This window comes from Astatotilapia calliptera, chromosome 17, assembly GCF_900246225.1.
Source record: "Astatotilapia calliptera chromosome 17, fAstCal1.2, whole genome shotgun sequence".
Classification (NCBI taxonomy): Eukaryota; Metazoa; Chordata; class Actinopteri; order Cichliformes; family Cichlidae; genus Astatotilapia; species Astatotilapia calliptera.
This window is the reverse complement of record NC_039318.1, coordinates 17,606,062-17,750,240: the sequence shown is the minus strand read 5'-3', so window position 1 is coordinate 17,750,240 and position 144,179 is coordinate 17,606,062. Positions and strand designations below refer to the sequence as shown.

The 144,179-nt window shown below is 40.9% G+C and overlaps 4 protein-coding genes and 1 long non-coding RNA gene across 6 annotated transcripts in view; 4 read left to right on the top strand and 1 right to left on the bottom strand.

Annotated features, from left to right (window-relative positions):
- The window catches only part of LOC113009502 (uncharacterized), a 6,325-nt gene extending 1,601 nt beyond the window's left edge, over positions 1 to 4,724 (top strand). Inside the window, exons 3-5 of the mRNA XM_026147814.1 lie at positions 514 to 581; positions 3,658 to 3,701; positions 4,619 to 4,724. Of these exons, the coding sequence (XP_026003599.1) occupies positions 514 to 581; positions 3,658 to 3,701; positions 4,619 to 4,724 (218 nt within the window). The remainder of the gene's footprint in view (positions 1 to 513; positions 582 to 3,657; positions 3,702 to 4,618) is intronic.
- Positions 4,725 to 17,191: 12,467 nt separating this feature from the next.
- On the bottom strand, positions 17,192 to 18,522 carry LOC113009588 (uncharacterized). 2 transcript variants are annotated; one of them, XR_003270210.1, is made up of 5 exons: positions 18,438 to 18,522; positions 17,987 to 18,331; positions 17,568 to 17,861; positions 17,330 to 17,444; positions 17,192 to 17,247 (listed from the first exon to the last, which is right to left on the bottom strand). It is a non-coding gene; the product is annotated as an uncharacterized LOC113009588 (long non-coding RNA). The 2 variants fall into 2 exon arrangements; XR_003270209.1 differs by having other exon boundaries at positions 17,330 to 17,861.
- A 47,066-nt stretch (positions 18,523 to 65,588) lies between these two features.
- Positions 65,589 to 90,728, top strand: LOC113009497 (uncharacterized). Its single transcript, XM_026147808.1, has 4 exons — positions 65,589 to 65,611; positions 65,792 to 67,468; positions 85,647 to 85,676; positions 88,768 to 90,728. Exons 2-4 carry the CDS (start codon positions 65,801 to 65,803, stop codon positions 90,451 to 90,453), a joined length of 3,384 nt encoding a protein of 1,127 aa, XP_026003593.1. The 5' UTR covers positions 65,589 to 65,611; positions 65,792 to 65,800; the 3' UTR covers positions 90,454 to 90,728.
- Positions 90,729 to 97,611: 6,883 nt separating this feature from the next.
- cpm (carboxypeptidase M) lies at positions 97,612 to 126,898 on the top strand. The gene is made up of 10 exons (XM_026147489.1): positions 97,612 to 97,699; positions 98,858 to 99,037; positions 104,017 to 104,114; positions 114,794 to 114,966; positions 118,844 to 118,940; positions 119,013 to 119,118; positions 120,189 to 120,359; positions 122,734 to 122,886; positions 122,971 to 123,119; positions 123,380 to 126,898. The coding sequence occupies exons 2-10, from the start codon at positions 98,872 to 98,874 to the stop codon at positions 123,647 to 123,649; spliced, it is 1,383 nt and encodes a 460-aa protein (XP_026003274.1). The 5' UTR covers positions 97,612 to 97,699; positions 98,858 to 98,871; the 3' UTR covers positions 123,650 to 126,898.
- A 7,214-nt stretch (positions 126,899 to 134,112) lies between these two features.
- LOC113009446 (overexpressed in colon carcinoma 1 protein-like) lies at positions 134,113 to 139,179 on the top strand. Its single transcript, XM_026147731.1, has 6 exons — positions 134,113 to 134,274; positions 136,445 to 136,469; positions 136,587 to 136,622; positions 136,821 to 136,897; positions 137,633 to 137,710; positions 138,729 to 139,179. Exons 1-5 carry the CDS (start codon positions 134,205 to 134,207, stop codon positions 137,704 to 137,706), a joined length of 282 nt encoding a protein of 93 aa, XP_026003516.1. The 5' UTR covers positions 134,113 to 134,204; the 3' UTR covers positions 137,707 to 137,710; positions 138,729 to 139,179.
- Positions 139,180 to 144,179: the final 5,000 nt, after the last annotated feature.

Sequence of the window (144,179 nt, the reverse complement as noted above, 5' to 3'; positions counted from 1 at the left end):
TACATATGTTGTCCTAGAGAACTAACAAACCATTGCAAAGTATTATTCACTAGTTATTTAGCTGCATTTTGGTGTACACTATAAAAAGACTATAATTAAATATGGTCAATCCCTTACTTTAGTTAAGAGGACTTTGTAATTCAACTTGATTGGATTGAGAAAACTAAAACGCACTTTTAGAGAACATTTTAGTTTCTCTCAACAAATAGTGTATGCATTTATATAAACAAGGTCTGGTGGCACTCAATTGCAAAATGAAGGGGGAATTTTTTTCTTAATGTGTTGGTCCTAAGTAAAACTAAGGTGTTACACAGAATTGATTCACAATTTATAGTATGTACTTTAAAAAAACATTCAACTGAGGTGGGTTCACTTTATGACCCCAGAGGACAAATGGATTATGGCAATCAGGAGGATATTACAGATTTTCACTTGTTGAGTGAAAACTCATATTTGATTTCTTGTGTATACAGAGTCTTATGTTTTTTTTAAATGTAATTTTTCATTTCTTAGGCTGTCGAAGATGTAGTAGGCAGAAGGTGTTCCAGTTTGAAGAAGTCACTGAGAGCAGGATAAATGAGGTAATACTTAAAATGTTTTAATTTGCTTTTCAGTAGACTTTTTACAGTAAGCCTATCTCAAGTTGTTTTCATCCATGCACTACAGCCATGAACTGTGCTACATGGGTAAATTCAAATGTACTTTTGAGATTAGTGAAGGGAAATGATTAATGGAATTACATTAAAAGATTGTATTGTATTTCATGTGTTTGTTCTTAAACAATTCTGCAAAATTAATCACAGACATTGAATACTGCTACATCTTGCTACAAAAACCTACATGGCTAACATACAAATGACTGTATATGAGGAAGGATCATATTTTTTTCTGTGTAAGCCTATATCCTCAGTTGTTCTTGTTGAATCAGGATCATAGAAAGCACAATTTATAGATCCTGATATATGCTGACCAGCCCTGTCTCACTATAAATAGTAGATAATCTATTTAGTATTTAGTATTTAGTATTTATTTATTTATTGTCATTGTCAAGAACAATGAAATTGCGTTTGGGGCTTCCATACAACCCAAAAAAAAGAAGAAAATAATAAATACCCCTTAAAACCCAAGTGTACATATTTAACCCAGTGTGACTCCAATGCAATAAGACAATCCTTAGCAATAATGTTCGTAGAAATTCAGACAAAGACCTGAGAAACATGACAAAATACAACAATGCAACCCATTCAATATTATTGTACTGTGAGATATGATATCAGATATGATAGTTATCTATTTAAGAAAGAGGGGGGGGGGCAGGAGGGGGAAGAGAATAAAGATATGATGCACCAATGCAGACCAGTTCATTGCTATTAAGAAGTTGGATATGGTTATTGTCCGTGAGAGGGGGGCAGAGAGTTCAGGAGCCTCACAGCCTGTGGATACAGGCTGTTGGCCAGTCTGGATGTTCTGGCCTGTATAGACCTATACCTTCTCCCTGAGGGCAGCAGATGGAAAAGGTGGCGCGCAGGGTGATGTTGGTCCCGCAGGATACTGTGCACCCTCCTCAGACAGCGAGTGGGGAAGATATTACTGATCTCTGGCAGACTTGTTCCAATAATTCTGCCAGCTTCTTTCACCACCCGCTGGAGTGCTTGCTGATCGGCCTTGGTGCAGCTGGGGAACCACACTAGAAATCCATACGTCAGAACGCTGCTGATGGCACAGTTGTAGAAGTTCAACATCAGAGATCTGGGAATGTGTGCGCTCCGCAGTCTCCTCAGGTAGTAGAGGCGCTGTTGGGCCTTCCGTACAACTGAGGTGATATGGTTGCCCCAGGACAGGTCCTCGGTCACAGTTACCCCCAAGAATTTAAAACTGCTCACCCTCTCCACCGCCTCACTGCCAATGAAGAGAGGCAGATGGTTGTTATGACCCCTCTTCCGGAAATCTACAATGATCTCCTTGGTCTTTTTGGTGTTTAAGACCAAGTTATTGTCGTGGCACCATGACTCTAGTTGTTGCACCTCTGTCCTATAGTTTGTCTCATCATTGTTGGATATAAGTCCGAGCACTGTAGTGTCATCTGCAAACTTAACAATGAGATTGGACGCGCAGGAGGAAATACAGTCATGGGTGAAGAGAGTGTATAGCAGAGGGCTCAGAACACACCCCTGAGGGGCACCGGTGTTGACCACAAGGGTGGAAGAGGTGTTCTTACCCACTCTGACACTCTGTCTACGGTTAGTGAGGAAGTCCACAATCCAGTTGCACAGAGAAGAGTTAAGTCCCAGTTGGTGGAGTTTGGGACGGAGTTTGTATGGCCGGATGGTATTAAAAGCCGAGCTGTAGTCTACAAAGAGGAGCCGTGCATAGGTGTTCCTGTGTTCCAAGTGCTTCAGTAATGTGTGCAGCACTGTGGCGATCGCATCCTCGGTTGACCGGTTCTCCCTGTATGCAAACTGGTGCGAGTCCAGGGATGGTGGAAAAGCAGCTCTGATGTGTTTAATGACCAGTCTCTCCAGGCATTTGGCGGGAATGGGGGTGAGTGCCACAGGTCTGAAATCGTTCAGACATGTGACATTTGACTGTTTTGGGATGGGAACGATGGTTGCTGCTTGTACCAAACAGGATGGTACCAGTGAACAGGACAACGAGGTGTTATATATAGAGGTGAAGACGTCCGCCAGGTCCGCAGCACAGTCTTTTAGCACCCGGCCCAGCACTCCATCCGGCCCGGCCGCCTTCCTGGTGTTAATGCTCCGGAACACACGCCTCAGCTCATGAGTGCTCAGGACCGGAGCAGGGTCGGTTGAGGGGAGAGGGGACAGGACAGGGTCGGTGTTCTCCCTGTCAAAACGGGCATAAAAGAGATTTAGATCCTCAGCCAGAGTAGAACTGTCGGCTGAGGGTGATGGTGTTCTTCTTTTGTAGTCCGTGATAGCCCTGATGCCCTCCCAGACCTGCCTTGGGTTTGTGTTGTTCTCAAACCTGGCCTCAATACGCCTCCTGTGCTGCTGCTTGGCAGTCTTGATGCCTCTTCTCAGGTTGGCCCTGGCAGCACTGTATGCCTCCTGGTCCCCGGATTTGAAAGCGTTGTTCCTTGTTCGAATAAGTTGTTGAACTCCGTGTGTCATCCAGGGTGGATTATTAGGCAACACACGGAATCGTTTCCAAGTTGTTACATTGTCCACACAGAAACAGATGTAGTCCAAGACAGTGGAGGTGTAACTGTCCAATGCGACACGATTGTCAGTGTCCTGCATGTGTAGTTTGAAGTGTTTAAATGGACACAATTCAAACAATTCATAATGGGATGATATTGATTATGTCAGTGTATGATGTATCAAGTACGTCAAACTTTCCGAAGAAAAGAACATAGCCAGAGTCAAAAACAGATAGACGCAGTTAACTAAACCTGTGATCAAAATAATTTTTTGTGAATGCCACAATTGGATACATGCTTTTCAAAATCCTATTATTATTTTTTTTATAAACAGAAATGCCTTACATACACATACCTACACATCTATCAAAGTGTGTTTACATGGGTCTGTGTGTGTCTCAGGTGTGCACACTGGATTACACACAAGCTTTATGAAGACACCTATCCATTAACCATGTTATTTAACGATTGCCTCTCTGATTCCTTCTGTCTAGGGGAACACAGAAGTAAAAGTGCGTTGGTTGCCTTGCTCTGTTTGGTAAGAAGCTCTTGATATTTCATTCTCTGAGAATGTTCTGTTTCCATCTATTACCTTTTTGGAGCACAAATGAAAATGGAAAACCAGGTGTTTTGTCACGTCTTACTTCTCGCTTTTTTTCTTATCCTATCTCAATTATTTAATCAATTAAGGATTATTGCAAAGTTTTTTGCCATCTTTGTCGAATCATAAAATAACAAATTTAATAAGAAATATATTTGAAACTGTTCAGAAAACACACGTAGTGTCTCACTTAGATGCAAAAGTACTGGGAATAATTCCAGCTGGACTGTGCTGGGGCCATAAGAGCACTCACATTAATTGTAAGAAATATATAAAAGCTATCAGGATTTTGACAAAGTGGAGAGAATTTGTCCATGTCTTACACAGATTTATGTGTGCCAAAGGATAAATTGCCTAAGCAGTGGAGGGAGTATTCAGATTCTGAACTTTCCAAAGAAGTACTAATATCACACTGTGAAAGCTTTCAGTTGTTTTGCATACTGTATTTCTAGCATTACAATTGTGTGACAGCAATGAATCTCTACAAATTAAAGAGTAAACAACAGCCTTTATAATAATCCAAAAGAAACTAATTATCACATTTGAACAATTTTTATTTTCACTTCACAGAAAGGATATTATGAACTGTTCAACTGAAAAACAATAACTAAGTCTTTCATATGTGTCGAGTGTAACTGTACAGTAGTGTTTTGTTTGTAATCCATCTAAATTACAAATAGTGTAGCAGAAGTTGAAAATATCCATAAAAATGACAATTTGCATTTTGGTACAGTACTTAAGGAAATGTCTTTATCATGTTCCACCTCTGGTGTTAAACATAAAAAGCACGAAGTAATCCCCAACACGATATTAATGTTTTTGGTGTTGTTTCTTTCAATAATTATATTTTCCAGTGGGAAAATCTGGGATGACACGTGGGAGCCAGCCAGTGAATTTCAACACCACTTTGCCATGCCAGATGTGCCACCTCCTTCAGCCACTGAGGAAGTCTTTTTATGATGTTGTGATGTTTGTTTTTCTATGTTACAAACAAGTAAGATATAATGTCTGAAAACTGAAGTTGTGTACTGTCTACAAGGAACACTTTCAGAAATATGTGGAACCAAAGGTCCATACATCCAGATGTCACATTGATCTTCTCTGTTCACAGACTGGATATGTTCATTTTCAGCAGTTTGATTGTTTAGAAATGTTAGACAAATATTTATACTTGTTAAAATGCATTGTGTTACGTAAAAAAAGACTTTATATTATGTTGTTAACTACAATAGTAGTTCTGTGTTCTTAACTTGAATGTTTTTGTACAGCATTTATATTTGCTACATTCTTTAAAAAGTGAGTGTAGGCTGTTATAATTGTTACGGTGAATATGACCCACAGCTAGCAACTCAATCCATAAAACCCATCAGTCTGTTTCCCTTTGTTTCTCATATGAAGTTGTTATTGTAAACAGGTGTTCTGTTTAGTTTAAAGTATGAAGGCTGGTGAAATTGTACTGAGTACTGTCAATGAAAAGTAAAATAAAAAATCAAAGGTCTATTGAGATATGAGAACTTGTAGTACTGTTTGATGTTGAGACTGAAAGTTTCCATTACTAGTAGTATCAACTTTCATAATTTTCTTAGATGCTCAACATTGACTTGGCCTTGATCCACCTACACTGTTATATAACTTCATTCTCTATGCAAATATTATTTTTTCTGCTTTGCACATATAATGTATACATAGAACACAGAAAATGTCAAATTGCACTACCAGTAATCATTTCAAGTGTGATGTCCCCACAAATAATAAGCATGTTAGATTATGTACACATATTTTCAAATTAAAATCAACATTGAATGTGGCTTTGTCCCATTACCACTGACAACATTCTTTTGAGTATTTTAACTACATTGATTATTAGAGGTTTAAGTCAACCCTCTGAGCTCTAACAGCACTTAACCCTGTATATTGGGACTATGTCGTTTTTGGCTTTAGAATATTACTAACAAATATTGGCCGTCATAGGAGAAAGAGAATTAAGCTGTTTCTGTAGAGAGATACGACCTGAACTACTATTTAGGGTTAGGGGCCAGTACAATAGCAAAACTGCTTAAAGAGATTGGAGCCAGAGGACAGGTGCTGCTGCAGGTTATAAGAAAATTAGCTAACACTGCTGAGTGGGCCAATCACTGGCTGTGGTTAAAGAGGGCTGAGATCACTTGGGCAGTCAGCTATCCGCAACACACATGCCCAGAATTGATCAAACTGTGGTGGAGCTACCTAAGCAGGGGGCATCAAAAGGGTAGAAAACATAACACTATAATTTGTACTGTGATAGACCTGAAGCCTTGTTGACTGATACAGCTGTTTCAGGGCTCCTGGGGCTGTGCAGTTAACCTCATGGTAGTGAAACATAAGGCAGGAATGAAAAAACGTTTTGCTTCTACCCTCAGCTCTTTTTCCTGTTTGTGGGAGGCAGTGGAGATGTAGAGGGTACAGCCCGATCTGGGCGCGGAGGTATGGGATGCCAGATCACATGCCCCAGTTCCGGCTCTCCTCTCTCCTATGTTATCTCTTTTCTCTTTCACCTTTTCTATCTCTTTAAGAAGTGAGGCTCTTTAAGCACTAAAGACCTAAATAGTACTTATCGTTTTGCAGTGAAGTGATAGAAGAAAATAAATTGTAGAAAACTAAATAGGAAAAAGTAGAAGAGAAATAGCAATTTCACATCAACCAGTGACACACCCCGGGGCCTGATCAACCCTGGCAGGGCCTCCATTTATGAGGGTGTCTACTGGTAAGGGCCAAAACACCCAATGAATCCAAGGCCCACTACTGATGATGTGTCACAATATTTTTATATTATAATCTGGATTTGGTCTTTAATCCCTAAACCTAACCAAGAACTTTAAAAGAAACTAAAAAATGGCAAATATCTTTTGATAAAAGACCAAAAGACACTGTGAAGTTGATGCACACAACGATTTGTCCTCCTGATGAAGTTTCAGGACTGCCTTTCTCCATAGTGGCCATCCATCTATTCCTTTTGTGGAATAAATGTATGTGCTGTATGTGTCACAAATACCTAAATTTGATCTGGTGTGGGCTATAGTATTGAAAGGGTTGCATAATAAGAAATTGTTTTTGTTTGTGAAATAGATTTCTACGTTCTTTTTCACAAATTACTTACATGATTGGCAGTCATTGATAGGTTTGTAGCTTGAACCCATCCGCTGGAACGTTGAAGACAATATAATTACACTGCAAAGCAAGACACAAGTAGGCAAAGTTCTTCATGTTACTCGTGCACGGGAGAGACCGGACAGAGTGCCGTTCCTTCACTTGACCCCAGTTGCTCTCGTCCGTTCTCCCGTACCACTGCCCTTTTATTGAGGTTACATGAATATGCATAGGTTCATTAACATATGACGTCTACATACACACAAAGAGTACCTTGCCTGTGTGTGTGTGTGTGTGTGTGTGTGTGTGTGTGTGTGTGTGTGTGTGTGTGTGTGTGTGTGTGTGTGTGTGTGTGTGGACTGCTGATCAAAGGGTCAAACATCCTTGGTCAGGAAGAGGGTAGCCTCCCCCTCACCCTAGATGGTTCATCCTAGATAACACAGTAAGGAAGTCCAGCAGTTCATTTATACACAAAAGCACTTAGACTAGAACAGACGTAGCTACGTTAATCCTACCATAAAACAATTAAGCAAGGTACGAACTTTCCCATGCTCCCAGGATGTAGGTGTGCATTCTAGTGTGGAATGCACACCAAGCCTCTGTAGCCTGTTAAAGATCACACAGTCTATCACTACACAATTGATTATACACCTCTAAGCATCTATGGTTAAATATTTCTAAGCATAAATGACAATCAACAATACAAACTCTAACAGTCATTTTCAGTTTTTACATATCAAGTCTACAGTCATAACTATATTAAACAGAAATGTGTTTTATGTCTTTGTCATGGAAATATAAATGTTGCTAAATTTTAACTGTGGTGACAAAATGATCCATTGAAACTGCATGAAAACATCAAACTGACAGTTATTTTTCAACTTTATTTGATTGTGGTCATTGGTAATATAAAAACAAATAAACTACAGTGATACAGACAACTTAAGGAAATTTGGTGGGGGTAAAATGACAATGATGTTGGTCCACCCTAAGACACTGTAGGCTTAGTAACCACTGGATCAATTAATACTCTAAATTTAAAAAAAAATATGGTTGAGCACATCGCTGTACAACTGGAACTAAACAAAAAAAGTTATATATCCAAAAGTTAATTTGTGGATCAGGGTTGTTGTGACAGAATCAGCTGAACTGCCTACTGTACTGTAGTATGATTATTTTAAAAATAAGCACAAGTACTAGTAATGCACTCAAACATTATTGATACTGTTGATATGAATGATACATACCATGAAAATATCCTTAACATGTTGTTAAGGTTCACAATTGAGGAGGGAGAGTACAAACCACTCATGGTCCAGAGGATCTTGGTCCAACAATGATTTTAATGAACACACGTGTGGGAAGACACTCTGTACGCAGACAGCCAGTAGTCCTCGACTTAATCAAAGCATGAACAGATATTTTATAGCATCAGGGTTTGTTTACTGACGCCCCTTCATGCGTCACCGATACATTTTATACATAGATCAGATCAACATCACCATGACTTTTCACCCAGAAAATCATCTTCTATTTTTATGGCTGGTACTTTCCGTTCTTGTCTCAAAGTGAATTGTTCCTCTTTCTTGTCGAGACATAACTAATCTCTCCTCTAAATAAGTCTAACTAATATGTGTGTATGTGTTGACCTCACATGCTCTTTGTGTCACCTCTTCACCTACTGTCTGTGTCTCGTCCTCAAAGGCTCCTCAAAATAACCTGCACTTAGACTCTGCTTTCGGTTTCAGTTCTGCAAAAGGCACACTCTGCAAACCTGCAACTTCCTGTCAGCCTGCAACTTAGTCTTTCTGAAAGACACACACTGTTTAAACATCTGAATGCAATATAAACTCCAGATTATATTATTAATGCAATGGTAATGATGACAATTATTTAACAATAGCAGTAAAATAATTTCCCTGCTCCACACTCCCTCTCTCGACCTCTGGAACACCAGAGGTCGCAATACATTGTGTCCTCGCTCAGATCCTCTCTAGCTGTCCTCTGGCTCAACCAGCTCCCATTCGAGAACACTCCATGTGTAAGCTAAGGTTTTCTCGGTCCCTCTCTGGTGGTTCAGATCTCGAGATCTCCAGGATCCTCGCCCCTCCTGTGGTCGCCGAGATCTTCTGCAAAGGAAACAAAACACCTTTTCCTGCATCTCCCTAACTTATCCTTTTTGGGACTCTGTAATCAAAAGCCTGATCCTAATTATGTTCTTAACTTATTGACTTATATTTATATATATTCTTCAACATTACTCATCCCTTTAAAACTCTTTAAGCGCTGCTTTCACGTCCGGTTGCTCGCTCTATTTTTCCCTTATCTGATCATCAACATCCTGTGCAGAAATTGTCGCTGCTGCAAGTTCCTCTACTCTAAAAGATCCAAAAGAAAACAACCACTTTAATCAATTAAGTTTAAGCATATAAGCAATTACTCCTGTATACATTTCATCATAGCTAAATGCTGCCTTGAAACAACTCCTATGTGTTAACTTCATTTTAACCTCACATTTCCTATGTTATAACCCGTTTTGGTATAGCCTTTTTATTTCATTTTGCTCCTTTTAATGTAACAATACCTTCTAATTCTAATTTATCAGACTTAACCAAAATATATGCTTTCCTTCCTCTTTGGTCCTTCTTTTAAGTTCAGTTAAAAGCTAAATGAATTTCAGGCCTTTTGCCTGGAATCAATACTGTCATGTGTGTTTCTGGACTCTGTGTCTGTAAGCGTGTGCAATCCTTCATGAACTCATATTATCCTCACAGTAGATTGGCTAATCATAGCGCTAGCCAAAGGCTCGTGACCCTCCAGAGACAAATTTGAGCCACAACTCCTTTAAAAGCACAAAATGCAATATGTATAAAAATCATTTCTACGTAGAAGCTCCCCCTTTATCCTAAAGATAAACCTATGTAATATCTGTATGTGTACGCCTACATTATAACCACTTCTTCTAAAAATCAAAAAAGAAATCAAACCTGTTCTACCCCTTCAACCCTCACTAATTTTCCCTCTAAGATTTATTCACAGCTTTGAAAAACCGGCATTGTATCTTCTAAACAGGATTCAGTTCTGTCATGGTCCTGGGCCATGTTGGCCCAGTATTCTTGGTTCCTTGTATTTTCGCTCCTTATTTAGGCCAGGTTTTCTGAGGTGTCCTGTTGTGGTGTTCCCTAAGTGTTTTTTCCCTTTTTGACTCTTACCCCCTTGTGCCCCTCTGTCTATTTATGAGCTCTCGTCTCTCTCTTTGTGTTTATTCCATGTTTTCCCCCAGCCTGTTATGTCTGTGTTCTCCCCGTGCTTTCTCTCCTCCTGTCTGAACCTCTGTGTACTTCCTGTTTTACTTTGACAGTCTCTCGTCAGTATGCGTAATGTTGTGTTCACTCCTGCCCTGTCTCGTTATGTTTATCAGTGTCACCTGTGTTCCCCACCTGTGTGTAATCTCCCTGTGTTCTCTGGGTGTATTTAAGTTGTGTCTTCTGTTATGGTAGTTGCTGGTTCGTCTGTGTTGTTTCCCCTCGGTCTCCCTGCGTCTCTTGTGTATTTCCCCGGACCTCCCTGCATCCTCGTTTCTGGTTTGTGTTGTTAGCTTACCCAGTTTAGGTTTCCGGTTTCTTGTTTTTCCACCAGTGCTGTTTTGTGCCCACCGTTGTAAATAAATATTCACCTGCACCAGAGCTGCCGCCTTTTGGGTCCTTTTCTACAACTCCACACGGCTTGCCCCGCAAACTGTGACAAGTTCACTTTAATCCTTTAACCTTAACTTAAAAATAACAGTTTCAGTTTTACCATATCCAAATGATCAAAAACCCAAAAGGTCCTAAAATGATCCTAAATTATTAAACAATTAAATTATTAAACCCTAAACCCCCCTTTATCTTGATACATTTCATGTGTCAAGATACTATACAAAACTTTAAAAATGCTCAGTTTTCCCCACTCATGTTCCAATCTATATCATAAAAATAAACTTAAAACAGAACAGTTATCAGTCATGTGTTTCTACAATTAATGGTAACTGAGTTACATCAAAAAATATTTCCCCTTTAACATTTGGCATTCTCCCAACAATATACTATAATCCCATAATCTAACCCCAGTCAACAAAACAAAACAGAAATTTTCTCTGGTAAAAGCAAATTGTTTGTCCACATTTATTCATCCTCACATTCACTCACACATTCACTCCATATTTTTGCTGATAGTGGAGCTTCCCGCGTCAGATTCTCCACCCTCAGCAAAATGAGCTCAGTCATTTTTATTTTCCATAGGAAAATATTTCTTTATGCTTTTGGACTGGATTGACTCGCATAAAATCCTTTTTACAGGGACTTACGACCTGAATAGTCCCCAGGTAGCTTTCTCCTCAGCCAATTGTAATCTGAAAAGCCGCCTTATATTTGCTCTTCCCGAGAATTTTCAGCGCCGTTATTCACTGTTGCAGGCCTGCTTAAAACAGAGATGGAAAAAATAGAGCTGATTGTTAGCTCATAAAAACAAAACAAAATCACCTGACAGGTTTTCTTCAAGTGCACTGTTACAAAATAATGGGCCCAATTTTTAGACATGTCCATGTTTCCTAAAACTCCCTCTATTAAAAACAAAAATAACAACAACAACCTAACTGACAGAATCAACCCCTCACCACAACAACCTCAACAACCTTAAACACACAAGTCTTGCCACCACATAATTTCACCTCCTCAATACACCAAAAGTCTCATTAAAACCACACAATTTGCACACAAAAATCACCCCCTTATGCTCTGTAACATACTTCAATTCAGCATAAAACATAACCCCCCTTACAACAACATATCACTAAACTATAAATTTCCTACCCAAATCTGCACTTCTCTTGTCTGCCATGCTTCCTCTCCTGAAAGTCACTTCCTCAGTCACACACATACAGGAAGCTCCTACGTCACCACTCACTCCAGCTAATGTGCATACTGAGTCATCTCTCAAAAAGCTGTAACAACAGAAACATATGTTTAAACATTCCCCAACTTATTAAATTATGTTATTTCTTTCTACAGTGATCACTGGTTTTGATCACTCAGTACAAGAGAGCACTCCTAAGTCACTCTTTTAAAACTACTTTAATCACTTTTTGTTTACATAACTCACTCCCTTTGTCATATGGCTTCTTCTATTCCTCAATTACAAATTCAAATGCATTTTATTAAACATTCACACCATTGTATCATTCATACAAAATAGCAAGCTGTTCTTCATTGCATATGTTTGTGTTCTTAGCCAGGTTTAATCAGTGTCTATGCATTAAACTCCATGAGCTTGTCTTGTCTTTATAAGGTTAATGCATTTTCTGTTTGTGTGTGTGAATTTGCATATGTTGCTTTTGCAGTGTGTCAGACTCCTTCATAATTTTGCCTTTAAACAGTCAATTTTCTCCTCCCCAAATTTACTAACCCAAATTCTGATTTCCTACCTTAAATAGCAGCATTCCTTGTCCTCAGCCAGAAGGTAGGGCTCCACTTGCCACTTACCCCCTCTGCCTCAGCCCAGCGGCTTTACCCGTCAGGTCCCGTCTTCTTACTGAAGCCGAGTAATCGTGACTGTGCCTGCCTTAGGTTGTCCCAGGGTTTCGAGGTGGGATCTTACCCGTCATGGGCTATCCAGCCTTCCATACTCGCCTGATACGGGGCCCAAGTGGGCAGGGGAGGGAACACACTGGCTCTGGAAATTAAAGGAGTGTAAGCTGCTTCCTTCATTGCATCTTATATTAAACTATCTCACTTCTGACTCCTTCCTAGAATAATTTCACATATGGCACTTTGTGTATGTGTGTTTTCTATTCATTAATGTAATTGTCAGTTATTTTCTCTCTTCATTTTACTATTTATCTGTTTGTTTGTAACGTTCTACTTTAGTTCTACTAAATCTTGACATAAAAACAATACTCCCTTATTTCACGCACACACTCTGCATTTTGCCTACGCACACACTTCTCTCTCAGACTTCCTCTGTTCACACACCACCTTGCACTCACTCTACTATCAATTTTCATAGTGTTATTATTATTTAGTATTTTGTACACCTCACACAGAATCATTCAAATCGAGTACTCACAGCATTCACATCACAACCTTCAACTTTCACTTTCAATCCTGCAAGACGCAGAGATGGACATCTCCTTCACCTAACATAAAACTAAATTACCATATCAACATACAATTACTGAAATTCAAACTCAAATACACCGTCTGTTTTAATAAAGTCAAAGAGTAAACAGGTGTACCAAGTGTATGTACTTATGTGTTTTAAACTGAAAGAAAAAGAAACTCAAACTCTTATAACATCACTCATGCCTCTCTCAAATTAAAAACACTTTCAAACTTTAAAACCTCCTACTTTACATCACCAAAGAAATACCTCTCACACCTTTATTCATCATGTCAAAGCTTTCTCCATTTTGCACAGCCTGCCACATGTTTAACAAAAAAATCGCTGCCCAAGAAGGCTCCCACATATCAAGGTGGTCGTTCTCACAAATTTCCAGCAGACCCTCAAATAAACAAAAACAACGACCCAGGCAGGCTTCCAGTTCAGCCTCCTCAATTTCTATGCACACCGAAAACTCATGGGGAGATTCTTCTGTCTCCCCGTGTCCTACACAATTCACCTCCAAATGATCCCCTACAATTGAAATTTCAGTGTGGAATGACGCAGAGATTAACATTCCCTTATTTATTTACTATATGTAACCTGAATTTTTCTGTCTTATCAAATAACAAAGGTTATCTTTAAAATTTGTTATTGAACTACTAATTAAGTTGCTTTTTATGGTATCAATGGTAAACTACCCCTAAAAAGTCCACTTTATTGCGTGTTCATTGAGTTACTTCTATTAAGGCTATTTAACAAGTTCAATTTACACATACTCATTAATCTGTCACGCTTATTAGTGGCTCATGGTTGCTTAAAACCTATGTCTGACTTGACCACAGAGTTAGAGCATCATTCAATCCTCTCAGGATGACCACTCCACTTACTCTGCATCCAGTCAGCTCATGAATTAACAACACTTGCAGACTGTAACCCTTTTATTTTTGTTTATGCCTTCAAATCCACCTTAAATCTTCTTACCTAAACGTTGGTTTTAAACACAAACAATTCTTATATTCTATTTTAAAACGCTGTCACCATTCATATATTTACAATGTTATTATTTACTAAGCCAGCATTTTAATCGCAGACATTTATCCACATTTGCAAACAATAGTTATAGGGCTGAATAATCACACAAAACCGAAAGCATAGTCCTCTCATGCGCTCTGCATCAGCTGCCTCATTTGCATGCACACACACTCTCCATCTAAAAATGGCAGCAGGCAGTCAGTGCATTACTGACTCGACACACAGAGATCTCTCACACCAAATTTTCTTATTCTATTTTACAACGACGTCTTATATTTACAACCACTGTCAGATCTGTCAGCTTTAGCGCCTACACAATTTAGACAAATTTAAAATAACCGCCCAGCGGATAAACTCCCTGAGTTTTTTGCGACCAATTAACCAGTATCAAGACTTTAACTGTTTCTGGCCTCATCTCTTAAAATCCCTAACTCAATTTAAAAGTGTCCAACACCCAAGGTCCAACCTTTGCTGCCCAAAAAAGCGCAGATACCGTTCCAAACGGTAAGGAGACTCTAACTCCTAGTTATTCTGGAGTGCCCCAAGCTCCACAGTGACCAACTGACTATCCCTCTTTGAGGACAATGCCTAAGCGTCCTTGGCATTGGCAAGCGTTACCTCTGAGCACTGCGCTTCCTAGAACCCCCTCGGTTCCGTTCTAAAATAATTTATAATACTTTGAAACAACAATCAACACCCAAAACAAGTGTATAACTGAGACAGGTGCAGCCTAGTGGTCAATGGAGACTCCAACTCACAAAATGACCGCTCAGGTCCACTCTTATGACCAAATTTGGACTCTAACCAACAAAATAACCAATTCCCTACCAAACTACTTGAGACTCTAACTCAATTTCTTTGGGACTTCAACCCAGTATTTAAACTTTTCCTGGCAGACTCAAACTGCTTCAGCAGACTTTACTGCTTTCATTTCTTCTTAGCAGAACTCTAACTGCTTCAACTCATGAAATTTTCATCAAAATCAAAACAGACATCCACCAGTAACTTCAGTGAGTAGACTTAAATTTTATCATGTCCAATTTGGCACACTTTGGAAATAATTCAACAGGTAGTACCTTACCTTTTGGATAAGCCGGCTTATGCCCACTCACTTCGACCACTGGAATTCATGTCTGCCCGTCAGACCACCTCAGAGACCACCAAATTTCTCCATCTAAACCTCCAATCCTCCCTCCTCAACCACCGGATGAAGCCCCCAAATGTTAAGGTTCACAATTGAGGAGGGAGAGTACAAACCACTCATGGTCCAGAGGATCTTGGTCCAACAATGATTTTAATGAACACACGTGTGGGAAGACACTCTGTACGCAGACAGCCAGTAGTCCTCGACTTAATCAAAGCATGAACAGATATTTTATAGCATCAGGGTTTGTTTACTGACGCCCCTTCATGCGTCACCGATACATTTTATACATAGATCAGATCAACATCACCATGACTTTTCACCCAGAAAATCATCTTCTATTTTTATGGCTGGTACTTTCCGTTCTTGTCTCAAAGTGAATTGTTCCTCTTTCTTGTCGAGACATAACTAATCTCTCCTCTAAATAAGTCTAACTAATATGTGTGTATGTGTTGACCTCACATGCTCTTTGTGTCACCTCTTCACCTACTGTCTGTGTCTCGTCCTCAAAGGCTCCTCAAAATAACCTGCACTTAGACTCTGCTTTCGGTTTCAGTTCTGCAAAAGGCACACTCTGCAAACCTGCAACTTCCTGTCAGCCTGCAACTTAGTCTTTCTGAAAGACGCACACTGTTTAAACATCTGAATGCAATATAAACTCCAGATTATATTATTAATGCAATGGTAATGATGACAATTATTTAACAATAGCAGTAAAATAATTTCCCTGCTCCACAATGTACATCAAAATACTCAAGAATGAAAACTCTCACCTGTGACAAGCATACTTGAAATTTGCTTACAAAGTTCTATCAATCACATTTCAATATGTCTTGTAAATTCTGTGAGCCAAAAATATATTACAGTAACTTAACATGACAAAAATGTAAAAAGTACAAAATCTCCCTCTGATACATAACAGTGTACTATTATGTATTACCAAAATGCATGTTTAAAAACAGTGTAACAGGGTAGTTTTTAGCTCTACGAATGACATTAAATAAAAATGTGCCAGCTGTCTTTGTAAAAAACTATATGCATTGATGTGATGAAGTCTTGGGAATGCACTGTCAATGACTGGTCTATGGCCAACTTGAAAAAATTGGGGCCCCCAGCATTAAACCTGCAAGGTAGGAAGTTGATATAACTTTGAGGACAAACTGATATATTACAGATATTTATTACCGACTTTAATCAGAAAATTCAGAGTCACTGTAAAAGTCATCGTCGGAAGTATGATCAAGGTTAATGTTCTTTGCTCCTGACAAAACTTGCATGTAACACTGTCTTGCGTGCAGCTTGTTTTGTTTCACATTCTGTCGTTTTCTGAGGATGATGCTCTGTAGACCTCTCAAACCCTCCTCACTTAGGCCACAATGCGAACCTTAAAAATAGAACATATAATTTAGTCTGCTTTAATGCCTTAAGAAACAGTCAGTGTTTTGTATGCATTACTTAAATACATACTTTTAAATATCTCACTGGAAAACAGGCCGGACAGCTCTTTCAGGATATCATCATATTTTGAAAGAGATTTCCAGTGATGGTCCATCTCTGTAACAAGAATCTTCTTTTCCTTCTTATTGCCATGATGATATCGAATGCCCTTCTCTTTGTTGTAAGGCTGACAGAGTCTGAAATGCATTTATAACAAAGTTATAAATCAATTCACAAAGAACGTCTGAAGTCATAAATGATTTTAGGTCAACACCTGAAGCTTAGGGTTTCATTATATGTCAGATATGCTGAAAGTAGACAACATATATGTACAACTACCGCTGTGTGCCTGCTGCCACGGCCAGCTTGTGTCACCAGACAGAATTTCTTCCAAGCACAGAGTTTCTTTGTCTGGAAACATTCTGTTGTATTTTTCCACAGCAGAAGTCAAGATTCCTTTCTCTTCTCTGATCTTGCGACGAATCTTGGCACAGGCTTTATTTCCATCGGTGTCTTTGTACAGACGCTGGGATCGTCTCTTTATGCTCACTACGAGCACTTCGATTCTGCTCACCAAGGGATCAATATCACTTGTGCTTGTTGTTGCTGCTTAGAAGAAATAACACAGCTACACTTAGATAAAGTCATTGTACAATTGCATCACATTTTTGAATCAGTTTTTGCTCACCTTCTGCCCAATCCTTTACATCACTGACCCATTCATCCAGTTGACTGTCAGTCACTGCTAATTGGACTTTTAAGGACTCCAGGTTCTGAAGCTGGGTTAGAAGAGCTTTTGTGGCCTACATTGTCAATTTGAGATTAAAAAACAAACAAACAAACAAAAAACACTAAACACATGTTTACTCCAAATAATAAGAACACAGAGGAGTAATCATCTAAAAATAAAGTAACAATATCATTACCTTCTGATATCGATGGGTCAGAGAGGTGGCCAACTGGTCTAGCTTTTGTTGATTCCAGCGCATGGCCATAAGAGTTAGCATGTCACTCCATCCTGCAAACACAGAAAACGTAGTGTTACCACTTTCATCATAATTACACACTTAAAATCTAACTAGTGCAGGATTTGCCTTCTCACCTGCTTTGGACATATGTTTTGTGGTAACTGCAATCCTTGACAAAAAGGCATTACATTGCTCTACCTCCTCCCCTAGAGTCAAACCAGCCCCATCTTGATATGCTCCACTCCATTTCACCTGGAAAAAACACACACACACACACACACACAGATGCACATACACACACACAGATAAAATACAAATTACACAAAATGTTGATGTGCAATTATTCAGATAAAGTCATTAAAGTCAGAATTTCATACCTCACATTTGAAATCGTGGGCTTTAGCATGAAAGACTGAAAGAAATGGCTTCATGCTAAGAAGGTGCTGGAGCTCTGGACAGCTTTTTGTTACTCTTTCAAGATATGGCCAATACTTGCAGGTAACATCCATACAAAAAAAAGTGATATGTCTATTGGCCAGCTTTTGTTGCAGGTACAAGGGATAAGCAAAAATTTCACCCCTGTACATATTTAGAGCACGGAGCAGCACTCCATGCCTACACACTGCAAGCTCCAGTCCCTCCTCATCCACCTTGCTGCTGGATCTTTGGGAGGTCTCTCTGGCTGCTGACCACTCCCCTCCACAAACACCTCGTCCGGAGACCTAAAATGCATTAAATAGCTGGTGACAATGTCTTTTCACAATCTCTTCAACAGAGTGTTAAAGGTTAACATAATTATGTCTATGTAATTAGAGCGTTCAATCTTACATGTCTGGATGTGCTGTGTATGTAGTCCACAAATCTTCCCACATCTTCATCCTTGCTATCAAGGCGTCTTCAAAGATGCCCAGTTCCTCAGATCTGAACAAAATAGCAATACAGTATACTTTATGGTGTCATACAAAGTAAGTCCAAAGTTAATTGGTGCACCTTATAGTCACATTGTCTGAAACAAACGTTGGTATTACACATATTTTGCTGTACCTGGCTGCATTCTTGAAACGGTAATGCTTGCGGTTTCCATCCACTGAAATTGCAAGCATGTCTGGGGCACATGCATGACATGTGAAGGGATCCTCCTTTAAAATCTTGTCTAATTCATATCTCACGGCTTCCCACTCAAAGAAACTTTTCTTAAAGCCATCTGCAGAGATCTTTCCCGTCTGGTTTAAAATGAAAGACATAAACAGAAAACAACTACGCTACAAGTGACTTTTAAATCCTGAATAACACAGAAGAACCATACTGTAAAGGATGCATAAACTAAAATGCTCACACGGCCAAAGTGGAGAGTTCGTTGATCAAGCATTTTTAAAAATGCTTTGCAGGAGAGTCCGGGTGATGCCATCTTCATTTCTTCAAATGTGAAGAAGACATCTGTTGCGTACAAAGTAGAAAAGTGAAGGGTAGCGGGCCAGTAATCATTAGATTTAGGTCATCTACTCCAGCAGTCCAAGAAGCTTCACATGTCTCACACCTCAGCTCTGGCATGCTGAGATTGTAACGTCCTAGAAAAGTGAAAAACTCATGACTCCAGAGTAAAAGTTTATTATCTTTGGGTTAGGTCTTCTTTTTGTCTCAGAATATACTGCAACAATGCTTGTGAGGGTTTAGTTTTAGGTGAATTATTTACAGATGGTTGTCAGTCAGGACAAAATGAAGTTCTTCTTACCATTCATTGTGACCACAGCAACAACCTTTCCTGGTCTGACCCTCAAACACTCTGGTGGACAGCCGCAGATTGTGACTGGGCTCTCCACAGGTACAAGTCGTGCTAAAGAAGTCAACATGTATGCGTAACATATGATTTAAATAAGTTTATTAACTATGAAGTAAAACGTTGAAATGTGACTAAGATATGGTAGGACCAACTGAGCCTTACTTGAAACAATAAAAAAAAACAACTTAACAGCTCAAAGCTAACAGTGTAGTTGAGAACTGAGGAAGCATCAACTTTTTTAAAAAATGAGATAGAGAGAGAGAGCGTAAGGGAAATGTATAAACAGTAAACACAATAAGTTTAGTCACAGAACTTACCATCATGGCAAAGGGTCTTATTTACAATGTAAGTTGTTGGAGGCAATGGCTGGAAGAATCCGGCAGTCATGGCACGTCTATTGTGAAGGACATATCTGGTGTGCGTGATGACATCACATTTATCACAAAAAAGGGGGCGTGGTAGACAGTCACGACAACGAAGCACAGCTGGATTGCTCCCACATTGTTGGCATATATGTTCCGACACACTTTCTTGAGCTGCCATGGTATTTACCAGATGGGGTCTTTTGGCCCTCCAACTCTCTGAAAAAAGAGTTTTTCTTGTGCTCCAGTTCAAGGAAGCCAAAAGAGGAGCTTTTGGTGGTGGTGCTTCATGGTGATCGTCTGAAGAATCATTCAGTGAGCTCTGGAGTTCTTGTAGAAAGCGCTCTGTTAAAAAAAACAAATACATTTTCTATTAAAATTGATTAAATTATAAAAGTGTAATGGACAGAGTAGCTATGAGAGTAAAGCTTGATGGCTATAAATATGCTAGCAATTGCTGCAAACACATGAACATACTGCTTTGATCTAGTGAAGACACAGTGGAGTACATACCAACAGTCTCTGGGGCAAATGCCACCTCACAGTGACTGTTATTAGTGGTAGAATTGGTCTTCTGACTGTGGGCAGCTGTATAAAACATCAACAGTATATCAAAAACACAAATCAAATCCACATTTATAACACAGAAACAATTTAGAATCACCAATTAGCCAAACTCCACATCTCAGGACTGTGGGAGTAAACCAGGTAACCTGCGAGCAGAGAAACAAGGGAAGAACACGCAAACTCTACACGCAAAGACCCTGGTCTGATAGTGGAATTGAAATCAGGACATTTTTTGATGTGCCACTGTGCTGCCAAGTACCAATATCTTTTACCAAAATCCTTGTGAGGAGGTAACTGTCAGCCACATTTTGTTACTGGACTAACATAACGTAATGAATGCCATACTTGCTAGGGGGGGATCATTCAGTTTTAAGAGATAATTCTGTGGTTTATTTAATGTCCTTTTGTGTCAAAACAAACAAATTACTTTCCTGTTTGTCTTTACAAATATTTAAATTAATTAATACGTTAAATTTATGGTTTTGTGTCCATACAATCTATATCTTCAAATTATCTTGTATGAAAGAGTACTGACCCTTATGTAATTGACTCCGGATTGATCTTGGCCTCGCATAGAGTTGGTTTCCATCTTTGTCTCTTTTTTTCCATTTTACTGTTAGTTCAGGTGGCTTCACAGGTACAGGAGCTACCTCTTGCTTCAGCTCACCAAGCATGTCATCGAGGTGTTGGAGCTCATCAATTTGTTCCTGCTGATCAGTCAGATTATCTAGGATCCTTAAAGGATCTTGAATTTCGGAGTCACTCATGGCAGAAAGAAGAACAAACAAACAAACAAACAAACAAACAAACAAACAAACAAACAAACAAACAAACACGCACGCGCACACACACACACACACACACACACACACACAAACAGAATAATCAAACAAGACAGAGACCAACAGAGCGAGGCAGAAACAGAGAGACAGACCAATAAGGACAGCAGTAAGAACAGATACAAACAGACTGACGTGGCTCTTAAAAGTGCCTTTAGGAGTTTTTCAAAAAGCAGATGTAGGAAGGAATCAATCAATAATAGGCTGATTGATGAAGAACCTGTTTAGAAAAAAAAAAGTAGCACCAGAAGCACCTTATAAATAAATATATACATTAAACCCTATTGTAACCATTTAGATAAACCCTGTTTAGTGTCCATTTGTATTTCATTTGCAGCATAGATGATCGGTCTGCTATTTAATGATTATGTAATGCTGTTATTAAGTTTAAAATCGAGAGAGAGAGAGAGAGAGAGAGAGAGAGCCAGAATGAGAGAGAGAGCCATAAAGAGAGAGCTAGATTGATAGATAACGTCTATCTTCAATTTCAGCATCAACCCAATCTGGCAACACTGACCCTTATTAGAACCCTCAAACTTTACAAAGTGGCAACAACAGCAAACGTCAGCACACACTTCTCTATCACTGTACCCTGGATGATGATATATGATAAGCTTAACTTGATTGGCTAACAGAAATGAATTTAGCTAACTTACAGCACATGTGGTGTGGTAACATATATGCTATTAAATGTTAAGTCATTCGCTGTTCCACAAAATTGCTAATCTTAACCCATGGAACTGCTAAAAGCAGCTTTGTGAGCTCACTGTTTCGGGTTTTTCTTTTTGGTTTTAAATAAGAAAAATAATTTTAAAAAATCTACAGATTCAGATTCGCACTTACCTGTGGTACGATCGAGTACGTTGACGTCACTGCCGCTCATCTGATATGATAAAAAAATAAACTTTCTCAAAAATAAACAAGTGAGTCGCTGTGAATTCCTTAACAGCACCGAAAATGTTTTTGCATAATGTTTTTTTGCCGAAAATGTTTTTGCATAATGTTTTTTTGCCTAATAAAAAAGAACAGCTTTTTTATTAGGCATTTAATTTAATTTAATACGTAAGAGCGTGATTAGCCAAAGCAGACGGTAAAATGACTGCATGTATTCAGAGGAGTTGGAGAAGATATCTTACAGCTGTAGCAGAATGATCGACAGATTTCCAAATATCAAAAGGATTGTAGAACAGTTTATAAAACCGGTGCAATAAATTCACCCAATCGCTAGCTGTGCCATTACCCAGCATACATCGCTCACTCCGTCAATGCAAGAACCGATACACAAATAACAGCCTGTAATTAGTTTTATCTGCAGTACTTTTCTCTCAGATAGTTGCCTGCATTATACACTGAACAAAAATATAAACGCAACACTTTTGTTTTTGCTCCCATTCCCCATGGGATGGACGTAGAGACCTAAAATTCATTCCAGATACACAATATAACCATCCCTCCCAAACAGTGGTCACAAATCAGTCCAAATGTGTGGTAGTGGGCACATCTGCTATATTGAGATAATCCATCCCACCTCACAGGTGTGCCACATCAGGATGCTGATCTGACATCATGAGTAGTGCACAGGTGTACCTCAGACTGCCCACAACAAAAGGCCACCCTGGAATGTGCAGTTTTGTCTCACAGCAAAATGCCACAGATGCCACAAGCAATGAGGGAGCGTGCAATTGGCATGCTGACAGCAGGAATGTCAACCAGATCTGTCGCCCGTGCATTGAATGTTCATTTCTCAACCATAAGCCGTCTCCACAGGCGTTTCAGAGAATATGGCAGCACATCCAACCGGCCTCACAACCGCAGACCTCGTGTAACCACACCAGCCCAGGACCTCCACATCCAGCAGGTTCACCTCCAAGATCGTCTGAGACCAGCCACCCAGACAGCTGCTGGAACAATTGGTTTGCACAACCAAACAATTTCTGCACAAACTGTCAGAAACCGTCTCAGGGACGCTCAACTGCATGCCCGTCGTCCTCATCGGGGTCTTGACCTGACTCCAGCTCGTCGCCGTAACAGACTTGTGTGGGCAAATGCTCACATTCGATGGCGTCTGGCACGTTGGAGAGGTGTGCGCTTCACGGATGAATCATGGTTCACATTGTTCAGGGCAGATGGCAGCTGAGAATGTCCCAGTTCTTGCATGGCCAGCATACTCACCGGACATGTCACCCATTGAGCATGTTCGGGATGTGCTTGACCGGCGTATACGACAGCGTGTACCAGTTCCCACGAATATCCAACAACCTCGCACAGCCATTGAAGTGGAGTGGACCAACATTCCACAGGCCACAATTGACAATCTGATAGACTCCATGCGACGATGTGTTGCACTGCATGAGGCAAATGGTGGTCACACCAGATACTGACCGGTTCTGGGTCCCCAGACCCCCAATAGCCCAAAAAACTGCACATTCCAGGGTGGCCTTTTGTTGTGGGCAGTCTGAGGTACACCTGTGCACTACTCATGATGTCAGATCAGCATCCTGATGTGGCACACCTGTGAGGTGGGATGGATTATCTCAATATAGCAGATGTGCCCACTACCACACATTTGGACTGATTTGTGACCACTGTTTGGGAGGGATGGTTATATTGTGTATCTGGAATGAATTTTAGGTCTCTACGTCCATCCCATGGGGAATGGGAGCAAAAACAAAAGTGTTGCGTTTATATTTTTGTTCAGTGTATAATTTATTGTGTTCAGTATAGGTCGTTACAATGTGATTTGGAAAATGTCTAAATATACCGACAAAATCTCTTCAATCGGAGGACCCTTCACGTCAATTCCCGACGCCAGAGGGGTACCCTGCACGTCCATATGTGCAGCAGAAGGGGCCTGACCATGCGTCACACGTTTGACGAGTTGGGAGTGAGAACGTGTTTGAAGCAGCAAGTGGCGACTGGCGACCTGCAGGGCTGAAACAGAAATGCCACATTTCGCAGTTCCTCTAACAGCCACTTGAGGGTTGGCTGTAATCTCACTTTCTGTTCAATGCCTATTTAATTTGACCATTTTCAAATTAAATATTCCTTAAATGTGAACCAAGTCATTGAAGTCACCACAAAAGAATAACACTGATTGACAGATGAGGGTGTTGTCAATATTATATGGGTTTTCCTAGCCCAGAATGTCCACTGGTGAACAAACGTCTGCTTGATTCACAACAACCAAACTGTGCAGTCTTGATTGAGAAGAGCATTTTGTTTAGACCAAATGCATTAAGAAAAGTTCCACACCAGGACTGAAACAGCTAGTGCCACACTGTAAGTTGTTAAGCCTGAACAACATCATTTCATTTCATTTATTTATTTATTTCACACTTGGTACAACAGATCAAACAAACCAACCACACTTTCTGTCAATAAAGCACTACAACCATGTGTGAAAAGGAGTAGGAAGAAGAAAATATTCTTATTAAACCCTGCCCCCTATCTACAATCCAACTTATATTACAAGTGGGCACCAAAAATCAGGGACAAACTAATATTAACATTTCTCTCCGGTCCTAACCCAAACCAAACAACAAATTTACAATCGGAATATACCACTCCACATAGTAACAAGGAGAAAAATTAAATTAAATAAATAAAACAAAAAATTATAAAGGATCCTTTTTCAATGAACTCCAATTTCATTCGCATTCTTCATATTGAGTTATCGTTTTAAGCATGTAACACTTTTTAAAACAATGTAAACTTATACAATTCTTTAAATTATAACGAAGAGAGTTCTACAGTCGTATATACCCCTAACCGTTGAACTCATTAATCTTTGTGTTGTCCTAGCTAACTGATGCTTAAAATAAAATTTCCTTCTACTATCTTCTCCCCCTGAATACATTAAAAATACTCTTTGTAACTTAAAGGGCAAAATATTATTTTTAGCCTTAAAGAGTTTAATTTCTATTGTTTGTCCACTCAAGGTTTATGGGGATTTTAATAAGTATTTAGTTAAATTACTTATTTAGTAATTAAGTTACTTTTTAGACACAGTAATTATATAAGTATTTTAAATACAATATTGATTAAGTAATTAGTAATAGTAATTAATTACTTTTTTAAAGTAACTTACCCAACACTGCGTGGTGCACAGCGTGACGTGAAAAAAGGCACATACCTTTGACGTTGCGTGATGAACTCTGTATTCCTTGTCCACATGTAAACGCAAAAAAGGAGTTTTAAAAAAATCTCTGTTTTCGGTGATTCGAAACGGCGTTTACATGTGGACGAAACAGCTGCGTTTTCAAAAATACCCTTGTAGGTGTGGACGTAGCGTAAAAGAGTAGTTTATTTTATTACTACCTGTAATTTATTGCAGTTTACTTGTATTTGCTTAATTGTTTAATAAATGTTTGAGGTGTGAAATAAACTGCAATGGAGCAAAATATGGGTGTGTGCGCGTAGGGGAGGGGGGGGGGGGGGGGAGACATTTTTCTTGTAAAACAAAGGGGGGGCCTAGCAAAAAAAGTTTGGGAACCACTGATCTAAGACATCTGTTCAGATTTGTTGCTTTTCTTTCTTATTAAGTTGTTAAAAAAAGTAAAAGTCTAAAGTGGGATTGTCAAACTCCAGTCCTCTAGGGTGGGTTTCCTGAAACCTTTCAATGTGTCCCTGCTGCAACACACCTGAGTTACATTAGTAGACTCTATAGAATTTGACTGCATGTTGAGGTGGCAACCCCCAACCCTGCCGAAGTAAATTTAAATAAATGTAAGTTTTTGAAAAAATGTACTTCTAAAGGTATTCTTATTGAACCATGTTCATTCACTTATGAGCTGCTGCAGTGCGAATCAAATGGCTGAATTGCCCCCTCAGCATGCAGTCAAGTTCTTTAGAGTCTTGCTAATGACATCATTTTATTCATGTGTTTTGCAGCAGGGACACGTGTTAAAGAGGACTGGAGTTTGACACCTGTGGTCTAAAAGAAATGTAGAGTTCAGATATCAGCGGGTGACTTTGCACTGACCATGTTCTCTGTCCTAAAGATCAGGTTTTGAAACACTGGAGCAGCACTCTGACGACTCTCAGGTAGATTTGATCAACTCATCACATACTTGTTTAACTTATTCAACCTTCAGACATTCTTCACCTGATAGAAACATGGATCTTCCTGACGTTTTCAGCAGATCATACCTCCCTAATCATCACTGTGATAGTGGGAAACATGGTGTCAGAAGTCAGATTGTTATTCTGAGTAAAGAGGACCTTTCTCAGCATGGCTAGACAGAAGGGTCTGGCGGGGGGGGATGGGGGGGGGGGGGGCACTGCGCGGCAGTCTGAAACAATTTGTGAAAACTGGCTTAGTTGCATCCAAAGCACGATCAGGCAGGCCAAAAAGTGAACACACTATCAGAAGATCAATATATCAAGCACTGCTCACAAAGAGGCAGAAAAGCACCATTATCACAGATAAAGAATTTGGTAAATAAAAGAGGAAATCAGCAAAGGTCTGACTAGTAGTGTTCTCAGAGCATAAGAAGAGTCGTTAAATTACTTCTCAGGAGAGGAAACGAGGAGAAACGCTTGCTTTGGGCTGAGACACATAAGGATTTTACAGTGTATCATGAACAAAAGTCCCACTTACCAATGTAAGGACACAAAAAGATATCACAGATGCTGGACAGCACTCCATTATTCAGACATGCACCACCCCCTGGAGAAAGACTCATACTGCAGCAGGACCATGTGCCCAACACCTCAAAGCTTTGAAAGCCGAGGAGTTCTGACCTTTAGGACTTTTAAACTACCAACAACATGCTGGTGAGTTTTATTTAAAACGTTCACTCAAAGCAACAAGCACGTGAGGCTGACCAATCACTGAGGTTACAGAATTTAGTTCAGAAGGCTGATCTGCTGGAACAGGGTGGGGAGTTTGAGCCAGAGCAGAAGAAAGCTGTGAGTAAAGTGAGCAGATTTCGTTAGAGCAGAAACGGATGGACAGACAGGTTAGTATTGCAGGTAAGTTTCAACAGTTTTTTTTTTCATTTATTTATTTTTTTCCATCAGGGAATGTGGACCAGCTCATAAATTCAAAGAAATGATTTGAGTATTTTAGTTGTTTAACTTGGCTTTAACAATACAGAAGGTAGAAGGCAAACAATCAAAACACCAAGACCTTAGGTTGGCCGATTACCATGCTGATCAAAATAATCTGATGGAGAGTTGCGCCTCTAGCTGGTCCTTAAAAACCAATCGCCAGATGGAGGACAAGTGTGCCAGGCGAGGAGTGGGAAGCGAGACCACCACAGGGAAGAGCAAAAACAACCCTGACACACCTGCCAGGAAAAGAAACTTCAATTCAGCCCAAAACCACAGCTAAGTGTGTCTACAGCTAAGGAAAAAATAAAATTGGCTGGCATATCAGATTTCTCAGTCATCAAATATCCATAATAGTCCTAAACATTCTATATCGGTGGTATTCTAACTATTCAAATTTAAAGAGTGTAAAGCCATTTTGCTGGTGTGTCAGCCAGACACAAAGTGTCCTTTGATGGTAGCATGTGACGCAGCAGGTCAAAGCATTATTTAGATCAGTCCCAACACGTTTCAGGTGTGACTGATTAAAATGTAACCCACAAAGGTCTCTGTTATCACTGTCCATTATATTAATAAATAATGGAAATATTAATAAGTCCAGGCAGCATGGTTAGCATTGTTGCTGCACAGCAAGAAGGTCCAATTCCACCAGGTCTTTCTGTGTGGAGTTTGCATGTTCGCCCCGTGTTTGTGTGGGTTCCGCCCAGGTACTCCGCCTTCCTCCTACCGTCCAAAGACATGCAGTTTGTGGGGATCGTCATGTAATTAATATATTCTTAGTGCTTATTTTCTGATTATATTGTTTTATGTACTTTAGTAATGAAGGTTTGTAAAGCAAGGCCACTTTTGACTCACAAACTAAGTGCTCACCCAGACTGAAAAACAGGAAGTTAGTGTAGAGCTATACAAGCATATTAATAAATATGGGAAGCCAGACAGAAAAGAGGAACTGGTACCATACAAGGAGTTGTTGAAACTGTATGATGTGTAGAGATCCAAAATAACACCTATATGAGACACATTTTATGATTCTAATGTTAGAGATCCTGCAACTGCCGTTGGGCTGTGCAGGGCTCTCTCTCTTCCGGAAGATGATTGAATAAAGAATTATAAATGTTTTGACCACTATGAGTCGGGTTTTCTCTGTTCTATTATAGGGATCAAAGAATCAGGTTTTACAGTTTTTACCGAATGCCTAAACACTAACTGTGAATCCTGTAGCACAATTTCTAAAACTAGTCAGACTTACAGCAAAACCACTCACTGAGTGTGCAAAACTAAAAGCACAAAAACTGCTTTGCACTCAGTTTGCAATTTTGTAACACACACTTTGCAAGACTGTAGGCACAATTCACTGCACAACACTCAATTTCCAAATTTCCAACACACTCCTAGCAAAAGTATACACATGTATGGCTATCATTAACACTAATTTGCCAACTGTCTGGCACACTTTCACATGTGAAAACTTTCTTAGATAATTCGTTCACTTTGCAATCAGCCTAAGCACTATAATACAGGTAAGCTGTGTGTGCGGAGTACAATGGAGGGAGCAGAAAGAGTGAGAAGTAGAGGAGGCCGAGGAAGAGGACGTGGAGGTGAAGAAGTAGGATGAAGAGGACGACAAGGACAAGGAGGAGCAAGAGGAAGACGAGGAGGGGGCAGAGGAAGCATGTTCACTGCAGACCAAGTAACCCATATAGTCATTATGGCGATTGCAAATAATCCTATACTTGGAAATAAACACTTGTGTTTGTTTTGATGTGTTTGAATAAACACCAGTACTTGAAGTTTGGATCCCTCCATGCTTATGGATCTATGACAGAAGTATGAGCTCAAACTGACATAGCCTACCTTGTGCACAGGGAAAGCAAACGCCAGATGTGTTTTGTATTCATACCATCGGTGTGCAGTTGGCGCATTGTGTGCTTAGTAGATGATGGCTTGTGTGTACTGTTTGATACGGAAACACCATTTTTACGAAGGTGTGAAGAGTTAATCTAGCTGTGTTTGCTTTTGCAAGAGAACTACAATGTTTTGATTATTGGGTGACAGGTTTTCTTATTTGTGTGAAGAGTTTTGCAAAATTAGCCAATAGTTACAAAAAATGTGCTTAAGCAATCAGAAAAAACTGTAATAGTTAATCCAAATTGATTAATCCAAATTGCCCATAGGTGTGAATGTGAGTGCGATTTCTTGTCTATTTCTGTTTGTTGTCTGTCTCTGTGTGTTAGCCCTGCGACAGACTGGCAGCCTGTTCAGGGTGTACCCCACCTCTCGCGTTATGACAGCTGCAATAGGCTCCAGGCTCCTGCGACCCTGAAAATGGATGGATAAGTCCAGTATCCTTTGTTTATTATTTGATGCTTGAAAATCAGAAATATTCCAGAAGGGAAACTTTTTGGGACGATATCTGCGATAAAATCAGAACAAACAACTGCTTGTAGTAAGTCATATTAAGGCCTTTGATATTAAATAAAATCATTCAGTATATCATCCTGTAAAAAAAAAAAAAAGAGTTTCTCGAGCAAAGAAGAAAACCTACAGCAGAGTTTCAGAGTATTTATCTCAAGCAGACTGTATCTTTCTCCTGCTCCTCCTCCTCATTCTGTTTTACGGAGACTGATGGACGGATGATAGATTACTGATAGAGGGATGGACAGATCAATAGAAGGAGGGGAGACGGTGAAATTAGGCCACCCATCTGTTCAGACCCATCCATTTATATGCTCGAAGTCCATTTTTTTCACCTGGACAGTGAGAAAGTAGCGACCGAGGAGGTAATCGGAGAAAAGACAGAGCAGTAAATTTGCTGCTGGGTCACAGTAAAGAGACGAGTTAAAGAAAAACAAAAGAGGAAAGAAAAAGTTATTGAGGGGGAAAATGGACTTAAATATTCAGTTTTTAAACTTTAAAACTTCATGACTTTTTATCCTCTCCTTAGCAACTTAAAACAAGAGCAAGAGATTCCATTACTGCCTCCCAAAGATGGACTTCATCCACCTTTGGGGGTAAAACACTGTGACAAGTCCTGTGCTGTTGCACTTATTGTTGGTACCTTAAAGAGATCAGGCTTGGCCTTACATTTGGACAAAAATTAATGATTAAATAAATTTGTTTTGTGTAAGGAGAATATTTAGGTGTTCTGACTCTTTAAATATGAAAGAAACAATGTAAATATGCACATGTGTACCCTGTTGTGGCCCTTGCAATGATCCGCATAGCTACCTGACATCTAATAATCAGTCTCAAGAGTAACATTTGAGCTAATCACACCTGCAGGGAAAAACTGGTTTTACTTTACAGATTCTGAGAGTGTAGAAAGGAGAAAGGAGAAAAGGAAAGGAGATAAGGAACACTTTAAGGCACGATAACGTGGTTAGATAGAAAGAAAGAAAAACAGAAAAACAAAAATATTTCAAAATGGGAAAGAAAAGAAGTGTACCGTGACAGAAAGGAAAGGTGGAATCACAGGGTAACAAAGGAAGAAAGGAGGCAGGTGAGAGACGGAAACCTGCTCGGAAGATGGTTTATTTTGATGGACAGAGGTGCAGCACCCCCCAGTGGCTGCTGGGAGAGCTGCATGCATGTTAGGAACACACACACACACACACACACAGCATTTTATTTAACTTTTTATAAAGGCTCCACATCATTACACTGATGGAGTTAATACACGATATCCTGTTTCTCTCCCGCTTTCCTGATGAGAATAAATGAGTCCTTCACCGCAAATGAGAAGGTAATGAAATATTGAATAAATGATGTTTCCTCTCCACAGCCTCCGCCTCTACCAGTGTGTTTGTGTGTGCGTGTGTTTAAATTTCTGTTTCTAAAGTGTGTTTAAAAGAGTCCTCTGCATTTTCCGAAGGTTTTTTGAATTTCAGTTCAGTTAAAAATGCCTTTGAAAAAATGATTTCCTGAGGCATAATGAAGGTCTGTGAGACAGAAAAACTCTCCACCAATGAAATTTGGTTTTAGGCACAGACAGACACACACACACACCCACACACTGATTAGATATTAGAGGGTTCAATTTTAGGGTTCAGTATCTAGGGCTCAACAATTGAGCTGAAGCAGACGTTCCAAAAGCTGCAGTTCATCTGATGTCCACTTGGGGCTGGCTGTGGAGGTCCAATTTCGTAGCTCACTTTCATCTGGGTAGAAAAAGAGAAAAACATAGGGTCCGGTCTCGAGTCTTTGGTAATAGTTGGGTCTTTATGACAGCCATGCTGTAACTACAAGTTAAAAATATACTGAGCCAAAGTTATGACCATCTGATGTGACAGATTGGTTTCTTTGGTAAGTGTGACTTTCACCCAAAGACACCCTGAAGAGCTCAAGTTCTGGTTTTTGGTGTTTTAGGTAAGTTTGTGTTGCATTACAAAGTTATATGTACCTATAGTAGATCAAAGTCCTCTTCGATAGCACACCGAATAACAGATGACAGCACTTCACAGAGTTGCTTTCACTCTAACAAAGCTGTTATCTCAGCCCTCTGTTACTCACTGCGGTCAGCAGTTAACAAAATAAGTTTTAAGATGCTGAAAGTTTATGTTTTTCACAAAATGTAATCGTTGCTTTCCCTAAAGTTTCATCTGCTGCATCTCTGTGGATAAATCAGCACTTGAAGCAGAGCAGCTGTCAGTCTGGACCAGAAACTAAAGTCATTAAAGACACATTTACCCCTTGTGGGACTAATAAAGGTATATCAATATCAATATTTCACTGTAATCCGAGCTGACGGCAGAGCAGAAAACCACAGAAAGACACATAATCAAAACTGAAATGAAAAACAGTGAAAGGCTGAATTATTTTCTGTGTTTACCTCATTTCTCTTGATATATATATGTGTGTGTGTGTGTGTGTGTGTGTGTGTGTGTGTGTGTGTGTGTGTGTGTGTGTGTGTGTGTGTGTGTGTGTGTGTGTGTGTGTGTGTGTGTGTGTGTGTGAGTGACGCTGAAAAACTAGTTCATGCATTTATTACTTCCAGGCTGGACTACTGTAATTCATTATTATCAGGATGTCCAAAAAACTCACTGAAAAGCCTTCAGCTAATCCAAAATGCTGCAGCAAGAGTACTGACAGGGACTAGAAAGAGAGAGCATATTTCTCCTGTTTTGGCTTCCCTTCATTGGCTTCCTGTTAAATCCAGAATTGAATTCAAAATCCTGCTCCTCACATACAAGGTCTTAAATAATCAGGCCCCATCTTATCTTAGTGACCTTGTAGTACCATATCACCCTATTAGAGCACTTTGCTCTTGCTCTGCAGGCCTACTTGTTGTTCCTAGAGTATTTAAAAGTAGAATGGGAGGGAGAGCCTTCAGTTTTCAGGCCCCTCTTCTGTGGAACCAGCTTCCAGTTTGGATTCAGGAGACAGACACTATCTCTACTTTCAAGATTAGGCTTAAAACTTTCCTTTTTGCTAAAGCATATAGTTAGGGCTGCACCAGGTGACCCTGAATCCTCCCTTGGTTATGCTGCAATAGACATAGGCTGCCGGGGGATTCCCATGATGCATTGAGTTTTTCCTTTCCAGTCACCTTTCTCACTCACTATGTATTAACAGACCTCTCTGCATTGAATCATATCTGTTATTAACCTCTGTCTCTCTTCCACAGCATGTCTTTTATCCTGTCTTCCTTCTCTCACCCCAACCGGTCGCAGCAGATGGCCGCCCCTCCCTGAGCCTGGTTCTGCCGGAGGTTTCTTCCTGTTAAAAGGGAGTTTTTCCTTCCCACTGTTGCCAAAGTGCTTGCTCATAGGGGGTCATATGATTGTTGGGTTTTTTTCTCTGTATCTATGAAGCGCCTTGAGGCGACTTATGTTGTGATTTGGCGCTATATAAATAAAATTTTATTGAATTGAATTGAATTGTGTTGTCCTAAAAGTTTTAAGTGTAAACACAGTATGAATCAAAGAGAGAGGAACACATGCCTGCTCACACACAGCCTAGGCCCTAGGGCATTGATTACAGTGACTGATCTGCCCGGTGATTGATGCTGACAGTCAGCAGGATGATCTGATTGGCCTAGAGGAAAGGAAATTAAAGACTTGATAGAAGATTTAAAAAGGGGACATTTTCATGTTATTCACAGCCCCTGTTTGTTTGCTTTTTACCACTAATGACTGCTTGATGGACCGATCACATGCCCTGGATAAAGTGAGGGGTGGGGCTGGCCGACAACCAATCATCAAACAAATGAGACACAATCAGCTAATGAGGCAAAAAACTTTACCAAGTCACTTGCGGTAGGTTTGGCAGAGTTTAATTATAAGGAGGCTCTCTCTGTTTTTGTATTTATTTTCATGTCACCTACCTGTCTCTGTAAGAGCCTCATTACTGGAAAATGTGCTGATTGGTCGAAACCCCCAGTGGCCCTGTGATTGGTCAGATTCTACTCAAAGATTTCTGCCAAGTGTAGAAATTTTACAGAAAAAAACCTAACAATGTGGTGAATTCCTGAAGGAGCCAATTATATTCAGTCTCTCTCTCACACACACACACACATACACTGCACATGTCTTTGAAAGGAAGACGAGGTGACGGTTTACTTTAACAGCCTTGCAGCTAAAATTACTGAATACACTGTTGGCAATTAACAACAAACTATGTATTGTATCACACATACATATCACAGTGTTTGAAGAGTTAATTTATTAACAGCAGCAAAAGAGCTTACACAGACATATTTAACTGACAGTTATGAATCCTGATTTCCACTGATGTTAAAATCAGAGGCGGAGGCAGACATTTGATACACCCGGGGCTTAGCCCTAAAGGATAGTATGCATGTGGGATTGGGGGTGGGGGAGGGTGGGGGGGGGGGGGGGTGTTGAAATGACTGAAAGATTAATTGGCTCTGTTTTGAGTTTTGTTCAAAAAAGAACGACTTCATATAGGGAAAAATATATATCACATATGCAGGACACCTTAAACTAGTTTTTTTAATTAAGCAGCAAGGCAGAACAAAGTCGGGGCTGCATCAAGACACGTGGACTAAACCCCAATTCAACCAGATCAAGAACTGATCCAGAATTAAAACAGGACTACAACAGTTCAAAATCAGGAGTACTTAGGATTTAACCAAGACAGAACCAGAATCAGAACTAGATGATAGTAGCACTAAAAATCATCATAGACCTGCACTACACTTATTTTTTAATTCTACCAAAGTCCATTATTTAGATTGAGAAAAGTTTATATAATTATTTAGCCTTGTTGTGCAAACAAGCCTGCAGAACTTAATAAATATAGAATTTGAAAAATAACAAACCTAAAAAGAAACACTAGGTACGAGATACATGAGGACCTATGATACGGTGATACTTTTGGTAAACAACCATTTGACTAACATGTGTCTCACCTGCTCTTGTTCATCTCTGTTCTGTCCTCATTCTCCTCTATCTCCCTCTCTTTTCCTCTCTCTCCCTCTTTGTGCTGACAATCAAACCAAATTCAAAATTCAAATTCAAATTTTATTTGTCATGTACACAGTCATACACAGTACGACATGCAGTGAAATGCTTAGACAACTGCTCGTGACCTAAAGAAAAAAAAAGGAAAAGGCTATGAATAAGATAGGAAATAAATATGAAAAATTAAAAAGGGTAAATTTAACTAGGAAGGAATAAAATATAAATTAAGATTAAAAATGAAATAACTGTACAAAACAAATTAGAATGAAGGGTAAATTTAACTGGGAAAGAATAAGATAAAATATATAAATTAAAGTTGAAAATAAAATAACTGTACAACAAAATACACAATACACAGTATAGAACTATATAAGAATGTATGAAGAAATATAAATAAATATATATATACACAATAACAGCAGCTGTACAACCAAACACCAACATCATCAAATATACAGTTGAAACCAGATATTTACACACTCTTCAGATAAAAACACTTTTTTAATTGTAACATCAAATCAGACTAAATGTTTATTTTCTTTAGATTGATAAATATAAAAAACATATTTGTTAACTTTAAGAGAGAGAAACTATCTGTATTTCTTAATTACAAATGGCACCAAATTGTATTCAAACCTGAGCCACACTTATGGAGCTCCACAATACTTTTCCAGGTGTTTTGGTTGATATCTCTTGATGTTCCCATTTCAAAGAAACAGGCTCTGTGTTTTGCCTTATATGCATCCACAGCTGTGCCACCAATTTACTCACATGGACTCTACTAACCTATCAGAAGCTTCTTCAGCTCAGAATGGAATCGTCTGGAGTTTTCTTATTAATTAACAATAAACTTAGTGTACATGTACTCCTAACTTTGATGAAAGTGATAAGGGCCTCCAGCTCGCACTGGAATGGTTCACAGCCGAGTGTGAAGCAGCGGGAATGAGGATCAGCACCTCCAAATCTGAGGTCATGGTTCTCAGCCGGAAGAGGGTGGAGTGCCCACTCCGGGTCAGGGATGAGTTCCTGCCCCAAGTGGAGGAGTTCAAGTATCTCGGGGTCTTGTTCGCGAGTGATGGGAGAAGGGAGCCAGAGATCGACAGACGGATTGGGGCTGCAGCTGCAGTAATGCAGACGCTGCACCGGTCCGTCGCGGTGAAGAGAGAGCTGTGTGTAAAAGCGAAGCTCTCAATTTACCGGTCAATCTACGTCCCTACCCTCACCTATGGCCACGAGCTGTGGGTAGTGACCGAAAGAACGAGATCGCGGATACAAGCGGCAGAAATGAGCTTCGTCCGAAGGGTGGCTGGCCTCTCCCTTAGAGATAGGGTGAGAAGTTCGGCCATCCGGGAGGGGCTCAGAGTAGAGCCACTGCTGCTCCACATCGAAAGGAGCCAGCTGAGGTGGTTCGGGCATCTGACAAGGATGCCCCCTGGGCGCCTCCTGGGTGAGGTGTTCCAGGCATGTCCCACCGGGAGGAGGCCCCGGGGCAGACCCAGGACACGCTGGAGAGATTATATCTCTCGGCTGGCCTGGGAACGCCTTGGTGTTCCCCCGGATAAGCTGGAGGAGGTGGCTGGGGAGCGGGAGGTCTGGGCCTCTTTGCTTAGGCTGCTGCCCCCGCGACCCGGCCTCGGATGAAGATGGATGGATGGATGGATGGATGGATGGATGGGTGATAAAAAATAGACAGGTCTTTCTCTCTTTATTCTGACATTTAACTAATTCAAGATATATTTCAATATTTATTTATCCAAAACAAAACAAGTTTCCTCTAAATTGATGTTGTACAGTAAAAAAATGTTCTTGTGTTTTCCCTAAAGTGTATGTAAATATCTGGTTTAAGCTGTGAATATACTGCTGTGTATTGAAATCCCTCTTGTTTTGCATAGAAATATACTGAACAACATACAAAGCATAATATATAAAATAACATTTACCTGAGTTTTTTCTTTGAAAGAAGCTCCTTATGTCCATTCTTGTATATCAGTGCATTACTGAAACCGATTTATTTAGCCGGAGGGTAACAACTGAAAATATGAAATAAACACATGTAAGCTAAGACTCTCTAAAGAAAAAGCATTGTTGTTGTTCGGCTTTTCATTTCGCCATTTGTTGATTCACTCGAAGAACGAGTAATGTAATATGGGTCAAGTGATCAGTTTGATATCAATCTTTTGTGATACACCGTCATATTTACATTATTTGTACACAGTGTTGGGAAGGTTACTTTTAAAATGTATTCCATTACAGAATACATGCCCCAAAATGTATTCTGTAACGTATTCCGTTACGTTACTCAATGACAGTAACGTATTCTGAATACTTTGGATTACTTAATATATTATCATGCTTTTTACAACAATGTGAATGTACTATTGCTGTGTGATTTATTACTATTACTGAAGGTCCGCGACTCCGAACTGTAGTAAAGGGACCTCTGACTAATACGGCGGGGTCCCTGTCGGCTCGTAGCCGAAAAATAGCTTTATTTTGTTGTGTGGGTCAACTTTTCTTGCGAGAGACAGAGAGAGGCGTTGAAAGGCTGCTCCAACAGAACTTATTGTTTTCGGAGGAAAACATGAACACGGTGTACAGTCGAGTCTTAATAGCTTACTTACAACTGGGCTCGTCAGGCACTCTTCTTGGCTGCAGTGGTTATTATTATATTTACATGCTTCCAGCTCCCGTTTCTGCTCAATGACAACTCGTACCTTTCCACTCCCCTTTTTCTCCCTCCTCGCGCTCACAGACACATAATGTGTATGGCAGTCCATTCTCCCTGCAACACGGACTACACTGCCCATGATGCTACATTCTTTAGAGCTATGCTTGTAGCATTCTGCCTGTTAGCTTAGCACAACAACAACAACAACGAAAAGGCGCTCTCTCGCCCAGGAAACACAGTTGCAGAGAGAGAGAGAGAGAGAGAGCGTCGCTCTGTAACCATGGCAACCGTAACGCTGCCGCCTGGAACAAGAGCACGTAGCTGTCAAACAAAACCCAAACAGTCCTGATCCACGACAATATGAAACAGGAAAGTACCGCAGTGTAATCCATTTATTTCAACAAAGTAACTGTATTCTGAATACCACCTTTTTAAACGGTAACTGTAACGGAATACAGTTACTCATATTTTGTATTTTAAATACGTAACGGCGGTACATGTATTCCGTTACTCCCCAACACTGTTTGTACAGTACGAATGATTTCCTTTGGTACCTGGTCAAACTTCAGTTCTCCTCTGTCTGCCTGGCTCACAAGCAGCAGCTCCCCCCGCCCCCTCGCTCAGTCGCTTGGTGCCTGAGCTCGGATCATACCAAAATCAGGGGGAATTTACGCACAGTCGTAAATTCCCACAGTGTGTACTATGTGCTTCGAATATTGTGTGTAGTTTTTGTTTTATACAGTTTTCAGCCAGGCATCTAACCATGACAAAATTATACTCTAAAAGACCCCGGGCTTCTTAAAAAAATAACCCGGGCTTAAGCCCAGTAAGCACTTCAGTTCAAGGCCATGACTCTCAGAATAAAGTAGGTGGAGTTTCCACTTCAGGTTGGGGAGAAGTGGTTGACCCAAGTAGAGGAATGCAAATCTCAGGGCCTTGATGACAAATGTGTCTACGTTATTACCATCACTGACCAAAGACTGAGGCTATCAACCAAAAGAATAAGATCATGCATATGGAAGAAAATATGCAAGTGGAAGAAATTTATTTAACAGAACAGCAATAACTACAGAAAAAATATAGTGCAGAACAATAGAAATAAAAATAAAAATACATTAGTATAAAATAAGCATACAGTAATGTAAGTATAAGACAAAATAAATCTGAGACACAAATAAAAACAAATCAACATGTAAAACTGGCTCGAAAGCCAAACAGAAGGGGTGGGTCTTATGAGTGGATTAAAAATGGCTGTCGATGAGGCCGTCTATAGAGCAACAGCAACAAATTCTAGAATTCAGGCCCGTCCCCCAGAGCCTCCGCTGTGCCCTTGGAACTTCCAGGAGCAGCTTGTCAGCTGATCATAGTGAACGGGGAGGAGAGTGTAAGTGCAGCCGCTCAGAGAGATAGGATACGTCAAAACCATTTAAGGACTTAAAAATAAACTAATTTTAAAATAAAATCTAAGATGGACAAGCGGCCTGTGCAGTGTGGAGAAAGCACGAGTAATGTCATCAAAGGAGTTTGGAAAGAAAAGTGTCTGGACTTCTTTAAGCTTCCCTGAAATCACATTCATTTGAATTCAAGGAAACTTAACCCTTTAAGACCTACCATAGAACCAAGTCCGCCAGAGCTTATATTATATTTTTACATGCTGTAGTGCCATTTTTGGGAGCATTTCAAGTTGATATACATCAATACAACCATTATAGCCCAAATTTTAATAATATGTATGCATTAAGTGTATAGTAATTACATAATTTGCAAAAATGTGCAATAAACTACCAAAAAATTGAAAATCGTTTTCGTTTTTTTAACATATATTTCTAATTAGAGAAATTTAAGAGGCTTATCCTTCAAAACTGTAAATGCAAAAAAGTTGCACAAAATAGTTTCCCACCACAGGAAATTTATTTTGAGTGCTTTCATATTTTTATTTTTGAAATGCACCAATTTTTATATACTGCAGGAAAAGCGAAAATAAATATTATAATGCAAATTTGCAAAAAAACAGCATATGCATCAAAATAAACTCTTTCCAGCAGTGCAAATTGAGTTCTAAGCATCCCAGAAACGACACAGAAAATCATAAACTCAAACATAACTTTTAAAAACACCAGTATAAGCTCATAAGGCCCTGATGGTAAAAAACTACAATTCCGCAAAATGACGTCACTTCCGGTTTCGGGTAGGTCATGGCGTAAATGCGATAGTTCGCGCTGATGGACGTAGTAAGTGTTACGAACAGCTGATCGGATCGGCAAAGCATGTTTCTGGAATATTATGTTTTTGTTGCTGAAAGTGCTTTTAATACAATTTTTGAAAAGGTATATGTGGAAGGAAACCGGGACCTGGGACAAGCTGATGGCATAGGATGTAAGTACAACTCCTCCAGTTTCATATGCAAAAGAAATTATTGCGCTAGCTTACGTGGTTGCAGTGCTACCGGGATTTAAAAAGGCTAAAGGTTAAAGAAGTCCAGATGCTTTTTTTCCAAGCTCCGTAGACTACAGTGACCTAGATCAGCGGTCCCCAACCTTTTTTGTGCCACGGACCGGTTTATGCCCGACAATATTTTCATGGACCGGCCTTTAAGGTGTCGCGGATAAATACAACAAAATAAAACTAGTACCGGTACCGAAAAAAAGAAAATTTATTCATAACACACGTGAAAAGACCCAGGAAAACCGAGTAAATGATAAAAACGATAACAAAATAACGCTGAAAACCGATAAAAACCCTGTAAACTATACATTTCACACCTGAGCCTCAACTCTCGTGGCCCGGTACCAAACGACTCACGGACCGGTACCGGTCCGAGGCCCGGGGGTTGGGGACCGCTGACCTAGATGACTGAGAACCTTCCCAGATGGGAGTAATGTGGTTTATCTTCTGTGTTCCAAAGCTGTGAGGCACTGCTTTGAATCAGCTGGAATCAAGACAGGGAGAACTGGCTAACACCAACAACAGGTAGTCCATCAGAGCTGTGATGACAGCGTGGATCACTGTTTTAAACTCATCTATTAACAGAGGTACTTTTTATCCTCACAAATTCAATTTCAATCTCAGATGACAGAAGCTGGATTTCACCACTGCACTTACCTAGCCACTCAGTCTAGAATCGCTGGCCAACCCTAGTTTGTGACAGTAGGACTTTCTACTATGTCAGAGGATCCATGTTTGCAGGAGAAGACCCACTACTGACACCAACACCAAAGACAATTTCCTCTGTCTCCTTTTCATTTAAAATTTAGGGACTTTGGAGCCATCCAAACTTTAGGTTCTTCGAGACACTCACTTAAAGTTTGTATAGACTTTAACACATAGCCCTGAGTGTCATCTGCATAACAATGAAAAACAATTTTGTTTTTTCTAAGAATGTAACTGTGCATATTGGGCTTTCCAAATTAATCTGTTCACTGAGTCACATGTATTTTCACATTAAATTTGTCGGTGTCTGGTTTTTGGCGCGAGATACTAACAACATAAGTTGAGGCTGAATTCCAGTGTGTTAAATAAACTGCTTCTACCGAGAAACTAATAAGACACTACGTTGAGCTAGTTGCAGTAAACTGCTTCTACCGAGAAACTAATAAGATACTACGTTGAGCTAGTTGCAGCCACTTTACCTTCCACATTTAATTTTGTCTAATACTGGCTTCTGTAGCAATAATACATTAGAATTTCTTCTGGAGACGCGGCCATTAGTTCAGTACATTGAAGTCGAGGTTTTGAAGTTGTTTATGGTGTCGGTAAAGTCCTGGCTCTTGCCGGCTATGAAATAGAAGTTGATTTAAGGAAAAGCAGATGCTGGCTCACGGTGCAGTTGAACACTGGCAATGCGGAAGCGAAACACGTCCGTAGGTTTGGTTTATGATACGGCCGTGTTCCGGTGGTACGACCGTGGAGTGCAGTAGTGGTTGGTGCTGGTTTCAGTACGTTGAATAGAGGTTTGACGGTGGTTTATGGCGTCAGTCGAGTCTCAAGGGCTGCGGTCATAAAACAAAGTAAAATTTTACTTGCCAAGAAGTACATAGAGCAAAACCTGGTTTATGGTATCAGTATAACTTCAAGGGACGCAGCCATCACTTTTATGATGCGATTTTGCCCCGTTGTGGCGGCCATAAGCGCAGAGAAAGGGGTATTTTGGTCTATGGTGCAGTGTGCTTTAAGAAGATCTAACAGTTGAGCTCAGAGGTTTCTGTGTAAAATTTCCGCTGAGGAAAAGTGTTGTGTGTGTGTGTGAAGGCGCGCTCTGAGTGAGTGTGTGCGAAGCTGCGAAGCGCGCTCTGGGTGCTGTCTTGTGTGTAAAGCGCGCTCTAGGTGTTGTTTTGAGTGTAAGTGATGCGCGCTCTGAGTGTGTTTTTTGTGAGTGTGAAGCGTGAACACAGTGACAGTGACGGTTGATGTGTTTGAATAGGAGGACATTAGAGCAAAGACACATTTTAGGATCAAAGGTTGATGTCTAGTGTACCTGTGGAAACTAATTTTGTTCATGGTTTGGCAACCCCCCTGTCTGTAGACGTGCAGGCAGGTTAAGTGCCGAGGTGGCGACTTGGGAACTGAGGACTCCCGCTTAGCTACGGGATAACACTGGAACCGCAGTGTAATCACGGGTTCACATTTATTCCGGACTAGAACAAGACACATTTTGCGAACAAAGGTTGAGTCTAGACTAGTAAAGAAATAAAAAGGTTAAATTCCTCGTTTCAGTGGTTAAAATTGTTGTGTGCCTGTCCCCTGACGAGTGTGAAATTAAATAAAGAGGGAATTTGGAGCCACATAGAGATAGACGGGCATAATTGCGTGTATTACTCTGTGGTGTAAGCATTTAAAAAAGTATTAAAAAAAAAAAGGGGAGAGAAAAGGTGAGAAGTGTGTGGTGGTGTGAATATGTCGGATCTTAAATCTGACATAGAAAGAGGAGAAATGCAGGCTGAGTGGAAAACTTTTGAAGAACAAAGAAAGGAGTTGTTGCGGGCGCTGAGGGTCATGCGACCTGGCAGCGCGTTTGAGAAAAAATCAAAGGCTGCAGCTGTGGCAGCAAAAGTCAAAGAGTTGTGTGATAAGGAAGGAGTGAGAGGAGAATCAAGAGGCTCGTTGGCAAAAGTGCTTCTGGGAATAGCACAGAAGCTCCAGGAGGAAGAGCAGGAGATTAGTACACAGTTAGAGGAGGCCTCTCTTTGGAACAGGCGGAACCTCGGAAAAAAGTTGCAGAAGGTGCAGGAGGAGAAAGCCCGTGTAACGAGGTGGGCTGTGACATGCCAGGGGGTGGAGCACTGGATGAGGGAGAGAAAGGAGGAGCCTGAGAAGCTGATGCTGCCGGCTTCTCCGGTGAAGTCATCGCTCACTGGCTTTCCCCCTCCCTATCAGGCCCCCGCCCCCCTTTACCCTGTGCTGAGGGTGGAGCAGGGCTGTCTCTCTGGTGAGAATGGCCAAGTCTTCAAGGGACGCAGCCATCACTTTTATGATGCGATTTTGCCCCGTTGTGGCGGCCATAAGCGCAGAGAAAGGGGTATTTTGGTCTATGGTGCAGTGTGCTTTAAGAAGATCTAACAGTTGAGCTCAGAGGTTTCTGTGTAAAATTTCCGCTGAGGAAAAGTGTTGTGTGTGTGTGTGAAGGCGCGCTCTGAGTGAGTGTGTGCGAAGCTGCGAAGCGCGCTCTGGGTGCTGTCTTGTGTGTAAAGCGCGCTCTAGGTGTTGTTTTGAGTGTAAGTGATGCGCGCTCTGAGTGTGTTTTTTGTGAGTGTGAAGCGTGAACACAGTGACAGTGACGGTTGATGTGTTTGAATAGGAGGACATTAGAGCAAAGACACATTTTAGGATCAAAGGTTGATGTCTAGTGTACCTGTGGAAGGGTGCTGAGGGTGGAGCAGGGCTGTCTCTCTGGTGAGAATGGCCAAGTCTTAGAAGTTACAGGAGGCTATGTAGATTGTGATATATCTAAAGAGCCCAAACGACCTACTCCAGCCCCGAAGAGTGAAAGAATAAAGCAAAGCTCCACTTTTGTTAATGAGGAGGGAGCTTGTGGCGGAGTGCTGTTCGGCCAGAAGGGGGCGTGGACAATGGTCGGCCCCAAGCTCACAGATGGCACCTCCAGGCCAGTATTCAGTGGAATACTGGCAGCAGGGACAATACTGACACACCCCACAGAGAGGCCTGGGCATAGGGGGAGGGGCAGACCCCCTGGTGCCACTGAGGGTTCAAGGACATAACCTGCCCTTTTTAGTGGACACAGGAGCAACGTATTCCACCATTCGCACTGCTCCTGACGACATCCCACTCACAGACACCAGAATCAGTGTTATCGGCTTCTCTGGGGTACCAATGACCCTGCCAGTGACCGTCCCTCTAAAGACTGAATTAGGACGCCAGTCCTTAACACATTCATACATGATTTCACCACAAGTTCCAGTTAATCTGTTGGGGCAGATTAACTGGAACTTGGAGCTACTATCATAAGCTTGGAGCTACTATCATGTGTGGAGCTGATGGATTGACAGTGACTTTGAAAGATGGCACACAGCTCTCCTGTTTGCAATCAGGAGTGAGGGGACAGTGGCTGTTATCTGAGGATTGTGAACGCACAGCGCAGATTTACTGGGCGCGACTGACCACATCAGATGGAATTCTGGCACAGTACCAACTCTGGCGTCCCTGGATAATGTCCATGTCTGTTTACTCACCCTTGCGTGACCCCTACCACGTGACCTTGTTTTATGAGTGGTTTGAGGAAATGTTTAATGAGTGTCTAGATGAGACAACTTGGGAGCTTAATTCTCAGGACATTTATGTTGGTTCAGCTGGAGTGGCAGCGTTTGTTCCACTTCCTGAAGATAAAATGAGTTGGTATAGAATGGGGGATGAAGCGGTTCCCCATGTGTCTTTGGCAGTACATGAGGGTCATCAAGCAAAAGATTTGGGCCCAATGGTGAGAACAGCCACAAGGGCCACAGATTGGCAGCAAACACAACTCACTGATGTCTCATACTCACCTAGTTGTAAAACATATCGAATTTCTGTGACTGCCACTGATCAGAGTGTGTTAGAACACAAACTTTTAAAACGAACACATGGCAGGGAGAAATCTGATCACGAGGAAGCTGTTAAAGGCTTAACAGAACTCCCAGACACTCTGTGGTCTAAAGGTCCCACTGATGTGGGTTTAACATTTTGTTCACCCATCACATTTGAGTTAAAGGATGACACCCCTATTTGGCGTTCACAATACAGACACAGTCCAGAGGCAGATAATGGGATTGCAGAAACAATTTCAGGGCTCCTGCAGGTGGGTGTGCTGGAGTCGTCTTCCTCTGCATGGAACACTCCAATCCTCCCAGTTGAAAAATCAGGCACGGGCAAGTATCGCATGGCACATGACCTTAGGGCAATAAACGCTGTCCAATATGTGGACGATTTGCTGATTGCCGCTAAAACAGCTGATGCTTGTTTTCAAGCGACAATGACTGTGCTTCGTCAGCTGGCCAAAACAGGTTTTAAAGTAAGTAGAGAAAAACTCCAACTTGTCAGAACTGAAGTTACATTTCTAGGTCGTGTGGTGGCGATGCAGACGGTGGGCATGTTGGCGTCCCAGAGGGAAACAATTATGTCACACCCCCAGCCACGTACAGTTAAGGAAATGTTGTCATTTCTTGGGCTCACAGGTTACAGTAGACACTACATTCCTGACTATGTGGGCAAAACCAAACCTCTGAGGGATTTGGTGAAAGAACACGGCATGAGAGACCTCACAGCTAATCTGAACTGGACCACTGAAGCTGAAATGCGGTTCATTGAACTAAAACAGGCCCTGTCTCGTGCAGCAGATTTGGCAATCCCCGATTATAACTCTGATTTCTCAGTTGATGTTTCTGAAACAAATGGAGTAGTAAATGGTGTGTTGTTTCAGAAAAAAGGGGGAAGGAGACAAGTGCTGATGTATATCAGCATCGGCCTGGATAACACAGAAAAAAGACACCCCATGTGCACACAACATGCAGCAGGGGTAGCAAAAATAATTCAGAAAGTGGCTCACATTGTGAGAGGGCACCCACTGAAAGTGCTCACAACACACAGTGTGGTGGCCTATGTGAACTCACAGGTATTCACAATGACCCCACTGAGACAACAGAGACTGACTAAGATTCTGGAGTCTCCAAACTTGACCTTCACACATGAAGGGATTAACATGGCAGATCAAATGGGGGGGGGGGGGGGGGGGGGGGGGACGACACCTCATGACTGTACACAAATAGTAGAGGTTGAAGAGAAAGTAAGGTCTGATTTGAGAGCAGAACCGGTGAGTGAGGCAGATGATTATTTTACAGATGGATGTTGTTTTAGAGATCCGAGTGAAGGATTGAAAACAGGTTATGCAGTGGTGAAAGGAGTTGGAGACCAGCTGCATGTGGAGAAGTCAGGAACATTGGAAGGGCCTCAGTCAGCGCAGAGAGCAGAGCTTGTTGCAGTGATAGAAGCTCTGAGATTAGGGAAAGGAAAAAGAGTTAACATTTATACAGACTCAGCATATGTGTTTGGAGCAGCACATGTGGAACTGGGGCAATGGAGGAGGGCTGGATTCAGAACAGCCACAAATAAACCGATCAAACATGAGGAGGAGATGAGACAGCTGGAGGACGCTCTGAAAGAACCTCTGGAGGTCGCTATCATAAAGTGTAAAGGGCACGACGAGTCTGACACTTGGGTGGCAAAAGGAAACAGAGCAGCCGACGAGGAAGCAAAACGGGCGGCAGGCTATAAGGAAGGAAAACAAATGGTAAGTATGGGTATGGAATGGGGAGACCTGCCAGCCCAACAGCGAGAGGACATCGAAAAGGCGCAAGGGGGAGCCTCACCCGAGGAAAAGGCGGTGTGGCAGGAAAGAGGGGCCGTACAATCGGAAGGATTGTGGAGAGGGCCCGACGGGCGGCCAGTACTCACAGCAGAAATGGCCCAGGAGAAAATTAAAGAAGCTCATGGGCTAGGTCATGTGGGAGTGGCCCAGATGGAAAGGGATTTGTGTCATTGGTGGCATCCCTACATGAAAAACCTGGTAAGGGAACACGTGAGAACCTGCCTGATTTGTGGACAATACAATCCGAAGCCCACCGTGAAACCAGAAATGGGTAAGTTTCCTTTGCCAGAAAGACCAGACCAGGAAATTGTGATTGATTACACTGACATGATAACCACTGTTCGAGGGTTTAGATATCTGTTGGTGTGTGTGGATGGTCTGACTGGCTGGCCAGAGGCGTGGCCAACGCGCAGAGAGGATAGTAAAACAGTGATCAAATGTCTGGTGAATTATTATGTCCCCTGGCATGGATTCCCAGAGAAGGTAAGATCAGATAATGGCACTCACTTTAAAAATCGAGATCTCGCTGAGGTGGAATGTATGTTGGGGTTGCAACATAGATATGGTACAGTTTACCATCCACAATCTCAGGGAAAAGTGGAGAGAATGAACCAAAATCTTAAAAACAAATTGGCAAAAATCTGTGCACAGACAAATATGAATTGGGTTGATGCTCTTCCCATAGCCCTAATGAGTGTAAGGTGCGCCGTTAATCAGCGCACTGGGTTCACTCCATATGAGCTGCTGACAGGAAGACAATTTCCAGGCCCTGCAGCAGGTGTAAAAGAATTGAGAGAGGAGGTAAACGTGTCTGAACATGTGAAACAGTTTAAAGCACTAAAAGCTCTTGTCTCTAGCTTCACTACGCAGGTGGGAGATCCAACCGGAAAGGAGGTGACCACGCCAGAGGCGAAGTGGGTGTGGCTGAAGGTGTATAAGTGGAAGTGGGACGAGCCCAGGTGGACGGGACCTTTCGAGGTGACCACTCGAACCTCTCACGTGGTCCAGCTGAGGGGCAAAGGCGACACTTGGTACCACTGGAGCCAGTGTGCGGCGGCAGAGGAGCCTAGGCGGTCGGAGAGGCTCTTGGCGAAAAAGGGGGACACAGCTGTGACCCCAAAAAACACAGATCTTAGTATAGAAGGGGCAGAATAATCCCCTGATCTGTGCAACGACCAAAGGGTAGTCCACCCCGGAGGTTGAAGAAAGAAGTCGAGAATCACCCGACGAAAAGATATTGTTAGCTGCAGTAAAATTAAAGTTAACCCTTTACAGCCGATCGGAGCGGGCACGCTCTGTTTTGCGTAACTATTTTTAAATCCCGGTAGCTCTGCAACCACTTAAGCTAGCACAATAATTTTTTTTGCATATGAAACTGGCGGAGTTGTACTTACATCTTATGCCATCAGCTTGTCCTAGGTCACAGTTTCCTTCTACATATAGCTTTGCAAAAACTGCATAAAAATCACTTGCAGCAACAAAAACATGATATTCCAGAAACACGCTTCGCCGATCCATCAGCTGTTTGTAACACTTCCTACGTCCATCAGCGTGAACTATCACATGACCGCATGACCTGCCCGAAACCGGAAGTGACGTCATTTTGCGGAAATGTAGTTTTTTACGATCGGGCCCTTATGAGCTTGTGTTTTACTTGTTATGTGTTTTAAAAAGTTATGTTTGAGTTTATGACTTTCTGTGTCGTTTCTGGGATGCTTAGGACTCATATTGCACTGCTGGAAATAGTTTATTTTGATGCATATGCTGTTATTTTGCAAATTTGCACTATAATATTTATTTTCGTTTTTCCTGCAGTATATAAAAATTGGTGTATTTCAAAAATAAAACTATGAAGACACTCAAAATAAATTTCCTGTGGTGGGAAACTAGTTTGTGTAACTTTTTTGTATTTACAGTTTTGAGGGATAAGCCTCTTAAATTTCTCTAACTAGAAATATATGTTAAAAAAACAAAAACGATTTTCAATTTTTTTGTAGTTTATTGCACTTTTTTGCAATTTATGTAATTACTATGCACTTAATGCAGACATATTATTAAAGTTTGGGCTATAATGGTTGTATTGATGTATAGCAACTTGAAATGCTCCCAAAAATGGCTCCACAGCATGTAAAAATATAATATAAGCTCTGGCGAACTTGGTTCTATGGTAGGTCTTAAAGGGTTAAAAGTGCCTTAGGCCTAAGCTCTAGTCTAGAAGCTATTAGCGAGCATTGAAATGGGGGAGGGAAAGTCTAATGCAAAAATAAAGTTTCTGGAGAATTGGAAACTGATGGGAGTATTAGCCATGATCACTATTGGTGTGCTAACTACTGTTTTTCTGTTGTGTGAGTTGCCCAGTTACAGAACTCATCCACCTCCTCTTCCTCTCGCGGACCCTGAGGCGACCAGATCTGAGCGCAATGTAGGTGAGAAACCAGATCCTTGTTTGGAGTATTATGGAGGCATAGAGGTGGATTACATTAGAGGATCCACCACAGCCTTCACTTTTGATCTGTGTTCCGTGATAAAGTGTGGGGAGGATCAGACTAGTTGGCGCAGGTACGAAGTGTGGACATGTCATGACATAAGATTCACGAATGCTTGTCTTATAGGTAAACCCACCGCCATGGGGTACACCCCGTGTGAGGAGTGGGAAATGGTGACCGGTTACACCCTCCCAGGATGGGATACACGGGGCCGATGGGAAGGGTTTGCGATTCAGCCTGATTTCAGTAACACTCGAAATCCACTTACAATGTCTATTGGTGGGTGGCAGGTTACACCGCAGCGGTACAGGAAAGAAGATAAAGTGTTTTATTTAGTGTTAGGAGTAGATGTATTTGGGAAAGACCCGAGGGGCGTGATAAAGATAAACTTTATAGACCCTCCCTGTAATTTACCCAGCAGCGACATCGCATCAAGCTGTAATTTATCCAGCAGCATCGAGCAAAGCCCCCCCTTCCGTGTCTAAGGTAACGAAAATGGACTATACAAAGTGGAAACCCCGACAGCTGATGTCTCGTGCCACGGGGTATGTGGACAGCAACCTGTGGTTGGACTGGCTGATTGAAAATGCAAAAGAGCAAAAGGTGTCTGATTGTGTGGCATGCGCCACAGCACGCCCACGTTTATTTACTGAACCGGCACCTCTGCATCCAGAGGACCCATGGGGTTTTGATTGCATGCTCCGACTTACTCGGAGAGCAGTATCTTCAGGAAAATGTGCGCCATTGTCTGCTTTATTTCCCCCAATAGATAATAACACCATTCCCGGACCGTTCACACCTAGGAAAGCTAATTACACTTGTTTTAATTTTACTGCAGATGATCCCGGAGCGCAGGAGTATGACGCTGGAGAGATCCCGGCTGATTGGTGTGAGGTCACATTTCCAGGAAGAGGGGAGGCAGCGCGTGCGGGCGCCACGGTCGTGGGGACTTGGGCTCGAGCCGGTTTGTACTATTATTGCGGAGGTGGGAGTCTGCATGTGCGGATACCAAATGAAGCGGTTGGTGTTTGTGCAATGGTCAGACTAGGAGCGTCTCTGCTGATAATAGGGGGTAAGGGTAAATCCAAGGGGGTAGAGGGGAATGCGCGACGACCACCTAGGCGCAGACGTCAGGGGTGGCCTAAAGGATCTTCTTGGTCGTTTGATTTAACTGTTAATTCACCCACATATATAGATTCTATCGGTGTTCCGCGTGGCGTCCCAAATGAGTTTAAATTAGTAGATCAGATAGCAGCCGGTTTTGAAAACATCCCAGTACTTTCTGCCTTGTTTCCCGTCACCCCCAACAAAAACGTCGATAGAATTAACTATGTGTATTATAACGTTCTCCGACTGTCAAATTTGACCCGTGATGCGATTCAGGGGTTAGCGGAACAAGTAGGTCCAACCTCTCTGATGGCAGTGCAGAACCGGATGGCGCTGGATATGGTTCTTGCTGAAAAAGGAGGGGTTTGTGAAATGTTTGGACAAATGTGTTGTACTTTTATTCCCAACAATACTGCTCCGGATGGCTCTGTAACTCGAGCACTGGAGGGGCTACGAACTCTGGCCCATAATATGCATGAACATTCAGGTATTGAAAATCTGCTGGAGGAATGGATGACTTCTGTTTTTGGGCAATGGAAAGGTTTTGTTATGTCAATCATGGTCTCACTGTCTGTTTTCGATGCAATCTTAACCACATGTGGTTGTTGTTTGGTCCCTTGCCTCAGAGCACTAGTAGTTCGTCTTATTGACAGGGCCGTAGCCTCAGGGCCGGAGGGCCGGGGGGTCATGCCTCTGTTAAAGGATGAGCCTGAGGAGTGGAGAGACGTGGACCTTGTGACCCTGGAATGCGTGTTGTAAGTGATCTCTTTGGAGAAAAGAGATCAAAGGGGGATTGTTGAGACTAGTAGTTAAACATATGCCATTTTATGACCAGTAGTCAATGTAGTAAATTAGGTTAACAGATGTAGGCCATATATTATCCTTTAGTTCTGATGGTGTGCTATGTATGTAGTTTAGTCTTTATTATACTCTTGAATAAAAGAAACATAATCATTTTGTAGTTCATTAGATAAAGTGTGCATTACTCTGTATCCTTGATCAGCTGTGAATGTCTTACACTGTTTTCTTGAAATGTTTTATTGCTGAATCATGTGAAGAAGGCTGTAAGAAGGGGACTAGGTGTCTGGGCAGGAGAGATAAAACCACATTCCTTACCCCCCTTCCTACTTCACACAGAAAGACAGGGAGGCAAGGTCAGGAGCCAGGCTCGCTAAGAATTAGAAAAACATGTGAAGATGCAGCTTTTATGACAAGGAGGGGGGCTGTTACTAGCTATAAAAGTCTGTGAAAGTTGCTACCATTTTGAGACATGCTGTTGACCCTCTGCAAGCATCTCTCCCGTCCGGACGCTGTAATGCTCTGATTGTTGAATTGTATGGAAATAAATGATTGTTGATTGAGCATTTATACACCGAGTATTGTCCTTCCTTCAGCCCAAAGATTAAAAGAATTGGGAGATTTCAACAGTAGTAACGAGTTACATTTACTCCGTTACATTTACACGAGTACGTTTTTGAAAAAAATGTACTTTTAAAGTACCTTTTTTCCACGATACTTTTTACTTTTACTTGAGTACATTTGTGAAGAAGAAACGGTACTTTTACTCCGCTACATTTGCAAAATTCGACTCGTTACTTTTAAAAAAATAATTAGTTTAACACATTAGATAACATGCCGCCAGTGGAGTTTCCGGTAACTTTTTTACCAATGAGATGTGGCCATGCAGTCACATGACCAGTTTTAAACTGTGGCGGGCAGAGCGGCCCAAGAGTTTCAAAGTAGCGGACACACGGCGGAAGCGGAAAGAAGAAACATGAAAACATGGCAGAGTCTATGCTAATGCTGAAGAGGATGAACAGCATTTTCCTCACATACAAAGAATGTTTCTCTTAAAAGCAGTACAAAAGAACAGCTATGTCTTCAGTGTCGGTGTCTTCAGTGAGAGCCAAAACAAACCAACTTTTCAGCGTGAAAAAACTCAACTCGTGTAACCTGAGGAAACGGTAAGTTTTCTCTAAATATCTTTTTAGCTGTGGTTAGCTGGATGCTTATGTTACAGCAGCTGTGTCGAGCTCGAGCTGCGAGTCATATTTTCGGCGCTACGTTGTAGTGAGATAAGTTTGTGGGTGTTTTGTGCAGCTTCAGCTGTCTTTTTAACTGCTCGCTGGTTGCTAGCGTGAGCTATAAGCTAACAGCTAGCCTGGTTAAGCAAGCTAGAGTTCAACGCACATGCAAACAGTTCGTCTCTACTGCTTTAACTGTTGAAACAGAAAGCAATACTGCGGGTGACAGGGTTTAATATGTGAAAAAGCAGCTTGTTTAGTTTAAACAGTCTGCATTAAGCTGGGCAAACACTGTGGTTCTGGTGGGGAAGAAGGATGGCAGCCCGAGGTTCTGCATGGACTTTCACCGTCTCAATGCAGTCACCAAGAAGGACTTGTACCCGCTGCTGCGGATCGATGAGGCCCTAGATTACGTTACCGGCTCCAGTTGGTTCAGCTCCCTCGACCTACGCAGCAGTTACTGACAGGTGGAGCGAGCCCCACACGCAAGGCCTAAGACTGCATTCACCATTGGACAGGGGCTGTGGCAGTTCAGAGTCATGCCATTTGGGCTCTGCAATGCACCAGCGACGTTTGAGAGACTGATGGAGAGGGTGCTTGTGGATATCCCTTGTAGCCGCTGCGTTGTGTACCTGGATGACCTGTTGGTGCACGGTGGCGACTTCGACAGTGCACTGTCTCACCTGAGCGAGGTCTTGAGTGCCATCCGACGAGCTGGGCTGCGGCTCAACCCCGCGAAATGCCGGCTGTTGATGAGAGAGACCACGTTCTTGGGCCATGTCAGGGCTCTAGAGTGCGACCAATTTGGTCGCAAATGCGACCAAATTTTTCAGTGGTGCGACTAAAAAATAATATTTGGTTGCACCTGTGCGACCAAATGTTTGGGTAGCAAAAAAAAAAGTCGGCAACCTTCTCTGTGGTCAACAACAGACACACATCAATTAATTACTGTAAATCCTGAATCGACTTTCAAATATAACTGTGTTTTGCCAGAAACGCCAGATTCTCAGATTAAAGCTCACAAAACCATTTCAACAACAATCAAACAGCAAATGAGAGCAGGTAGACGGATTCCACACAAACACGTAAACACAGAACGGACCCGACGCATCAGATTCAACTTTGTCTTTCTCAGCTTTCTCACCCGACGGTCCGTAGAGCGATTCTGATGCGTCCGGTACGCGCTGTGATTACGTCTTTTTGCGCTGATTCTGAGCTGCAGGTTTTGTCTCTCTCCAACCAAAATTCACCAAGCCAGCAGCAAAAGAAGCAGCAAACTGCGCTTCACATTTGATCAATATCGTGATGAATTTTGCTGTTTTGCTTCCACGACTATTAAAATCACACTCCATGCACAGCTATCTCTCTCTCTCTATCTCTCTCTGTATTTCAAGAACAGTTTCCCGTCTCCAATCTCTGTTTTCTGTATTATTCATTCGCTTATTACCTACCAGTCTACCATTGTTTACAGCGCTGTCGGCTGCTGTCTTTTTCTTTTCTTTTTTTCACTTAAATGACCTCGGACAAGAAAGCCTATTTTTTCTGTTGTTCAATACTGAAGAAATTTAAACTTTATATGCAGAACATTGTAGAATATTTTTAAGGTTATCTGCTATAAAAAGCCAGACCAGGAAAATCTCCTTCATGTTTTTCTGTTTTATTCTCAGTTACTTTCACACAAAGGCATCTGCTGTGATGTTCACAATTCTGATGAAGTCAGTACTGATAAGTGATCAGAATTATAATATTTCTGACTGTCTGAGGCTAAGTTTGTCATGGTCTCCGTGCCTGCCCGGTCGGCCCCACAAGGCTACATTTGCTGTTTCTGTTCTCTCCCTCTCTGCCTGGGCGGAGCTCACTGTGGGCTCCCGCCCTTGGCCCACACACACACCTGACAACAATCACCTGTCATCACCGGGAGCACTATTTAATAATAATAATAATAATAATAATAATAATAATACATTTTATTTATGAGCGCCTTTCAAGTCACCCAAGGACACTTTACAATAGAATAAAACACTTAATAAAACAATGGGAGAATAAGAACAATAAAATACAAGCACAAGATAAAATGAACAAACAGTGGATTCACAGTGAATATGCAGATTTGAACAGATGAGTTTTGAGTTGGGATTTAAACTGGGGGAGAGAATCAATATTTCTTATTTCAGGGGGCAGAGAGTTCCACAGCCTGGGAGCAGAGCAGCTGAAAGCTCTGCTTCCCATGGTGGTGAGGCGGAAGGAAGGTACAGTAAGCTGGATAGAAGAAGAAGAACGGAGTGAACGGGCAGAACAAGTGGTGGTTAACAGGTCAGAAAGGTAAGAAGGAGCGAGGTTATAAATGGCCTTGAAGGTGAGCAGAAGAAGTTTGAAAATTATCCGGAATTTCACAGGGAGCCAGTGAAGTTCCTGAAGAACAGGGGTGATGTGCTGGTAGGAGGGGGTTCTGGTGATAATGCGAGCAGCAGAGTTCTGAACCAGTTGAAGCTTATGGAGGGATTTTTGGGGGAGACCATGCAGAAGAGAACTGCAGTAGTCAATATGGGAGGTAACAAGACTATGTACAAGAATGGACGTAGACTGGGTGGAAAGAGAAGGAAGCAATCTGTTAATGTTACGTAGATGGAAGTAGGCAGAACGGGTGAGATTATTGATGTGAGATTTATAGGAAAGTGAACTGTCTAGGATGACACCAAGGCTCTTAACCTGAGGAGAAGGGAAAACTGTGGAGTTATCGATGGTGAGTGAGAAATGGTTTGCCTTCAAAAGGTTGGATTTGGTGCCAATAAGGAGGATCTCAGTTTTATCCTCATTGAGCTTTAGAAAATTAGAGGTAAACCAGGATTTTAACTCGGATAGACATTCTGTAAGGGAAGAAGGTGGGAGGGAGGAATCAGGTTTGCAAGAGAGATATAACTGGGTGTCATCAGCAAAACAGTGAAACTGAAATTCAAATTTGCGGAAGATGGTACCTAGAGGGAGGATGTATATTATAAAGAGAAGAGGGCCTAAAACTGAGCCTTGGGGTACACCAGAGGTGACGGGGAATAGACGAGAGCGGAATGATCTTAGTTGAATAAACTGGGAGCGGTCGAGGAGATATGATTGAAACCAGACGAGGGGTGTGTCAGAGATGCCGAGAGAGGAAAGTCTGCTTAGAAGGACAGAGTGAGAAATGGTGTCAAAGGCTGAGCTCAGATCTAAAAGGATGAGAATGGTGAGAAGACCAGAGTCAGCTCCGATTAGAAGATCGTTAGTGACTTTAAGTAGAGCAGTTTCGGTACTGTGACATGAGCGAAAACAGGATTGAAATCTCTCGTAGATGTTATTATTAACCAGGTGTAAATGAAGTTGAGCTGCAACCACTTTTTCGAGTATCTTAGAAATGAAGGGTAGATTGGAAATCGGACGAAGGTTGTTAAAGTTGTTAGGATCTAAGGAAGGTTTTTTCAGTATAGGAGTGACTAGAGCAGTCTTCAATAAGGAGGGAACGATACCGGTGGTGAGAGAAGAGTGAATGATAGCAGAAATGAGTGGGAGTAAAGAAGAGAGGCAGGATTTCACAAGCCCCGTGGGCATGGGGTCAAGATGACATGTGGCAGGCTTTGATTTACATATTAACTCGGAAATATCAGATAAATCAGGAAGATGAAAAGTGGAAAACGGCTCAAAAAGGAGAAGAGGTTCTGGAGAGGGCGTAGACACAACATTTGATCTGAGTTGCTGGTGGATGTTATTGATTTTCGTAGTCCAGAACAGCATCAAGGAGTTGCATGTTTCAGAGGAATAGAAGTGCGGTGGTAAAGCATTGGGGGGTTGAATTAGCTTGTTGAAAACTGAAAACAGAGTCCTTGCATTACCCTCATAAGAACTGATAATACCAGAGTAGAAGCTTTGTTTGGCCTTGCTAATGGAGTCTTTATACTGAAGTACGTGGTATTTATAGATTTCTGAATCAACAGTTAAACCAGATTTCTTATATTTACGCTCTAGCTGCCGAGCTTTGGCCTTCAGAGCTCGGAGGTCAGAGGTAAACCAGGGAGCAGAGCGAGCGAAGGAAACAGAGTGGGTTTTTACAGGAGCCAGTGAATCAAGGACAGTGCGTAGACAATTATTATAATATAACAACAAATCATCAGGAGTAGAATAGAAGTCCGGAATCTGAACATTGTCCAAACTGGTAGTGAGAATGTCCATATCAATGTTCTTGATGTTGCGGAACGAGATGAGACGGGTTGGCTTGGTAGAAGAGCAGCAGAGAGTGAGGTTAAATGAAAGGAGGAAGTGGTCAGTTATGGGGATTTCAGTAGCAGAAAGATTCGAGGGAGTAAGACCAGAACAGCAGACCAAGTCCAGGGTGTGTCCTTTAGAGTGAGTGGGAAAGTCGATAAATTGTTTAAATTCAGAGCCTTCGAGACAGGAGGAAAAGTCTCTGGTGAGCAGAAGGTCATTATTGTCCAAGTGAATGTTGAAATCTCCCACCAAGATCACATTTGGGGAGAGAGATGAAAGATGGGTTAGTAGATTAGCAAAGTCACTGAGGAAGACAGGGTTAGGTTTGGGGGGGCAGTATACAGTAGCTATGATAGTGGGAATGGGTCCAGTCAGCTCACATGCAAGGACCTCTAGAGAACTAAAGGTATCAACGTTAACTGGCAGGACTTTCAAGTGCTGGCGAAAAAGGATTGCGAGACCACCCCCACGACCTGAGCAGCGGGGTTTAGAAAAGTAAACAAAGCCCAGAGGAGCAGATTCGTTTAGCTGAGAAAAGTCATCAGGTTGTTGCCAGGTTTCAGTTAAGCAGAAAAAGTCAAACTTACGGTCAGATAGGAGGTCTTGGATGAGAGGTCCCTTACTTGTCAATGAACGAATGTTTAGAAGACCGAAGTTGAGTGGAGTATCTTCTCTTTTGCTAATCGCGGTGGGCGCCCTAGGCAGGTGGGCTGGATGTATCTCCGGCGAGGCTGGAAAGTGATGCCCAGGTGGTAGTGGAGCTCCGCCGGCGACGGGAGCGATAGCTGCCCGCGAAGGCGCAGGAGCTCAGCGGCTGTATAGCGGAGCAGTCCAGCCGTAGGATGGTAGACGAGCGTCAGGAGAATTCAAAATAGTGCCGACCAGCTCAGGAACATCTTGGTCCGCATCTTCGATTGTGTGGAGGAAAAGGAGCCGAGCCGGCCGGAGCAACGAACAGGTAGGCTAAAATAGCTCAAACAGTTAAGCTAGTGCCGCTCACTGAGAAGAAGACGTGAGAACACATTCAGCTGAAATAACAGAAGTTGAGGACAAGCGTTGCAATTCAATCCCTGGCAGAGATCGATCTGGTCCTGAGTGTGAATGTCCCTGTTCATTCAAATCTGAATCCAAATAATCCAATTAATCCAAATAAATCCAATTAATCCAAATAATCCAATTAATCCAAATAAATCCAAATAATCAAAAAATGAACCGGTGAGTAGCGGCAGCCAGACGCGCCAGCGTTCACTCAAGCCGGAAGTTGAGGCTGGAACACAGATCCTCTCGTCGCTGGATGATTGTATTACTGACGTTAGTGTTCTCACAGCTCCTGTGGACTTGTGCTTCATAATTCGTGATTCGTGATTTGTGATTGGTTGGTGACTTTCCTTCTCTTCTGCCTCAGATCTCCCCCCCCCCCTGCGACCTCCCTGCCGTGTGAATGTGTGTGAGTGTGAGCAAAGAAGACGTGAGCGAGTGTGAGAGAGCTACCCTGTGATTCCCCGGAGTTTTGGATCCCTTCACCGTACATATATTGCACTGGCACTGTAAATAAACTACACCTTGGAGACACCTAACCGCTCTGCGTTTGAGTCCCTGTAACCAGATCGTGACAAAGTTGAATCGAATCGGGACTTTGAAAACCGGAATCGAATGGATTATAGAAATCAGTGATGATACCCAGCCTAGTGAGCAGCCTAGACACAACAGAAGTGGTTGTAGCTGTAATAGGAAAAGAACTATTGCTAACTTTTCTGTTAAGTTAAGGCCTAATCCTTCTGAAATTCATAGCCAGTGCTCTGACACGGTGTCATCAATCTTTGAATGCTGAAAAAGCACAGTGTATCCAGAAAAACACATTATATTATATAAATTATTATAAAATTTGTGTGCGCCTAACTTTTGTGCCAGTACGCCTAACTTTTAAAGTTGGTCATGCCAATGTTAGTTCCAGAGAAGGTCCCAGAGAAGGTTTGGAGCTTTGCAGTTACTGTTGATGTTGGTAAATTTGCTGTGGTTACTAAAAAGGTTTCATTTTGCAAGAACAAAATTTATAGTTGATTGTTTTTTCACAAACTGAGTTGTTACAGCGGTGGCCTTCTACTACAGTAAAACCCGCAAATATATTGAGCTAGCTAGGGTGACCCATTCTTTCAGATTGCAAAGATTTACTACACTGCTTGGGGCTTGATTTTCATATGCCTGTGGCAAATGGACTGAAAACGCTAAAATTTCAAGATTAAGAAGTGTGGCCCAACACTTTTGTCCATAAAGTGTATTCTAGACATTTGGTGGTAGACGTTTGAGCTATACTAGTCCTATATATAAAGTGACATTCAAATTCACAAACTCTGTGGTCATCACAACATACATACATACTTTTCTTTGTGATATATGTGTAATGTGAGACAGATATTAACTTGAGATATGTATTGGAATTAAAGTCAATTACAGGTTTAAACAAAAAAAAAGTTTTGCTAAGGCTATGGTTATCAATCAATGAAGACTAAAAATAATGGTGGGTAAACATGCCTACTTTGTTTTGTACTTTGTCACAAACAGAGGATCTGTGTAGTCAAACTAGAACAAGAAAATGATAAAGTCCAGCTCTTATGCTCAGTAAATTTTGGTGATCGTACACAAAACGACATGACATGTAGTAAAAGTAGAATTAAACACAAACAACTGTTGTTTGAGGGAGCTTGCGATGAGGCTGCCATACTCTGCACAATCTACATGATTCTACATGATGTTGCCATCTCGGGATGTTTTTGCTGTCTCCACAGCATTCTAGCTTCATTTGTTAGTGAGCTATTTTTAGAAGATGGAGTTCATGTGCAACCCATAGTTACTTGTATGCGTCTCATTACCTGTCTACTATTACTCCTGGTAATTTGCTCATGTACTCTTCCATTCATTACCTGTGCATAGGTGGCTTTTTTTTTTACTCACATCAGTTACCTGACACACCTGTTTTTATCTGCTTTCTTTATTGAAACCTCACAGTCATCACAAAGTGACCATTTAAAGGTGCCACTCCCTCATTCATTCTCACCTCTACCTCTTACAGCCACACCCTGCTTAGGTTACACCCAGGTTACACACATGCTTGTATTTTCAGTTCCCAAGTCACCCCATGAGCAAAACATGTAGTTCAACATCAGTTTGTAAATCCACCTGTGCCAGCAGGCTGTGGTTTGTGGCTTGGCTTTCAAGGAAGAGGTGAGGCAGTTTGGTTTTGGTTTTACTGGCACATGATCAGAATGCTTTTGAATGCAGCAAGTTCACATAAGCAAAATGCAAAAGCAGAAAAGAAAGAAAATAATCAAACATGCATCTTTGTCTTTATGACAGGAACAGTTTTCGTCCTCTTCCCATAATGGCACTATGACATTTTAAGAAGTCAGGTGGATCAACACTAACTAAATCAACAATGGAAAAACTATCCTGAACACACAAACTCAATACATGAAGTGGCTTCAGATCTGACAGCTTTCAAGTTCAGTGCAGGGTAGCGGAGGAGGAGGGTTGGGCGTGGGGCTAACAACCCCACCCTGTAAAAACTCCAACTGCTACGGAAACAGCAAGTGAATCTCATTATCGACTGATTTCATTGACTTCGAGAAGGCTTTTAACAGCGTCCACCGGCCGACTCTATGGGCTATCCTACGCCACAAAAGGAAGAAACATGTATCTTTAATTTTATGATAAATTCATTTTTAATTTCGGGTGATAAATCAAAGAAATATGGCACTAGAATATGGAAAAAACATAGTAAATCCCCTGAATGTATTATCAAATGAGCTGAAGTGAATTACAGAATTTAGTGGAAGTGTTCTCAGTTAAATGGTACAATCGTGGGTGTGTGCACCCCAAACTCCAGTTTTCAGCAATGGTGGCAGTTACGGAGACGGTAGAAATGGCGGTCGAGGACAACTACATTTTTAAATGTAAGTTGTATTTGAAGTAGCAATACAAATGTTAAGATGTTTCTTAAAGTAGTTAACAAGGCAGTTCAATGGAAGTAATTTTTTACAGTCGTTAAACTTACGATTGTACAGTTGTAAGTTTTCCGACCCTGCGCTATCTTTCACTACTCGGGTTAAGCATGATATATATAAGTCACTTAGATAACTTATAAATCTTAATGTTTGTTTGTTTTTTTAACAATTTTATTTGTTCCTCTGTAAATCAGTTTGGCTGAGATTAAAGTTATAGTAGTTTTCACATTGCTGAATAAACTTCAAACAGAAAACCCATTAAACAGAAGTGTGAGATGGTGATTATACTCCAATGTCCTGTCATGTTTTAGGGAGCAAAGAGCAGACGACCAATTTCATTAAACTCCGGAGCGACAATGAGCAACTGTTTACCGGTGCCAAAAATCTTAAATATGATCAACCTATCTCTAATAATCGGCTATGTACCACAGGCCTTCAAGCTAGCTGTAGTTAAACCTTTACTCAAAAAGCCATCTCTAGACCCAGCAGTCTTAGCTAATTATAGGCCAATCTCCAACCTTCCTTTCATTTCAAAAATCCTTGAAAGAGTAGTTGTCAAACAGCTAACAGATCATCTGCAGAGGAATGGTTTATTTGAAGAGTTTCAGTCAGGTTTCAGAGTTCATCACAGCACAGAAACAGCTTTAGTGAAGGTTACAAATGACCTTCTTATGGCCTCTGACAGTGGACTCATCTCTGTCCTCGTCCTGCTAGACCTCAGTGCAGCATTCGATACTGTTGACCATAATATTCTATTAGAGCGATTAGAACATGCTGTAGGTATTACAGGTACTGCACTGCAGTGGTTTGTATCATATCTATCTAATAGACTCCAATTTGTGCATGTAAATGGAGAGTCCTCTTCACACACTGAGGTTAATTATGGTGTTCCACAGGGTTCAGTGCTAGGACCAATTCTGTTTACATTATACATGCTTCCCTTAGGCAGCAACATTAGAAGACATAGCATACATTTTCACTGCTATGCAGATGACACCCAGCTCTATCTGTCCATGAAGCCAGATAACACACACCAATTAGTTAAACTGCAGGAATGTCTTAAAGACATAAAGACCTGGATGGCCGCTAACTTTCTGCTTCTTAATTCAGATAAAACTGAGGTTATTGTACTCGGCCCTGAAAAGCCTAGAAATATGGTATCTAACCAGATTCTTACTCTGGATGGCATTACCTTGGCCTCCAGTAACGCTGTGAGGAACCTTGGAGTCATTTTTGACCAGGACATGTCCTTCAACGCACATATTAAACAAATATGTAAGACTGCGTTCTTCCATTTGCGCAACATCTCTAAAATTAGAAATATCCTGTCTCAGAGTGATGCTGAAAAACTAGTTCATGCTTTTATTACTTCCAGGCTGGACTACTGTAATTCATTATTATCAGGATGTCCAAAAAGCTCACTGAAAAGCCTTAAGCTAATCCAAAATGCTGCAGCAAGAGTACTGACAGGGACTAGAAAGAGAGAGCATATTTCTCCTGTTTTGGCTTCCCTTCATTGGCTTCCTGTTAAATCCAGAATTGAATTCAAAATCCTGCTCCTCACATACAAGGTCTTAAATAATCAGGCCCCATCTTATATTAATGACCTTGTAGTACCATATCACCCTATTCGACCACTTCACTCTTGCACTGCAGGCCTACTTGTTGTTCCTAGAGTATTTAAAAGTAGAATGGGAGGGAGAGCCTTCAGTTTTCAGGCCCCTCTTCTGTGGAACCAGCTTCCAGTTTGGATTCGGGAGACAGACACTATCTCTACTTTTAAAATTAGGCTTCAAACTTTCCTTTTTGCTAAAGCATATAGTTAGGGCTGGGCTAGGTGACCCTGAATCCTCCCTTTGTTATGCAGCAATAGACGTAGGCTGCCGGGGGATTCCCATGATGCATTTAGTTTTTCCTTTCCAGTCACCTTTCTCACTCACTATGTATTAATAGACCTCTCTGCATTGAATCATATCTGTTATTAACCTCTTTCCCTCTTCCACAGCATGTCTTTTATCCTGTCTTCCTTCTCTCACCCCAACTGGTCGCAGCAGATGGCCGCCCCTCCCTGAGCCTGGTTCTGCCGGAGGTTTCTTCCTGTTAAACGAGAGTTTTTCCGCCAAAGTGCTTGCTCATAGGGGGTCATATGATTGTTGGGTTTTTCTCTGTATCTATGAAGCGCCTTGAGGCGACTTTTGTTGTGATTTGGCGCTATATAAATAAAATTGAATTGAATTGAATTGAAAAACCACTGTGGGTTGGAGGTACCGCAACAATATGCCGCTTTTAATCTGTTAGGCATAAGGGAGAGAGCTTAATCTGTCTTTTAGTCCGAAGTGTGTACATTTTGCTATGGATGCTGTTCAGGAATTAAGAAGATTGATACGCTCTATTATTTTCTGTCTGTTAGGGCCATTCTTGAGAAGATGGAGCTGCAGGGTAAAGTCACCCCTTTGCAGGCGAAAAAAAATGGGACAATCTAAAAAAGAAATACAAAGTAAGTACAGCTGTATTCAATTTATTTATTTATTTTTCTCGGGCAGTGCTGTTGAATGTGCTGGACCAGGACCAGAGAGATGGAGGAGGTGCCACAAGCAAGTTGGTTTGTATTTCCAGCTAACAAGTGGAGCATCATACAGGGTAATCTCCATAAGGTCTAGGGATGCTCGTTTTCACTGTCCACCGCATCATCTGTCACTTGGGTTTGCAGGGCTGATGTAACTGACGGCTGCCATGTCACTAAGATGTATTCATAAAGACGCAAACAATCCTGTTAATAAAGATCTAATATCTAAAAAATGCTCTACTAACAGAATACTTGCCTGTTTAAAAATATTCATGGTCTTGGAGTAGCTCCTCCAGGGCAGACACCTCAGCAGATAGCTGGTCCCGCCAGGGAGCACCACTGACTGCCTCCAAACCCATCTCCCCCTCATCTTGCACATCATCCTCAGGTGCATCCTCCGGGTCCATAGCGTCACCAACACCAAGGCAGATGTTGTGTGGGAGTGATGAGGGGAAGTGGATGCTGGAGACATGGGTACCCTCCATCTGCTAAGATGAAATGCCCTGGAGGAGGGTAAATGGCCTGCCGGTACAGTGGGCTGTTGGGTAGCACATGGAGTCATGCACTGACCCAGGCCAGCCCACATATGTATCGATGAAGCGGCCCTGATGGTCACAAACTGCCTGCAGGAGTATGGATGGGAACAATTTCCTGTTTCTGTAGCACTGACCTTCAGGGCCGCTGGGAGGCTTGATGCGGATATGGCAGCCATCAATTGCACCAGCAGCCTTTAAAAAGGCTCTGTGTCTTGCCAGCCCTGCAAACCCATGAGACAGAATATCTAGGTCTTCAGGAGTCCAAGGGAGATGGATAACCTGATGGCGAATAGCCACCACCTCCTCTGTGACCCTGTGAACGATGCGGTGAACAGTGGAGCGAGGAATAGCAAACACTCTGGAAACAACTCTGTAGGATGCTCCACTTGCCAGCCAGAAAAGAAACACAAGGACCTCAATAGTGGCACCCCAACCATGTGGCCGATCCTGGTTAAGGAGGTTCAGCAGCACTTTCAGAGACTCCCTGCTCAGACGAAAATCAGGCCTAGTGTCTAGGCCTATTAAAAGACCTGTCCAGGACTGGGACACTCAGGTTAATCCTGCAGTACTGTGGTCTCGCCTGGTGAAGGAAAATAAGGAAAATGTTTTATTCTTGTCATTATTATGAATGTTGCTCTTGTTCTTTAAAAAAAAACGTATCAAAACTTTATTTTGATTATCATTCTTAACTAAAATTCACTGGTTAACTGATAAAAGATAAAAGAGCGAATAAAATCACTTCTACATCGGAGTTTTATTTAGCTAGTAAACAGATTTCAAATACACACATAAACAATGGGGAAAAAAACTGAAGACATGTATTTTCACTGTACCTGAACTCAGTTATCTCTTAGTCGGAGATAAATCAGTCGTCTGCGACAGCTGATTTGTTGTAACTCTTCGATTAACAAAAATAAGAGAGTTTCAATGATATCCATTATTTCACCGAGGGGGAGAAAGCAGTAAGGGCGGGAACAGCTGGTGACATTAATCTGAAGGCCAGACCGTCCCATTTCACAAGCCTCGCACTTCCGGCCTTCTCGGTCTTCGAAGGACCCAGCCCACGTAGACCGCGAAGGCCGGGTCCTCCGAAGGATGCAGCCGACGTTTTGGGACACAGCTAAGGACTTGCATTTGCATAACAAGACAGAATGACAGCACACACAGAGTTATCATTCTTCCAGCAGCACAGCAGAGGAGCCTAAGACACACACACCACAGGCTAGTATAGTTTAGGTTACCCTAAAATGGTATGATGAAATAACCACTTTTGTTGTAATAAACAGAGCTCATAGATGAAAAAGGCTGTATAAGTTTGTAGACCAAAGTAAATTATGTTGCATGAGAAAGTTTAATAGCTGAGATGTATTTTGTCAGAACTTGAATTTGTGTGAACGGAATATAATTGCTGGTCTATAAAAAGCTCAGAGGGATAATTTACAGGAACATTCTCACATGGTTTGTAGTGACGCAGTATGCATTGCTTTGAGTTCACTTGGTTTTATCTGTGAAGTTCACAAACACATCAGTGGACTGGAGTAACCAGAATAAAGAAATTATAGGTGTGACAACACCTTCGGGCTGTTTTCAGCAGTTATCCTCTCCAGTTCAGAGAAGATAATTTTGTGATGAATTCATGTAATGCAGGAATATTACATAGTGTAAATCACGTAAAGCAAACTGAGTAGATTCCAAGAATAAACCTTCTGAGGAAGGACAGGGGGGATCATAGTAAGTGCTCTTTGTCCTCTTATGCAAGTGAGCTCAATTAATTGAAATAATTTAGCGGTTGCTCATTTTTACTGCACAATCGTGGGTGTGTGCAGACTTGCCTGAAAAGGTTCCATGGTAGTGCCAAATACCAGAGTGACAGCATATAATTTCGTCTTTACAGCAGCACAGCAGAGGACTAAAACACATGCAGCAAAGGTGTCAGGGTCCTGGGTCTGAGCGACCCAGGGACCCTGAGCAGTCATGGACTAGTATTACAATGTCTGTATTTTGTATTGCTGTCCCTCGTTCTCCCTGCGTGTAGATATGTGTGTATGTAGGTGTGGGTGGGGGTGTGGCCCTGGCAGGTGATTGGCCACGCCTGAAGACCGTAACACACCTGCAGCTGATCAGGCCTCGTCGGAGGAGCTACTTGAGAGTGTGGTGGAACTCTCTCCGACGCTGGATCATTGTGTGGCTTCACGTTAGTCTCTTGACAAGTTTCTAGTTTGAGTCTGCTGCATTATTGTGTGTCTGACGGCTTCCTCTCTCTTATGTCCCCAGGAGTTACGGGGAGACGAGAGGACAGCGAGCACGGGGTGCTCATCACGGAGAAGCGGAGACAGGAGCACTAGCACTGGGAAGAGGACACGTCATGGGAGTCGGGAGAGCACGGGATTTATTGTCATGTCTGTCCATCACTGTAAATAAAGGCACTGCTTGTACATAGAGCACCGCGCCTGGGTCCTCCTTCCCTACACCTCCACGGTCTGCCAGCCAGACGGTGACAAAAGGTCAGTACAATTTCAGTTACCATAAGATAAAGGCAGATTGTAAGATGAAGTAATCACTGTTTGTAATGTGGCTGCTGGAAGCTGTGTAAGTTTCTACAGCAGAGAAGTACAATGTGTTCCGTGAGAAAGTTACGTTTACATGGTCACAATCCTTTTACGTTTTCTCTCTTTTGGCTGCAGATCATCAACATGACGGCTGCCAGCTATCTTCTGACTGAAGAGCAGCTTTTGTGCTGCATCTGTCTGGACGTGTTCAGGGATCCCGTCACACTCCCATGTGGACACAACTTCTGCAAAGACTGCATCACGGAACATTTAAATTTTAATTCCCAGCGCAAGTGTCCCATGTGCAAAGAGCAGGTGGATAGGAAATATAAGCTTGGTGTGAATACTTTCATATCTGAGATGGCTGTTCAGTTTAGAAAAACTGTTGGAAAGAAAGCTGATGATAGCTCAGAACAACACAATGCCATACAAGAGAAAGGTTCTTATGATGCTCCTGCTGCACCTAAACGGACATCGCTGAAGTCCTGCCTGTTCATAATTCTTAGCTTAACCTTTCTTACACTCTTCTTTGTAGCTAATCTACATTTTCATCAAACAGTGTCCATCTTAAAATCTCACAAGCTGTTTAATTCTGTGGAGAAAGAAGAAGACAGGATGTGTGCTGAGCATGGCAAACCTTTGGACTTCTATTGCAAGAATGAACAAATGATCATATGTCAGTCATGTGTGGACGCAGATCACAGATTTCACCGGGTAGTTCCCCTGAAAGAGGAATATGAAGCAAAAAAAACACAACTTGGGATAACAGAGGCTAAAATTCTCCACATGATCCAAGAGAGACAAAGAAAAGTCCACGAGCTCAAACAATCTTTAAAGCTCAGCACAGAAGCTGCAGACAGAGAGACAGCAAATGGTGTTCGGGTCTTCTCGGCTCTGATTAAGTCTCTGGAAAGAGCTCAGGCAGAGCTAATCGAGATGACTGAAGAGAACCAGAAAAGGACAGAGAAACAGACCAAAGTTTATATCACAGAGCTGGAGCAGGAGGCCTTTGAGCTGACAAGGAGACGTGATGAGATGGAGGAACTCTCACGCTCTAAAGACCGTCTTCGTTTCCTCCAGAGCTTCCCGTCCCTGAATGCTGCTCCACCCACCAAAGACTGGACAGATGTCAGCATCTGTCCAGCAATATACGAGGGAATCACAAGGACAGCTTTGGTGAAAGCTGTGGATGAGCTGACAGAGACCATCAAAAATGAGGTGAAGATGATACGGGACGCTCAGTTCAACAACATTCGGCAGAATGCGGTGGATGTTACTTTGGATCCCAATACGGCACATCCTGCTCTCATCCTGTCCAATGATGGGAAGCAAGTTCATTGTGATTATGAATGGAAGGAACTGCCAGACAGCTCAAAAAGATTTGAACCTGCAATTTCTGTTTTAGGGACACGAGGCTTCTCCTGTGGAAGACTTTACTATGACGTCCAGGTTAAAGGAAAGACTGGGTGGACGTTAGGAGTGGCCAAAGGGTCGGTCAATAGGAAGGGAGAAATTAAACTTAACCCAGAGAACGGCTACTGGGCTATATGTCTGAGGGACAGAAATGAGTACTTTGCACTTGCTGCCGATCCTGTCCCTCTCTCTGTGAATGATCACCCAGAGAAGGTGAGAGTTTTTGTGGATTATGAGGAGGGTTTGGTTTCCTTTTATGATGTAAATGCTGCAGTTCTTCTTCACTCATATACTGGCCAAACCTTCACAGAGAAACTTTATCCATTTTTCAGTCCTGGTAGTAGTGACAGTGGCACAAACACTGCCCCCCTAATCATCACTCCTGTCAAACAGCAAAGATCGGACTAATTTTTTTCTTTTTGTTGATGTTGTTTGTCAAGAGATGTATTCTAAAACACTTCTTCTGTCATGGTCGCTGTGTGGCAGGCAGGATGAGGACCCAAAATGCAAACTCACGGACTCAGGGGATAAACTCAAAATGCAGCTTTATTGCTGACAGGTGACAAACGAAAGCAGTGATACCAAAGCAATACAAAACTAAACTACACTGGGAAAAGCTAATTGTAACATATACCAGAAGACACAGGGAGAACCACACACAGCATGAGGGAGAACGCGACGCCGAACAGAGGGAGACGCAGACAGAAATACACAGAGGGTTAACGAGGAAAGTGGGAACACACGGGGAACACAGCTGACACAGATAACCATAACGAGACAGGGCGGGGTGAACATAACACTGACGGGAGACGGGCAGAGTCAAACAGGAAGTACAGAGGTTCAGACAGGAGGAGAGAGAGCGCGGGGAAAACACAGACATAACGGGCTGGGGAAAACATGGAATAAAACATAAGGAGAGACGAGGGCTCACAGATACACAGAGGGGCACACAGGGGGTAAAAGCCACGAAGGGAAAACACTTAGGGAACAACACAACAGGGCAACTCAGGAAACATGGCCTAAATAGGGAACAAAATACAAACATACAAGAAAACTAAGAATACTGGGCCAACATGGCCCAGGACCATGACATCTTCAGCAGAGAATCAGAGAGGAGAAACACACAGGTTTTCTTGCTAGCAAGGGAAGCCACATGAGAGTGAGGGCTCAGAGACTCGCAGCTCTGAGACTGCCCTGGCCTTTATTTTATACATCGGTGGGTGTTTGTTCCTTACATTGGAATGTGGATGTTTATATGTATGTGTGCGTTCAGATGCATCTATAGTGTGTGCTATAGTGTAAGCTGTTCTTCCATGCATGTATGTGTGTTAGTACGCTTGCATGCAGGGCCTGTCTCACCACAAAAGGGCATTTTCTTAACAGCTGCCTTTCTCTCACGTGTGTTAAGAAAGGCAAATGTGCTTGTAGCAGTTGTGAGATTATTATGCTGTTATATATTACATTATACCTGTAATCAAAATGAGTACTGATACTGCTGTAGGCCACATCAAACTTCTTATGTAATTAGTATGTAGTTTTAGTTTGCATCATACTTCTGAGTTAAAATAATGTGAGAATCATTAGATTCATTAGATAGGTTTGTATTATCCTATACTGCTGACTTACTGTGAGTGTGTTACACTGTTTTCTGATAGTAGAGACAACAGAACACATTCTTCACCTCTACCTTTGTTGGAAGTAGAAAAACAGGGAGAAAGGGTCATAACTCAGGCTCACTGGGAGTTAGAAAGAATGTAAATGCTTAGTTTGTGGCTGTGGCGCATTTTGTATGGCTTCTTTTCTTTTGTTTAGTAGCTTTCTGCCTTCACCTGAGAGGATGTGCCCTGAGCATGTGACTTCAGGTCTCCATAATTAGAGTTTATTTAAAGATACCTTGTGGCCTTAACTCAGCCAAGTGACCCTTCCTCTGTGTGGCCAGTCACTAAAATGTCATCTACGTTAGAGTAGATGGTTTGATAAGTCTATCACTGAGAACCATTGTTCTTTTGGAGTGACTTGATTCAGTATAGTGTGGGGATTTGATACTACTGGTGGCATCATTTCAGTGATTTCATTTATTGCTCACAGATCATGCACTAGACGGTATTTTGCAGTATTAGCTTTCTTCACCACTTAAACAAAACATCACTCTTTGTTTGCTTTATTATTATTATTATTATTATTATTATTATTATTATTATTATTATTATTATTATTATTATTATTATTATTATTATTATTATTATTTTAAATTCTCCTTTCTCAAAAACAGAAAATGAAGTTGTAGTTGTTCTTTGCTGAGAAACACAAAAACCCCTTCCTTTTTTTTTCAAGACAAGAAACTAAGATTTAACTTTTCTGATTTGTCACCTAAAACAAAGCAAACAACCCAGCTCTCAGCTGGCTCTGAACTTATCATCATCAAGGTCGCATGGTGAGAGCTACTTCAGAAGTCACAGTACTCCTCACTCAAGCAACACGTCAAAAACAAAAAACAAAAACTCAGCACACTACACAGAGAACAATAGCCAAGACACAACTGAAGATGCTTTTCTTCTTTGTTCTCCTTGAACTTTAGAATAAACTTCATCTGCATTAGTAAATCATATGCCTAATCATTATATGTCACTGTGATCCACAAGTGTGATCACAAATGTACTTATTTTTAAAAACAAAACAAAACAAAAAACAAATTGCTGATGGCATAAACGCTTTACACACATGAGTCAGGGTGCAAAAAAAGCTGCTGCCAAAGGCAAATCAGAAATATGAGGGGAAAAAACTGAGCTCACAGACAGCTGCATGTTTGAGCTCTCATGCAGCTCCTGCTCTAAAAAACGTGTTACTTGCTCATCAGCTTAGCAGTGACCACATATTTAATTCAGCTTCTCAATTTTGTAGCGTTAGCCGTTATATAAAGGGTTTAGCTTATTAGTTGTTTGTATAAGTGTGCTCTATATTTCAGCAATGTCTCATCTAGGATGACAGGTTTTCAAGCAGGTCAAGTGCCTCTATGCACTTATTTAGTTTAGGTACTTTCTTTATTTTCTTCATCTCATATATTATTGTACTGAATTTGAGCAAACCTTAAGCTTAATGCAGACTGCTTTTAATAGTTATCCACCTCACATCATAACTGACTGAGGTGCCCCTTCATATTAATATTATCTCGTTATTAATGCTATTATCTTTTTATATAACAGCAATGGTATATTACAATATTTTATTTATATTTTATTTTGTATCCACCAACGGCTGCAGGTGATCTGCAGTTTCACCCTTTCCCAAGCTGGAGACATTTTCCTTTTCACAAACTTTCCTTGGCTGAACAATGACACAGCCTTAATGTACCTTATGCATCTCTCTATTTCATTTAATATGTGTTTGTGTGAATCGTGTATTTTCTTTCATTCTATTCATTCTGGGCATGATCTTCATCCCAACTATGTTTCATTGTTAATACCAGTTTACAGGTTGTTATCCTTGCTATTATTAGTTTGAATACATTAAAGATAAGCTCTAATGTAATTTAGCCTTTTGTTTATTTTACTTTATTCATCTTGTATTTATATCTATTCAGTCGGGTCTGTTTCCAACCCTTTTTAAACTACTTTAAACTACTTTGATCTCTAATTTTCACTTGGTGAGGGATTATTATATATATATATATATATATATATATATATATATATATATATATATATATATATATATATATATATATATATATATATATATATATATTATTATTATTATATTCTTCCTAGTCTGAACTTCTCTCTTCACCTGAGCTGCTATCCTATTCTGAGTCACTGTCTTCTTTGTTTCTTACAGTCACATACAAAATGTCCCTCTTTTCCACACCTCCAGCATGTAGTGCTAAAGCCACTGTTTGGTGTGTGTGTAGGCCTGCCTCTACCTCTTGCATTCCTCTCCCTTTCTTTTGGATTAGTCCTGCTCCGGCTTGTTGTTTTTCTAAAAATTTCTCATCAGGTGTTAATTTTTCTTGTTTATTTCCCATTTTCAAAGATTTTGCTGGGCTGTCACTGGCACGCGTGACTTCAGAGTGGTTTACTGATACAGCCTTCGACTTCACCCTAAAGGTGAAGTGGTATCAGTTTTATGAGATGAAACTCAACCGTTCTCCTTTGTCACCAGTACATGAGCCTCAGCAAATGGAAGTAAAATGGAAGTAGTTCAGCAGCGTATTGTGCTGTTAAATCAACTTACTTCCAGACAGTCAAAGGAGCTTGCAAAGAAAAGCGTCTGGACTTCTTTAAGTTGCTTGAAGACGTTTCACCTCTCATCCGAGAAGCTTCTTTAATTGTGTGGTTTTTTTTACTATGCAGTTTTGGTTTGTTTTGGTTTGGTTTGGGTTTTTTAAGTGCTACATGAAGAATTTCTTATAATACTGTCATTAACCCTTTCTCTGACAATATTGGTTGTTGGAAGGTTTTTTGTCCCATTCATATTTATATTGCCCCAAATCACAATAACAGCCACCTCAAGGCACTTTACATTTTAAGGTAAAGACTACTTTAATGGAGAGAAAATCCCAGCAATCAAATTGACCCCTATGAGCAAACTACTTGGCAACACTGGGAAGGAAGAACTTTTTAAACATTCTTTTTAAAATTTAAATTAATTAATTTAAAAAATAAGAATCTTCTGGCAGAACAAGGCTCAGGCAGGGGCAGCTATCTGCTTTGATAGGTTTGGGGTGAGGGGACAGATTTATGTTATGCTTTCAAGCAAATATTCACTTTAGAAGTGAGTATTTGCCAACACTAACTAAACACTCAGAGTAAACTACCTGTTTCACTGAGAACTTGGCTAGATCACAAGGCTTTGACGGGTGTGTCAAAACTGGCGCGATTTTAGTTTTAGCATTTTAATTCTCATAATACCCGGAAGACAAGTACAAAATGGCTTAGGGTTGAATCAGTAGCATACATGTTGACAGATGTTGGCTGTTTAGATATTGTCTAGATAGTTCAATGATGACTTCAGGACCGGTTCATGACTAAAACGAACTTGTTTTATGACAGTTGCGTGCTTATAGAGAGAACTGTCACTCTGAATTGTAACATTCTACTGAGAATAACCACAAACTTACAAAATGTAACTATCTATATTAGAAGGGAAAGAATCTAAAATAACAGGTTACAATTAATTACTTGCTTGCATTCACTAGATTTATCCACATAAATTATTCTACACTCTTTATCATTATAAAAGACAATGATATCTGCCTGCAGTGCAGCTATATGCAAAATAATGCTGTTCAAATATCATTTACTCACACTTTATTATTACACTTACACTGATGCTCCAAACACTAATATGCATATTCATCTTTGATTCACCAAATCTACCAAGCTTGTTTTGTTCATACAACTCTGTGCCAACTAGTAAGAGTCACTAATGGGTTTATATATTTACACCACATAACACTGGATGGATGTTTGTACAATACAATATTTGATATTTACACCTGTAATGTTGGTGTTTCTCGTTTTGGTCATTTTCTGTTGATCTTTTTTCCCCTTTTCATCGTGGTCCTTTTTTTTTGTTTTATATCAAAATCTGGAATCAGTTCTTAATTTTAACCTCTCCTTTTACAGATTTTGTGGCAGTTCCATATATTTTGGTCAGCATTGTGTCCCTTCAAGTATTTCCTTTTGTCATTTTTCATCTCTTTTATCATTCCTTTGTATACATTTTGTTCAGGTTTTGAGTCTTTCCGACCTTTTAAGTAAAATCCAGGAGCCTATGTGGGGGTAACTTTTTCTCTAAATAAAATAAAAATCATTATTTTGATATAGGCCACTAAACTTTCTTAAAGCCACTTTATAGCACAAAAATCAATATATTGATTCAGCCTTGTAACGTCCAGCAGGTCACAAGTGAACCTCTGGGTTTGAGGTTAGAGCTGTAATTCAGACAGACTGTTTTAAAAATAAATAAATAAATAAAGCAGGCTAAACTGACCTGTTTCACTCCATGCTTGAATGGATCACAAGATTATGATGGGCATGCCTAAATTTATTCTCTCCATTTTTAGTTTTTGTGATAGCTAGAAGAGAGCAGTGGCAAAGGCCCTGAGTGTATTCAAACACAGAGACCTGTAATAGCCTTACAGTGTAGGAAATCTGCTCAACTCTACTTCAGTTGCATGAAACATTCATGTCTCAGTATCTCATCCTTGTTGCATTGTGTTTACATCATGCAGTGGTGCACAGAGTAGTTAGGACTGTTGCCTCAAGACATTAGGACATTAAGATTCCTGGTTTGAATCCCAGACGGGGCCTTCTGTTTGGGGTTTGCATTTTCTCCTTGTGCCCATGTTGGTTTCCCCCAGAAACTGAAGCTTCCTCCAGACATGCATGAGGACATAGTGCTAACCACAGTGATGCCCATTAATGTTATGTATTGTATACAGTTTTTCTCGATTGCTTAAACACTATAACCAGGCTTTTAAACTAAAATTTCAAAACCGTAACGCTATTTTTCAAAAAGCTCACCCATTTCCCTGAACTATAAACACTATTCCCTGCTTTGACACATGAGTCAAATTTGGTGAACTGTTACTGCAAAACTCTACACACAAATCCCTACATTTTTCAGTGCTTACACCATGTAGTCATTTAGAAAGCACTAGCATTCAATAATGTTAACTTAAGTCAGCATAGCTTGAGCTCAATTAGCACACAATTAACCAGGTGGAAACACTAGGAGTCAAAATTTATCACACACCAATCAGAACCTTCGATGGATAGATAAAAGGGCCAAAGTCAGCTCATTCAGGTTTGAAACAATGGATCCAAAGAGATGCAAAGGAAGAGGACGTGGTGGAGAAAGAGGACGTGGTGAAGGAGGAGGACGTGGTGAAGGAGGTGGAGGTGGAGAACGACGGCGACAAGGAAGGGGAAGAGCAAGGGCAAGAAGACAGTCAGTCTCGGATGAAATTCGAGCCACTTTAGTTGACCATGTCCTTGTCCATGGGATGACTATGAGGGAGGCTGGGCAACGAGTACAACCGAATTTGAGTCGCTTCACTGTTGCCTCCATCATCAGAACCTTCAGGGAGGAAAACAGGTAGGTGTACTTGCAGTAAGACTGCTTTGTACAGTAACTTTTAAGTTACTGAACTTATGTTTCTTGAGTTTCAGTATGTTTCCATTATTTTCCTGTAAAAAGAATGTGTGACAGTTACAGTAATGAGTGCTTCTATTTTTGTAGGACACAGAGACGACCACCTGGTGGAGGCAGGTTAAGGCTTTTGTCGGAGGAGCAAGAGAGGGAACTTGTAAACATGGTAATTGCAAATAATGTAATCCGCCTGCAAGAGATTCAAAGGAGAGTGATTGAGGATGATCATCTTTTTCGAGGCATAAATGCCATCAGCCTCTCCACAATTGACCGCATCCTCCGAAAGAATCAATTCCGGATGAAACAGGCATACCGAGCCCCTTTCGAACGAAACTCTGACAGAGTGAAAAACCAACGTGTGGAATATGTTCAGGAATGAGTTTTGATACTGTATAAAGTATTGTGTACCATCACAGCATGGCAGTTTATGCTGCCATTTCAGCACTCTTGAACTGTGGTTCAGGGTACCGATTGACTCTACTGTGTTATGTGTTTTGCAGAGAATCTTTGAGATTGAAGGACGGCCTGTTCCCCATGAAATAATCTTTGTGGATGAGGCAGGTTTTAACCTGACCAAAAGAAGGAAAAGGGGGAGGAACATAATTGGCCATCGGGCTATTGTAAATGTCCCTGGTCAGCGTGGAGGGAATGTCACTATGTGCGCAGCCATCAGCCAACAAGGGGTACTCCACCGCCATGCCGTACTAGGACCCTATAACACTATGCTTCTCCTTGCTTTTCTTGATGGTTTAAGACAACATATGTTCCAGCTGGACTACAGGGAACCAGCACAGCCAGAGCAGCCTCACTACGTTGTTGTGTGGGATAACGTCAGCTTCCATCGCGCTGCTCTGGTTCGTGACTGGTTTACCAATAACCCAAGGTTTTCTAATATCTTTCTGCCTGCATACTCTCCCTTTCTAAACCCGATAGAGGAGTTATTTTCGGCATGGCGGTGGAAAGTGTATGACCGAGAACCTTATGTCCGTGTTCACCTCCTTCAGGCCATGGAAGAAGCCTGCCTAGACATATCAGTAGATGCATGCCAGGGGTGGATCAGGCATGCAAGAGGATTTTACCCCCGCTGCCTGGCTAGGGCCAATATAGCCTGTGATGTGGATGAGATTCTCTGGCCTGACCCAGACCAAAGACAAGATGCTGAGGTGGAATAATGTTTTTTGGTGTGTGTTGTACTGTATAGTACATGAATAAAAATGTGCCACTGTACATACATTGGTTGCGTCTTTTGTGTTTATCATGTGAAAAGGTTTTTGAAGGGGAGAACCATAAGCAACCTAATTGTTTTGGAACTATTGTTTTGAATTAATTGTACCAGTGTGCAAAACTCTGTTGTAGTGTGTGTGTTTTTGAGGGCTTGTGTTTGATGTCTGAGGGCAAAGTTTGGTTTTTCAACAAGAGTGAATAGTTTTGAGTGTAGAGCTTCATTTTGACCTGAAAATAGGATGTTTGGGAAATTGAGTGAGATGTTATGGATTTGTGTTTACTGTTGTGAGAATATGAGGCATAGTTTCAAGAAATGTGTTTTAGCAATCGAGAAAAACTGTAATGTTGGAGTAATTGTGGCTCTGGAGCTCCAGCTGCCTGATTGGCAGCTCATTTAAACAAACACTGTGAAGGAGATGAGAGATGAGGTTTAGAAACGGGAAGTTTATGAGATAAGCGACAGTTACAACATCACTGATACACTCCTCCTTCTCGCTGTAATTGAGACCTCATTTAGTGAACATGATGCTGATTCTTTAGTTTTGTCTGAAACAAAGGTGGCCGAAAGAAAAAGAACCTGGATTTACCTGAAACCAGCAGAGGAAGGTCTTTTTAAAAAACTGACTCTGTCTTAATTCTGTCAGTTTGATCTCCATGCTGTCACGTGGACATGTTTTATTGTTGAAAATACTGAAACTAGTGTGTGATAGTGGGAAGTGATTTCAAAATAAAACCAAACAAGACTGGCATCCCCGTTGTAATTTGGCTCCATCTGCTGCCAAAAGCTCTCAACTGCAGCACAACAAATTCCATTACAGTTCAAAGAGAACTTTGAAAATACAGATTCAACATAAAAATAATTAGAAGTTAGAAGAAGTGCTGATTCTTCATTTCGAGTATTTGAAAGGCAATGCTAGGCACTTCTCAGAGGATTAAGCTTAAGTACTTGACCTTTCATCAGGTTTTTCTGATCTCTAAACTTATGGACATAAAAAATATTTTAAGGTTCAAAATGGGGTCCAGTTTTGTGTTTAACCTCAAAATCACAACCAACTCGACTTCTTAGGTCGAGTCATGTTCTAGGTCATGTTCTGTTTGAGTCTGAACTTTAGAGAGTTTCTAGAAACTCTATATGGGGCTCTTTGTGAAGATTATGATGATATTAAAACTTTAGGGGTCCTTAAAGGATTTCCAACTGTCCTGACAGGGTTTAAATCATTAAAAAGTTCTTAAAACCCAGAGGCAGATTTAAGGAGGATATGGAAACCGCTCGTAATGGTCTGCTCCCCCCCCCCCCCCCCCCCCCCCCCCCCCCCCTCCTTAGGGTACCAAAAAGTTTCCTTAAAGGAGTGTTAGCGGTTAGTCAAGAAGCTTGAGATCACACTGTGGTTGCAGGGCCCTTGAAGAGGTTGTTCAAGGGCCCTGTATTAAGGTTAAAATTAAGATTCCAGTACTTCTTTCAGTCTAGCAAGTGTATTTTGGGGGGTTTTCAGCTTATGCTTGCACTAAAGTGAACTGACAGCACTAAAAGTGTTTTTAGAACTGTTGTCTTGTATGTTGAGGTATTAATGTTGGAGTAATTGTGGCTCTGGAGCTCCAGCTGCCAGATTGGCAGCTCATTTAAACAAACATGGTCAAGGAAATGAGAGACGAGGTTTAGAAACAGGAAGTTAATGAAGGTGGAGAGATGAGCGACAGTTACAACATCACTGATACACTCATCCTTCTCGCTGTAATTGAAACCTCATTTAGTGAACACAATGCTGATTCTCTACTTTTGTTTGAAACCAAAGGCGACAGAAAGAAAAAGAACCTGGATTTACCTGAAACCAGCAGAGGAAAATCTCTAAAAGAGCTGACTCATAAGATGGACACGAGCAAAATGAGTCTTGTTAGAAGTTTTAAAGAACCTCACAGAGGATTCAGTGCGATTGAAGGGGTTGTACTAATACTATCCTCAGAGTACCATGAATGTCTGCCAGATTAATGCCATGTCACTTTCACTCAGCCCATTTTATTATTGTTTTTTTCCAGGCAGACTGAAGAGAACCTTTTGAATCTTTCAGAGAATCTTTCTCTGAAGGTGCTCAAGAACATCTACTCATGCTCCATCCAGAGCATATGATGGGAAATATCTGCACCTGGTGTGGGAACAGCACCAAGCAGGACAGACAAGCTCTTCAAGGAGTTGTGGGCCTTGCTGAGAACATCATTTGCTGAGAGCTTCCTGCCCTGCATTCCATTTACATTAAGCGGTGCAGTACCAAAGCCGGGAAGATTATGAAAGACCTTTCTCATCCCGATAATGAACTCTTCTCACTGTCGAGGTCAGGGAAATACATCTGCTACCTTAAGGCCAACACAGAGAGAATAAGGAGGAGTTTCTTCCCCCAGGCTATTCAGGAGTGTCCAGGTGCTGGACTGGACTCTTTACACATTTCTACAAATCACTGCGCGTGCACCTTAATAACAACAACAATAATGTACTTCTGATCTGGTCTCATACCACATCATTGTACATGCACTTAACTCTGCACACCTTAACTTTGACTTTAATTTTATACTTGATTTTTAATTTCACTTTATTCTTGTATTTTTAATGGTCAGAAATTGCAATTGCAATAAGCATTTCACTGCATGTCATACTGTGTATGATTGTGACAAATAGGATTTGAATTTGATTTGAGTGGTACAGACACTGATGACTGAAGCATTAATGATTACTAATTTAGTTTATTACAGTTTTTCTCGATTGCTAAAACACATTTCTTGAAACTATGCCTCATATTCTCACAACAGTAAACACAAATCCATAACATCTCACTCAATTTCCCAAACATCCTATTTTCAGGTCAAAATGAAGCTCTACACCCAAAACTATTCACTCTTGTTGAAAAACCAAACTTTGCCCTCAGACATCAAACACAAGCCCTCAAAAACACACACACTACAACAGAGTTTTGCACACTGGTACAATTAATTCAAAACAATAGTTCCAAAACAATTAGGTTGCTTATGGTTCTCCCCTTCAAAAACCTTTTCACATGATAAACACAAAAGACGCAACCAATGTATGTACAGTGGCACATTTTTATTCATGTACTATACAGTACAACACACACCAAAAAACATTATTCCACCTCAGCATCTTGTCTTTGGTCTGGGTCAGGCCAGAGAATCTCATCCACATCACAGGCTATATTGGCCCCAGCCAGGCAGCGGGGGTAAAATCCTCTTGCATGCCTGATCCACCCCTGGCATGCATCTACTGATATGTATAGGCAGGCTTCTTCCATGGCCTGAAGGAGGTGAACACGGACATAAGGTTCTCGGTCATATACTTTCCACCGCCATGCCGAAAATAACTCCTCTATCGGGTTTAGAAAGGGAGAGTATGCAGGCAGAAAGGTATTAGAAAACCTTGGGTTATTGGTAAACCAGTCACGAACCAGAGCAGCGCGATGGAAGCTGACATTATCCCACACAACAACGTAGTGAGGCTGCTCTGGCTGTGCTGGTTCCCTGTAGTCCAGCTGGAACATATGTTGTCTTAAACCATCAAGAAAAGCAAGGAGAAGCATAGTGTTATAGGGTCCTAGTACGCCATGGCGGTGGAGTACCCCTCGTTGGCTGATGGCTGCGCACATAGTGACATTCCCTCCACGCTGACCAGGGACATTTACAATAGCCCGATGGCCAATTATGTTCCTCCCCCTTTTCCTTCTTTTGGTCAGGTTAAAACCTGCCTCATCCACAAAGATTATTTCATGGGGAACAGGCCGTCCTTCAATCTCAAAGATTCTCTGCAAAACACATAACACAGTAGAGTCAATCGGTACCCTGAACCACAGTTCAAGAGTGCTGAAATGGCAGCATAAACTGCCATGCGGTGATGGTACACAATACTTTATACAATATCCAAACTCATACCTGAACATATTCCACACGTTGGTTTTTCACTCTGTCAGAGTTTCGTTCGAAAGGGACTCGGTATGCCTGTTTCATCCGGAATTGATTCTTTCGGAGGATGCGGTCAATTGTGGAGAGGCTGATGGCATTTATGCCTCGAAAAAGATGATCATCCTCAATCACTCTCCTTTGAATCTCTTGCAGGCGGATTACATTATTTGCAATTACCATGTTTACAAGTTCCCTCTCTTGCTCCTCCGACAAAAGCCTTAACCTGCCTCCACCAGGTGGTCGTCTCTGTGTCCTACAAAAATAGAAGCACTCATTACTGTAACTGTCACACATTCTTTTTACAGGAAAATAATGGAAACATACTGAAACTCAAGAAACATAAGTTCAGTAACTTAAAAGTTACTGTACAAAGCAGTCTTACTGCAAGTACACCTACCTGTTTTCCTCCCTGAAGGTTCTGATGATGGAGGCAACAGTGAAGCGACTCAAATTCGGTTGTACTCGTTGCCCAGCCTCCCTCATAGTCATCCCATGGACAAGGACATGGTCAACTAAAGTGGCTCGAATTTCATCCGAGACTGACTGTCTTCTTGCCCTTGCTCTTCCCCTTCCTTGTCGCCGTCGTTCTCCACCTCCACCTCCTTCACCACGTCCTCCTCCTTCACCACGTCCTCTTTCTCCACCACGTCCTCTTCCTTTGCATCTCTTTGGATCCATTGTTTCAAACCTGAATGAGCTGACTTTGGCCCTTTTATCTATCCATCGAAGGTTCTGATTGGTGTGTGATAAATTTTGACTCCTAGTGTTTCCACCTGGTTAATTGTGTGCTAATTGAGCTCAAGCTATGCTGACTTAAGTTAACATTATTGAATGCTAGTGCTTTCTAAATGACTACATGGTGTAAGCACTGAAAAATGTAGGGATTTGTGTGTAGAGTTTTGCAGTAACAGTTCACCAAATTTGACTCATGTGTCAAAGCAGGGAATAGTGTTTATAGTTCAGGGAAATGGGTGAGCTTTTTGAAAAATAGCGTTACGGTTTTGAAATTTTAGTTTAAAAGCCTGGTTATAGTGTTTAAGCAATCGAGAAAAACTGTAATACCTCAGCATACAAGACAACAGTTTTAAAATCACTTTTAGTGCTGTCAGTTCACTTTAGTGCAATCATAAGCTGAAAACCCCCCAAAACCACACTTGCTAGTCTGATGAAAGTATTAGAATCTTAATTTTAACCTTGACACAACTAAAAGAAAAAATATACTAAGGTTTGATGTTCGGCTTGTATCATGTAAAAGATAACACAAAATAATGTGTTATAGGATATATACAGAATGGACACTATAACATTGCATAAAATCTCCTACCTCTAATTGCAATATATGAAAGGCAAAAATGTCACATTTTTGTAAATTTATATTTTCAAAGTTCTCTTTGATAATATATAAGATCATTTGTTGTCCTGCAGTTGAGAGCTTTAGGCAGCAGAAATTACCACAAACCAGTCTGGCATTAGCAGTGAACCTTAGGACAGTTAAAAAAATATTAATTCAGTATATTGTACTATAATGAGTTGAAAATAAAATGATGATAAAAATCTTTCCAACACAACCACATTTCTGCTCTGGAGGTAAAGCAAGATTGTGGTTTATCTTGGTTAAAGCACTATCATCCAACCTATATAAAATAGAATAGAATAAAATAGCCCTTATTGTAATTGTACATGTACAAGACGTATGTGCTACACACCAGCTTTGCCAGAATAACAATATAATAGATGACACATGGTATAAGTAGTAAACAGGAGACACATATATACAAATAATAATAAGACAAAAGCACACATTATAGGCAGGCAGCAAAATAGGCAGTGCCAAGAAAATACTTGTCTAAAAAGTATGTCGATGTGGGAGTGGCCTGATGAAGGAAACCAGGCCAACACCCCGATGAACTCACTGTAAAAAAAATTGTAATATAAAAGTATTTTACTGTGTATTTTACAGTTTTGTACTGTTCTTCTAGAATATCATTAAATTTACATAAATAGACTGTGATTTTACATTTCAAATGTAAATTAACGTAAAATCACTGTAATAAAACAAAATATTCTTGTTTTTTAAATGTATTTGTCTGTACATATGCATATTTAGATTGTTAAAATACATTCACAAATGCATCATAATTCCACAAATATTTGTCTGTCATTTGAAAGATTGAACTGTCAAATTCAAATGTAATGCTATGGAAAACTATATAAAATGATTGGTATAAACTTTTTTTACATCAAATAATTATTATTATTATTAGGGCGATAGTGGCTCAAGAGTTGGCAGTTCGACTTGTAATCAGAAGGTTGCTGGTTCGAACCCTGGCTCAGACACTCTCGGTTGTTGTGTCCTTGGGCAAGGCACTTCACCTAGCGCCTACTGGTGATGGCCAGAGGGGAATTATAAAGTGGAATTGTAAAGCACTTTGAGGGTCTCATAAAGCGCTATATGGATGCAATCCATTATTATTTAAAACCAACTGTTAACTGTATATTTCTGTAAATTGAAGTATTATTATTCATATTGACGCATTCATTGACCTTGTTTATAGGTAATTTCATTGTTTAATCATGTTAAATTGTTCCTAATTTAATGTTTAAAAGCACTTGAAAAAGCCAAAATCCCATGTAAAATTAGGGCAACAAACTGTGTTGTCATTACTGAAAATAACTGCATTTTCAAGGGAAAGTTATTTTCTGTTATTTTCTGGTATTATTTTGGCACCCCAGCTGCCGGAATATTACTGTTATTTTAGGGGTTTTTTTTACGGTGCTGTTTATTGCTGGAGATTTCAATCAAACACATCTCAAGTCAGTGCATTCGAAATCCCATCAACAAGTGGACTTTGCGAAGAGGGGGATTTATTAGGCTGTGCTTTCAGTTTTTTCAAAAAAGAATAGCTTCATATAGGAAAAAATATATATCACATATGCAGGATATCTTAAACCTAAAAAGAAACACTAGGTACGAGATACATGTTCTGATGAGTTTTGGCAAAAAAACCATTTGACTAACATGTGTGTCTCACCTGCTCTTGTTCCTCTCTCTCTCTCTCTCTGTTCCTCTCTCTCTCTCTGTTCCTCTCTCTCTCTCTCCTAGGACTGAAAAAACAGCATTGTTGTTGTTCGGCTTTTCATTTCGCCATTTGTTGATTCACTCGAAGAGCAAGTAATGTAATATGGGTCAAGTGATCAATTTGACATCAATCTTTTGTGATACACCATCATATTTACATCATTTGTACAGTACGGATGATTTGCTTTGGTACCTGGTCAAACTTCAGTTCTCCTCTGTCTGCCTCTCTGTGCTTCTCCAACAACAAACTCACAGGCAGCAGCTCCCCCCGGCCCCTCGCTCAGTTGCTTAGTGCCTGAGCTCGGATCATAATTAGGGGGAATTTACGCACAGTCGTAAATTCCCACAGTGTGCACTATGTGCTTATTGTGTGTAGTTTTTGTTTTTTTGTTTTATACAGTTGTCAGTCAGGCATCTAACTATGAAACAAATGACACTCCAAAAGACCCCGGGCTTCTGAAAAAACAACCAGGGCTTAAGCCCAGTAAGCCACCCCCCGCTCCGCCACTGGCCAAATTTGGCATGAGCCTCCGCATCCTCAGGACCTTCTACCGCTGTGCCATTGAGAGCATCCTCACTGGATGCATCACCACCTGGTACGGCAACACCACCACTTACAACCACAAAGCTCTCCAGAGAGTGGTGTGGTGTGTGGAAAGGATAATTGGAGGTGAGCTTCCCTCCCTCCATGACATCTACAGGAAGCGGTGCCTGAGGAAAGCGGGAAGGATCATCAAAGACTCCAGTCACCCCAGCCATAAACTGTTCAGAATACTTCCATCAGGAAGGAGGTTCTGCAATATCCAGTCCCGAACCAGCAGACTGAGAGTCATCTTTTTCCATCAGGCCATCAGACTGCTGAACACTTCACAGACACCTCACCTTCACTCACCAGAACATTATGCACTCCATACGGTACATAAATGCCACTTGTTTTGCACATTTCCAATTGCTGACCTCTGTATATTTTATTTTACTTTATTTAAATTTATATATATGTATACACACACACGTGTGTAGATATATATATTTAGTATACATATTCACTAATGCGTATACACTCTTATATTTGTACATATATTTATTGTTATAATCCTCAGATTACTGATTCTTATATTTTGCTTTTTCTTATGTTATTGTATTGCATTTTGCACACCTCTGTTGCTTGTGAAGTTTGCACACAAGAATTTCACTCGCATGTGCTGTACCCATGTACCTGCACGTGTGATGTGACAATAAAAGTGATTTGATTTTATGTTAATTCCAGCAGACACTGTATTACATCTGTGTGATGGCCACACATTATGAAGTTGATAACTGCCATTAGGGATGGGTATTGATAAGATTTTCACGATACTGATTCCATTTTTGATTCTGTTTAACGATTCGATTCTTTCTCGATTCTTTTTAAAAAAAGGAGAACACTAAGGTCGATTAGCTTAGAACTTTGTTTTATATCTTCTCTTTGAACAAGATAGAAATTTAGGAGTAGCATGGCCTTACAAACCCAACAGTGAGATCTTAAGAGATCCAGCCTACGGCTCTTCAATAGGGTGTCACAGGGTCCCCAGGAAAAGAAATATAAATGTAAAATAATAAAATAAGTGTTCTTCTGTAGCAATAACAAAGTATAACATAAATTATTCTGTAGCAATTACACAAGAATATCCTGTAATGTCCCTGCCTACAATTAAACACATTCACTTACTGAAAATAAGGGGATTCTGCTGTGGCAAATGGGTGCAAGCCTTTGACCACAAACTTAGTCACTGCTCGGTGACATTCGTCTATCCTGGCCTGAAAGGAGACGCTACCGGTAGACTGCAGCGAGAACTGCCAGCGAGCGCCAGCCAGACTCTGTCTGTCTCTCTCATCATGGTCACCTAAATGCACAGTAATGGCAGGTTTTGTAATAAGGCAGATTGCGCTAACATAATATGCACTGTTAGTTGATTATTTACCTGCTGCATTAACGAGAGAGGACGTGCAAACGTTACCGCTGCTGCTGGGTTGAGATTCACGAGTCCAGAGTGGAATTAAAAACACAACATTCATTTAAGGTCATCGTGTGTTTTGTGAGCAAATGCTTTTGCATATTGCAAATGATGTTCCGCAACGTGGTGACGTCATTCGGGGCAACTGGAATCGATAAGGGAATCGTTTTCAAAAATGGCAAACAATTCCAAGGAATTGAAACAGTGGGAACCGGTTCTCAACAAGAACCGGTTTTCAATACCCGTCCCTAACTGCCATGTGTTAAATCCTCCCAATTCTTTCGATCTTTGGGCTGAAGGAAGGACAATACTCGGTGTATAAATGCTCAATCAACAATTACTTTATTACATAGAATTCAACACTTTTGAGCACAAACCATCTGGATGGAGAGGGTCACAGCAAATCTCAAAATGGTGGAGGGTTACTCAAACTCTTATAGCCTCTGATGGCCCCCACCTAGTCGTAAAATCCTAACATTCACATGTTTTCTAACTCCTGGCTGAGCCTGACTTATGGCCTCGGCTCCCTGTTTTACTGCTTGCAGAAAACAGGTGGGGGTGAAACTCTTGTGGAATGTGGTCCGTCTCCTCCGTTATCAGACAACAAGGCCCTCTGCACACAATATCCTCTTCTTAACTCAGCAGTATGAAATGTCATGAAACAGTATCATTCATTCACAGTAAATCAACAGTATAGGATAATATAAACCTATCTAAGAAATCTAATGATTTTCACATTTTTCTTAATTCAGAAGTATAATGCAAACTAAAACTACTGATCATACTCTCCATAATAGATATGATGGGGCTTACAGCAGTATAATGATTCACTCATTTCGATTACAGGCATAGGATAACATATGATAGAATAATAATCTCACACATGCTACAACACGTTTATACAGTCAGTGTTACCGTGGTTTGATATTGCTTTCAAGCATGAATAGCCTGTTTAAAGTCAAGACAGACAATTAGTGCCTCTCAGTGTACTTTGTCCCAGCTTGCATCTTACATAGATTTACGGATGTGCTCTTACGCAAACAAGCTCAGGTGAGCAAAAGAATTTATTGGTTGCTCGCAGTCATGGGTGTGTGCACGCTTGCCTGAAAAGGTTTCAGTGTATTTCCATAACAAGGAAGAGTAACATTAAATAAATTCATTCTTCCAGCGGCACAGCAGAGGACTCTTAGACACACAGGTTAGTACAATTTCAGTTACCTTAAAATGGCAGCAGATTATGAGATGAAATAATCAATTATCATAATCAATGATTATTGTAACTGCTTCAGATATTCAGATGCAGTTTTTGTGTTGATTTTACATAATTATAGTAAAGCTCATATATTTTTGCCTTTTATGTTTATTGCTTTTAAATTTGTCAGAAGTGTGGCACTATTTAACTGGCAGTGTGTCTATTTTAACACTAGCACACAGGAACGAGTTCTGTAATGTGTGACTGGTTAATCAGCGCACTTCTTTTCTACATTTGCATGTTATTTTTATCTAACAGTAATATTCCAGTGAGATCAGGGTTCAACATCTAAGTACACTTTGGCATGCAGACAGGAGCAGGCAGTTTTTAAACCTTCCAGTGAGTAGATGATCTACTCTAACTCCTGAGCTCATTTTTTGTCAAGCCAAACATGGGTACAATCAGAGATGGGCAGTAACACTTGTAATCAGATTACTTTTATCAAGTAATGAGTAAAGTAAGGGATTACTATTGCAAAAAGTAATTAGATTACCCTTACTTTCCCGCAAGCATGCTGCATTACTGCGTTACTACACTGTGATTTGGTTTGTGAGTGTCTCATGACAATGACATAAGCAAGTGCGACGTTCATGGTAACAGACATGGGCAGAGCAACAATGGATAATATATAGAGGGCAGGAGAGAGTACGACCGTGCAGCATTTAAAGCATGGAAGTACTGACCTTAGTTTGAGTTTGATTCTGTAAAAAGTGACAAAAACATTAGCATCCGCTGCACACTGTGTGAGAAGTAAACTTCTTTTTACAGCGTAAAAAAAACCCTAATCTACAGAGCAAGTATCTAGCACGCTGCCACGGGAATGTGAAATTCACAGAGAAACCCCTGGATCTCCCCACTGACATAACCGCTGCAGCACTGGGCAAAGCTCCGGCTGTTCCACTTCTACTAAAAACATGTTGAAATATGCAGAAAATTGGTTTAAATATTAAACAATTTCTTCATGTCAGAGAGGTGTTGCATACAGGGAGTGCAGAATTATTAGGCAAGTTGTATTTTTGAGGAATAATTTTATTATTGAACAACAACCATGTTCTCAATGAACCCAAAAAACTCATTAATATCAAAGCTGAATGTTTTTGGAAGTAGTTCTTAGTTTGTTTTTAGTTTTAGCTATTTTAGGGGGATATCTGTGTGTGCAGGTGACTATTACTGTGCATAATTATTAGGCAACTTAACAAAAAACAAATATATACCCATTTCAATTATTTATTTTTACCAGTGAAACCAATATAACATCTCCACATTCACAAATATACATTTCTGACATTCAAAAACAAAACAAAAACAAATCAGCGACCAATATAGCCACCTTTCTTTGCAAGGACACTCAAAAGCCTGCCATCCATGGATTCTGTCAGTGTTTTGATCTGTTCACCATCAACATTGCGTGCAGCAGCAACCACAGCCTCCCAGACACTGTTCAGAGAGGTGTACTGTTTTCCCTCCTTGTAAATCTCACATTTGATGATGGACCACAGGTTCTTAATGGGGTTCAGATCAGGTGAACAAGGTGGCCATGTCATTAGTTTTTCTTCTTTTATACCCTTTCTTGCCAGCCACGCTGTGGAGTACTTGGACGCATGTGATGGAGCATTGTCCTGCATGAAAATCATGTTTTTCTTGAAGGATGCAGACTTCTTCCTGTACCACTGCTTGAAGAAGGTGTCTTCCAGAAACTGGCAGTAGGACTGGGAGTTGAGCTTGACTCCATCCTCAACCCGAAAAGGCCCCACAAGCTCATCTTTGATGATACCAGCCCAAACCAGTACTCCACCTCCACCTTGCTGGCGTCTGAGTCGGACTGGAGCTCTCTGCCCTTTACCAATCCAGCCACGGGCCCATCCATCTGGTCCATCAAGACTCACTCTCATTTCATCAGTCCATAAAACCTTAGAAAAACCAGTCTTGAGATATTTCTTGGCCCAGTCTTGACGTTTCAGCTTGTGTGTCTTGTTCAGTGGTGGTCGTCTTTCAGCCTTTCTTACCTTGGCCATGTCTCTGAGTATTGCACACCTTGTGCTTTTGGGCACTCCAGTGATGTTGCAGCTCTGAAATATGGCCAAACTGGTGGCAAGTGGCATCTTGGCAGCTGCACGCTTGACTTTTCTCAGTTCGTGGGCAGTTATTTTGCGCCTTGGTTTTTCCACACGCTTCTTGCGACCCTGTTGACTATTTTGAATGAAACGCTTGATTGTTCGATGATCACGCTGCAGAAGCTTTGCAATCCCTCTGCAAGATATCTCACTATTTTTGACTTTTCTGAGCCTGTCAAGTCCTTCTTTTGACCCATTTTGCCAAAGGAAAGGAAGTTGCCTAATAATTATGCACACCTGATATAGGGTGTTGATGTCATTAGACCACACCCCTTCTCATTACAGAGATGCACATCACCTAATATGCTTAATTGGTAGTAGGCTTTCGAGCCTATACAGCTTGGAGTAAGACAACATGCATGAAGAGGATGATGTGGACAAAATACTCATTTGCCTAATAATTCTGCACTCCCTGTATTGTTTAATTTTTGCTTGATGCAATGTGCATAAAGTTAAAAGATTAAAACAAATAATACAAGTTTTAAAGAGACTTTATCATTTGATTACATTTTACATGATCAATTGTGCATAAAAAATGGAATTGGGCTGAAAGGTCCATTGCTTTATTACCTATTCAGGTTGTATATCATGTTTTTAATAACTAAGTAACTAATTACTTTTGAAAATAAGTAATCAGTAAAGTGACGTGATTACTATTTTGGAGAAGTAATTATTTACTAATTACTTTTTTCATGTAACTTGACCAACAGTGGGTACAATAGCTATCTTCATGTATTAGATGCTTTTTATTGCCAATGTTTTACTTCACTTCACACAAAAAAATAATAATTTTAGGCATGCAGAAAATTTCTGAAACCTACAATTTCACACACACAGTGTTATTGAACATATTTAAAATATATGAGTTTTTTTATGTTTTTAAGAAAAGTTTTGGCTCCATTCATTCTCTCTTTTGGCTGCAGATCATCAACATGACGGCTGCCAGCTATCTTCTGACTGAAGAGCAGCTTTTGTGCTGCATCTGTCTGGACGTGTTCAGGGATCCTGTCACACTCCCATGTGGACACAACTTCTGCAAAGACTGCATCACAGAACATTTAAATTTTAATTCCCAGCGCAAGTGTCCCATGTGCAAAGAGCAGGTGGATAGGAAATATAAGCTTGGTGTGAATACTTTCATATCTGAGATGGCTGTTCAGTTTAGAAAAACTGTTGGAAAGAAAGCTGATGATAGCTCAGAACAACACAATGCCATACAAGAGAAAGGTTCTTATGATGCTCCTGCTGCACCTAAACGGACATCGCTGAAGTCCTGCCTGTTCATAATTCTTAGCTTAACCTTTCTTACACTCTTCTTTGTAGCTAATCTACATTTTCATCAAACAGTGTCCATCTTAAAATCTCACAAGCTGTTTAATTCTGTGGAGAAAGAAGAAGACAGGATGTGTGCTGAGCATGGCAAACCTTTGGACTTCTATTGCAAGAATGAACAAATGATCATATGTCAGTCATGTGTGGACGCAGATCACAGATTTCACCGGGTAGTTCCCCTGAAAGAGGAATATGAAGCAAAAAAAACACAACTTGGGATAACAGAGGCTAAAATTCTCCACATGATCCAAGAGAGACAAAGAAAAGTCCACGAGCTCAAACAATCTTTAAAGCTCAGCACAGAAGCTGCAGACAGAGAGACAGCAAATGGTGTTCGGGTCTTCTCGGCTCTGATTAAGTCTCTGGAAAGAGCTCAGGCAGAGCTAATCGAGATGACTGAAGAGAACCAGAAAAGGACAGAGAAACAGACCAAAGTTTATATCACAGAGCTGGAGCAGGAGGCCTTTGAGCTGACAAGGAGACGTGATGAGATGGAGGAACTCTCACGCTCTAAAGACCGTCTTCGTTTCCTCCAGAGCTTCCCGTCCCTGAATGCTGCTCCACCCACCAAAGACTGGACAGATGTCAGCATCTGTCCAGCAATATACGAGGGAATCACAAGGACAGCTTTGGTGAAAGCTGTGGATGAGCTGACAGAGACCATCAAAAATGAGGTGAAGATGATACGGGACGCTCAGTTCAACAACATTCGGCAGAATGCGGTGGATGTTACTTTGGATCCCAATACGGCACATCCTGCTCTCATCCTGTCCAATGATGGGAAGCAAGTTCATTGTGATTATGAATGGAAGGAACTGCCAGACAGCTCAAAAAGATTTGAACCTGCAATTTCTGTTTTAAGGACACGAGGCTTCTCCTGTGGAAGACTTTACTATGACGTCCAGGTTAAAGGAAAGACTGGGTGGACGTTAGGAGTGGCCAAAGGGTCGGTCAATAGGAAGGGAGAAATTAAACTTAACCCAGAGAACGGCTACTGGGCTATATGTCTGAGGGACAGAAATGAGTACTTTGCACTTGCTGCCGATCCTGTCCCTCTCTCTGTGAATGATCACCCAGAGAAGGTGAGAGTTTTTGTGGATTATGAGGAGGGTTTGGTTTCCTTTTATGATGTAAATGCTGCAGTTCTTCTTCACTCATATACTGGCCAAACCTTCACAGAGAAACTTTATCCATTTTTCAGTCCTGGTAGTAGTGACAGTGGCACAAACACTGCCCCCCTAATCATCACTCCTGTCAAACAGCAAAGATCGGACTAATTTTTTATTTTTTTTTAACTATTTGGTTGTTTGGATGTAATTTTGTTTTAGTTGGTGGTTCTTGAGGGTATACTCTTGGTTTTAGGTTTAAAGGAGGCTCACTAACATCAATGTTTCACTTAGAAAAGCTGACATTTAGAAAGAAATTATTTCAAAGGAATTTTTTATTCAGGTAAATGTATTTATTTTCGGTTTATTTTAGAAAGGAGTATAGGAGTAGGAGTATTTTGGAAGAAATTAAAACTGTATAATTAAACTTTAATGAGCATCTTAACGCCCCCTGTTTACATTTAAATTAAACTTTATTATTATTGATTTGTACTATATTGTAAATATCATACCATAAAATAACATGTACACGAAATACACTAAAATTTCTTATTATTTAATATTGCTTAATTTTGTAGCTGGTCAGGGCTGTTTGGGATTTTGACAGCTATGTTCTGTTGTTCCAGGTTTGCAGCATTATGTTGTCATGGTTACAGGTGACGCTCTTTTTTTGTTGTTATGCTAGAGCTGCGCCAAGTGGTTGTGTTAGTGTTAGTCTGTTGAATGCTAAACGGCTGTGCTCCCTGGCTAACACTGCGGGATGCCAGACTGGACATTACCTCTGTCTCCTCCTTGTCTGAGCTCGCCACATTGGTGTCAGAAGTGGGATAGTTCACCCTCGCCAGAATGGAGAGAGATATTCAGAGGCTGGAGCAAGCCGTCGAGGAGCAGCGGCCTGCTGCAACAAACGCTAGGACAATGCTTCGTGGGCTGCCTCTGGCGACCAATAGGCCAAGCCCCCGACAGCAAGCAGTGATGCCTACAACGCCAGCTAAGGTACCGAAATACAATGGGCTAACTCCGCTAGAGCCCTACCTCTCACAAGTATGGCTAGCTGCGAGGCATAGTGGCTGGAGCGACGAAGAGGCTGCTACACACCTAGCGCTAGCGTTGGAAGGAGATGCACTGCAGGTACTCCTTGACCTAGCCCGGCAGATCAGCATGAGCTCCAGGCCCTCACCATGGCACTCGAGAGGTGATTTGGGCAGCGGCACTCCACTGATCAGAGCAGGGAGCAGCTGACCAACTGGAGCCGCTGGACAGGGGAGAGCCTGGGCACCTTTGCAGCTGATGTGTTGCTATATGCTCGTCGTGGCTACCCGGAGTTCCCAGCAGCAGCTTAGCCTGCATGCTTTTCTGCGAGGACTCTTTCCAGAGCGACTGCGCCAACACGTCCGCCTGGCCACGCCTCGAACTCTCTGTGAGGCGCTCCTTGAGGCTGAAAGGGCTGAGCTGGTGCTCGCCTCGTGACCTAACCAGCAGGTGACCCCCCCAAACTACCCCCCAAATCAGAGCCACAGACTGCGGCAGGGAGGGATAGGCTGCGGAGATATTCCAGCTGCAGCCCTCGGTGCCCCAGAGGCATCCCCGTTGATCGACCGGCCGCTGCTACCGGTGCGATGAGCCTGGCCACCTGGCGCGTGACTGCCTGGCGCCCACCCCGAAGACCAGAACTACGTGGCCTCAGGGAAACGAGAGGGGGAGCGGTGTAGCGAGGGGACCACTGCTCCAGCTTCCTGCCCCCCTCCAAGAACGATGCACGGTGGTGGGCCTAGTTGGCCACATCAAGGGACTCTACCTGAGCTGCTGTGTTGAGGATCAGCCCTGCCGGGCCCTGGTGGATGCGGGGTCTACCATTTCCCTAATACGACCTGGGGTGCTCCCTGGGATGTCCGGGCCGCTTGTGATGGGTTGGTCACCCACTGACACCCAGCTGATGACAGTGACGGGGGAGAGGACTGACATGCAGGGGAAGAAACGTTGCGGATCCGAGTGAAGGATGTGGAGGTGGTGCATGACTTCTGGCTTGCTGACATCCAAGACCAATGCATCATCGGCCTTGATCTGCTGACCTGCTGGGGGGCCTGCATTGACACCGCGAAGCTGGCGATCACTCTTGGTACAGAGACTCTGGCCCTCCAGTGCAGTCAAAAGCAGGGAACAGAGGGAACCAGAGACAGACAAGCCGGGCTTCAGGCAGCTGCCACTCAACAGACTTCGGACGCCGGTGGCTCTGGACCATCTCTACTCACCTCAGCCCCAGTCTCTAGGCCCGACAAACCTCCTTCGACCAAGACAACCCAAGCTGTTGATGACCTGTGGCCGCGCCAGCGGTTGAGGTGCCTCCTGGACAAGAATGTGGACATCATTGCTGCTAGTGACAGAGACTTCAGGCAGATGCGGCTGGTTCAGCACACCATCGACACCGGCTCTGCTCAACCCATCTGTCTGCGCCCACACCAACTGCCCTTCTTGAAATGACTGGGGGAGTGGGCCCAGGAGGCACTGGGCGTGGCTACTGATCGGGCCACAACAAGCGGAGAGGGATGGCTCTCGTTGACCATGCAGCAGCTGAAGCGGGAGCAGGAGGCTGATGCGAGGTTGGTTTAAGTGGGGGCCTGGCTGGAGGCGGCACGACGCCCAGGCTAGACATGGGTATCAGGACAGGGGCCCAAAGTGAAGGCCTACTACTCCCAGTACAATAATCTGGAGACCCACGACGGCCTCCTATACCGGAGATGGTGGGCAGCCGGTCAGGGCAAGGGTCTCCTGCAGCTGTTGGTGCCTCGGTCGCTGCGGTCACAGATGTTCGAGCTTGTCCACGGCTTAGGGGGCCCGGCCACTATGGGAATGCCAAAACTCTCCGTCATCTCAGGGGATGGTTCTAATGGCCTTCATGTGCACTGCTGTGACACCTGCACGGCACGAAAGGGCCCCACTTAATGCTCCACTGCCCCCCTGCAGCAGCACCGGGTGGGGTGCTGCTGCTCCCTAACAAAGTGTGTGTATTTATGTGTCAAATACTTGCCATTAATAACCCATGCACAACAAAAATATTAATGACTAAACTTAATATCCACAGAAAATAAACATTTACATCTCTGTAATAATGATAGTGCTCATTATATAATAAGATTTAGGCTTGCGGTGCAATGCAGTCAGTCAAAAAGATGCAAATTAGCAAAAATCTATGATGGATTTAGTTTTTCCAATTAGAACACGCCAGAAATGATCTGCAATAGACTTAATCGAGAGAGTGAGCATCACAACTTCTCCCCAACAAAAGCTGCTCACAGAAATGTAAGCTTTATGACAGAACTAAAGTACCAACATGCATCCATCGAGTGTGAGTACATGTGTGTGAATGACCGATAGAAAAAAGTGCTTGGGAGAATAAGGCAAGTTGAGTACAGCACTTTGAGCTATAACGTGTATGTTAAACATATATAGTAAAACAGATGTGTGTATTTCACATGTTGCTTTGCTCTGAGTTCATAGTTGCATGTCTTTGAGTGTTTTAAAAGAGACAGCGAGCCACTGTCAGTTCATACCTCTGATCACAATCCGATCTTTTTTTTTTTTTCCTTTTAGCTGAAGAAAAACAAAATGTATTTTTTTCTTCACATCTGACTGGAAGCTCAAGGAACAAACTGAATGGGCTGCTCGTGTCTGAACACTACTTAGATGCTCCTAATAATTAATGTACCGTACAGCATCCCCTCACTATTTTATGTTTTGCCTCCAAGTAGCCAGACTTTCTTGTAATTTTGTAAAGTGTCCTTGAGCAATAGTTCTTCACTCTTCCTGAAGGAGTGGGAAGGAAAAGTTGTCCATTGGACTCTGGCTGCTTTTGCACTCGTTTTCAGTCCAGTTCTTGTATCTGTCCATTCTTAGAAGAATGTTTATGAATCATTCAAGTATAAAAAAAAAAACTCCTAGGTTTTTCCATTATCCACTTCATTACTAGCAACCTCTCACAAAAACATATGTTCTTTAGATGGATCTATGAAAAATAGCAACGATTTTTCAGCCATAAATTTTTATTTTTGCACCAACAACTAAGCATGGTTTGCAGCATGTCCTTAAAAAATTGACGGATAAAGTCTCAGCCCTAAAACAATCCCCCTCAAATCTACAGCAGATGATCAGTATATGAAAGTCATGTCCTTTAAAAACAGGAAGAAATCCAGCAAAGACCTGAACCCAAGAGATGCATCTGGACTTTCCATTGATCCAGCTACTGTTCACTGAAGCCTCAACAGATATGGTCTCCCTGGAAGGGTAAGAAGCCATTCTTGAAGAAGGTAAACAGAGAGAAGAGGCTAAGCTATGAAAATTGCACAAGAACTGGACTTCAGTGAATCAGATAGGATGCAGTGCTGTTTGGAATTGGAATTATGAACAAAGAAAAGTACCATCAGATTCTGATCCACCATGCAATATCAAATGGAAACCACCTGATTGGCAACAGCTTCATTTTTCAGCGTAACCTTGGCTGGATTGAAACAACACACAATGGAACACTGTAAGTTATGGATTGGCCTCTCTCAGACCTCAGGATTGTTGAAGAAGTGTGGGATCATCCTAACAGAGGAGAGACCTAAAGGCAGAAACATCCACAGAAGAGTTTTAAATGTCCTTCAAGAAGCCTGGAGAACAATGCCTGAAGATACTTAAAGAAGTTAAAGAAAGTTGCCTCAGAGAGTTCAGACTGCTTAAGAATAAAGGTGAAAGGCAGTCATATCAAAATATACCAAATATCGACTTTTAAGCTCGTTTGAATTGTACAAAGTCAGTTTTTTCCTTATATGTAATGTTTGGGGAATAATTACTTAATGTGTGTGTTTGTTTGTTTTTCCTTTTATGTGAATTCATTTTATATGAGTTAAATTTATGTGAAAGCTTTTCCCTTGATCTTTATCTCTTGATCCTAAAGTAGACCACGAGCCCTGAGATACATACAAAGAGATTGAGGGTGGACACCAGTCATCACTGATGACTAGTGAAAAATATTAGATTTTTTTTTCTACTAAGTTTTAATTGATTCTATGTTTTAAGTCTATAATTTCTCGGTTCTTTTTGAGCTATAATGGAAACAGTTGAACTATAGTTTAGAACTTTAACCAGCAGATGGCGCCAAATTACCACAAAGCAATCTAGCATAACTTCAGGCTCCTGTCTGATTTTATTATGAAGCCTCTTCCTACCATCACACAGTTATTTCCATTTTTACTGTTGACAGGAATAAAAAATCACTGTGTGACACCACATTAGAGATACTGGAACATCAAAGACATGAATATCAGAGAGTTCAGATTCACATTAATAAAATTCAGTTCAATTTTATTTATAAAGTGCCAAATCACAACCACAGTCACCTCAAGGCACTTTATAATGTAAGGCAGACACTACAATAATACATAGAGAGAGAAACCCAACAATTATATGACCCCCTATTGGTGACAGTGGGAAGGGAAACCTCCCTTTTAACAGGAAGAAACCACCAGCGGAACCAGGCTCAGGAAGGGGTGGCCATCTGCGGCAGCTGGTTTGGTGCGAGTGGATGACGACAGGACAAAGACATGCTCTGCTCCATCGTGCAGAGAAGGACCTACTCATGAACATGATCAGGGTGCATTAGTGTTAAAGGAATTATCAGCTGCCACATCAGGAAAGTCACCATCAGTGCTGAATGGTTAATAGGGTTTAGAGGAACGCACGCTCCCATCCAGATGAGGTCTTTTTCAGAGAATGCCTTGCATATTTCTGCAGGACAATGCTGAACCACATACTGCATCTATTATAGCTCCATGGCTTTAATGAGAGTTGGAGTGCTGAACTTTTTTTTGCAAGACTCACAAAACACAAGACTAGGGATGGATCAATCCAATATACAGTATCTCACAAAACTTGCGACATGGTGTAACTCAGATAGTGACCTTAGCACGTCGGAGCCGCACGTGAAAGGCGGCTGTTGTGTACGAGACCTGTTGGCGATCTGGAGTTCACACTGAAAGCATCTGGAGCCTCGCTACATGCGGCCAAACCAGGAGTTGTGCCAAGGTGGGCATCCCAAACAAAATTTGTTCCCCCTGCATAGCAAGCATTAGTTGGGCACAGAATGCGGATCCAGTTTAATTTACTCCACCTCCATTACAGACAATTGGACGTGGAAGCAGAGATGTTTTAGTTTTGTGAGAAAGTGAAAAATGATTGTCGTTACCTTACCATTTGAGGGTTACAACAGAAAATTATTTATTGTGGTATCGGACAGTATTATGAAACCGTTTCGTGGTTTGAAAAGAAAAAAAAATTACGCAAAACCAAGGAATACCAATCATGCACAAAAACACATGGACACTGGGTCACCAGACCCAGAACTAACTGGCCTGTCTGCAGTCCAAACCTTTCACCAACTCTTGAGAAGCGTGCATGAGTTGCTGAATGCCTCCCAAAATTTCCACAGCAAAAAAATTTTATGAACATTTAGAACTACAATCTCAGCAGCAATACCAACACCTTTCTCAAGACCCCTTATAAGAAGAGCATGCCCCTATACAACCTCTTTGAAGTCCCTACAATCTCCTCAACATCTTTACAACCCCTTCAACAACTCAATTTGTTTAAGACTCCTACAGCTATTTTAAGGACCCTTTTAACTCTTCCAAGACTCATTCAGCCTCCTCAGCAAAAAGAACAAAGACTCAGAGAAAACATTAATGGGCCTTTACAGCATCATCTCCCACCTAAAATTTCAACCAGATCAAAATACAACTTTTTCTACCTTAAATCACCATCACATTTTCTTAAAATAATAAATTCTTCTTCTTTCTGCTGCTTTCTTTAGGGGTCATCTGCCTCACTCCTCAATCTGTCCTCTTCTCTTTCTTATTAGTCTTCTTCCATCTTCTCAGCACAGTCTCTTCACTCCTTACATTTTCTTCTCCATCCTTAATCACTCTAACCTGCTGCACATCCTTTCCAGCTCACTCTGCTGAGCCAATAGATACAATTCCTTTTCTCCTTCTTCAGTGTCCATCCTAACACACAGCTCACTAGAAGCCTTTTTCTTTGCCTGCTCTCTCTTTGCTGGACGCCTACTTCCTCTGTCATTTCCTCTTCATTTGAATGCATTTGGATATGTTTTGCTTCCGTCGCTGTCAACCACACTTTCAGATCTACTCATGTGAGCCTCTTTGAGCAGATTGCATGAATCATCGCTCTGTTTCATTCACAAACCTGCCGACAACCTGCGCCTGCGCCCAACACACATACACGCACACTTCTCCAAGCTCCGCCCCTCCCGCGGAGTGAGACGAAGACCCGATGGTGAATGAGTAACACTCATTGAGAGGAGCGACAGACAGCGGCTATCTGTTCGTCTTTCTGCCGGTGTTGTTCGGAGCCGCGGGGACAGGTAAGACCGTCTCTGCTCACCTGACAGTCCCAGACTTGACCTCAAACGCGTTCCCGCTCTGTGTTACTTCTCCTTTAAACAGCACTTTCACGGTGGTGATGTTTACAACTAACAGTACCTTCAGAATTTGACTAGAATGTATTTTTAAATATATTAATATTTTAAATTGTTTATTTCTTACTTGTTTTGTTGCTATTATTTTCACAAAAATATTTTTTTAATATTTGTTTCTCCTATGTTTATTAGATTAATAAGGACATTTATAAAATGTATAAATTGCAGTTTAACTTCACTGTGTCTCGCTAATCATCCGATAATATGTATTATTATTATTGTTGTTATTATTATTAATAATAATAATAATAATAATAATAATAATAATAATAACAATTATTATTGTTGCTCCCTGATATTGTCTTATTAAGTGTTTTATTTGGTAGGTTTCAGTGTTTTGTTGCATTTAAACTCAAACTTAATTCAACCAAAAATCTTTAAATGGCACAACTTAGTCAACAAGAAATATACAGAGTCATCTAATGTAATCCTACAAACTGTCTCCTCACTGGATTAATGCTCTACTGAGATAAAACATTACCAGTGTTTTATATGACTGGTTTAACTAGATGAAGACTTACCTGCTTCTTTCTCTTGAGATTGAGAATTAATACTGAACAGTGATGTGATGCTAACAAAATCCCTTAAAATTCAGGATGTCGGAGTCCTTTATTTTCAAGTCGGAGTCCTTTATTTTCAAGCAAAGCCTTTATAAGTGGGAGGTATGGCTCTCGAGGAACAGGAGGATTATGCAGCAGCAAAGCTGTTTTTTCTTCTGGAAGTACAACATCCAGGAGGAAAAAATTTCAAAAGCTAATTTTTTGGCAAAGTCAAACCGTATTATGATTATATACATGCATTTTTATGTGGAGGTAACCACTGAAATTACAGTTAATTTACAGAAAGCTTAAACTTAACTGCCCAAATAATTGCCCAGAGACATTTAAAGGTGGTGAGACTTGTTTCAAGAAGGACTCTGTGCATGAACATCATTGATTATCTGTTTATGTAGAGTTATAAAAACTTATAAAAATGAGTAGAATGTCAGTGAAGATGTTTAAATTATTTCATTTACTTTAAAAATATTTTTGTTTCCCTCCACAGGTCTTATTGCAGTGATGTTATCACTCCTCTTCCTCCTCCCTCCCTTCTTCCTCTTCACACCCGCCTGGACATTGGAGTTTCGGTATCACAACAACCATGAGATTGAGCAGTACCTCAAGCAGGTCAGCACCTCGAATCCTGACATCACACACCTGTACAGCATCGGCCAGTCTTCAAAAGGTAACCCTGCTCCTGCTGCTTCCTGTCCCACCTGTAATTCTGAGACTTAGTTGGGAGTTGAAATGACAAAAGGTGTGAAATGACAATTTGTGATGATCACAATAACAAGATTTCCTGGGCGGATGTGTTCCTCGTGAAGACTTCCCACACAGCCATGTGTTTAGCTTTTTTTTATTAAAGTCTTTTTGTTTTGATAGCCATTATCAGATATGGTGAAAAAAGAATAAAGGAGGTTATTGTTCCTGCGCCAATGTCTTGGGGCTTTTTTGAGATCAGGAGCTCTTATTTAAGGGATATCCACCCAGCAGCAGCTCAGTGAAAGAATCTAAAAAGGTAATTTTGCCAAATGTGTAAACAGTGTTGAGGTTTGAGGCTGAGGCAGCTGCTGCTATAAGCCGGTGCTGCAGAAATGAAAATGAACCGAATCTGGTTAAAAAGTGAACCGTTTCAGCTTTCTCAGCTCGACTGACAGACCGGGATATTTTATTTCTGCTGCAATAATCTTTTTTGTTCTCTTCATGATTCAGTTTGTCAAGATCAAGAAATGTTTCTAACTTTCTCTATATTTCATTGCATTTGATATACAAAACTGCATACATTAATGTCTTGCATTAATGACTTGCACAACCACACATGGAGTCCTTTTGCACTACTTCCAAACACTTCGCACCTGTCCTCTCCTGTGTGCCTTTTACGGAGCCCCACAAGGGACAATTGGAGAAAAAAAATGAAGATGAAGTTTTGCAAGATCCCGCAAAACTTTTACTCAGGAGCAAGATCCCGGCCGCATCCTTCGAAGGACACGGCCCACGTAGACCGCGAAGGCCTGGTCCTCCGAAGACTGACAAGGCTGGAAGTGCGAGGCTGTGAAATGGGATGGTCTAGCCTTCAGATTTGCGCCACCACCTGTGTCAGTTATCTGCTCCTTGCTATCTAAAATATAACGGGACACTGGAGTAAATTCGCTACCATCTCACACTTCTGTTTAATCAGTTTTCTGTTTGACGTTTATTTAGCTGTGTGAAAACTATAACTTTAATCTCAGCCAAACTGTTTTACTGAGGAACAAATAAAAAACTGAAAAAAGCCAAACAATAACATTTTTAAGTTGCCTAAGTGACTTATATATCATAATCTGAGTAGCGAAAGGTTGCAGGGGTTTTGAAAATGGTGTGCTGGAAGTCCACTGTTCTCGCCGGCTTTAGTAAGCCTTGAACCCCCCAACTAGCTATCGAGCTAGTGGGTAACAGACATCTCAAAAAACATTGGAGCACTTTTGCAAATATGTGATGTCTTGATAAATCAAGCAGATATTTGAAGTTACACACCTACATGGTAAATGGCCTGTATTTATATAGCGCTTTACTAGTCCCTAAGGACCCCAAAGCGCTTTACATATCCAGTCATCCACCCATTCACAAACACATTCACACACATTTTCAAATATCTTGAAAGTTTATTTTGTGACCCAGAAAGAGTAATATTAAAACTACGGAGCTGCCCCCAATTGTTGGTAACTGGAATTGGATGGGCCGCGCTATGAATTCTGGGATAGGTTGGGCCACGAAAGAAATATTCGACCCATCCTTCAAATTCGGGGAAATGAACCGCATTTGGAGGAGACTTTGAATTGGGACAGCCTTCATCGCCTGGCTGTGACGTAATCGGCCTTCAAATGCGGCCTCCGAAGGATGCAGCCTAGGGATTGGGACATAGCTCCTGAGTTACTTTTGCGAGATCTCGCAAAATCTTTTGCAGGATTTCACCAAATTAACTCTGGATCTCGCAAAATTTTTGCAGGATCTCGCAAAAGTTCATCTTAATTTTTTTTCCTCCAATGTCCCTTGCGGGGCTCCGTAGCCTTTTCTTTTGTTTTGTATATATTTCTCCTGTTTATTATTAATTGCTTCTTATCCTCCTGTCTGTGAAACATGCCTCATAAATGAATATCGCTGGCTGGCTTTATATTTCTAAAAGTATGAGCAAAATCAGTCTGTGTGAAGCTGGCCACTGTCTAATCACAGTCATCTGCATTTGAACATTTGAAACTTGAATACTTTAAATCTTCATCTACTAAACTTTCACTTCTGAAACAAATTCTGGTTTTTTTACATTCTGAGATGAGACATTAGGTCATAATGGGACTTCCTACTTTCCAAATATTAGAAGACAACCTTTCACAATCCTGCAACACAACACCCTCTTAACAATTTTCTCTTGTGTGCGTATCATATATTGTGCTGTGCAAGTCTTGGACTTGCTGCTAAAAAGCCAGACTTGCTCTAAAGCACACGGGTCAAACTCCAGTCCTCCAGGGCCGGTGTCCTTAAATTTTAACATGTGTCCCTGCTACAACACCCCTGAATAAAATTAATAGGTCATTAGCAAGTCTATAGATCTTGACTGCATGCTGAGGTGGCAGTTTAGCCATTTGATTTGTGTTACAGCAGCTCATGAGTGAATTAACATGTTGCAACAACAGTACTTTTAGAAGTACAAATTTCCAAACAGTTACATTTACTTACATTTATTTGAGTAGGTAGGGTTACGGGTTGCCACCTCAGCATGCAGTCAAGTTCTATAGAGTCTTGCTAATGACCTACTAATTTTATTCAGGTGATCTGCACATGTGAGTATGTACAGAGGAGGTCAGGAGTAGAGATCCAACAGTGTGAGTCTACAGCCATCTGTACAAAACAATGGACACTCTGTGTGACTCAGTTTGGGGCTTCATTTCAACCAGTGATGTTGATCTTCTCAAATTTAATGAAATTACAAATGCAGTACCACCAGATTTTGATCCAGCTTTCAATACCATCTGGAGAGCATCTGATTGCCAGCACCTTCATTTTTTCAGCAGGACAATTATCCCAGACCACGATTTGTGCAATTCTTATTGGTTTGGAAAAAGAAAATGACAATTTCATCCATTTAACATTAAATGTCTGACAAAAAGTGAGTAACAATGAATTCCGTTTGAGGCGACTGCAGGAAATACAGTACAGCAGATGTAGATTTAGGTGATCATAAAGCTTTGAAACACAACCTGTTCTTAGACTGATTCCCTTACATGTAGACGCCACAATAGGAATGATGGATAATTGATGAAGCATCGGGCATCCGCCTCTATACCCACCACCAATGACTGACTGACCTGGATCTATCTGTTGGTGGATCGCATGACTGGACAGTAAATAGTTTCTAATTTAATCCCAGACTGCTTAATCTGACACACACACAGAGCTAATCTGAGCTAATCTGGGACACCAGCTGGCCTCCGTCCAGCCCGAGTGTGTTTATGCATTTTTCAGTCTCATCTTGTCTTTGTGCAACGAATCAGTTTTTCCCTCAAGCTGCTGCTCTGATGACTGAGTCACACTTTGCCGTGATTTACGTGAGTGTGTGTTCCTGGCTTGTTGAGACTTGTAGTTTCATTCATTGAATAACCAGTAGTACTGGCAGTACAGTTACAGAAGTGTGTGTGGGTGGGTGTGTGTGCCTGTGAGGAAACTGACTAACTGAGAGTTAAAATTTAAACCTCAAAACTCCAGGCTGCCAAACCAAAGCACAGAGTTCAAAGACACTGAAAGAGCAAAGAGGAATTAAAGCCTTTGATTAAAAATATTAACTTATTTTAGTTTCTTCTAATACAGCAGATAAAGATTATTTATTGACCTTTAGTTTACTGCAAACATTAAAAAAGTTTCACGTAAAACACGTGAAAGATGCATTGATATGATTCTTTCTAACCAGCAGGGGCGACTCCTCTGGTTTCAAAACAAGAAAAAAACATATATATATTTTGAAACATGAGAAAATGAGCCCGATTCCCACTTCCTCATATCTCATTATGAGCCTCAGTTTCACGGTTTTTAACAAATCACAACCCTCATTTTGTAAATTTTGTCTCCATATAAGGTCAAATGTGTGATAAAGCAGAGTGCTGTTTGGCATGGACACGTGGTGATGGACAAGCTGAACATTTAGTGTTCCTCTCCCTTCAACGTATCTGAAACTGATCTTAAAGTAAAATGGTATTCCAGATGTTTCCAGAAATAAAATGGAAGTGAACAGGGGAATAAATGTGCAGCTGCAGTTTCTCTAGTTCCCATAGACTCTTAAAATGAACAACTTTACAGCAGAAATAATCAAGCTTATAGCCTGATATAAAAATTGTTAAAATATAAAAAACTTGACTGAAAGTCAGTGAAACAGATCTGGTGGAGTGATAATTAATTTTCTACTGTTTACTTAATTGGACTGTGGACCTTGTAATTTTTAATACATAACTAGACAATTAATAATATAAAGAAATAAGGAGTGGACTTTTACACAGTAGTGCATACTAATCTGAAGGCTCCAGAATTTGTTAAGGACACAGGGAGGGCCCTGCAAGGATGGATTCTGGTGGCTTATCATCAAACTGACCTCCAAAGACAACAGATAGCAGTAATTCACAGGATGCAGGCAGAAAGGCATCATGGGATACTTATGTGGACAGAACAGAGTCACTGGATGTGAAGAGAGAGAGCACTTTTACGTTCACATGTTTTGAATTGCTGCTTACTTTCTTAGTACTGAATGTTGACCATATTGAATATTGTAATTCATTTTTCTCCTCAGTCAGTCTGTCAGCTGTGAACGCTCACAGCAAATTTAGAGAAGCAGGTCTCTGGAGACCGGGTGGACATTCAGAGTTTTATTTGTTTTGTTGTTTTTATTGTTGGTTTCTGTCATATTTTGTGTGTACTTGCTTTTATTGCACGTTGTCACTGTGAAAAGCTTTGCTGTAGCAAATATTTTTGTGCATGCTGGTGTGCGTTTCTTAGCATTCTTAACTAACCCAGGTGACAATGAACCGTTACCTAATTACATATTTTTATCTCCCAGTGCACATCATGTTCAATTAAGCAGATGTGAGCAGCACAAACTGTAACTCTTAGCTCCTGAAGGCTCTGTTTGCTCTGCGTGTCTCTCAGGTCAGCAGCTGTGGGTGTTGGCTTTGGGTGTCAGTCCTCACCAGCACACAGTTGGCATCCCAGAGTTCAAATATGTGGGTAACATGCATGGAAATGAGGTAAGACAATACACACACATGCACACGCACACACACACAGAAGAGTGCCACTCCCTTTTAACAGGAAGCAGGACTAAAGGAGGACAAAAGAGATCAACAAAAGCCATTCAGAGTCCAGAGCCCGTGGATTCCTTTGTGTGTGGACAACAGAGTGTGTGATGACCTGCATAATTCTCAGATAGAAATGGACAGTGTGCCGAATCAACCGAATCAAGAAACACTAATCTCAGGTTCTTTGTATACTTAGGCAGGTCAGTTAGTAACTGGGAATAGCTGTAATGGAAAAAAGTGTCTCTTATTATATGTATATGAATGGCTATTGTACATCTGAATGAAGCTCATAGTATAGAGAACATAAGGATTTGACAGTTAGTTGACTTTGAATGCCTCACTCATCCGTTTTATAACAGAAATGGATTGGAGGTGTGGCTTGTGTCTGTCACGCCATGTAACACACATGATCTAAAAGATGGCATTTTCAAGTTTTTGAAGATTTGCTCATTTAGGATGAGGCCAAAACCCAACTCCACCCTTAGTCGGCGTCTCAATGACCTGGTGGATGTTTAGAGGAAAAAAAACCCTATATGATGCTTCACTTCTTCTGACCACAAAACAAGCATGAACAACCTCCTTTTAACCACATCACAAAGCAACACTCATAATTACAACTGTATGCACAGGTGGATTGATCACACCAAACTCGAATCAGGAGAGAGTGAAGTGCAGCAAACAACATCTAAGCTAATCACAGCACAGCATCCCTCAGGTGATTCAGTCTAGCAACAACCTAAACAGGAAAACAGCATTATGCAGGATTTTTGGTCGCACAGCTCTTTGAGCACAGACAGAAGTGGTTTAAGGAAACTTTAATATAATATTTTATATTTCTTTAAACGTTTCTTATTAAACCCAGCAAACACTTTTACATTGACCTGGTAGTCTTTTTTGACATCTAGTCACGATCAAGGAATGGTTCAAAATGAAAATTGTGCCATGACGTGAAGGAGTCACTTTCATGATCATCCAGTGATGTCACTCTTTGGCTCATCAGTGGTGTGTTGACATCACATCTTTGGCCCAACTCAGCTCACTTGGAACCCCAGTAGTGCTAAAACAGTACCTAATACCAGATTCTACCACCTAAAAACTGAGAAGAGTTGACGCTGGGTTTTTTTTGTTTTTTTTAATCAATTTTAAATCATGCTTTTTATTTGTTTTTGTTTTTAATGTCTCTGTAAAGCACTTTGAATCACCTTGTTGTTGAATTGTGAAATAAACTTGCCTTGCCTTGCTGCTCCCATGTAGAAGTGTACAGATGAAAAGCTCAGCAGGGCACTGAGACCTTTAATCTGTGCAGTTCTGCAGATAAAAAAAATTACAGTTGACTTTTTATTTTATTTGCTTCTTCGCAAGAGTACACAGGTAATTCAGTTAGCTTTTATTCTTATTGACAGTATGCAGTATTTGAGTGTTTGACCTTTGAGAGACATTTTTACAAACTAAAACACCTTATCTGCATTTTTAACCTGACAATTCTCAGATTTTGTGCAAAAGTTTCAAACTTTTGTTCTTAGAGGAAACTGATTTGCTTGATCTGCGGTGTTACACAGCACATTCAGCCAGAGTTAGGTCATCAGTGTGATGAAATCTGTGGCACCACTAATCAACAAATAGACAAGCTCTGTTTATTCCAGTCAGAACAAGTTTTGTTCTGAACTTGTTCTGACTGAACAGAACACAGAAGACATTCAAACTGTTAACACAAAGGTTATTCTAATAACACAATGTAATTACAACCATCATTTAATAGTCTAATAATTCCATTGGGATGAGACAAATTGAGTCTGCATGAATGTCCTTAAAAACCAGACTAAAACGTTTGACCAGTGTCAGGTTGCCATGGTGACAGTGGACAGCTGATCACACTGCAAATGTGTGTGAAAGTCAATGGAAGTGTCCTTAAATAGACACGTTACGCCTGGACACACACGCACAAACAGAACCAGTGGAGTATATCGGCTCAGAGGAATACGGCCCCATACATACACATGGAAACAGCAGGGTGGCGAATGGGAATGCTGAAAAGGTGTCGTGTAGCGTGCACTGTCTGTGAGTACTCAGGAGTTTCTGACTAGAGTATATTTCCTGTGAGGCTCCCATGCTTTCTGCCACAGCTTCTACTGATTAACATTGAGAAACTCTGACTTGCTTGATCAGGCAGACAGACAAATTTTATTGTATCTTCATTTTATCGCATCTTTATTTTCCCCACACTGACTTCCAGCTAATTTCTGTATCACATAGCACAGGGGCAGGTTGAAGCATTCTGAAAATGAAACATATTTATTATTACATATTTAGTGTATTTGATGCAAAATGTGTACAAAAACAACAACAACAAAAACACGTTATAGAGCTAAAAGGAAACGCACAGGAGGAGAAAATTATATTAAAAGTGTAAATATGAAGTTATTTAAAAGCAACCTCAGATTAGCAACAACCCAACATTTTACATTGAGTCATCATTTATTCAACAAAACTAAACTACAATGCAGAATCAGTGTGTGAGAAACAAATTACATCCTGCACCTTGTTGAGATGCTTTTAGCAATAATAACTGCTGACTGCTGTGGGTCTCACACTGACTCTAGAATACTTTGCTATACGAGTTTACGGTCCACTCAATGACTGTAAGGTGCCCAAATCATCCCCACACTACCGTGCTGAGAACTGGTATGAGGTGTTTTGCTTCCTCGGGTGATTTGCATCATGGACAAAGATTTCCACTTAGAAGTGTTGCAGTTTGTCCTGATGTGTTTTTCCACACCAAAGCCGTGCTTTCATGTTTGTTTTAGAGAGAAGAGGCTTTCTTCTGCAACCCTTCCAAACAAAACATACTTGCTCAGTTTGTTTCTAACTTGTGTTATCATGAACTTTAACATTTAGCATGCTAACTGAGGCCTTTAGAGTCTGAGGTGGAGCTCTTGGAGTTTGTTGCAGTATCTCTGAGCGTTGCACTGTCTGATCTTTGAGGTGTAGAATGATAGACTTAAGGACCAGATGACTGTTTTTATAGAGATTGACAGACCACGTGACGTGACTTTCGCGCATTGCATGCCGGTAACTCGTGGCAAAACAATCCAAGTACCTGCATCAAATGCAAGCATTTGCAGCACCGCAAAACGTTCATTCTTCGGTTCCAATAAATTCTTGCTTTTTCTTTGCCCCCCAAAAAGGTGTGTACAAAACGAAGGAGAACAATGCCGGTCCGTACAAAGACAGACTTAATGAAAAGTCAAAGAAAAGATACGAGGAAAAAAATCTAACCAGTGAAAGGGTCAGACCCTTACGAGCACACAGAGGAACAAAATACGTTAGCGTGCTGCCCAACTTCACCACGCTCATATTTATAATTATACGGTTCTTGGAGTGAGTGCATACACTCGTGAAGTTTAGTAACTTCAGGTCACTGCAACAAGCCCAGGTACAGTTTACCGACGGATGGGTGCAGGACCTTGAAATGCACCGTGTAGAAAGTAAAGACCATCGTACGTATCATAAGTTTACCAGTCTCACAAATCGTCTTCATAAATACACATTCGTTAACCGTTTATTAATAGGACCTTTGAGCTCAATGGTAATTAATTAGTAGTAGAAATAATTTCTGGTACCCATCATAGAAATGTAGCAGTGACAATAATACTGTATGCTGTAATCGTACTGGGCAATTAGTGATACAAAACAACTGTTTTATCCTGTGAATAAAAGTATATGTTTTTGTCAATGTACCATAATAACAGAAGCGAAACGCAATATTGTGTCAGGACAATTCACTATTTATGCACAATAAATAAAGGAGCATAGCTCGACAATTTCTGCTCAGCGCCAGACTTGCTTGTAACCTATATCACCAATTATGTTAAGAAAAATGACGCATTAACTACAACAGCAGACTGACCTTCGTGTAAATGCTTGGAGCAGACTAACCTGTGAGCTGGAGTGTTCTGAGATGTTATATTTAGTCTTTGAATGGCTGCAATCCAGGCCACCCGTCGCCTCTTTGTTACTTCGGAAACATGGCTCGAACAATTTCTCTTCAACGACGTAATCCGATAACAACCGATCTCTTTACCCGTCGGCTTCCCGTGGCTGTCATGCGACCGGCTATTGCAGTTAATAATACAACAGCTTCTTGACATTTTTTGTGTTTCTTTTTATCGCTGTATAACTGATTTCAATTGAAAGCCTGCGTGCGCTAGTACCTCTTGCCACGAGTTCCCAGAATTCTTTGCGGTTTTACCCCTGAGTGACGTCACATTTTCAATCACTATTAACCGAGGGCTTAAAGTGAAAGAGGGTGTACTTTCTTTTTCACGTATTTTAAGTGTGCTTTAAGTTGGAAACAGTTGTTTAGTACAGTTTGCAGTGCAGGAAGCAAAGAACATCCATCGTATATCCACCGCATGACAGAAACTCTGAGTGAGCGAGCAAGAGGTCAGAGGATGTTTCTGTCATCGATGCTCAGATGTGCAAAATACAAACAGCCATCATGGCATGGCAGAATCATGTCAGCAGCAGGAATGCAGTCTTGCGTGTTAGAAATGTTTAGTAACACTAAATCAAACAGAGAACTTTCAGCGTCTTTAAACTTTGCCTGAAGGACAATAATAAAAATTTAAACAGGAGGCACTTCCTCCTTTCACACATTAACCTCGTACACTGAGTGTGCTGCACTGACCTTTCTTTGGATTCACTTGGAAGCCTGTTTGTTATTCTAATTCTATTTTTTGACTCTTTTAATGACAATATCTGTCGTATCCTAAATGACTCAACAGCTTTTGCACAGATGTTCATGTTCCCCAGGGGATAGATCCTGATTTTAAAGTGAAAGTATTTTCCTAAAGTGTCACTGAGAGTTCACGTTTCTTTCCTCAAATGTGATTTCTTCTCTTGAATCAATGTCTGTGTGATTTTGGACATTTCTGTTCCCTGAAGGATGAATCCTGATGAATTTGCCTCAGGTGTTCATGTTCCTCTTGTCTTCCAGGGAAGCTCAGCTGCAAGTTGTAGACAAACACTGCGGTTCACCTCAGCTTCACTCAACATTAGGTCACATAAACACGGCTGGACGGCTTTAATCTTGTTATCTAAACTTGTTGGAGGAATTGTTCAGTGACACATGGACTGTATGGGTGGCAAACACCACCATATGTTTTGGTTTTATCCAGTAATGGCTGCTGGATTTGAAGATATCAGTAATTAGATTGGACCTACCTTTGACTTTTTTAAAGCATATACTTACTTGGGATATTTTCCTTTACATTTACCTAGTTCAGTAAATCACTGCCCTTATTTCCCATTTTCTAAACTGCAGAGATATGGGGGGGCAGAGTTTCAAATAATGAGGTCAGTGTGTGTAAGCCAAAAGCTCAAGCCTCACACTGCTTCATTTCAGATGTTTTTTCTACTCATGGATCTGGATGATGTCATAGGGAGAGAATAAAACTTCAAGGGGCGTTCATTTAAACACAGCCTATTTAAGACAGAATGTGAAGGGAACTGTGAAACATGCAAAACTGCTCAAGTGAAGCCCAAGAAACACAATCTAGAGTAGATCCGCTGTCAACTGCCGATTCAGGTTCAAGGTTCTTCATTATTTGTCACATGCATAGTTATACAAGTATAACACACAGTGAAATGTAGTCTGACACGCTCCTCGACATGTGCAAAAATTGGGGGGGGGGGGGGGGGTGTAGAGGAAGAACATTATATATATATATATATATATATATATATATATATATATATATATATATATATATGAATGAATGAATGAATGAATGCTTTATTGGCCATATGCAGGTTGCCCCACAGAGGAATAGGACCCCCCCCCCGACTTACACACACAACAACAAGACAACACAAGGGAATACAGTCGGAGATCGGCAGCGTTGGGAGAATAACACTGAAAAAAGTACACAACATTGGGAAAAGTACAAGAGGAAAAAAAAGAGACCTCTTCACACGCTGGGCAACCTATGGGAGGACAGCATGAGAACAGGAAACAAAAAAAACCTCCTCTGCACAGAGAGCACATTAATGTCCACATCACAACATCAGAGCACATGACAAGCCACAGGGGATGGATAGGGGGGTGGGGGGTGATTCGAAGGAACACAGCAGTCGTCCTGCACCATGCTACCATTTCAGCGCGGCACGCAGACCCGCTGCCTTCCCCCGCAGGAACAAGCATCGAAGGCGTTTGGAAGGGAGGGGGATGAGTGCGTGCTTATCAGTGTAAGTGTGTGTGTGTGCGTGTCCATAGTTCAGCTGAGACAGTGTCCTTCGCTGTATCAGGCTAAGTAAACAGTCCTCCAGCCGATCCAGGTGTCCTTCATGGGATGGGAAGAATAGTCATCACACAGTCGTTATCAGGGAGTTGTTTTGGTGGGCTCCAGCCTTGGGCCTGAGCAGCTGGCGCCGTGGTGTCCAAATGTAGAATATTGTTGATTTCTCCTTTATGCGAGCAGCGAATTTAGCACTCTGACACTGGGGCCTCGATTTCCCGTTGGAGCGCTGCGAGCCTCCCCATGATGGTATCAAGCTTCTGTTCCGTGGTGTTGTCATTCTTTTGGTTCTGAGACCTCACAACTGCAGTGAGCCGTTCTGCGATGTTATCCAACTTTCGCTCAAGGGTGTTATTGTGAGCAGGCCCCTCTCTGATGTATCCCATCATACGCTCAATGGTGTTAGTTTGAGTCTTCACGGCAGCTGTAAGCGTCTCCAAGGTGTTAACCATGCTGCGTTTGGTGTGGGAGGCCGCGCCTCGTCCCATCGCTTCAATTCCAGCGGTCAGCTTAGGGGGGGTTTGAACAGCTGGTTCCGCTCTCTTATTTCTCCGATAAGTCAGGGCCAAGCCAGCTCCGATCAGCAAGAACCCTGTTATCATGGTTCCGAATAGGTAAATATCCTCAGCGTCCTCGATAGACAGTCCCGCCAGGCACAAGATCCTCCAGGTTTGCCACCCATCCATCGTGTATATATATATATATATATATATACATATAGTATATACACTGGGTGAATGTGCAGTAGTAGCAGCAAGCAGGTGAATTCTGTACATTAATATGAATAGATATCTGACTATTTTACAGGATAGACAATATAAACATATTTAAAATTAAAGGAATTGAAATGTACATTGTGCCTTGGTTTAGAGTGTCTGGAAGAGAGTCCTGTCTCAGTCAATTATAGATGATGTGAGAGGGCGGGTGTGTGTGTTTAGGGCACGGATGGCTTGGGGATAGAAGCTCCCCTTGAGTCTCTCTGTCCTTGCCCGGAAGATGCGGAACCTTCTACCAGAATGCAGAAGTTGGAACAGTTTGTTGCCAGGATGGGACGGGTCCTTCAGTATCTGCGCTGCTCTAGTCCGGCATCTCCTGGTGTAGGTGTCCTGAAGCGGGGGGAGAGCAATCCTGCAGCAGCGTTCTGCTGTACGGATCACTCTCTGGAGAGCTTTTTGGTCCTTCACACAGCTGTTCCCAAACCACGATGTCATGTTCTGTATGAGGATGCTCTCCACAGCGCCTGTATAGAAAATCCTGAGGATCTTTGGAGAGACCCTGAACTTCTTCAGTTGTCGTAGGTGATACAGGCGCTGCCTAGCCTTTTTGGTCTGGACCTGAATGTGGGCAGCCCATGTCAGGTCTGAGGAGATGTGGACACCAAGATACTTGAAGGACTGCACCCTCTCCACTGGAGCTCCATTGATGATAATGGGCTTGTAGTCTCTGTGCTGACCCCTTCTGAAGTCCACCACCAGCTCCTTGGTCTTGCTGACGTTCTTCCATTTGGTTGTTCAGTTCAGTTCAGTTTTATTTATATAGCACCAACAGTTGCTGTTTGAGGCGTGGCTGCTCACAGCTGCAGGGCGTCCCCTCCTCTCTGTGGAGACTGACTTGGGCCTCCTGAGTGCTTGAATCAGCAGCTGCTATGTGATGGTTTCTGCTTTCTGACTTTTTAGCGCCATTTAGCACAGAAAGAAGAGCAGCAAAGAGCAGCTCTTCCAAGGCCAATTATCCCCGAGTTAGGAGTGCCGTAGAGACTGATAAGGAACATGTTGATTGTACAAAACACAGTAAAGCCAGAGCTAACAGTAGATATCGAATTTCTTCGACCATGAAAAAAGTGTTGGTGGATGAAATTGCCCGCACTGAAAACTGGCTCCACGCCGACCCTGATGAAGGAACAGTTGCCTAACCTAACAGAGGGTGTCAGTGATGTTCAGCTGATATAAAGTAAAAAGATAAATCACAGTATAAAAATGCAAAAATAAAAATGTGTGTTTTCGTGTGATCGCAACAGAGACAAAAGATGGAGGGAGTTTGATGAAGGAAAGCAATATGATGGCTGGAGGCAGCGCTAGTCCTGACGTGTGTGTGTGTGTGTGTGTGTGTGTGTGTGTGTGTGTGTGTGTGTGTGTGTGTGTGTGAGTGAGATGATGTGGATACACACCTTTCCCAGCCTTCTGTCATTCCCACTCCCAAGGCTCTCATTCATTCACAAAGATGTTTTTCATCATCCAATAAGCCGCCTGTATCCGGAAAAAATGCCTCATCGTGACTCGTCCCTGGATTCCATTTCAATTCCTCGCTGACTCACGACATCACTTCCTCCCCCGCTGTTTTCTTCAGGCAGGAACATGCAAGGTCAACACACAGAAAACAAAGAATGGTGGAGTGAAATTAAATGTTAAACTTTTAGCCTAATAAAGTGAAAGCAATGCACTGTAAAGTTTAGGAAAAATAAACCACTCTAAATAAAAAAAAATAACTAAAGCTGTTAAACAATGAAAATAAACATTTCTTCGTGTTAAAGAAATTTATATAATTATTGAAGAGCTAACAACTGAAAATAACTTAGACTGTGTCTGCCTGTACTTCCATGTGATACCAGTTTACAACTTTTAAACTTTAAAACTTTTGCGAGATCCCGAGTTTGTTTTGCGAGATCCCGAGTTTGTTTTGCGAGATCCCGAGTTTGTTTTGCGAGATCCTGAGTTTGTTTTGCGAGATCTCGCAAAAGTCCGTCTTAATTTTTTTTTCTCCCATGTCCCCTGCGGGGCTCCGTAGTTATCCACGTTAACTGAGTCTGCTGTCACTATACTGAAAGCACATTTCCAATTTTGCAACTAAACTTAATGTCCTCACCTGGAAATACTTAAAGTTTCCACACATATCACTAAAGGAAAGCTGAACTGATTGGAATATTTATTGACTTCACTGCGGTTTTCACTGCAAACTTTGCGAACCATCCATTAAGCCAAAATGGACCCTGGACAGCCGTAAACTTGGCGTAAACTTGACGTTCATAATAAACTGGGCTGGAGCCACAACACTGATGCTCTTTACAGGAAGGGTCAGAGTAGACTCTACCTGCTGAGGCGGCTGAGGTCATTTGGAGTCCAGGGAGTGCTTTTAAAGACCTTCTATGACTCTGTGGTGGTATCCGTCATTTTTTACAGTGTTGTATGTTGGAGCAGCAGTTTATCGACAGCTGAGAGGAAGAGGTTGGATAAACTCATTAAGAAGGCCAGCTCTGTTCTGGGATCCACCCTGGATCCAGTGCAGGTGGTGGGAAACAGAAGGACTCTGGCCAAAATAACTTCTCTGATGGACAGAGTCTCCCACCCTATGCATTTAAATGTTGCTGAGCTGCAGAGCTCCTTCAGTGACAGACTGCTGCATCCTCGGTGCATGAAGGAGCGTTTCCGCAGGTCCTTCCTCCCTGCAGCTGTCAGACTGTACAATCAGAACTGCTCCCAACAAACATAGATGTTTACATCAGTGCTGTAACAACTTCTACTGTTATAACTTGCATATTACTTTTCTCAGGTTATCTATGCACTAACTTATTGGAAGTTACATGTCTACTTTTTAATGCACAGGTACAATACACAACCTGCACTTTTCTAATTATTCTAAATATTCTTAACTATTTAAACATCTTTCAGTATCCTGCTCTGTTTGCACACTACAACCTGGGTTTGCCACTTATCTGTACTCTATTTTTAATAACTGTACGGTACTCTGCTTTGGTAACTATTGTCCATGATGTAAATATGTAAAAAAAATGTGTTCTGTTCTGTTTGTATATGTGTGTTTTTGCTGCTGATACAACCAAATTTCCCCCTGTGGGACAATTAAAGGATTATTCTATTCTATTCTATTCATTAACCCATTCAGATACTCAGATTAACCCTGGAAACATCATCTTTTCTACTCTTTTTCATATGTAGTCATGTTTTTCGTGTGTTAGTCAAAGGTTAGTCACAGTGGAGTATTTAGGAGGACTGACCTTGACGGGTGTTTTAGCTCTACGATAAGCCATGGGAATGGCCAGCTGCATGTGGGAGGTGAATAACATAATGTCTTTCGTTATGGTGGAAAGACATTATGTTATATTGGCGGAAGGTGGAAGTGATTACTTCACAGTTGGCTGACCATACCTGCACTAACATCTGTTCACCCATTTTCCTAAATATGAATCTTGCATAATGCATAATCTAAACTTTGTGCTGTTCACTTATGACTTATGTGTGAGGACAAGCCGTAAATTCCATCACAACATTTGTTTTTACCTAAATTTCTTTCTGCGTGTTTGTATTCGTGTGCTTTCAGGTTCTTGGCCGAGTGCTGCTCCTTCAACTAATAGATGAGCTGGTGCGCAGTTACCGTAGCAACGAAACATGGTCCTTGCGGTTGCTGAACAGCACACGCATCCACATCCTGCCGACGATGAACCCAGACGGCTTTGACGTAGCAGACAAGGACTGCTACAACAGCCAGGGCAGGTAACACAAACAGCTTTACCTCTGTTTTAAGTTCTGAGAGACCTGCGGCACACCCTGTGCTCATCAGCAGCTAGTAAAACATTAAGACGGCAAACAGACGTTTCCTGACTGGGAAGTGGAGACCAAAAACAGAACTAAAAGAGAGATTGAACACTGTTGATTGTGTTGCTCTCTGTGTGCAGTGTGTATTTTAGCAAAAACCCCTAATGATGAACTCAAAGGCATGAACTAACCTCTTAAGTGAAACAGTAGGAAGTGAAATTGTACAAGAGAACAAATGAGCCGTTGTTGAGGACTCAGAGCTTTATTTGCTGCATGCTCATGCAATATGCATGACTCCCTCCTGAGGGACATATCTGCTTCTGTAGCTGCTAAATGCTCTGCTGTGTTCACCTGCTCGTCTTTGATGTACCCTGCTGTTGGCTGCTCAGCAGGTCACGTACGGTGGCTTTTTAGAGCCTCGACAACTGAAAGCCGCTGCCTGCTGCGGGAAAAACATTGCTGCTGGCTAAAAGCATTGCTGGACAAAGTATACAGATCCTCTTCTGTAATTAAAGTACTGACAGCACGCTAAAAAGGGCTTAGATTAAGAAATATCACTGAAGTTAGAAAAAAAAAGTTTAATATTAAAAATTTTAGAATTTTACTAGACAGTAAAATTAATGCCACATAAACAAAAATAACTGCACCCAAAATCATGTCAGATATATTAAAATGGATTTCAGATTTTAAAAGGCACAGCTTGCACTTGTTTTTACTGCACAAAACAAAATGAATATGTAGGAAATATAATACTGTCCCCTGTAAAGTAAAGGCTGCCCAGCGACTGACCTGGCCTCTGGCCATCTTCTGTCACTGTGATTCTGGGAAGCTGTAACAGCGTATCTTGAAAGGCAGTCTGTTTTTATATGCACTTCCACAGCCGGGAGTCGTCTCATCCACAGACACATGGAGACATTCCAAGTCTGGTATCAACAGATCTGCAGTTGCAGTTTTCTTCCTCAATCAGCAGCGGAGCATTGAGTGCAGGAACACCACCTGTCACCACGATGTGCACTGTGTTTCAGGACATCCTGTTGTTTTCCTGCACCATCTCCAGTTGATTAGGTTTGTAGTCCAAACGAATAATGCCAGATTCCAAACTGAAATAGCCCGTGACTATGGTGACTTATGAGAGGCTGTCTTATTTCATATTTTTAGAGGCAAACCTACAAATTAATGCAGCATTTAATAACTATGAAGTAGTATTAAAAGTTTACATTCCTCAAATTTGTGAGGAACATGCTTAAGGGCAGTACTTGACTTAAACCACTTAGTTACAGCTGACTGGCTGTAAAGTTCCTTGGATTAGTGAGGCTACGCACCATCAGCAGCCCTCTTCACGGGATCCACTGTTAGCATAAACACGTTGATAACAAAACATGAACGCTGGAAAATATTTCTCACACTTTAACTTTTGCAAAGAATAATTTTGCATGTGTGTGCGTGTGTGTGTGTGTGTGTGTGTGTGTGTGTGTGTGTGTGTGTGTGTGTGTGAGTGAGTGAGAGAGATTAAATGCCAAGTTGACACACAGACATAATCTTGCAGTCACAGCTTGTTTGTTTTGTAAAGCCTAAGCTACATTGCTGCACCCAAAATACTTTGATTGGCAAGAGAAACACACACACACACTGTAGATCTATATCACACACATGCACACACAATTATACTCTGTAAGCATCTAATTATGATTGTTTCGTCGTCTTCGTATATTCTGTTTACAGTAGACTCATGTCTGCAGTAACTGCTTGTGGGAACAGTCTCATTATGTGGACTTGCCTCCCATATAGGTTTAGTCCGTGTGTGTGTGTGTGCGTGTGTGTGTGCGTGTGCGTGTGCGTGTGCGTGTGTGTGTGTGTGTGTGTGTGTGTGTGTGTGTGTGTGTGTGTGTGTGTGTGTGTGTGTGTGTGGTCTCTTTGGGGTCACTGCTTTCCAAACCTTATAAGGAAACATTTCACTTAAGCACATGAAAGTGAGTGAGATGACAAATGAGATGGTGAAGTCTTGTTTTAATATGCTGGCACTAATTCCTACAGAAAGGTGCCAGAAGATTTGGGTCGTCCCATTGGATGAATTACTTTTCTTCTAGAGTTCAGGTAGATGAGAGAAGAAGTTCTCTTTTGAGATTTCAAAGAAGAATTGGATCATTATTTGGACATAAGACACTCAGAGCAGGCCTTTTATGATAAAAGGTACATATTTCTACTCTTGGACTTCACTACAGCGGCTTTACATGATTGACAGATCAAAATAATCCTTATTTATCTCATACTGAGCCTCAGTGCAACTACTTCGCTCATCCACGGTCTGAAACTATAGTCAGTAAATAAATGATCGGCACGACCACAGTGACATCACCGACTGGTTTCAGACTCTTTGGCATTTTTGTTGCTTCCATGTTGGTTTTTGTGAGAAGTGACCATTTGGGGTTTTAGTGCTAACCTATCACTAATGCTAGCTAAACTAAACTGTGCAGATGCAATATCAACAATATAAACAAAGCAGCTAATATCTGCTAATTAGTGCTAAGTGACAAATTAGAGGCTCTATAATGTATTTGTACATTTGTCTTACTTTGGCAACAGTGGGAAGGAAAAACGTTTTTTTAACAGGAAGAAACCTCAAGCAGAAACAGGTTTAGAGAGGGGCCGCAAGCAGTTAGGTTTGAGAAAGACGGGCGAGAGTAACTAGTTATTGTCACAAACCTCAGTATAAATATGCGACATCATACAGAGCCAAAAGAAAAAAAAATGTATTATGCAAACCCCGACTTATCATGGTAAATGGCCTGTATTTGTATAGCGCTTTACTTAGTCCCTATGGACCCCAAAGTGCTTTACACGACATTCAGTCATTCACCCATTCACACACTGGTGATGGTGAAGCTACATTGTAGCCACAGCCACCCTGGGGCGCACTGACAGAGCTGCCAGACACTGGCGCCACCGGGCCCTCTGACCACCACCAGTAGGCAACGGGTGAAGTGTCTTGCCCAAGGACACAACAACCGAGACTGTCGGAGCCGGGCTCGAACCGGCAACCTTCCGATTACAAGACGAACGCCCAACTCTTGAGCCACGATCGCCCCGTCTAATATGAACTTCCACCATTGATATGACAGAAAATAAGGGACAGCACAATGACAAATTGTGATGTGAGAGAAATGTGATTCTAAATAAGTCAGTGCTCTGAGTTCCGTTAGAGTCCTGTGAGGTCATGCGATCGAGATCCCCTCGACGGCCCTCGCTCTGATCTGAAATATAACAAATCCCAGTAGAACACAGGATGTTTGTGAGTTTGGATTTCCTTTGTGTAGTGTTCAAATAAACTTGACAAAATCAGATCCTTCTGTAAATGTCTGAAAACAGCAGCAGAAGATGGCAGTGACAAGAACAGCCTGATCGCAATGAAAAAGATATTTGTGATCTCTTATCGTCAGTAATTAACAGGGAACTGATGGCAGCCTGTCTGTGCACAGAAATCATTTTGTGTCTCAGCAGCTGCTCTTTAAATAGAGACACTCTCATCCTGCACACTCAGAGTATCATGGAAACTATTTTTAACACGTGTGCCTTGCTCAAGGGAGCCTTAGCAGCACTAAATGACTTATAATTTACTGTAAGTTTTAAAAAGTTTTCAAAGTTTGTTTTTTAAATAGACAAGAAATATAAGAGGTAAACTATGATTAGCACTAAGAGGTGAAGTCACACCCCTCCTGATTTCACTGTAATTGCGCAGGCAAGGGGGGAAGTCCACCCAAGAAGGCTGTGTGCTCTGACCTGATACAGAAATGAAAACAGCATTTTCATGCGTGATGTGACCGTTTTTCTCCGTCAGGTACAACGGCAACGGCATTGATCTGAACAGGGACTTCCCGGATGCTTTCGCTGGTCTCCAAAGTCAGCAGCTCTTTGAGGAGAGAAGGGAAGCTGAGGTTGGTTTTGCTTTGGAACGAGACAGCGTTTTTAAGTTTCCTCTGTCATCAGGATGCTATCATGTGTTTCAGGTCCAAGCAGTGATTGGCTGGTTGAGGACGGAGAGTTTTGTTCTCTCTGCAAACCTTCATGGAGGCGCTGTGGTGGCCAGTTACCCCTATGACAACAGCAATGGCGGTAAGCGGCAGATCCAGCAGTCTGACTTTAGCTGGTCGTCCACAACAGTCCCACAGTCGTGTTTTTGTGGATCTTTGTAGAATGTTTTTGGAGCTTCTTATTTGCTTCATATCAGCATGTGAAATGGAAAGTGCAAAGCAGGAAATAGGCCCTCAGACCCACCAGACAAATATACAAGTACAGAGAATGTGTGATGAGTGCACCTCTACAGAAGAGCGTAGCTTTCTGTCATGTGCTAGATGTGGAATATTTATAATTTTCAAAGATAATAGAGCTGGAATAATAATAAGAAAAGATATTAATTTAACAGTTTGTTACCTCATGGCCACGGGCTCACGGTACTGACAAAAAGAAAGAAACTACAAATGCAGAGACGGGAGCGCTCAATCATTAGGGAAGGCTTAGACCAGAAGGTATATTCACAGGAATATTAAACACCAGTTTTCAGCATGAAATAAAATATTTGTTTGCCATTCTCCCTTTATCTGAAATAATAATAATAAAAATCTAATAAAACACCTGAGCTTTAAAAACCTGTTGGAGGAGTCAGTTGAGGTATTTTAGGCACTAGGATACTTTCAGGACTCGGATAAGCTGCAGAAAAAAAATGTGCGGCTCATAAAAAGCTCATTCTCTTGTTCTGAAAAAGAAAGAAAAGAGATTTTGAGTTTGAATAAATCTAGCTTCTCATAATCTCTTATTTGAACAGCTAAAACTCTTTAAGTCCTGTACTTCAGATGTTTATGTGGGAACACATAACGCTATGGCTTAAAGCCTGTTTGTTTTGTATTTGTATTGTTTGAATTTGTTGTTTTGACTTCAAAATGCAGAAAAGGAAGTGTGTTAATCGAGATAATCAGATTTATAACTGCTCAGTAGAACTATTCGATTAAAAACAGTCATTTAGTCAGAGTTACTGCCTTAACTTTACCAGCCTGCAAACTCACACACAGAAAAACTTGGGGAAAACTTCAGGAAAAGGCAACAGGAAGTGCTACTGGAAACAAAATAATTCTAAAGCTCAAATAATCACCACCAATCACAGGCTTTTGCTCTCATCATTTAAACAGGTAGTGAACTGGTGGGCGGGGCTAGCATCGCTCCTGATAATGACGTGTTTGTTCACTTGGCTAAGGAGTACTCCCACAATCACGCCTCCATGTACCGAGGTAACTTCTGTATGGACAGCAGGCCGTTCCTGGAGGGCATCACCAACGGATTCCAGTGGTATCGTCTGGAAGGTCAGTGAGTTTGGCTAAGCTTAGCTTACAGAGAGACTGGAAACAGGAAACGTTCATCTGGTTCTGTCAAATAGTTCATTTACTACTGAAGTGTTTAGAGAAGGATAGCAAAATGATCACACAGGGATTTGTGATACTATAGAGAACATACAGAAGATTAGCTTCTGATTAGCATTGTAGAAAAACCACTACAATAACCACTACTACCTTTGCTCCATGATTTATTTATATTGAAGTGCAGTCCTGTGAAAAATTAAGTGCATCCTCACTGCGCCAATAGGAATTATTACTGTAAGTAGCAGCCAGGTGCTGATAATCAAATCGACTTTATTACCTGATCATCTGCGAATAAGCACCAAAGAGCTAAAGTTTTTGCAGGTTGCAGGTCTGGAAAATTCAGGTTTGTGTTAATTCAGTACCACATTCTCCCCAGAAGTGGACGTCTGATCAGATTTACCCCATATTTTTGTATTTACTCTTTAATTCCTCTCAGAAGTAAAGAAGTTAAGACCGTGTAAAACCCACCCACGCCATCTCAGATCCTACAGGCCTCAGTTAGCATGATAAAGGTTAAAGTTTGGAAAGTATCATCTGAACAAGACACAAGACTGTAACAAAGTGGAAATGTTTATCCATGATGCACAAACCGAACACCTCATACCAGCTGTCAGCGCAGTGGTGGAAGAATGATGGTTTGGGCACCTTGCAGTCACTGACTCGACCATCAACTTTTCCCCAAATTGGATCAACAGGATAATTATCCAAAGAACAGCAGCAAATCTCCAATCAGAATGACAAAAAAATAATGATAATAATGATAATAATCAAAGTGCTGCAATGGTCCAGTCAAAGTCCAGACCTCAGCTTGACTCAGGTGCTGTGGTGGGGCCTTCAAAGACCTATGCACACATGAAGGCTGCAAATGAATGAACCTAAGCAACGCTGTAAAGAAGTGTGGACCAAAATGTATCTATAGTAATGACAGAGTCTGATAAAGTCATACAGAGAACCATTACTTCAAACTTTTGCCACAAAACAGCTTTACAAGCTGCTGAATCACAGAGTGCACTTGTTTTTTCACAGTGCAAAAAGTCATGACTGTACAAAGCTTTTACAGGTTCTCCAACTTCACTCTTTGACTTATCTTGAAAAGAAATAATAGCCAATTTCTTTAATTTTCTATTGCAGTTGTTTGATCAAACTGAAAACCTGAGCAAAGCAGCTTTTTTCCTGTTTTAATAAAGCAAGACATTCATTGCTTGTGTTGCTTGGAAAGTTGGGTGAATTTCAACTTTAAATGCTATCTTGGAATATTTTTACAGTGTAAGCTGTAAAAATATTCCAAGATAGTGGGAATGTGAGGTTTATTGTGAAAGTGGAGGACAAGCATCCCAGCAAAACTACAGGACAGGAAATACTCTTGCACTCATCACTTTAGCTTCCCTAAAATTTTCTAATACCTCAAAGGAGAAGAAAGTCCCTGGCATTAACATCTCTGAGTGACACATAAAGAATCACTTCTAAAATAAATCCTCTTAAATCTTGGATAAACTCATATATTGCCTCACATGAAACTTTTGGTAGACTGTTTTTGAGCTCTTAATCTGTGACAAACTTCATGCTTAATTTCAGCAGTAGAGAAACTTTTTTTTTTCTTTAATTGTCATGAATTTGAAACTCGTTACCAGAACCTTTGGAAACTACTGCAGGTTAAACAAGACCAAACAAATACGCCGAGTCACCATATAATAAAAGAAAAATCCCCTAGCTAAGCAGCTTTAAGACTAGGAACAACCCAGAATGCATCTCTCACAACTAAAAAAGAACTTCCTGCGATTTTTCAAACATAATCTTCATTGAAAAATAATCTCCTCATATTTGGAGAGAGTTTCTAACGACAGAAACTCGATGAGGAGCTGCTGAGCGCTCAGCGCCCGTGCAGCCCGCTCTGGTGTCATCCTGCAGAAACCTGATCGCAGTAACCTTATCACGTATGTGGGAACTGTGCACGGCTCGAGGGGTTCATTTGATGGTCACAATGGAGATTTGACTCTTGTTGTGCACATTCATTAGAAACCGACAGGGATCCTGTTTTACAGTCATGAAAACCTGGTTATTCAATCAGGACTACTCCAATAGACAGCTTATCTGAGGTTACTCAAAATTAAGACATAAAGATCAAATGCCTTTTAGAATCACATTTAAAAAGATTTTGAATTTCCTTAATCTTCTGACAGTTCATGGACCAAACGTATTAACTGATGTTTAAAATGGTCAGTGAAATATTTGTAAGAGTAACATCTGACCATCTGTGCTGCTGCAGCTTAGTCTCAGCATCAGTGTGGACCTGAATGTGTTTGAATGTGTGCATCAGGTGGGATGCAGGATTACAACTATGTGTGGGGGCAGTGTTTGGAGATCACTCTGGAACTGTCCTGCTGCAAGTATCCTCCAGCCAGAGAGCTTCCTGCTTTGTGGAACGACAATAAAAAGGCTCTGCTGGCCTACGTCCAGCAAGTCCACCTGGGTCAGTATGTCTCTGTCTTTGAGTCCACCTGTCTCTATTGAAGCAGTATCAGTACTTGATAATAACCCGGTATGTGGTGTTCAGGTGTCAAAGGTCAAGTGTTTGATGGTTCAGGCGAGCCAGTGGAGAACGCAGTGGTGGAGGTCAGAGGTCGCAGGAATATATGTCCATTCAGAACCAATCAACATGGGGAATACTACCGTCTGCTGCTACCTGGGAACTACACATTCACAGTAAGACTTTACAGCCCAGTGCAGCTTATTCTTCAACCTAAATAAACATTCACTGCCACATGATGTTTGTTTTGTGAGTTATGGTCATGTTAGAGTAAAAACTAAAAACACAATAAAGCAGGGTGTACTTAAGGTTGGGCATACATAAATAAAGCTGGGTATCATCTGCATAGCAATGAAAATGTATACTGTGTTTCTAATGATATTGCCAAGGAAGCATGCATAATGTATGTCCTGCTCTCCCATATCTTTTATTGTAGGTAACATATCCAGGTCACGAGGTTTTGACAAAGACTCTCAGTGTCCCGTATGGTCCGGATCAATACTCTGCCCTTAAACACGACTTCCTGTTACGACGCATAGCCCGAACGACTAGACGGACTGTGGGTAGCACTACCCAAACTGATGCCACCCCTACCTGTAACTACACTTTACAACAGAAGGCGGGCGGAGCCATGAACAGGCCCACGTGGAGCAGCCTGGCTATAGGGCTCAGCATGGCGGCAGTGCTGCGATCCCTGATCGACTGAAGTGAAATTGCCAGCCAGGTTCAGTTCCTATCGACATCAAACCAAACACGTACATCAAAACTGTGACACAATGTCAACTGCAGCCTTCTGAGGAGACACATGGAGCAGGAGTTTGACAATTCCTGCAAGCTTTGTTGCCCCAAACAAATCTGAGACCATGAAACCATGAGATGAAATTTAGTGGAGAATACTGTGATGGTCAGAGCTAAAGTGGAGCACCCAGGTTCATAAGCATAGAAGTTACATACTTCTGATATGGATAACAGGAAACATTTGCAAAAGACATTTTCACATGTAGCAGTAGAATGAGGACCAGACTAGAAGTTAAAAACTTATATGAGCCTTTATGTTATATGCTAGCACAAATTTTAACCAAAGACCCAAACAACCCAAATGGCTGCTTTGTTAAGATCACTAATGGGTGGTGCCTCAAGGCCCCTTATTATACATAGCTTTTCCTTACAAAGTGTACAATGGCATGAATCATCACTTAGCTATTCACGTGCATTATACGCACATAACTTGTCTGCTATTGTACGCAAAGGGAAAATGTGTATTCCATGATTGGCTGGCAAGCAGTTTCTGCATGTTGCTGGCAGTCACATTGGTTCCAAAAAGAGGGCTGTATAAAAAAAACTCTCCTTGATATTGCTTTGATTTGTATTTGACATGGTCACCTGTATTTTTCATGGAGGACACCAAATGGTCTGCAAACATTCAGCAACTACCAAGTGTGTGTCACATTGTTAACAGTTTGCTCACAGAGTAGTTGGCAATTGTTTGCAGACAAATTGTCATCTTTCACGCAAGCTATGGAAGACCAATGCAATTGTAAGGAGGTTTTTGGTGCAGCAGCATAAACCTCTTTACACAGGCCTTATTCACTCAACCCTAAAAACACCACATATCAAAAATGTCACACAAAACTTGAATATGGGTGCTAAGCTATGTTTCAAAGTGCTGACTGTTATTTGTGTTTTCCTTTTCAGTGCTTTTGTAGATATCTTGAAGTACTGTTCAAGGCATATCAGATTGACTACAGCTTTCAGGTATATGGAAATTTAATATATGAAAAATCCCAAAATAACAATTTCATGGCTAACTGGCACTTTAACCACCATGCCATTAGTAACATCTCTGTTTGCACCACTGTTACAACCCTAAAAGCTAATAGCTAACTGTCTAGCCAGAAGTGAATGCGCCCCTCAGATAGCTGACTTAGCTTGGTCATTAAAAACACAATCATTTCACATTTAATATAAAAAATAACTAGACCTTTTGGAACAGTTTATGGTTCATCTTGGAAGATTCTAAAATGCAGCTAACAAGGCACAATAGTTTCTTCAGTTTTATACTTTCGGTTGCCTTACTTTGAGTAATGCAGCTGAGCTTTCAGTTCATATGTTGTTGTTCATATCAAAGCAAGCACTTGCACAGATTTACACAGTTTTCACACCTCAAGGATGTTTTAAACGAGTAATAAATATCTGTAAGTATCTTTTTTATTGCCTTAATAATAATTGAGAAAATAGTAAAAAAAAATCTTATGAAGGCTAATTGTTCAGTGAGATGGGATTAAAGAGAAATGGGTGTTTTTATTAAGATTTTGAAAAGAAGACAGAGTAGCAAAAAATATTTCCTGCACTTCAACAGGAATAAACAGCTTTTAAATGTAGATTTATTCAAATGGCAGCTTTCTGGGGTTTTTTTTTTTAACAATTAACATTTACACAGCAGAACAAAGTAGGAGGATTCAACCTCTCTGGTAAGATGTGATTTTTATTTTGTATGTGACTGTAATTTTATATACGAGGAGGTGCAGGGGCACTTTAAAATTAGCACTTGCAGGGACTAAATGCTGTTTTTAGAAAGGGGGCAGTGTTCAGGACATGGCAGTGTGGAAATGATGATTTTGTGTGCTGAAGTGTTTCCAGTGACGCTGCGCATTACTCAGATGGTCAGGCTGTTTTCATTTTTTTCTGCTTATTCCATTCATTGTTACCAAAGCAAAATTAAGATGTCACAAGATGATTTATAATATATGTAAAACAATTCAAATTCAATTCTATTAGTTTTATGCTTATTCCACTGGCCTCTTTATTTCTTTTATTTATCGTGTATTATTTAATTAATTTATTTGTTTTAATATTAGATTAAGAGATTAGATGAAGAGTTAGGTGGACGAAGTACAAAGTATAACCTGAAGTGCAAACAATTCAAAAGCACCACCTGGTGGAGCCAATGCGCAGCAAATCTGTCAACTTCAAATTCTCTTACTGTGTCAGTTATGATGAGGTTTATTTTACATAAAGACATAAAGACTTATAATAGTTGTCCTCTTTGAAAACCAACAGGAGGTTAGTGATGCTGATTTGGCTGCTCAGTGACACAGTTGGCGATTATATTTGCAGCACTGCTTCCATAAAGCTGTCCTTCTCCGACTCATAACACACAGTAAGCAAAAATGAAGAAATCCTCTAGCAAATGAAAGAAAAAACGATACTCCTTATAAATGCAGAATTTGCCTTAAAATAATCCACATTTTAGATTTTCTTCTGGATCAGAGTAAACCCGAGATACTTGTGCTCACAGCCATGACAGCACTGCAAACAGGAAGTGTTAAAAGCTAATTTGGCACATTTTTGATGGCCCAAATTTCAAAAAATACAGCATAACATGGCTCAGACTTTAGCCCAAACATTACACTTCCTGTTTGTATCCCTAAAGCAACCAAATTATGTTGCTTTCTAATATAAATATTAGAAGGTTGGGACCCAGAGTTCTATCTAAAACCCCAGGATTTAAACCTGAACCATCAGCCTCAGCACATACAGTATCTGTACACCGTTTAAATTTATATATTTATATACAGTCTGTGACACAACAAAGACTGTAAATCGATTTAAACTCCACACAGAGCAGCTCCGAGTCCTTGTACCCACCCTCAGGACACAAACTCAGCATCCTTCTGCAAGTTTTTTTCCCCCAGATTTAAACATTATTCCTGCCAAATGTCTTCTTTTTTCTCACTTTTGTACTGTTTTATATTAAACATGCTTTATAACAGTCCTCTGTGCCATGTTGGGAGTGTTGTGACTGCAGGCTTCGGTCACTTTTTTTTTTCTTCTGTTTCAATAAAATTAAAAAGTAAATTCTGTCTCAAAGCCGACCTGAAGCAAACTTGTTCAAACTTGTTCTTGATGGAAATGGTTTTTACGTCATCTGCTAGTTTTATTCTTATCATCTTCGTTCTCTTGTGTGGCTTTTTTTTTTAATCTGTATGGAAGCCAGGAAGTGGATAATAAATAAACTTAAATAAATATTTTAATGATTTTATGAAAACTGTAAGACTGAAATATAAAACATTTGAGATTATTAAAGTTTTTTTAACACAGAAGTAGGGGTGGGCGATATAAGCGATATGCGATAGAAACGATATAAATTTGGCCAACGATAGAGATTTTGACTCTATCGCGATAGCGCATGTTGATGATGTCATCAAGCTGCGCCTGTTTTGGTCGAAAGCATTGCAGCGGCTAAAACCATTATCATCTGCAAATTATGCCGGGCGACAGTCATAGCAAAGAGATGAAGCACTTTTGAAATATGAGGAAAGCCAAAACCTGCTCTTCCTCCACTTCCGTAACATTGATTCATTAATGTTGAATTCTCTCGCAGCTGTTCTATTTCCATGTCGTTGTAGTATATTAATAACTAACCTCGTATTGTGGATGAATAATCTTAGTTGTTCTCCTGACTGAAGTTTGCCCCGTGTATAGAATCCCTCACGTTAACTTTTATCGAGTGGAAAAAAAGTTTCCAGCTTCACTGTGCCAATGTTATGCTAACATAGCTGTGTCGCTAGCAATCACGTAGCACAACATTATATACCAGGTAGTCCAACTTCAGTAAACCTACAAACGCCACTGCTGTTTAGTTTTCTGTCTTCATTTATGTTGAAAGTGGTAGCAGAGCTGTACGTTTTAATTAGTTTCAAAAATCTCTTTCAGAACATGGTATGAAATGTTTAGGTGTAAATTAGCGAGCTAACTTCCTGTTAAATTTAAAAAATTCTGTTTTCATGGATGTAAAACTTAATTGTTACACCTGATAAAGCAATGATTTAATTAAAGATGAAAGAATTTAGACCGTTTTTAACTCTCAGTGTTCGTTTGACTTTGGGACCTGAAGTAGACGGAGTTTTGGACCCAGATTACTCCGCGAAGCTCCTCACTACAGCAGCCGTAATGCTCTGACAATCCATCAAGCAGTGCGGCTTACCAAAGTTGTACTAAAACATTTTTTAACAGATTTCTGCACGCCAAAATCAGTTCGAGATCAGTAAGCACAACCAGAAGTCATACATAAGGCACACTCTCAATTTTTGAGGAAATTAAAGGATTTTAAGTGTGCCTTATAGTGTGGAAAATACGTTATACAGAAGAAAAGAATATATCGTGATATATATCGTTACCGCACGTGCTGCAAATTATATCGCGATATGAATTTTAGGCATAGCTGGACTGGCCATCGGGCATACCCGGTGGGCCTCTGGCGATTTTTTGTTTTTATGGGCTGATCGATTTTTTTTTTTTTTTTTTTTTTTGGAAGGGTATAAATAATGAAAGGTGTTGGATTGGCCAATTGCTCATGATCGACTCTGGGCTGGACCAATTACAGCCGAGGAGGTCGGATGCACCCTCCCCCTTGTTTAGCAATCTTATAGACGAACTAAAGAAAATGGAGAACAAAAAAAGGAAAGGAGGTGCAGAAAAAATTAGGGCCAAAAAGAAACAAGCCCTTCAGGCAGACGCTGCCAAATGTGTAAAAATAACTGAAGTGTTTGGTGGTAGCTATGGCATAGCTTCCACAGATTTAGCAACATCAGCAAGTGGTGGACCAGCAGGTGGATAAGGGAAAGGGGAGGCAAGAGGAGGAGAGACCCGAGGCGGCCGCCGGTCATAGTGGCAGAGGAACTGAACTTCAGGTAAGAAGTTATGACCTGCTGTCAGATATAAACCAAGTTTAGTTGTAGTTTGTTTTCGTTGTGCTGACTTTTTACAGTCACTTAGAATAACTGGTACTGCATACTAGCTAGCATGACGATGTTTATATACTGCTGGGCGGGTGCTATGAAGTTACTGATAGTAAATTTTATTTTATGCTTAAGGTTAGTTTCTCAAACTCCTCAAAATCTTAACTAATTGTGCCAATCCTTACATGTTGCACCAGGCTGATTTATCATCAAAAGTGGAGAAGTCTGTGACAGAGGAGACAGAAGAGCAGCAGAGAGAGATGGAGCAAGAGAGAGAAATAAAAGAGCAGGAGAGAGAGATGGAGATGGAGAGATGACTTTATGTCATCCATGAGGGATGCATTTGACATATGTTTCACATATTATAGCCCAACAAGTTACTTATAGCAATTTAAATACAAGCAATCAGTTTTTGGCAAATACCGGAAATCACTTTTTGGCAGACAATCACTTTTTGGCACAACACCGGCTTTTTTTTGTGTTTCTTTTTATTGCTGTGTAACCGAGTTCAATTGAAAGCCTGCATGCGCTAGTACCTCTTGCCACAAGTTCCCAGAATCCTTTGCGGTTTTACCCCTGAATGGCGTCACATTTTTGGTGGGCCGGTCTCTTGTCAAAATGCCCGGGCCGATTATTTGTCCCAGTCCAGCCCTGATTTTAGGCCATATCGCCCAGCCCTACACAGAAGGTTAATATATTTTAAATCACGTTGCCCTCATTACAAAATTAAAAGATATAATTATTATTATTATTGTATAGTTAGAAGAGGTAATACTTTGATGTAAATTGCCTAATAAAATAAAAATAAAATTACATAATTTTAGAATTATATTTTACTTAACTGCATGATAATTTAACTTAGTTAAGAAAAGTTTAACTATGTGGTTACAATTTTAAAATGTATTTAAATATTTCAGACATTTCAGGTCCATTTCTTCATTTTTGGTTCAAAAAATGTTCAGTTTAATCCACTCAACAAAAGTCTTCTTTTAATCTGCTTTAATTAAAACTACAGGGTGGGCGTGGGCAGGTGAGGAGCAATATGGCGTCTCTGGCACAGGTGAGTTTAGCCGTCTATATTTGAACACAGTTTACTGAAACATAAAAAAAAGAAAACATTAAACTTGGTGAACACACTGGTTTATCTGACCTATATTTTAGGTTGAAAGATGAAACGAACATTCAGGAGTAACTTCTCCTGCTCTGCTGCTACTTCTTTGAAACTAAAATATGCTGAATTAGCCAAAATTAGCCTGCAGTGTATCCGCCCATGCATAGACAGCTGTCTGTGGACCCCAGCAGCAGAAAACTTAGAAATGTGATGATTTCCAAGCAACTTCTGAAGCCTCTTGTTTTATGATTTATGTTTTTGTCTGTGATGATATTTGTGGAGACGGGACCTCTGTTCACTCAGATCTTCTTTCACATTAAGTGAAATTTCTTTGTGTTGAATTTGTATCGCTTTAAGCTGCTGAAGAACTGTGCTGACGGGCTGCCTGCTGGCTACGACTGCCAAAATCATCGATGACTAATTTCATAGCTGACACGAGGTATCTAAACTTTAGTAAGGAATGTGTGTACTTTTGACACCTCTGGTTAGCATTTAGTGATCAATTTCAAGCATATTTGTTTTTTGCTTGTTATTGAACAAATTTACTTGACTACTTTTCACTATCTGTAATATCAATGCACATTGTTCTGTATTGTACTGCATATTGTACTTTATTGAGGTCTCTCATTCTACCTGCATCAATGTTGTAAAGTTTGTTACAAAGAGATTTATATATTTACAAATACTAATATTTTCCATTCCATTCTGTTCTGCTTTTTTATTGCCTAGATTTTAGTTAGCCTTTGTTAAATTGTCTGTTATATGTCAATAGATACATATGTCACAAATAAAAGTGTCTTGTAAATTATGTTTTTGTAAAGAATTTTCTCCCAAAATCTCTTACATGCTAACTGTAACGTGTTATTTCTGCTAAAACCTGAACTTAAATGTGTATATGGTGTTTATCTGTTTTTCTCTCTGTTTTAGATGCACATATCAATTTGGAATTCTGCCTCCAAGCCAGAATTGCAGGAATGCACAACATGTTTTTCACTGCCCTCTCTGCCCACTGTCAGCCCTACTGTCAGGGAAAAGATTAAGGAGCATATAAGTGGACACATTAAAAAATGCTTTGCCTTTCAAAGGTATGTTGGTATTAAATATACCTCATAGTTAAAGTTATAAATATAAATATAAATTTTCCTGTTCACCACATTTCTTGACTGCTCTTGTGATCCACACCATTTTGCTTTCATTATGAGGATGGCTTGGATGTTTTTGTTAATATGTACAAACTGATTGTGAGATAAACTGATTGCATTCTGTACAACTACATTTAAATTATATGTCGTTTTTTTTCTTCTTTTTTCTCTCTTACAGACAAAATGATATGCCAGTTCACTTTCACTGCCCTGTCTGTAACATGACGGTCATACAGCATGAGGCATTTATTGTCATGTCAGCATTCAGGCCTGCTCCCCACTGAACTCTCCGTGGAGCCCCATCTCCCTCTCGTTGTCTTGTCTCCAGCATCTAAACCATTTTCTGAATCTTCGGTAGAGCATTCATGTGTTCTACCCTCTGTGCTAAATGGAACTGTGGCTTGTGGAAAGTCCATGAAAATGAAATGCCCTCACTGTGGTCTTAGTCTTCTTTAAAAAAAAGAATTCAAGGCTCACACGATGAGGAGACATTCAAACAGATCAATACAGTAGATGTTTGCCTGGCCTGTCATCTGCAGTGTTTTTGTGTAGAGGGACATCTTCCTCTTTGTTTTTCAGTTTGCAGAGGTCATGGAGCTCTTTTTAAAAGCATGAGCTGACGACCAGGGAATACAGGTCAATGCGATGTTTGACGTTTAACAGACAGATGAAGGCACTGGCTGTTTGTTTGTGTTTTTTATGTGTTGGTGGGGTTTTTTTTCTAGTGTACAGAATTCCAATTAAACTTATTATAAAATGTTGTTCACTTGTTTCCATTTCCATACTTATAGTAAAAAATTTAGTGTAAATGTAACAGCATTGTTTATAATTGTAACTTCAAAATAAAAAGCTTACAGTTGCTATTAACATTAATGTATTACCCTGTAATCAGTAATATTTTATACATTTTACACATTAACCCTCTGGGCTCTATCCTGGCCATTTGTGGCCACTTCTTCTTCTTTTTTTCTTTTCTTTTTTTTTTTTTTTTACCATTTTTGCTGTGTTGATGCAAATGGAATGAAAGGGTCTAGATTGTTTTCAGCTTTTGGCTACTTGAAAAGCATTATGACATTTTTTAATTCCTTGTTATTGACAGTGCTAAATCATGCAATTTAGGTATAATTGCTTTTATTCTAAACTCAACACATAAAAATTATGCTTGTTGTTTTGGGGTTTTGTTTTTTTTTTTTACCAAATGACATCATTTGCCCATTTTTAGCCAAACAACCAATTTCACGTAATATTCTTAGTTTCAAATAGGGTCGTTTGATGGCTTACTACACTGTAGTGGACCAAAAGGAGGACACAGGTTTGATCTTAAGGATCTAATAGTTGCGTGTGTTTGTGCATGACATTGCAACGCAAATATGTATTTGCAAGATAGACTGGAATAAATTATGACGCATCAAATATTACACAGGCTGCAGTCAATTTCTGTTGATACGGGCTATTGAGCTTTGGGTTTCCCAGTCAAATTTATCTTTGAAGCACATGCTAAAAACACTTTTACTCAGGTACTTTTCATAACAAGACACCATAGCCAAAATATTAACTCTCAAAAAAATTCAAAGCAGCAGCACATTCAGCAACAAACACTGTTAGAAAATGTGTCCTGGAGTTTATACAGGTGCAGAAAGTGCTACTGCTGTAAGTAAGCCTAACAGCTTCCAGATCACTTTTTTTCTGTAAAGATGGCAAGAAGGGCATTAATGCTCATTTCTACAATCTCCCAAATCTTGGAATACAATGCCTTTGTCCCATGAAAACCACTTCACAGTAGTAGGAGTTCACTAAAACCTACAAATGAAGAGTGATCCTGGAAGAAATAGGGTGCACGCTAGTGACCTCAACAATTGTAAGACAGCCTTGTCCCCAATGCTCATATGAAAAAATAAATAAATAAATAGGAAGATTTATGAAACCATTAGGACTTCACTTTTTTTATCTGAAAGGTTACTGGTAATACATAATAATAATAATAATAATAATAATAATAATAATAATAATAATACATTTTATTTGAGGGCGCCTTTCAGAAACCCAATGTCACCTTACAAAAAACAAAATTAATAAAAGGAACAGTAGTCATAAAATACATAAAATAAGTTAAAATTACAAAACAGAGCGTGAAAACAGATAAAATCAGCATTAAAGCGCTCAGCCTTACAGACAGCGCTCAGCTGCAGCTGCACATTATTTTAAACAAAATCCAAAAAGATGCATTATAAAATAAATTTGCTCTCTGAACAGCTGTTATGAAGAGAACTGTCCACAGAGGTTAAAACAGTTTGTTTATTCTGCTGTAGCCCTCAAGTGGTCATTATAGGAACTGCAGCTTTGGCTTCATTTTGCAGGTCTGAAGGTTGTTTGTTTCAGACCTGCAGAGAAAGAGTGTTTTCATCAGTGAACATACAATAGAGCTTGTAATTCCAAATTATTCACCCTTAAGACATCCTTCCTTCCTTTAATTTTTAATTGTTCTGACCTGTTTCTCTGGTTCACTCTAATGCAGCCGCTGAAGGAGCGTGTCATCCTTGTTTTATTATAGTAGCAAAATCTTATCATCAAATCTTCCAAACTCGGCACGCTGAAACTTTTTGGTGAAGATGAAAAACTCTCAGCACGAGTCCAGAAGTCATTTTCCACTTCCTGCTGGAGACGGCGGGAACAATAAATTATTTCCTGAAAGTCACTTTGCTGTCGCCTGTAATTGAGGTGAGAGCAGCAATGAGGCTGGATGTGAGGTTAGAGTGTGGGTGGCATGACTCATTGTAGGTTTAAGCACAGAAGGAGCAGTGAGGAAGGAGGCTGGAGGCCAAGAACAATAATAAAAGTACTTCCGAACAGACTGCTTTCTTCTCGACAACAGCTGACGTCAAGAGCCAGACACCACAGATCCAACCTGCTCAGGGAACGCTAAACACTCTTCTGTCACCGCTTTCCTCTAATCCTGTTTCAGCTCCATTTGAGCAGAAATGCACCAATTAAATCAATTCTAGCTGACTTTGATCTGCTTCCTCCAAAACTGTGCAGAGATTTTGAAGCACACACACTCTGAAACACACACTTGAAGTTCTACTCCCTCAGCAGCAGGGGTCAACACACTCTCCGTCTCTCCTCCCTCCCTCCCTCCCTTGCCATCATCTAATCCTCTCTATACTGGGAGCTTCAGCTGAGAGTAAGAGCGAGATAAGAGACGTTTTTGTCCTCACTCTTCTCGCCCCATTTCTCCTCTCGCTACTGTTTTTTCCTTTTCTTTCTGAAATGGGATGTGGAAATTCCTCTCCAGCCAAACACATGACTAACAACAACAGCAGCAGCAACCGCAGCAGAGGTGAGGACACTGAAAAACTGAACATACTGTTAGTCATATGGAGCAGCTGGCAGGTTTAAGGTGTCTTATTTTGCTTTTAGAGTTACTAAAGGTGCTTTAGTAACTTTTTTATGTCCTGCAGGTGTTAGCGGTCCAGTCTGTAGAGTTTTTGACTTTGGAAGCTGTAGGAGGTGAAAGCAGAGTCCACGTCTGTCTGCTCAAAATCAATTAAAGTTTTCAGGGATTTCTGACACTCCTGGAAACGCTGGAAAGCAATTCATCTGTAAGGTTTCAGTTGCAGTTTGTGGTGTTTTGCTGTTTCAAAGTTCACTTGTGCTTTTACTTAACTATAATTAAAAGCAATCAGGATTGACTGATTGTACTTTTTTATTGTTATCATTTGGGTTGTTTCAAAATAATTTAGTGTGTGATTTTAGTCATTGTGCATGTCTTCAGGATGGTTTTGTGAGTAATTTTCTGTTAGTGTCTGGGTTTTTTTATTATTATTATTTGTTTTCGGTCTCTTTCTGCTGATTCGTCTCCCATGTTGGTTGTTTTTAAGCGTCATGTGAGTCACTATCTGATGGACTGATATGTCTTTATCACTTACCTCATTTTCCATTTCATTTTGGGTTGGGTTTTTTTTTTTTTCTTGTGCATTTTTTGAAACTCCTGGTTTGTTCTCTGAAGGGAGGGAGAATCATTTCCATTTGTTTATGTCTGTCTGGCTGTTTGTTAGAAGTATAGCATCTGTGGTTTTCAAGATATTATGTTCAGGTTTTATCTGATGATCAATACCAATAACAGCTCGAGCTAATTTAATTTTGGTGAAAATCTAGTCGAGGTCACACCAGATGTACAAATCTGTAACAACTGTATATTACCCACAATTTTTCAAAGATCGTCTTCAAACTTCACAACATTATACGAGGTCTTGGAGAACTTGAGTAGTTAAGTTGGCTAAGGATTTGACCTTGATTGTTAGTGCCCAAGGTCAAAGTTGACCTTGAAAAAAAGAATTCAAGAAACAATATCGAGTAATGTATCATATTAAAGAGCATGGTGGGAGCCGTGCAACACACTTTTTCATTTTTTTAATAAGACATCCTATGATGTCATAGTGATGTCAAACTTTCACAGAGTCACACACTGCATGAATATAGATTAAAATCTCGAAGCCAGTTCTGCTCAGTCATCTGGGTAAAGATAATAAAAAATCTACCTTTTAAGTATATAGAGCGTCAAGGTCATAGGTCAATGGTCAGACATCAGTGTGGTTTTTAGAAAACAGGCTGATGTTGTCATGAAACAGTTATGATATAACCTTTGTGGGGTGGGTAGGTGGGGGTGGGTTGGTGTTGTCTTTGAACTAATTTGTCTCCCCCTGGTTGTTTTTTTTTTTTTGTAATCTTGTGTCTCCTTTTTGCTGTTGGGCATATTTGCTACTGATGCACATGTTATACAACAGTTTAATGTGAAATGCTTCACATTTATATTCCCAATAAAATATTAGAATTATCTGAGGATTAAGTATGGGAACCTCATACCCTAAATTTTGAACATAAGAACATTGGAAAGGAAAAAATAAGGTAATGGGGAAGGGAACAAGGAAAGAAAGAAAGGAAACATGGAAGGACAGGAACAAGGAAGAAAAGGAAAAAGGAAGGAAACAAGGATTGCAAGAAGCAAATGAAGGAAAAGAAAAAAATAAAGGGAAGAAGGAAGGAAGGAAGGAAGGAAGGAAGGAAGGAAGGAAGGAAGGAAGGAAGGAAGGAAGGAAGGAAGGAAGGAAAGGACGGACGGAGAGAAATGAGAGGGAGAAACTTTTAATAATCAAGATTTAATGAGAAAAGTTTATAAAACACGACAGGAAGATGAATGTGTCAAAGTGTCAAAGATCATTTATCTGGTGAGGAAATTATTGGTGATTGTTGAGCTGTCACAGCTGTTTAAATCTGACTTTTGAAAAACAAATCATCAGTTTTTCCAATTTTACAAAGTTTTCACCACAAATACCCAAAGTAAAGTTTTCATGCCTGTCTACTTTCTCACTGTAGCTCTTTGCTCTAGATAAAACAAATACGGAATTTTCAGTGTGTGAAAATGTCAAAATTGTTTTTTTACAAAGTGATTTCAGTGAGCAGGAATGAATTTAACTCTCGATTGATCTCGTTTCTGTCACTGACTTCAGATCCTGCTGAGTTTTCATCAAAGCTGTGAGTAAAGTTTCAAACATATTTTCATCTTGAAACATGTCACTGTTGTTTGACCTTTCTCTCATGTTGTCTGTTAACGTAAATCAGCTGACTCTGTGTGTGCGTGTGTGTCGACAGATCAGTTGAGTCAGTGCCAGAAGATGACAAACGGAAGTCAGTCATTCATTTTTGATTATAAAATCTTTTTATCTCATTCATCACAGCCATCCAATATATGTCTAATGAGCTGATCTGTGCAGCTGACTCTCTCTCTCTCTGTGTGTGTGTGTGTGTGTGTGTGTGTGTGTGTGTGTGTGTGTGTGTGTGTGTGTGTGTGTGTGTGTGTGTGTGTGTGTGTGTGTGTGAGATCAGGAACTATGGAGGTGTGTACGTGGGGTTGCCTACAGACCTGAGCAGCATACCCCAAGTCCAGATTGGCTCACTCAGAGGTAACACATCCACAGTATCAGCTGATAGCAATTTCATTTTTTTATACTTATACATCACCATTTCACATCAGCAGTGATCTCCAGACACTTTCATAAGGGGTAGATTCTGCAACATCAGACTGAGAACTCCAATGATCTCACCCATGAGCAGCACCTGGTGAAAGTGAGGAGGAAGGACTCTTTTTAAACTGGATAAAATTCGTGTAGAGAACTCAGACTGTAGAACTAGTTTGTCTTTGCAGTTTAGCAACCTCAAGATATCCAGATCTAAGCTAATGTTTTCCCACGGGAATCTACTTTGGGACCTCTTTCATTTCCTATTTTTTGGATTTGAGTAAGGATGTTCAAGCAGAAAGACACCTCTAAGCTGATTCTCCCATTTATAGACATGTTTCATCTATCCCACAGCAATGTCACATTGCATTTCATTCATTTAAATTGGATTAACTTAAATGGTTTTCTACACCTGGACTTAGTTTCCAATGGTCTACAGCTGAAGTGCTTGCTAAATACAGTACTGTGCAAACGTTTTGAGCCACCCCTCATTTATTTGTTCTGATAGGAAAATGGGTGCAATTATTTATTTTATCGTCTGTATTCATTTCTGTATTCATTATTCCACCATACTCCAACACCAGTGGCTGATCACTGTTACACCTCTCTCCTGACCTCCTCTGTATATACTGATGACGATTAGAATCAAAACCTTCTGATTTGGGTTCATCTCTCCATCAGGTCTTAAATGGTTTCACGTAGTCCTACACCTCTACAGTTTATTCTTCTGGTTTAAGGACAAACTGCACTTCTGATGAGGTATGCAAGTCTTCAGCTATCAGTTCTTTGGGAATCACCTAGTTGGTGTAAAAATATTATTTTATGTCTGTTAAATTGTGTTATCTTTGGCATTTTTTGTAAACTGAACTAAATAAATGAAAATGAATGTGTCTCTGTAACAGGCTGCTAGTAACGAGGTGTCTAAAGATTGGTTTCTTGCTAAGTTGTCTCATGAGTTAGGTGGCTTTTTATGCTTAAATGATTAATAGGTCAGATTTCAGAGGCTTAACAAACAAAACAATTCCTCTGAAAATGTCCATGTACAAGAAGTGGACTGAAAATGAGGAAAAAAGAAGCCAATGTCCAAAGAAAAATTTTGAAAGAATTTTTCGCAGAAAACCTGGAGAACTACTGGTAAAGGGCACCTTCCAAGTCTGACTGCTTGGAAGGAATATATAAAGAAATGAGTGGTGGCTCAAGACTTTTGAACAGAACATAATGGAAGCTGTTTCAAAACCAGGCGTGTTCAAATCCAATAAACTGTGACATACAGGTGATCTAAACCAATTGAATATAATGACATAAATGATTACCAGACTAAGTCTGACCTCCTTTGACCTTGTATGAGTTTCTATGCTCTGCGTCCTGGTTTGTTTGCTGTGGGGTTATGATGGAGCTATTGTTCTGTTTTGAGTAGGAGCAAAGAAAATGAGTGCAATGCAAAGTCTGAACACATAAACAAGGAGGAACCACAGTGCCATAAACCTAATGTCTCTGCCCACATTATATCCCAAATATGATCAGAACTCATGACAAGTAAACAAGCACATCCTCAATTTCCTGTTGGATCTTCAGGGTCACGAGAGCCTGGGAGAGAGAGAACTCTGGGCACGCTGTGTGTTCGTTAGCGTTTTATTATTAATGTGTGTGTCTGTGTGTGTGTGTGTGTGTGTGCGATGTCAGCTCCGTATTATATAATGTAGTGATGCTACGAGTGGATTAACATATTGTTTGAGTGTGTGTGGAAGTTAATTAATGAACTCATCCTCTGCTGCAGAGCCTCCGAGAGACTCGCTGTCCCTCAGGAAACCGCTGTGGGGGGACTGACTCTGGTTTTAATGAAGAGCCAAGCCTGTGCATGCTTCACTGTGTGAGTGACGACCTCCCCTGGTTCCTCTCCGCAGTCTCATTAATGAGAGCTGAGATGTTACATCAGTGGTAAAAGGGCCAGTGTGTCTTTGCATTGTACAGTTTTTCCATCATGCACCATTAAAGAGTGATGTGGATCCTCAATTCAAGGCTCGGGCAGTATGATGATACATTAGGGTATTTAAAACATTTTAACGCAGCCAAAAAACAGATATGGACACAGTGTTATGCACTGTAGTGCATGAAAACACCATCAGAGGGCAGTAACACCGCAGCTGAGCTCAGTAAGCTGTGAAAGACTTGTGAACAAAGTATAAGAGGTGAACTGTTCAAGAGTAGTGTTAAAAAAAATATTTAAAAAAATAACAACATATATATAATAGGGATGGGTACCGGTATCCGGTGCCATAATGGAACCGGTTCTGACATAAACGGTAGTAGCCAGACTGAAAAGAAGCGCACATTTCGGTGCTTTATTTCGGTGCTTTTTTTCCTGAGCTGTGATACACTTTAGATTCTAGCCAATCATTTTACGTTTCCGAGGATAGTAGGCGGGGCCAGGTACGTACGTTCTTTTAGAGCAGAGCTACAGATTAAAATGTCCAAGGCGAAGCGGTCAAAAGTCTGGCTGTACTTCACAGCAAAATATGCAAACTCAGCAGCCTGCAACAAGTGCTTTAAGCTGATACTGTGATACTGTCAAAGGAGGTAACACCTCAAATCCGATGAAACACCTGGCGGCGCATAGCGGTTTTTTTTAAAAAGCCGAGAAATGTGCGTATTTGATAGCTTGCTGCGAGACCTCACACCGAGCACATCTACTGGGGTGTGGTGCCCCCGACCGGAGTTTGCAACATCCCCCAAAAATACGAAGAGGAGAGTCCTGGCCCCTAGCCCTGCCAGTGTAGCAGAAATGATGACGGATGATGATGCAGCAGCAGCCGTTCTTCTCTGCGTGAGTAGCTTAATGTTGTTTGTGTGTAATTTATGTTGAGTAGGCTAACCACGTTATTACATTAATGCATGTAAGGTGAACTAGCAAACATCATCACAGCTACATGCGGCTGTCTTCTTGTTTGATGGCAGATACTCCCTTCACCCTGGACAAAAAGGCTAAAATGACCAAAGAAAAAGTGGGAAACGGCTAAACATGAGAAGTTTTTGGATAAAGTTTGTGTTTTTTTCCATTGTCTAAGCACTGCTTCCAACCAAGAGTGATACCATATATGCCCCATAGCTGCAGAAAAGTCTAACATTGTTATCTTTTTACAAAAAAAACAGCTGAACATGAGAGGTTTTTGGACCAATTTTGTGTTCTCCATTCTTTAAGCACCGGTTTGAGCACCGTTTAAGCACCGGCACCGTTTCAAAAGTACCAGTATCGGATAAAACCTAAACGATACCCATCCCTAATATATAAAATATAGAAAAACTGTTTTTTATACTTTATACTGTATGTGTAAGGTATAAAAATAACACCAGTAAAGACCTGAAAAGTATGGAAAAACACACTTTGAAATATAAAGACATGGCAAACAGACTAAAATAAGAAAGAAAATACCAGTAATGACCTTTAGGTCACACTGACATCCAAACTAAGAGCTCTGTATAGATTGAATGCTGCCCATCGAAGCCTATTTCAGTCTGTGCTTCTCTGTGAACTGATAGGTACAGAGGAAGAATGACACAGTGTGAGAGAGTTTGTCGAGTGAGGAAAAAGAAACCCTGCAGGCGTTCATCAGCTCCTCTGTGTTGTCATCAGGAACCCACCGAGTCTCCACTGAGCAGCAGCAGCACCCAGCAGAGCCAATTTCATCTCTCAGCGTCCCCTCAGAGGCTTGAATGGGATCAACTCCACCTGATTCAGCTGACTGCGGCGACCCTGACAAACTGGTTAGAGAGTCCGGACGTAGATTTGGACCTGGACATTCAAATTGGTCACAGTTTGCTGCTCAGGCGACGTAACGCTGCAGGCTTTTTATTCCAGGCAGATGCACCAGTGGGAGCTCAGCATTTGGCCTCATTGGAGTGATTGGTAGCTGTCATCTGTCCCTATTACTTTTGTTCAGTTTTTGTGAATATTATGGCATAGCTCCTCTTGTCATTGAAAAATTAAGTCATTAGGTATGCTTTATATGTTTTTGTATTGTCAGCCAATGGCTTCAAGATTTTTGAATGATTCACGTGAGATTAAACTGCTCACAGAACACGATATGCAGCTTACAGCTCAGTCACATTAGAGGAAAAAGGATGGCAACCTTCTGGCAGATAGGGAAATTTGTTAGTTGAATTGTTTGTTGCAAACTAAAAGACTACCCATAAGTTAAGCATACAACACTCTCAACCTCTGGGCAATTACATTTGATTCCAATGCAATTGCACAGGTAGCCTTGTGGGATGGAACCTGTCGGCAAACATCTTGATGTATGCTCAATCATCCAGATAAGTAAATCCCCAAAAGTTGATTCTGTTTTTCTGGATGTAGCGTTTTCAGTGGGAGAAACTTTTCATTACCCATCCAAGTGAGTTCTTCAGTCTCAGCTGACTGCAGGTTTCCCCAACCTTATAAACAGTATGGTACTCATGGCCATTGATCAGTGGTCTTCGATCGTGATTTTTGATCAGTGGTTGTTGTCATGAGAATTTGCATATTAATGATTAACGAACTGACCTCACAGCCCATTGTTACTTCAGTGGTGCTAGTTTCAGTCATTATGCAAATGTATTGTCTATAAGGTTGGAGAAACCTGCAGTCAGTCACTTGGATGAGTGACGAAACGTTTCTCCCACTGAAAACGCTACGTCCAGATGAACAGAATCAACTTTTGGCGACTGTCTACAAACAGTTGCAGTTTGACTCAGACTGTCTGCAGTTGCTCTTGGATTGATTGGCGAAGGTTTGCAAATAATTTGACCGATTGCCAATACAATGCTATCATTCAGTCATTTTGCACCACTTAGTGCAATTCATCTGCAATGCATCTCAAAGCAGCACAGGACTCAGCTGGTTGCAGAATGGTTATGTTCCTAATACCAGGTTGCTCAGCGCCTGTTTCATTCTGCTGTTAAATTGCCGTCCTGCAGCAACTACGTCACTATTTGTGGAAGATTTTCTGTTTGAAGTCTATGAAGTGCCTATGTGGCAACAGATTTTTAATGCTTCACTACAGTTAACTGCCTTATCAGCACAGACTGCATGTAATTGGCAACTTCAGCCCATCTTATTTTCATGATTTCATTTTAAAGTTCACTGCACACGGCCACAGTAATGCTGGCCTTGCTGTGGACTCCAACCAAACTTTGGCATACTATGACGTAAATGTTGCCTTCTCCAGTTGTTGTAACCACAGATGTAAACTATAAAGAATGGGCGTGGCTCCCCAGGAACAAGAAGTGGAATATACCTGCATTCTTTCTTATGGCCAGCAGGGGGCAACCCATCTTGTAGGGGAAAATGAAGTTTAGGGGAAATTGCTCCACTTCACACTTCCTTTATGACCTGCTGATGATTTTATGGTCTCAGGTGCAAACCTAAAGTTTGACTGAATAAAACATGATGCTCATTTTATATAGGTTTTGATCCGCTTGGGGTAAAAATGGTGCAGTCTACGACCTGTGAGTAAGAAGTTGCTGTCTATCTTACATGAATAATACCTTAGTTACCTAAAAACCATACTATACAAGTTCAAGGAAATTCCCTGGAATTTATACGCCTCCTCAGAGTATTCACACATAAATGAAACTGAGCAGGAAACCTGCCGTCATCCAGCTTCAGTGGTGCCGGTGTTGTGCCAAAAAATGATTGCCTGCCAAAAACTGATTTCCAATGTTTGCGTGTTTTTTTTGTTGTTTTTTTTATGTGTAATATCGTTATGTATGTTGCTAAATAGACTTTGGTGAACAGGTATTACAAAGGGGTTATATATAAAATTTAAAAAAATTACCTGTTTCTCAAGTATCTTTGTGACTGTGTTACTGCACTTACATTATAATCAATCAGCTCCCTTTTGTCCACTTAAAATATATTTACAGAACTATTTTCACATTTGTTGCAATTTCAGCTGTCCTCTTGGCCAGATTACTCTTAAAAGAGACATTTTTAAAGTCAACAATATTTTTTTAACTGCATACATAAAGGATACATAAAAGTCACTGCCAAAAAGTGATTGCGGCTTCTACCTTGTTACAGGAATGTTGTTTGTTGCTCAAGATAATGTGATATCATTCATGAGGGATACATTTGACATATGTTTCACATATTATACACCAACAAGTTATTTATAGCAGTTTAAATACAAGCAATCAGTTTTTGGCAAATACCGGAAATCAGTTTTTGGCACAACACCGGCTCTCTCCTTCTCCTCAAAGTTTCAGTGGACGACATCTTGATCCACATTCGGCAGTTATTATTTTGATTTTCTAATGCAGCTCTTCCAGCTTCTGAAATGTGAAAATCTGCCACAAATCTTTGATGTTGGGCAAAGTGTGGTGGTAGTCGTGATGAAAAATTTTCTAGCATTCACTGTAAACCTTATGAACTGCATTCATTTATGGTGTTAATTACCTTTGAGTTTTAGATCAACTGTAAAAAGCTTTTTTGTTTCTGTCTGTAAATAAATCAGACGACCATGTGTCTAAAGCCATCAGGAGAAAACCAGCAGTTAAGTTCACTTTTAACCCTCCGTGTTATATGTTGGAAGCACGATACAGACAATAACTGTCCGACTGTCGCTCTGACAGTCGATAATTATTTTTTCTGAGTTCCAAGTAGATTTTATGAAGCATGTAATTTTCGAAGGACAAAAGCTTCAGGTAAGTTGGTTCCTTTCCTTTATTTCCACTGTGGCTTCTGGAGAAACAGAGGAAAACTCCAGGGCTGGAAAGATAAGGGAGTTAATCTGATCCATGTATGTGTTTGGACCATGGAAAGAAGCCAGAGTACTTGGAGATATCCATCCAGATAATAGGTGGAGCACAACTCCACACATCAGGACAAAGGCTGGATTCAAACTCCAGCAGCGGTACTCAGCACTGTGCAAAAGTGCTGAAACGTAGAAAAAAAAGCACTTGAACACACTGAGTGAATAAGGCTGGTAGCAAAAAAGTCCTTTGAGTGAGAGTCCTCACTTGGTTACCTGCTAAATTAGCCTAGAAACTAGAATCATTGGTCAGACAGTTGCATTAAAAATCCTTCAACAGCACCAACAAGGTGCAGACGTCCAGTTCTGGGACTTCAGTAAGCTGAAGTGAAGCTGAGCAGATAGTTAGCAGCTGTTTCACATGCAGCTGGAAAAACCTGGTTTAAAGCTAAATGATTCCAACTCAGTTTCTATAGAGTAAAGATTTGCTTTATTATTGT

Bases quoted from the DNA above. Each gene is read 5' to 3' on its own strand.
- LOC113009497 (XM_026147808.1), top strand. From the start codon at position 65,801: ATGACGGCTGCCAGCTATCTTCTGACTGAAGAGCAGCTTTTGTGCTGC. The intron at 67,469-85,646 runs TCGGACTAATTT...TCATTCTTCCAG, and splicing joins CTCCTGTCAAACAGCAAAGA to CGGCACAGCAGAGGACTCTT. The intron at 85,677-88,767 runs GTTAGTACAATT...TTTTGGCTGCAG, and splicing joins GAGGACTCTTAGACACACAG to ATCATCAACATGACGGCTGC.
- cpm (XM_026147489.1), top strand. From the start codon at position 98,872: ATGTTATCACTCCTCTTCCTCCTCCCTCCCTTCTTCCTCTTCACACCC. The intron at 99,038-104,016 runs GTAACCCTGCTC...CGTGTCTCTCAG, and splicing joins CATCGGCCAGTCTTCAAAAG to GTCAGCAGCTGTGGGTGTTG. The intron at 120,360-122,733 runs GTCAGTGAGTTT...TGTGTGCATCAG, and splicing joins CCAGTGGTATCGTCTGGAAG to GTGGGATGCAGGATTACAAC.
- LOC113009446 (XM_026147731.1), top strand. From the start codon at position 134,205: ATGGGATGTGGAAATTCCTCTCCAGCCAAACACATGACTAACAACAAC. The intron at 134,275-136,444 runs GTGAGGACACTG...CACTGACTTCAG, and splicing joins CAGCAGCAACCGCAGCAGAG to ATCCTGCTGAGTTTTCATCA. The intron at 136,898-137,632 runs GTAACACATCCA...TCTCTCCATCAG, and splicing joins CCAGATTGGCTCACTCAGAG to GTCTTAAATGGTTTCACGTA.